The 144,179-nt window shown below is 38.6% G+C and overlaps 1 protein-coding gene across 21 annotated transcripts; it reads left to right on the top strand.

Annotated features, from left to right (window-relative positions):
* The first annotated feature begins 24,050 nt into the window (after positions 1-24,050).
* HEPH (hephaestin) lies at positions 24,051-142,135 on the top strand. 21 transcript variants are annotated; one of them, XR_014075793.1, is made up of 22 exons: positions 24,094-24,318; positions 24,407-24,472; positions 30,066-30,271; positions 32,255-32,499; positions 33,426-33,638; positions 34,336-34,518; positions 35,862-36,116; positions 37,506-37,674; positions 38,821-38,957; positions 44,447-44,578; positions 46,175-46,386; positions 47,491-47,641; positions 50,392-50,604; positions 56,987-57,200; positions 58,700-58,839; positions 59,598-59,729; positions 129,383-129,489; positions 130,694-130,923; positions 133,311-133,450; positions 134,758-134,920; positions 138,215-138,259; positions 141,214-142,135. XR_014075793.1 is itself a non-coding variant. In XM_081565529.1 (22 exons), the coding sequence occupies exons 1-22, from the start codon at positions 24,289-24,291 to the stop codon at positions 141,444-141,446; spliced, it is 3,609 nt and encodes a 1,202-aa protein (XP_081421655.1). In that variant the 5' UTR covers positions 24,094-24,288; the 3' UTR covers positions 141,447-142,135. The 21 variants fall into 21 exon arrangements, 14 of the variants coding, with proteins under 14 accessions (XP_081421657.1, XP_081421658.1, XP_081421656.1 ...); XR_014075791.1 differs by having other exon boundaries at positions 24,395-24,472; XM_081565529.1 differs by having other exon boundaries at positions 130,694-130,919; positions 141,217-142,135.
* The last annotated feature ends 2,044 nt before the right edge of the window (positions 142,136-144,179 follow it).

The raw sequence follows: 144,179 nt of genomic DNA, 5'->3' as shown, positions 1-144,179 counted from the left end.
CATGCTTCCTCTTAGCTGATTCAGTTTCTTGATGGACCCATTGGTTGTGTACCTTGGTTGAGGAATCAGAGTACTGCCTGCTGGCTTCCTTCAGGCAGGGGTTGAAGATAAGTTTCCTACTGGGCCCCACTGGCACCACCAAGTGAGAGAACCTCAGCCCCTTTACCTCTGCCAGACGGGAAATGAAAGATTAGCTCTCTGCTTAGGGAATGGAAGATTAGCTCCCTGATTGACCCTGCTGACTTCACCCAGTGGGAAACAGTGTTATTTACTTTTGGGGGATGAGGGTGTAGAGAATGAGGTGAGTCTGAAGATCAGCTGGGGATATGACTGTGTTTTCTTTCTATTGATGTTTAGCTACAGTAGAGTAGGTCCACCATTTCCCAAGTCCTTTGGCTAAAAGATACAGACTTTTCTTGAAGAGTTCTTCTCTGTCTATTGTTGGTGGTTCTAGGTAGAAGAATTTCGCAGGGTCTTTCATAGGATATGTAGGCGGCAATGAGAAAACACAGAATTTACTATCATGTCCTGTGGTGTTCTTCAAGTCTCACGGTCCTTAGGAAGCCTGCTTTGTTTATACATTTCAGACTCTTCCTATGCTTATTTGTTTTTACGTTCAAGATTTTTTTGTTGTTAAGTGGGAGAACATATGGGGAATGGAGTGACTCCATATTGATAGAACAAGAACTTATTTGTTCTATTTTCTAGGAAAAAATATTTAATTATAACTTTACTATTGGTAGACATCAGGACCTGAAAGGTGGGGGGGAAGCTGTTTTACTAAAATGCCTCATCTGATTGTTAACTCACAAAACTCCAGGACAAAAAGAGCTCTTAGATAATCTAGCCTTATTTCACAGTGGGAAAACCAAGGTTCAGAAAGATGATAGGACTGGACCTAAATCACACAGAAAATGAAAAATTGTACCAGAACTAGAAACTAGGCATCTGAACTCCTAGTCCTTTTCACTAAGCAACTCTCATCTATGTTTCTTATTATCTTTGAATATCAATTAAAAACCCTCAATTGTGTTGTTTGTCTTAGGTTGTAAGTCACCAGAGGGCACTTATATTTGAACTAGGCTTGGCATGGCACCAGAAAGAAGAATGTGCATAATCATTGCTATTTTGATGATGGTGAAAGAGACACGCATTCAAGGGAAAGAGGAAAAAGTGCAAAGACTTATTTACTTTCCAATATCAGTTTAAGAAAGTCATTTGCTAATCATGAGGCAATTCTCCAAAACCAGTCATCAAGGAAAATTTTAGCATTCACACTGAGAGTTCAACATCTCAAGTTCACAATTGACCCCATTTCAGAATCCTTTCATTTAGTCTTTATGTTGGTGAACCTTTTTAGGTAAGGTTCCTAGATCCTTTCTAAGATGAGATCAGACCCTTCCTTAGAGGTTATAAGAATCTTGAACTCTCACATAAAAGTCTTTATGCTTTCCCATAACACTTTCATTTCATTATCTCATTTGATCTTAAGAGACTGGATGTGAGTCTGATGGCCAGAGGCTTTTATTCTTTACTTATCAGATGGGGATGTAAGGCTCTTGCTATTAATTCTGAGGTCATAAAGACAAGAAAATAGTTAGTGCCAAAGATGGAACTAAATCTTAGCCACCTAACTTTTCACTGCAGTTTGATGTCATAGAAAAGGGAAAGTGAAGCAGACATGTCCAGAATCTTATTTTCTTAGTGTTTACCTAATCTTATAAACAGTCTTATTGAATGACTTGGTTCAGCCTGGACTATTATTTCCTGCCTTGCTATTGTGACAGCTAGAGAAACTCAGTTTGAAATTTGTCACCAACATTGCAAAAACCTAAAGCTAATTTTTAATGAAGATACCCTTTAAAATTATTACAAGTAACAGTAAATCACTCTATGGAGGTAGATATTGTCATCAAACACTACCAACTAATGAAAAGTTACAGTCAAACATTTTAGATTACAATTCCTAATGAGTAGTATAGTACTTGAGAGATTTGAGCTCAGTTGGGCTTCCCGGCTGGCACTAGAGGTAAAGAACTTGCATGCCAATGCAGAAGTAGGAGACTCAGGTTTGATCCCTGGGTCAGGAAGACCCCCTGGAGAAGGAAATGGCAACTCACTCCAGTATTCTTACCTGTAGAATCCCATGAACAGAGAAGCTTTGCAGGCTATAGTCCATGGGGTTGCAAAGAGTTGGACACGACTGATGTAACTTTGCACAGGGTATATAAAAGAAAATCAGAAAAAGTTAAAGCGATATAGAGACTGAGATACCAACAGAGGAATAGAGAAACAAACACTGAAGCTAGGGAGAGAAAACGGAGAAGGTTGTAAAATACGTCAAAGAAAGGAGTGCTTAAGATATTAAACAATGCTGAAAAACAGAGAGAAAAATAGAAATGTGTGAAGAAGAAGAAAAAGAAACAACATGGTTATTAAAAAGTTGGTATAAAAGCATACAACTAAGGGGGAAGAGGAATGAGTAAGAAATAGGGAAGATGGAAAAGGATGAGAAAAATATTTTTAAAAAGAGATCTATTAGACATAAGAAAAGAGATCATCTTGCTCTTTTCAATTTTTATTTTTAAAATGCATTTCAGACATACAGTTGTGTAATGAGGCACTGAAATATAGTCATAATCATGGCATATAGATGATTGAGAGTGGTGATCAGTGGAGGAATACTAACAAAAGTCCCTTGTTTATTTATCATTTTAAAATTTACAGAGCCCCCGAAACACATACCTCATGGATGACTCAGGGGGCTTAGAGTTTATAACCCTTTTCCTCTTTTTTTTTTTTATTTTTTACCTGGGGATTTTGAAAACGAAAAGTAAGGTAGAGGAGAGACAAGATGGCAGAGGAGTAAGTGGATGTGGAGTACATCTCTCTCCACAGAGGCATCAGGAATACACCTTCAGATATAGAACATCTTGCAGAACACCAGCTGAGAGCTGACAGAAGTCCCTGACCGTAAGAAAGGAACATATAGATCCACACAAAGCTCAGAAGGACAAAGGGAGGAAGAGAAAAAGAAGAGGAGAGTGAGTAGGACTGGTCTTGGACCTAAGGGGGTGAGGTAAATGAAGCAGGGGTCAGATCCCCACATCAGGCTAATTGTTTGGGACAGAGGAGAAGCATTTGAGGCTGTTGGATAGTGCAGCAGTTGATCATTGACAGTTTGAATGGAATGAGAATCACACAGACAATCCTTGTGGTGCCCTACACACCGTGGACAGGGATGCAAGACCCCTGGAAGGCAGCACAGCTAGAATGTAGGGATTGGAGAGCAATCCCAGGGTGAGGTTTGCTACAGAGTGAAGGGAGACAGCCTGAGGGGATGCAAAGCAGACGATTTTCATCTATTTCAGATCACAAGGCAGGGTGCTTCTTTCCATAAATTTTATTCTGTTGTTCAAAACTATCAAATAATAGAGGCTCAACCTTACTTCCAGAAGCTTCCCTCTGCTGATAAACAGAATTGTTTCTCTTTTTGTTTTGCACACTCTAGTAAAGTAATGCTCAAAATTCTCCAAGTCAGGCTTCAACAATACGTGAACCATGAACTTCCAGATGTTCAAGCTGGTTTTAGAAAAGGAGGAGGAGCCAGAGATCAAATTGCCAACATCCACTGGATCATCGAAAAAGCAAGAGAGTTTCAGAAAAAAAACCATCTATTTCTGCTTTATTGACTATGCCAAAGCCTTTGACTGGGTGGATCACAATAAAGTGTGGAAAATTCTGAAAGAGATGGGAATACCAGACCACCTGACCTGCCTCTTGAAAAATCTGTATGCAAGTCAGGAAGCAACAGTTATAACTGGACATGGAACAGTAGACTGGTTCCAAATAGGAAAAGGAGTACGTCAAGGCATTGTCAAGGTATATTGCCACCCTGCTTATTTAACTTATATACAGAGTACATCATGAGAAACACTAGGCTGGAGGAAGTACAAGCTGAAATCAAGATTGCCCAGAGAAATATAAATAACCTCAGATATGCAGATGACACCACCCTTATGGCTGAAAGTGAAGAAGAACTAAAGAACCTCTTGATGAAAGTGAAAGAGGAGAGTGAAAAAGTTGGCTTAAAGCTCAACATTCAGAAAACAAAGATCATGGCATCCAATTCCGTCACTTCATAGCAAATAGATGGAGAAACAGTGGAAACAGTGGCAGACTTTATGGGGGGGGGGCTCTAAAATCACTGCAGATGGTGACTGCAGCCATGAAATTAAAAGACGCTTGCTCTTTGGAAGGAAATTTATGACCAACCTAGACAGCATATTAAAAGCAGAGACATTACTTGCCAACAAATGTCCATCTAGTCAAGGCTATTGTTTTTCCAGTAATCATGTATGGATGTGAGAGTTGGACTATAAAGAAAGCTGAGCACCGAAGAACTGATACTTTTGAACTGTGGTGTTGGAGAAGACTCTTGAGAGTCCCTTGGACTGAAAGAAGATCCAATCAGTCCATCCTAAAGGAAATCAGTTCTGAATATTCATTGAAAGGATTGATGTTGAAGCAGAAACTCCAACACTTTGGCCCCCTGATGCGAAGAGCTGACTCATTTGAAAAGACCCTGATGCTGGGAAAGATTGAAGGTGGGAGGAGAAGGGGATGACAGAGGATGAGATGGTTGGATGGCATCATCGACTCAATGGGCATGAGTCTGAGTAAACGGCAGGAGTTTTTGATGGACAGGGAGGCCTGGCCTGCTGCAGTCCATGGGGTCGCAAAGAGTCAGACACGATTGAGCGATTGAACTGAACTGAACTTGTTTTGCAGATTGTCTTTTTGAAAACTGATTAATGAATCATTGACAAATATAACTATATACATTTAAGGTGTATAAGATGATTCTACATTGTAGAATTTCAACATTACCAAGTTCAAGATAATTGTCACATCCATCTATCATCTCACATAGTTAAAACACTTAACTTCTTTTTTTTTCTTTTTTTTGCTGTTAATGATGCTTAAGATCTATTCTCAATAACTTTCTAGTGTACGATACTGTATTATTAACTATAGTTACCATGCTGTACAGTATATCCTCACAACTTTCTTTTAACTGGAAATGATTGACCTGTGTGTGTGTGTATGTGTTTAGTCGCCAAGTTGTGTCCAACTCTTTGCGACCCCATGAACTGTGGCACACCAGGCTTCCCTGTCCCTCACCGTCTCCTGGAGCTTGCCCAAGCTCATGTCCTTTGAATCAGTGACACCATCCAACCATCTCATCCTCTGTTGCCCCCTTCTTCTCTTGCCCTCAATCTTTCCCAACATCCAGGTCGTTTACAGTGGGTCAGCTGTTCACATCAGGTGACCACAGTATTGCAGATTCAGTTTCAGCATCAGTCTTTCCAATGAGTATTCAGCATTGATTTCATTTAGGGTTGACTCATTAGATCTCCTTACTGTTCAAGGGACTCTCAAGAGTCTTCTCCAGCACCACAGTTTGAAAGCATCAATTCTTTGGTACTCAGCTTTCTTTATGGTCCAACTCTCATATTCATGCATGACTACTGGAAAGACCATAGCTTTGACTACATGGACCTTTGTTGGCAAAGAGATGTCTTTGCTTTTTAATGCACTGTTTAGGTTTGTCATAGCTTTCCTGCCAAGAAGCAGTTGTCTTCTAATTTCATGGATGCAGCCACAATCTGCAGTGATTTTGGAGGCCAAGAAGAGGAAATGTGTCACTCTTCCACCTTTCCCTCTTCTATTTACCTTGAAGTAATGCGACTGGATGCCATGATCTTAGTGTGTGTGTATATATATATATATATATAGTTTTAAGTTGGCTTTTAAACTCTCTTCTTTCATGCTCATCAAGAAACTCTTTAGTTCCTCTTCACTTTCTGCTATTAGAGTGGTATCATCTGCATACCTAAGGTTGTTGATATTTCTCCCAGCCTTCTTGATTCCATCTTGTAACTCACCCATCCTGGCATTTCACTTGATGTGCTCTGCATATAAGTTAAACAAGCAGGGTTACAATAAACAGCCTTATTGTACTCTTTTCTCAAATTTGAACCAGTTATTTGTTCCATTTGAACCAGTTATATGAAGTTCTAACTGTTGCTTCTTGACTTGTGTACAGGTTTCTCAGGAGACAGGTAAAATGGTCTGGTATTTCCAAATCTTTAAGTTTTCCACAGTTTTTTTATGATCCACACAGTCAAAGGCTTTAGCATAGTCAATCAAACAGAAGTAGATATTTTTGTGGAATTCCCTTGCTTTCCCTATGATCCAGCAAATGTTGACAATTTGATCATTGATTCCTCTGCCTTCTCTAAACCTAGCTTGAACATCTGGAAGTTCTCGGTTCACTTACTGCTGCAGCCTAGCTTAGAGGATTTTTAGCATAACCTTACCAGCATCGGAGATGAGTACAATTGTTTGGTAGTTTGAACATTATTTAGTACTGGCCTTCTTGGTAGTTGGGTGAATATTGACCTTTTCCAGTGCTGTGGGCCCTGCTGGGTTTTCCAAATTTGCTGACATACTGAGTGAAGCACCTTAATAGTATCATCTTTTAAGATTTTAATTAGCTCTGCTGGAATTTTATCATCTCCACTAGCTTCATTGACAGCAGTGCATCCTAAGGCCCACTTGACTTCACACTCCAGAATGTATGGCTCTAGGTGAGTGACCATACCATCATGGTTATCCAGGACATTAAGATTTTTTGCACAGTTCTTCTTTGTATTCTTGACATCTCGTCTTGATCTCTTCTGCTTCTATTAGGTCTTTGCTGTTTCTGTCCTTTATTGTGCCCATCTTTGCATGAAATATTCCTTTGATATCTCCAATTTCCTTGGAGATCTCTATTCTTTCCCTTTCTGTTGTTTTCCTCTATTTCTTTGCATTGTTCATTGAAGAAGTCCTTCTTGTCTCTCCTTGCCATTCTTTGGAACTCTGCATTCAGTTGGGTATACCTTTCCCTTTCTCCTTTGCTTTTTGCTTGCTTCTTTCCTCGGCTACTTGTAAAACCTCCTCCGACAACTACTTTGCCTTCTTGCATTTCTTTTTCTTTGGGATGGTTTTGTTCACTGCCTCCTGTAAAATATTACAAACTTGTCCATAGTTCCTCAGGTACTCAGTTTGCAGATCTAATCCCTTGAATCTATTCATCACCTCCACTGTATAATGACAGGGGATTTGATTTAGGTCATACCTGAATAACTTAGTGGTTTTACTAGCTTTTCTTAGTTTGTGTGTTTTAGTCACTTAGTCGTGTCTGACTTTTGCAACTCTCGCTAACTGAAGCGACTTAGCAGCAGCAGCAGGACTAGAGCCAGCAAGACTTCTCTACCCAAGGAATTCTCCAGACAAGAATACTGGAATGGGTTGATGTTCCCTTCTCCAGGGGATCTTTCCAACCCTGGGATGGAACCTGTGTCTCCTGCATTGCAAGCTGATTCTTTTCCATCTGAGTCACTAGGGAAGCCTTCTTTAGTTTAACCCTGAATTTTGCTATAAGGAGCTGATGATCTGAGCCACAGTATGTTCCAAGGTCTTGTTTTTGCTTGTTTTATACAGCTTCTCCATCTCCAACTACAAAGAATGTAATCAATCTGATTTTGATGTTGACCATTTGGTGATGTCCATGTATAAAGTTGTCTCTTAAATTGTTGAAAAAAGAGTGTTTGCTATGACCAGTGCATTCTCTTGGCAGAATTCTGTTAGCCTTTGCCCTGCTTCATTTTGAACTCCAAGGCCAAACTTCCCTGCTACTCCAGGTATCTCTTGACTTCCTACTTCTTTATTCCAATCCCCTATGATGAATAGGACACCTTTTTTTCAGTGTTAGTCCTAGGAGGTCTTGTAGGTCTTCATAGAACTGACCAATTTCAGCTTCTTTGGCATGGGTATTTGGGGGCATAGAGTAGACTTGGATTATTGTGATCTTGAATGGTTTTCCTTGGAAATGAACAGAGATCATTCTGTTATTTCTGAGGTTGCACCCAAGTACTGCGTTTTGGATTACTTGATTATGATGGCTACTCCATTTCTTCTGTGGAATTCTTGCCCACAGTAGTAGATATAATGGCCATCTGTATTAAATTCACCTATTCTTGTCCATTTTAGTTCACTGATTCTTAAGACGTTAGTTTATTCTTGCCATCTCCTGCTTGACCACATTCAATTTACCTTGATTTACAGAACTAACATCCCGGGTTCCTATGCAATATTGTTCTTTACAGCATCGGATTTTTCTCTCATCACCAACACATCCACAACTGAGCACAGTTTCTGCTTTGGCCCAGCCACTTCATTCTTTCTGGAGCTATTAGTAACTGTCCTCCACTCTTTCCCAGTAGCATATTGGACACCTTCGGGGGGGGGGGGCTCATCTTTTGGTGTCATATATTTTTGCCTTTTTATAATAGTTCATGGAGTTCTTATGGTCAGAATAGTTGGGTGGTTTGGTCTGTCTTGGGTAACCCTGTACGACATGGTTCATAGCTTCATTGAGTTACGCAAGTCCCTTTGCCACAACAAAGCAGTGATCCTTGAAGGAGAACGTTTCACCTGCATAATCCCATTTCTCTTTTTCCCTCAGCTCCTGGCAACAATCAGACTTCTAGTTCTCTGTTTCTATGAAATTTACCATTTTATTATTTTTTATATTCCACATATAAGGAGTACCATACAGTATTTTTTCTTTCTCTATCTAGCTTATTTTACCTAGCAGAAGGAAGGAAATAATGACATTTAGAGCAGGAATAAATGAATTAGAGACTAAAAAGACAGTAGAAAGAACTGACAAGAGTTGGTTTTATGAAAAGAGTAACAAAATCGGTAAACCTTAAATAGACCAAGAAAAAAAAACAGAAAACTCAAATTAACAAAAATATAAATGAAAGGGGAGACTTTATAACTTATGCCACAGAAATATAAACAATCATAAGAGACTTATATAAACAATGATGTCAATTAATTTTATAATTTAGAATAAATTAATACATTCCTAGAAAAACATGAAAAACTTACCACAATTGAGTCATGAAGTAATAGAAAATCTGAACAGACTAAAAACAAGCAAGGAGATTGAATCAATAATCAAAAATCTCTGAACAAATAAAAACCCAGGACTGGATAGCTTCACAGGAGAATTCTAACAAAAATATTTGCTTTCTTGGTCAAGATATTCAGTAGAAAGTTTTTGTTTTTAAAAAAGTTGAAGGAACATATTTACTTTCCTGAAAATCTCTTTGTTTGTTTTTGCCAGAATAGTCATTTTAATCTAAGTATTCATTAGATCATTAGGTTTTGGCGAATCTACTCTATTCTTTTTGCAGTATGTGCCAGAATTACCATTCTTTTATGCAGCCATCCAAGAGATATTTATTATGTGCAGAACATTATGCTTGACTATAAGAGATTCTAGTAATGAACTCAGTAAACTTGCTTTTAAACAACACTCACACATTTTCCTTTACATTGGGCTTGGCAATCAGACTACTATGTCTGCAATGCCATCTGCATCTCTTTCCACCACCAGGAGTACTAGGGAAGAAAAGGTAACCCACCATGTGGGTCATGTGACTCAGTCCTGGTGATTAGGGAGATGATAGCTATCTTGCCCTCATTTTAAGACAAAACTTCTACACTGAGTTACTAGAAAGTGATATCGGATAATATTGGACTATAAAGTATGCTGCTTAGTACCAACTGAAAATGCTCTAGAACTTTGGAAGAGAAAACAATTCATGAAGACTAGAGTCACAGAAGACTTTCTGGAGAAGGTGGGATTTAAACTTGTCTTTCAAGGACCTTCACTGGTGGCTCAGATGGTAGAGTCTGCCTGCAGTGTGGAAGACCCAGGTTTGATCCCTGGGCCCAGAAGATCCCCTGGAGAAGGACATGGCAACCCACTCCAGTATGCTTGCCTGGAAAATACCACGGACTGAGGAGCCTGGAAGTCTACAGTCCATGGGGTCACAAAGAGTCGGACACAACTGAACAATTTCACTTTCACTTTTTCAAGGATAGAAAGGATTTGGGTTAGTGGAAAGTGAGAAGAACACTAGGCTTCCCTGGAGGCTCAGATGGTAAAGAATCTGTCTGCAATCTGGGAGACCTGGGTTTGATCCCTGGTTTGGGAAGATGTCCTGGAGGAGGACATGACAAACCACTCCAGTATTCTTGCCTGAAGAATCCGATGGACAGAGGAGCCTAATGGGCTGCAGTCCATGGGGTCGCAAAGAGTTGGACATGACTGAGCAACTAAGTACACACACACAAGAAGAACATTTCAAGTAAGGTGGGGGAGCACAGGTGAGAGATTAAACATGATTATACTTCCAAGTTGCAGAAGCCAATGGCAACCCACTCCAGTATTCTTGCCTAGAGAATTGCATGGACAGAGAAGCCTGGGAGGCTACAGTCCATGGGGTCGCAAAGAGTCAGACTCATACTTCCAAATTAGTCTCTGAGTATAAACTGACATTTCCTTTTTGCATATATATATATATATATTTTGCCTCACACTATTTTTATATCTAACCACTGCCTCAGAAAGAAAAGTCTCCTTCTATTTCTTATAAAATTTAAATAAATCAGAGAAGCATAAATGATGGATTCTTTGGACTAAAACATAGCAGTCAAAGCTATCGTAAATTTTATAAAGATTTCACAAGTGAAGCGAAAGTGTTAGTCGCTCAGTTGTGCCTGACTCTTTGCAACTCCATAGACTGACTTTAGCCTGCCAGGCTCCTCTGTCCATGGGATTCTCCAGGCAAGAATACTGGAGTGGGTAGCCATTCCCTTCTCCAGGGGACCTTCCAAACTCAGGGGTAAAACCTGGGTCTCCTGCACTGCAAGCAGATTCTTTACTGTCTGAACCATCAGGGAAGCACCTTCAAGTAATACTAGCTAACATTTATTGAGAGTCTTCTATGTGCTAGGAGCTATTTACATACTTAACATGTGTTTATTTGTGTAATCTTCAAAACAATCCTATGAGATATTACTATCTCTGTCTCATAGATGAGAGAAATGAAACACAATGAGGTTTAAGAAATTTGCCTAACTGTCACACATAGGACAGAGAATTTTGTGCCCAATTCTTTGTGACCCCATGAACTGCGGCACACCAGTCTTCCCTGTCCTTCACTATCTCCCGGAGTTTGCTTAAACTCATGTCCATTGAGTTGGTGATGCCATCCAATCACCTCATCCTCTGTCGTTACCTTCCCCTCCTGCCCTCAATCTTTCCCAACATCAGGGTCTTTTTCAGTGATTCGGTTTTTCACATCAAGTGGCCAAAGTCTTAAAGCTTCAGCTTCAGCATCAGTCCTTACAATGAATATCCAGGGTTGATTTCCTTTAGGACTGACTGGTTTGATCTCCTTACTGTCCAAGGGACTCTCAAGAGTATTCTCCAGCACCACAGTTTGAAAGCATCAATTTATGGTGCAACTCTCACATCCATACATGACTACTGAAAAATCATAGCCTTACTACAGGGACCATTTATCAGGAAAGTGATGTGTCTGCTTTTCAATACACTGTCTAGGCTTGTACCAGTTTTTCTTCCAAGGAGCCCATGTCTTTTAATTTCATGGCTGCAGTCACCATTTGCAGTGATTTTGGAGCCCAAGAAAATAAAGTCTACCACTATTTCCACTTTTTCCCATTTATTTGCCATGAAGTTATGGGACCCAATGCATTGATTTTAATTTTTTGAATGTTGAGTTTTAAGCCATCTTTTTCACTCTCCTCTTTCATCCTCAACAAGAGGCTCTTTAGTTCCTCTTCACTTTCTGTCATTAAAGTGATATAATTTGCATATCTGGGGTTGCCAATATTTTTCTTGGCAACCTTATTCCAGTTTGTGAGTCATTCAGCCCAGCATTTTCCATGATGTACTCTGTATATAAGTTAATTATATATATATATATATATTTATATTATATATACATATACATAATTTTATATTATTAATTTTATATATATATAGAAACCTTAATTTCATCTTCAAACTTAATTTCTGTTTTTCATTTAACATACTTTATGTATATACATATTTTATATATATATAATATATATATTAATTATATATATACATATATATAGCAACCTTAATTTCATCTTCAAACTTAATTTCTGTTTTTCATTTAACATGCTCATAGTTTCTGGGTATTAGGATTGAGCATCTTTGTGTGAGGCATTATTTTGCCTACCTCACCCCCTAATACATTGCAACATAGTAATAGGTAGCCAACAGAATAGATCAGTTGATTTGGAAAGTAAGGTTGAGAAGGGACCCATCTACTATACCCTGAGTTATATACTGAGCTTTGATTGTGTTCACATTTCCTGGAAGAGCAGCTGGATTGGAGAATGTCTGCATTTTATGCATGGGAATAGAGATTCAGAGTTTGAAACTGCATGTAATTCATTTCCTCAAATGGTGAACTTTCCATAAAGTCACTCATGCAAACACAGACAGGCTACAAATAGTATTCAGACATCTGCATGTGCTTTCTGGATGCTGGTGGACTCCAATTAAAAAGACTGAATCACGGAAATATAGGATGTGAGAGCTCAAAGGGACCTCAAAGATCAGCTTGTAAGTCTCTCCTTTTGCAAATGAAAAGACTAAGATCAAAGAAGGAAAATAACCCACCCCAGGTAACACATGAAATTGTGACATAGAGATGACTGAAATGTAATGCTCAGTATTGGGTCCAATTACTCCAAACTAAGCTGACATTTTTTGAAGCACAGCAGGTGTTTTTGAGTACCTTAAATCATATCATGGAGATGACTGCTTCCTCTAGTCAGTGATTAAGCCAGCCACCAATGTGATATTGCCACAGTTCTCTGGAAATGAAGATATATTGGCATGAGAACAAATAAAAGATGGGACTTGGGAGCAAGCACTGCATTGTAGATGTCCAGGAAAAGAAATATTCTCTACAAGATAGCTAGTTTTTTTTTGCTATTAAAAGGAGGATAAGTTGACATTGACTAGAATTTTTGCTCAGGAGTCCTGAATTCAGTACAAAGAGGAACCATTAAACAGAAGATAGAAGAAGGCAGGTGCTTGACTATCTAATATAAGGAAAAAGTAACCAGAAAGTTGAATGAGTTGTCTTGGGAGATTGTGAGTTCTTAGTCATTGGAGGCATACAAACAGAGTTTTTAAAGTCATAAGAAAAGGATGTATTAGAAGTTTTCTGATTTATTTTGCTAGGAACTCTTTCTTTGAATGAAAGTCTACATGGCTGCCTAACCCAGAATATAAAATAGGTAAATGCAGCTCCTTTAAAAGCCCTGAGAAGCAATCTAATCTGGAATTAAACACCCCCAAACACTTTCTGAGGCCTCTTTTTGCTCTCTATTCTTCTAACCTGAGGTAACCCAGGAAGATTTGGCAGTCAGGTGTTTAGAGTAACGGCTAGGCTGGTTACAATGGGTCAATTAGAATAGTATAGGGACTGGCAGTGACAGACATAGAGGCCTTAAAAAAATTTTTTTTTAAACAGACTTGGTCAAACAGTGAAGCTATTAGGTACAACTAAGCCAACCTTAAAACTGGAAATGTCCCACTTGAATCATCTTCCCAAATGAAGGTTATGGAAACAGCTGTTTTCTATTGGGATTTTGCTGACCATGCTCAAGGGACGTCATTGATTATTTTGTTCATCATTCATTCATCTAGCAAATGTTTATTGAGCACCAAGTCTACAATGGGAGGTTACAATGGGAAGCAAGAAAGATGTGATCCAGAACTCAGAGGCTTTCCATTATAACCTGTCAAGACAGGCAGTTAAATAAGCAATTTCATAAGACTGTGGTTAAATATACATTGTGTATTGGGTGCACATGGCAGAACCACCTAACTGAGAAACACAGGAAGTCAGGGAAGGAAGAAGGAAATTCTAAACTGAGACTCAAAAGATGAGTAGGATGAATAACAGCAGGAAGATTATTTCAGTCAGGTAGAATAACATATAAAGTCTGGAGGTAAGAGAAAGCACAGAATACCTTGGAAAACTGACAAACTGACAGAACCCTGGCATGGGTGAAGCATAGAGTATGAAGTGAGGAAGGGCAAACAGTGAGCTAGAAAGATTAGGAGGAGCCAGATCACAAAGGGCTGTATGGGTCATGTTAAAGAGTTTGACCTTTATCCTAGAGAAAATGAGAACTCATTAATTTTTCTCAATATAATAGCTATAAGTTCCTTATGCACAGAAATACAAAAAAGAAACAAAAGTCAGTTTATATGCACTTTCTAGATAATCTTTTAAAAAACTCACTGACTCAATGGACATGAGTTTGAGCAAGCTCTGGGAGTTGGTGACGGACAGGGAAGCCTGGCATGCTGCAGTCCATGGAGTTGCAAAGAGTTGGACACCAATGAGTGACTGAACTGAACTGCTTAAAAAAATAATGTATGAAGTTTGAAAATTCAAACAGTTATGAAAGTCACACTATTCCCCAACTATGTCACTCTCTCTCATGGAAACCACCATTAAAAATATCTTTGTGATGATATCCAGAAGAAAAATTCCTTATTATCACATATAAGTGTATACATAGAAGTATGTGTGTGTGAATGAAGCAAACACAAAATGATCATTCTTCTGTACCTTACCTTCTACTTAATGATATATCTTGAAGATATTTCTGTATGTGTGTGCATGCACACATACAAACACACACGAGGAATGTTTCACCAGTTTTTGTTTAATTAATTTATTTATTTTGATGTGAGGATAATTACTTTATAATATTGTGTGAGGATGGGATGATTTCAGAGAATATTTCACCAGTTTGAACGTTATCCTTACCCAAGAGACCTGTTAATCTCTGTATTTTTCTAATTTCAATCAATAAGGCAAGCTCTGCTAAAGGATTTTAAGGGGGAAATATACATTTGTGCTTTGGAAAAAATAGCTTTGGCTGTTGTTTGAAAAGCAGATTTTGGGAAGAAAGAATGAAGACAAAAAGAACGCGTTGGAGTGGTATCAATCAGGCTGTTTCTGAGATTTCCTTACAGCTGCTGTGGGATCTAGCATGCTAAGATCTGAATTATTTTAGTTCTGAGATTGGTTCAAGATGGCAGAGTAAAAAGACATGTGCTAACCTCCTCCTGTGAGGGCACAAAAATCACAACTAACTGCTGAACAATCATTGACAAGAAGACACTGGAACCCACCAAAAAAAGTACCCCATATGCAAATACAAAGGAGAAGCCACAATGAGATGATAGGAGGGTCACAATCATGATAAAATCAAATCCTATACTTACCAGTTGTGTGACCCACAAATTGGAGAACAATAATATCACAGAAGTTCTGCTGTGAATGTTCTGAGCCCCATGTCAGGCTTCCCAGCCTGGGGATCTGGCAAAGGGACTAAGAACCCCCAGGGAATCTGAAGGCCAGTGGGATTTAATTGGAGGACTTCCACAGGACTAGGCGAAACAGAGACTCTTCTCTTAGAAGGCACACATAAAATCTGTTGTGCACCAAGCCCTAGAGGAAAGGAGCAGTGACCCCACAGGAGACTTAACTAGACTTACCTGCTAGTGTTGGAAGGTCTCCTGCAGAAATTGGGGGTGTCAGTCACTCACCACGGGGACAAAGGCACTGGCAGCAGCAGTTCTAGGAAGTACCCATTGATATGAGCACTCCTAGAGTTCGCCATTAGTCCTGCCATAGATCCTGTAGACTCCAGGGCTGGGTCATCTCAGGCCAGACAACTAATAAGGAGCTCATGAATGAATTTGGTAAAGTTGCAGGTTACAAAATTAATACACAGAAATATGTTTCATTTCTATTTGCTGTCAATGAAAGATCACAGAGAGAAATTCAAGAAACAATCCATTTACCATCACATCAAAAAGAATAAAATATCTAGGAATATACCTACTTAAGGAGACAAAAGACCTGTACTTCAAAAGCTACAAGACACTGATGAAATAAATCATAGATAACACAAATAGATGGAAAGATACACTATGTTTGTGGATTGAAAGAATCAATATTGTCAAAATGACTATACTATCAAAGGCAATCTACAGATTCTATCAAATTGTCATGGTATTATTCACAGAACTAAAACAAAAAAATCTTAAAATTTATATGGAGACACAAAAGACCCTGAATAGCCAAAGCAATCTTAAAAAAGAAAAACAGAGCTAGAGGAATCAGGTTCCCTGACTTCATATTATATTTCAAAGCTACAATCATCAAAAAAGTATGATACTGGCAAAAAAAAAATGGAAATATAGATCAATGGAACAGGATAGAAAGCTCAGAAATAACCACACACACATATATGGCTAATGAATCTACAACAAAGAAGGCTAGACTACACAATGATGGAAAGACAATTTCTTCAACAAATGGTGCTGAGAAAACTGGACAGCTACATGTAAAAATTCAATTAGATCTTTCTTTAGCATCAAACACAAAAATAAGCTTAACTTGGATTAAAGACCTAAATGTTACACTAGACACTATAAAACTCCTAGAGGGAAACATAGGCAGAAACTTATCAGACATAAATTGCAGCAATATACTTTTTGCTCTGTCTCCCAGAATAATGTAAATAAAAATAAATAAATAAATGAGGCCTACTTAAACTCAAAAGCATTTGCACAGCAAAGAAAACAATAAACAAAATGAAAAGACAACCCACAGATTGGGAGAAAATATCTGCAAATGATGTGACCAACAAGGGACTAATCCCCCAAATTTGCAAACAGCTCAAGAGGCTTAACATCATTAAAATAAATAACCCAATAAGAAAATGGGCAGAAGACTTGAATAGACATTTCTTCAAATAAGACATACAGATGGCCAAGAGGCACATGAAAGAACATTCAATATTGCTAGCTATTAGAGAACAGAAAATCAAAACTACAATGAGATAAATCACCTCACATAAGGCAAAATGGCTATCATAAAAATATCCACAAACAATGAATGTTGAAGAGGGTGTTGAGAGAAGGGAACCCTCCTATACTTTTTGCGGGAATGTAAATTGGTATAGCTACTATGAAGAACAGTATGGAGGTTCCTTAAAAAACTGAAAATAGAGCTACCATGTGACCCTGAAACCCCTCTACTTGGCACATACCTGAGAAAAACATGGTCTGAAAGGATACATGCAACCAAATATTCATGGCAACTCTGTTTACAGTAGTCAAGAAATGGAAGCAACCTAAATGCCCATTGATGGAGGGATGTATAAAGATGTGGTATATATACACAATGGAATATTACTCGGCCATTAAAAAGAATGAAATAATACTATTTGCAGCAACATGGATGGACTTAGACATTGCCATGCTGAGTGAAGTAAGTCAGAAAGGGAAAGAGAAATATTGTATGATATCCCTTTTGTGAGGAATCTAAAAAGACATAGACAAATGAACTTATTTATAAAACAGAAACAGTCTCAGAGAATGAACTTATAGTTGCCATGGAGAGAAAAATGGGAGGAAGGCATAGTTAGGGAGTTTAGGATGGATATGTACACACTGCTACATTTAAAATGGATAATGAACAAGGACCTACTGTACAGCACATGGAACTCTGCTCCATGTTATGTGGTAGCCTGGATGGGAGGGGAGTTTGGGGGAGAATGGATACATGTATATGTATGATGAAGTCCCTTTGCTGTTCATCTGAAACTATCACAGCATTGTTCATTGCCACTACTCCAATACAAAACAAAGTTAAAAAAAATAGAAACAGACTCATGGACAGAAAACACACGTATGGTTACTAAGTGGGAAAAGAGGGAGGGGAATAAATTAAGAGTACGAGATTAACAGATACATCAGTTCAGTTCAGTCGCTCAGTCATGTCCGACTCTTTGCAACCCCATGAATTGCAGCACGCCAGGCCTCTCTGTCCATCACCAACTCCCGGAGTCTACCCAAACCCATGTCCATCGAGTCGGTGATGCCATCCAACCATGTCATCCTTTGTTGTCCCCTTCTCCTCCCGCCCCCAATCCTACCCAGCATCAGGGTCTTTTCCAATGAGTCAACCCTTCGCATGAGGTGGCCAAAGTACTGGAGTTTCAGCTTCAACATCACTCCTTCCAATGAACACCCAGGACTGATCTCCTTTAGGATGGATTGACTGGATCTCCTTGCAGTCCAAGGGACTCTCAAGAGTCTTCTCCAACACCACAGTTCAAAAGCATCAATTCTTCGGCACTCAGCTTTCTTCACCGTCCAACTCTCACATCCATACATGGCCACTGGAAAAACCATAGCCTTGACTAGACGGACTTTTGTTGGCAAAGTAATGTCTCTGCTTTTAAATATGCTATCTAGGTGGGCCATAACCTTCCTTCCAAGGAGTAAGCGTCTTTTAATTTCATGGCTGCAATCACCATCAGCAGTGATTTTGGAGCCCCCAAAAATAAAGTCTGACACTGTTTCCACTGTTTCCCCATCTATTTCCCATGGAGTGATGGGACCAGATGCCATGATCTTAGTTTTCTGAACGTTGAGCTTGAAGCCATCTTTTTCTAGAACATATAAAATAGATAATTTACTATATATCATGGGGAATGATATTCACTATTTTTAATGACCTATACACTATATTCCCATATAAAATAAAAATATTTTCTTAAAAAAGAACAATGTGGAGATTATTACACTGATCCACTTAAGAGATGAGTATGGCACAGATGAAGGGTATGGCAGTTGAAAATGAGAAAAGTGGGTGAATGCAAAAGATACTTAAGAAATAAATGTGTCAACATTTGTCAATGAAATGGATGTGCATAGTGAGAGTGGTTTTTTCATTCCTATCCCAAAGAAAGACAAGGCCAAAGAACGTTCAAACTGCCCCACAATTGCACTCATCTCACATGCTAGCAAAGTAATGCACAAAATTCTCTAAGCTAGGCTTCAACAGAAATTCCAGATGTTCAAGCTGGATTTAAGAAAGGCAGATGAAGCAGACATAAAATTGCCAACATCTACTGAATCATTGAAAAAGCAACAAGAGAGTTCCAGAAAAACATCTACTTCTGCTTCATTGACTACAATAAAGCCTTTGACTGTGTGGATCACGACAAACTGTGGAAATTTCTTCAAGAGATGGGAATACCAGACCACCTTGCTTGCCTCCTGAGAAATCTGTATGCTGGTCAAGAAGCAACAGTTAGAGCCGGAAGTGGAACAATGGACTGGTTCCAAATTGGGAAAGGAGTACATCAAGGATGTATATAGTCATTCTGCTTATTTAACTTAGATGCAGCATACATCATATGAAATGCTGGACTGGATGAAGCACAAACTGAAATCAAGATTGTGGGGAGAAATACCAATAACCTCAAATATTGCCACCCCTATGACAGCAAGCAAAGATGAACTAAAGAGCCTCTTGATGAAAGTAAAAGAGAAGGTTGAAAAAGCTGGCTTAAGATAGAAATATAGATCAATGGAACAAAATAGAAAGCCCAGAGATAAACCCACGCACATATGGACACCTTATCTTCGACAAAGGAGGCAAGAATATACAATGGAGAAAAGACAACCTCTTTAACAAGTGGTGCTGGGAAAACTGGTCAACCACTTGTAAAAGAATGAAACTAGAACACTTCCTAACACCGTACACAAAAATAAACTCAAAATGGATTAAAGATCTAAACGTAAGACCAGAAACAATAAAACTCCTAGAGGAAAACATAGGCAAAACACTCTCCGACATAAATCACAGCAGGATCCTCCATGACCCACCTCCCAGAATATTGGAAATAAAAGCAAAAATAAACAAATGGGACCTTATTAAAATTAAAAGCTTTTGCACAACAAAGGAAACTATAAACAAGGTGAAAAGACAGCCTTCAGAATGGGAGAAAATAATAGCAAATGAAGCAACAGACAAACAATTAATCTCAAAAATATACAAGCAACTTCTGCAGCTGAATTCCCGAAAAATAAATGACCCAATCAAAAAATGGGCCAAAGAACTAAACAGACATTTCTCCAAAGAAGACATACAGATGGCTAACAAACACATGAAAAGATGCTCAACATCACTCATTATTAGAGAAATGCAAATCAAAACCACAATGAGGTATCATTTCACACCAGTCAGAATGGCTGCTATCCAAAAGTCTACAAGCAATAAATGCTGGAGAGGGTGTGGAGAAAAGGGAACCCTCTTACACTGTTGGTGGGAATGCAAACTAGTACAGCCACTATGGAGAACAGTGTGGAGATTCCTTAAAAAACTGGGAATAGAACTGCCATATGACCCAGCAATCCCACTGCTGGGCATATACACCGAGGAAACCAGAATTGAAAGAGACGCGTGTACCCCAATGTTCATCGCAGCACTGTTTACAATAGCCAGGACATGGAAGCAACCTAGATGTCCATCAGCAGATGAATGGATAAGGAAGCTGTGGTACATATACACAATGGAATATTACTCAGCCATTAAAAAAAATACATTTGAACCGGTTCTACTGAGATGGATGAAACTGGAGCCCATTATACAGAGTGAAGTAAGCCAGAAAGAAAAACAACAATACAGTATACTAATGCATATATATGGAATCTGAAAGATGGTAACGATAACCCTATATGCGGGACAGAATGAGAGACACAGATGCATGGAACAATTTTATGGACTCTGAGGGAGAAGGTGAGGGTGGGACGTTCTGGGAGAATGGCATTGAGACATGTGTATTGTCATATGTGAAACAGAGCACCATTCCATGTTCGATGCATGTGACAAGGGCTCGGGGCCGGGGCAGTGGGATGATCCAGAGGGATGGGAGGGGGAGGGAGGTGGGTGGGGGGTTCGGGAAGGGGAACACATGTAAACCCATGGCTGATTCTTGTCAATGTATGGCAAAAACTATTACAATATTGTAAAGTAATTAGCCCCCAAGTAAAATAAATAAATTTATAAAAAAAAAAAAAAGTTTACTCCAATAACATAATAAACTTTAACTTTAAAAAAAAAAAAAAAAAAAAAAAAAAAAAACTCACCATTCAAAAAATAAAGATCATGGCCTCTGGTCCCATCACTTAATGGCAAATAGATGGGGAAACAATGGAAACAGTGACAGACTTTCTTTTCTTGGGCTCAAAAATCACTGCAGATGGTGACTGCAGCCATGAAATTAAAAGACCTTTGCTCCTTAGAAGAAAAGCTATGACAAACCTAGACAGCATATTAAAAAGCAGAGACATCACTTTTCTGACAAAAGTCCATCTAGTCAAAGCTGTGGTTTTTTTTAAAGTAGTCATGTATGGATGTGAGAGGTGGACCATAAAGGAAGGTGAGCGCCAAAGAAATGATGCTTTTGAACTGTGGTGTTGGAGGAGACTCATGAGAGTCCCTGGGACTGCAAAAGATCAAACCAGTCAATCCTAAAGGAAATCACTTCTGAATATTCATTGGAGGGACTGAGGTTGAAGATGAAGCTCCAATGTGAAGAACTGACCTGACGCGAAGAACTGACTCATTGGAAAAGACCCTGATGTTGGGAAAGATTAAAGGCAGAAGGAGAAGGAGACGACAGAGGATCTGATGGTTGGATGGCATCACTGGCTTGATGAACATGAGTTTGAGCAAGATCTGGGAGTTGATGATGGACAGGGAACTCTGGCATGCTGCAGTCCATGGGGTCACAAAGAGTCGGACACGACTGAGCTACTGAACTGAACTGAAGTTTTTATTTCAGTCCTCATAACAACCCTATGAAATAGATGCCATTATCTCTATTTTGGAAACACAAAACTGAAGTTTAGATGACTTTTCCAAGGTTAACAGAATCAGGAAGTGTCAGAATTGGGATTTAAATCTAGTTTCTACACTCTTAATAATGTTGTCATATTGTAAATGTGTATATTGCAGGGGTTTCAAATGGCAGCTCATGGGTCATATTTGATCTGCTGCTTGTTTTTGTAATTAGCTTTTATTGATATATAGATATACCCAATGTGCTATAATGGCCTATTTTAATAGTTATGAGAGAAAGTGTCTATATGTTTTGCACATAAATTATTTACAAACTAGAGTTTTACTGAAATAGTTTACCAATTCCTGGTCTATATATGTCAACTTAAACCTTTTTAAGGTGATCCTTGAGGAAAGGCACTAAAAATATGCCCAGGATTTTCATATGTTGGTACTGGGTGCCTTTTCAGTGAACTGCTGAATGAATAATATGGGCTCAGAAATCTGGCCTAGTTGGCTTCCTGCAGCCTTCACTGTGTTGACTCAAGTGTATCTATAAGATCTGTTTATTGTTATCATTTGTGAGTCAGAACACAGGCCTTATCCCTACCCCTCCCTCTCATAAATTCCTTAAAGCCTGGACTTGGATCCCAGCTTAATGGGTTTGATCTCCACCTTCCCACCTCCAGCTTCAAGGTCCACATTTGTGCTAAGTGAGGGAAGAGGCAGATAGTCCTAGGAGCTGATGTTACCTGATCCAGCTTCCGTTGATCATTTCTAAAGGATCTGAATAAATGGTGGTTCCTCCCTTCTCCTTACTGGTGCTTCTACTTGGCTTAGCCTGAGGTGCAGTCTGTAAGGGCAGGTCCTAAGTGTATAGGCACCTTTAAGTACCTCCAGTGTTTTATGACTCAGACTTTGCCCCACTGCCTCAGTCTTTGAAACTCCTCCTCCCTGGATCCTGCTCCAGATACTTTAAATTCGGGAGAGAAAAAAAAAAAGTGTGTCAAGACTGCCTGGGGAACAGCACCTGCTCCTAGCCAAGATCACCTCATCACAAGTAAGGATACTAGATGGTGGAACTGCCATCATACCTGTTTCCTTCCTATAGCTGATTCTGATGGGTAGATGTAGTCCTTCCCAAAGAGGTATGGGGTTCTCCACAAATTACTTTGCACCCACTCTTTTCTCACACTTTGCATGTTTAAAACCTCTTTTTCTTCTACTCTTAATATCAAGAATGTGGTTTCTTCATGGAATCCTAGATATGTAAATTTATAGAGCTGAGAGGGTCTATATCTAGTTTAAGGCCCTCAACATACAAGTGGAAAGACTTAAGCCCAAAGAAGAGAAAGTCCTGTACCAAGGCCACATAGCTGATTACTTCAAGAGCAAGCCAGGGAAGGAAACTGGGTCACATGACTCAGGCTAGTGATTTTTCACTACCCTCTCTTTCTAGCAAGAACAAAGATGGCCTTTGCTTTTAAACAAATTCAGACTCCAGCTTCACTCAGAGATTTTGGGACCCATTTTGATATTTTTTAGTTCCATTTTAAAAAATTAATATTTCCAATTCTTCTATGTTAATCCAAGCTATCTACTGGCTATATCTGGTCTCCACAATGGAAAATATGAGTAATATGGCCCTGGGAGTTCACTCAAGGAGCTACTAAAAGTGGCAGTGGCAGAGTTAATGTACATTTTTTAAAAAATCTAGAAGTGACTGGTGGACAGCAGGCACTCAATAATTGTGAAGTCACTTCCCTCGTTGCAAAAGGGCTTTCTGGGTTTCTCCCTTAAGTAGCAGAGTGTGGTAGTGTGGTGACTAAGAGACTAGACAGACCTAATACAATCCCCCCCTTTTATTAACGGTATGGCTTTGAACGGTTACTTTCCCTCTCAGAGTCTGCTTTTCTTCAGTTGTAAAATATAAATTAGCATATTTCATAGAATAATTGTGAAACTTAAATGAGAATGTATGTAAAGTGGTTAACATAGGGATTAGCATGTAGAAAGCTCTTTGTTTTATTACCAGTTTTATTTTTCTCCATTACCAAGCAACCATAGCCTCAGAATAATAGGAGGGCTGATAACTGTGCTTCACAACAAGAGCGTGTTGGGGATGGGGGCTCTTCTCACATCTAGTAACCCTTGCAGTGAGCCTTATTTCTTAAAGGGGGATATTGGAATCTTTCTATGAGCTTTCACTAGCTTCACTGACAGTGCATTTCCTCCTCCCTCTCAGCAAATAGCAACCAGCAAGCTGAGATAACAGAAGTGCAACCCATCCTCTTGTAATTCCTCCGGAAATCCTAACCGGGATTTGGAAAACACCCGGATATGATTAAAGAACCATCCCGGGTTTTGTACCAAACCAGGTCCGGAAAAAGACATTCCAGTAGATTAGTTTCTGGAAAAGAGGGCACCCAGAACTGCCCCAGCCTCTATTCACTCCTCCCCAGTAACACCAGCCAATTGGAGCCCTGGAATTTGTTTATGAGAAAGGCCTTGTAATCCAGGATACTAACTGAGCAGGGCTGGCAGACTCATGCTGGGGTCTGCAGTTTAGCCTTAGTAGGCCGCTGACATGAATATGGAAGGATTTTCTCCAGCAAAGGTAAGCTTCCCCCGCCCCTTTCTAAACCCTACCTCCTTTTCTTTGGGAAAAAACAAAAAACAAAACTTTTATTCAGCTTGGTTTACAGAGATCCTGGGCCCACAGGGAGAGAAAGTCAGTGGCTGAGAAGAAGGAAGCACAACTGGATGTGCAGGCAAGTTAAAGTGTACAATATGCTGTCTTTGTTCCTCTCATCAAAATGGCCAGGCACACACTGGCTCAGTTGTTTCAGAGATGAACCTGGAGTTGTAGAGAATAGTTAATTTTCCTGTTAAAATAGTATGCTCATTTTTTGGTCTCAGTTTGTGGGGGTTATTGAAGTGATGGAACACTTAAAAACAACCACTTACTTTCATACTTCGAGATCCAGATTGGCACAGAGCAAGGCAATAAATGATAGCTGAACTAAGCTATCAGCGTAAAATCTAAATTATTTCTCACACTCAGTGCCTAAGTAGAAGAAATATTTTAGAAAATATGAGTTCAAATTCTGGCCTTGCCAGTAACTGGCTGCTTGGCTTTAAGCAAACCCCTTTATCTCTCTGGTCTCCGTTTTCTATATGTCATGTCAAGGGGTTTAAAAAATATAGTTTTTAGAAGTTTTTATGGATGTATGAATCTATTAATGCATTCAGACTTTTACTAATCATTTATTGTATTCTAAGCCCTTTGATAGGGGCTCATACATCCATTATTTTGTTTGATCCTCAAAACAATCTTGTGAAATATTATCCACAATTTTGGATGAGACAACTGAGGCAAAATAGGTGAAATTGACTTGCTGAAAGGTACATAGCTGTTATAGGCAAGAAAGAATTTCAACCCAGGTCTTACAGTTTCATATCAGTATACTTTCTATTATACCACAACTAGGATATGAGGAAATAAAGAAACCCCCCTAATATAAATGGAAATATGTAGTGAAATCATATTGTCCCAGGAAAAGCACAGTGATGATAAACATGATTGTCAGGCTAAAGGATCTTAAGTTCTAGTACTAGCTCTTAGGACTTCAAATGAGTCTCTCCCTCTGGGCCTCAATTTCCCCACTTCTGACATAGTAGAATACAATGATAATGATTAAAAATAATATAAATTGTACTTGTGCTATATGGAATCTTTTGAGGCTCTCAACACTCTCTTGATTTTCCCTTCTAGTAAAAAAATGTCCCATACCGCTTAAAGGTGAGAAAATCCCCTATTTTGAGTCACAAGGTGAAGAAAAAGGCACAAAAACATTAAGAAAGTGGAAGACCAAAAGGTCAATCTTGATAGAGGGTTCTATTAGTAAGACTGCTGAAATTGGAGACAAAATCCTCAAGGATAGCTCAGCATTTCTATGTTCAGTTGAGTGATCCTTTGTCCAGGATAAGCTTGTCCAGGCCAGTCTACTCCAACTCAGAGAGAAAAGAGCATTATCATGTTAAAGGAACAACTTGCAAATTCTAGGAAAAACAGTGATGCAAATTGTGGATAAAGGGGACCAGGCCCAGGTAACATTGGGATGACAGGAAAGTAAGGTTTGTCTAGTCTCAGTGTATATTAACTAAATTATGTCTAATTCAAAGTATCCCAGAAATTCTTTCTCTCTCTCCATCCCCTCCTTTGAGCACCTCTTCTTTCTGTCCTCCTTTTTTACTTTCCTCCAGGATTCTTCCTCATATTATTTCATTTCTCCTTTCCCCTTTTACCTTTCCCTTTTATTTTTCCTCCTCAGTCTGACCTTTCTATAAGATCTCCTCCTGTGGGCTCAGCTGATAAAAAAAAAATAGCCCTCCCCAAATGAATAATTTATGTAGGGCTTTCAAATCCTTCATCTCATTTGATTTTCATAGCAAACTAATCAGGAGGCCAAACCAGAGATTATCTCCATTTAAGAGATGAGAAAACTCAGGTTCAAGAAACTAAGTGACTTGTTCCATGTTATACAACTAGTAAATGATGATTCCAGAATTAATACCTATTTTTTTTCTGAGTCTAGAGTCTTTCAATTTTACTATGAAATGTCCAAATGATTCTAAAAGAATGTTATGGGTTCTCCCTTTCTTTTGTTTTATAATAATAAACCTAATTTAAAAACAACAATAGTAATAGCAACAACAAATGCATCTTTGGGAATAAAATAGGAAGTTAGTGACTAGAGGAAATGAAAACTTATATTTATCAGATACCTACTAAGTCCCTATACGATTTCTTCCAAACACATTTGAAAACAGTACTCAAACCTGAGTTTATCTGATTCAAAAGTTCTGGCTCTTTTCATTATATCATTTTGCTTCCAAAGAAACTAATCTCAGCCATATACATGTGCCTGTATGCTTACAATGTGCTATTGTATATAGGAACTTATAATGTACATGTGTTATGGATATCCATAAAATGTTAAAGCTTTGTGAGCCTGGCAATTTTCATTTCTAAGCCTATTTCCTTATCTGTTATAATTATAGCCACTAGTGCTTTTTGGTCTTTTACTGGTGCACTTAAATATTTATTTGTGTTCTGTTCACTTACAGATGTTATTTCATTTAATCCTGACAACTACCCTGAGAAGGAGTAAATAATATTAATTCAATTTCAAAGATGAAAACACAAGGGCCAGAGAAGTGAAGCAGTTTATCAAGTCACACAGCTAGGAAAAGTGAAGCCAGGGTTTGTTTAGGTAGTCTGATTCCAAAGCCTGTGTCCTCAATGTAAAATGTATCTGCAGGGCTCCCATCAATGTATCTTTCAATAGATACACAAAGACTTCTAAGATACTACATCCACTCTCAAGGAATTTATAATCCAAACTGGTAAATAAAGACAGTTCATGAGGCAGCTTATGAGACAAAGGTAATAATAATACAAAGTCTGACTTCATGCAATTTTATGCTATTGAGAGTAAGTAGTTCTTCAGAAGACAGTGATATGAAGAGGCTACAGGGGGCCTTCTGGAGCAGATAGGATTTAAGTTATCCCTTAGAGTTGAAATATATGATGTGTGGGAGACAGTAAAGATAAATTAACAAACTGTCTCCAGGAGGGAGAAGGAAGAGGAAGGAAACCAATAGTTATAGTCTGTTATATTCTTAACACTAATTGTCCTGGGACTTTTTCATGTAAGTTTTCTAATTTACTTCTCCAAAGTTTATAGTATTAGATATATTTTATAGATAAGAAAACAGGTTCAGAGTGCCTAAATATTACCCAAGTCTACACAATTGGTCAGCAGGAAAGCCAGGCTTTAGAAGAATCCAAGACTTAGTCACTTCAGTTGTGTCCGACTCCCTGTGATCCCATGTACCATGGCCCGCCAGGCTCCTCTGTCCATGGGATTCTCCAGGCAAGGCAGGTTCTCCCCCATATCAAGGGCTTCTTCCAAATGTCATATGAAAACTGGGGGTTACACACTTGGGCCACTGCTTTGTGTGGAAGGGTTTGAGAATTTTTAGAGAGGTCCATAGTTCTATTTATCAATCAGGGTAAATATCTGGGCATTTCCTATCCACATGTGAGTCTGTGCATATTTTTTACTTTCTGTTTTCAATTAAAGTCCCTAATATCATGTGGTTAGGTTGAGGATTTAGTGAAATAATTTATGTAAAAACAGCATTATGTTTACTCTATAGTAATTTCTCCATGAATGATAGTTACCATCATTATTATCATCATGAATGATACTCATTAGATGTATCTTCACCTATATAAATATATATGTCTCTCTATGTAAGTGATCATAACTATATATGATTGCTTATTTCAGAGTATATGGGGTATTCTCAGATATGACAATAGCTATAAACACATACAAGCATACCTTGGAGATATTGCAGGTTCAGTTCCATACTACTGCAGTAAAGTTCATGTTGTAATAAGTATTCACACTTTTTTCTGATTTTCTAGTGCATATAAAAGTTACGTTTATGCTATAGTGTTGTCAATTAAATGTATAATAGCATTATGTCTTTAAAAATGTACATATATCAATTTTAAAATATTATTGCTAAAAAGTGCTAAACATCACCTGACAATGCAGAAGTGCCACAAATCTTCAGTTTGTAAAAAACATAATGTCTGTGAAGTGAATTAAAGCAAAGCATAATAAAGCAAGATATGTCTGCAAATGTTCTCTGTGCATATGCAAATATATTTGGTGAAAATTAGTATAACATGGTAATTAACATGAAACTAATATAATATTGTAAATCACCTATGCTTCAAAAAAATAAAAACATAAACACTGAACCCATACTCCCTTTACCACACAAGCCAACTCTACTGATTGTTAACTATGGGAACTTTGACAAATTACCTCATATCTCTGTTTTATAGTTCCTCCTTCTAATAATATGGGGATAATAATGATATTTGCTTCATAGTACTGTTGTGAGGATTGAACGATTTAGTCTGTAAAACATTTTGAACAATGTCTGACATATACACACATTATAAATATTGACTGTTATTATTTTTTAAATTGAAGTATAGTTGATTTGCAATATTGTGTTAATTTCTGGTATATACCAAAGTGATTCAGAAATATATATATATTCTTTTTCAGATTTTTTCCATTATAGGTTATTATTATTATTATTATTATGACAGTGACTAAGGCTCTATGTGACACTGTGGAACTAATGTGGATGCAAGTATGTGCATCTCTGCTTTTAGATAAGACTGCATGTGTCTATGCATATGCAAGTGTATGTATATTTGTGTATATGTTATGTTGTTTGTGTTTCTTGGATTGACTCTAGCTGTATATGGTATGACTGAGTGCTTCATATCAGCCCCAAGAAGTATAACTGCCTTGTTGATGTATCAGAATGAGAGACTAGAGGCTTAGTTCTAACTCTGAGTCAAGATTGGACACATTAAATGGATTTGTGCATAGCAAAGAACCAGCAAAGAACATTTCTTCTAATAAATGTGCTAAGTTCACAGCTCAGTGTATTTTCTTAGACTGAACACATCCATGTAATCAGTAGTTAAATTGAGAAACAAAACATTGCCTAGAAGCCTTCCTCTTCTTCCCCACCAGCCAGTGATCCCTACCTCAAGGGCAAACATTGTCCTGGTTTCTAACAGCATAGATTAGCTTTGCCTATTTTGTATTTCACATAAATTAAATCATACAATATGTACTTTTGTGGCTGGCTTCTTTCTGCAACATTATATTTGTGAGAGGCATCTATGTTTTCATGTACAGTGTTAGTTTGCTCATTACTATTGCTATACAGAATTTCATTATATGAGTAAAATACAATTTACTCATCCATTATAGTGTCATGGGCATGTTGGCTGTTTCCAGTTTGCATCTATGAACATTATAGCAAATGATTTTTGCTGAATTCTCATAAACACAGTTTATAGGGGATGGAAAGTGATAATGATGAAAACAGAGACCCAGGGAGAATTAGTGACTTCACTTGGGTACAAGTGAGTAACAGTGACTCAATTAAGCTACTGATGCTTGTTTACTAATTTGAGGACCAGAGTATACTCTTCTTTCTACACTGCTGAAGAAAATGAACTCATATTTCTCTTCTGAAGAAAGTAATATCACAATTGTCAGTACAAGTGACTTTTTAACTTTACCCTCCAAAGTCCAATGTGTAGAGATCTTTGAACACTTGTTGAAAAGAATCAGGTAAGGAAGAGATTCTAGGCTAGTCAGTTTTTATGTTTGCAGTCACTCAGTCTAGGTCTTGCCTCTTTACTTTTCCAGACACATTCAAAGTCCCTTTGTTCTCTTTCTTCCTTACCAGAAGTTATTCATTTGCCTGTTTCCCAGAGTAACGTGGGCCATGGAGTCAGGCCATCTCCTCTGGGCTCTGCTGTTCATGCAACCTCTGTGGCCCCAACTGACTGATGGGACTACCAGAGTCTACTACCTGGGAATCCAGGATGTGTGGTGGAACTATGCTCCTAAGGGAAGGAATGTCATCACGAACCAGCCTCTGGAAAGTGACATGTAAGTTTAATCTCTTGTGGAATTAGAGATGGAGTTAGGGAGGGGCACCCTTGAGGTCAGTAGGTAACTCTTGAGGACCTTTTCCCAGGGTGTGGTTGTGGTCAGCTCCAGATCTCTCTGGGCCATAATCCCAGTGGTGCATTTCCTGAGAAACAACTAATTGACTCAGGAGCCAGCATCTCATATGGAGTCTGCTTTTCCACAATGAGATGCCTCAGCATTTTTAGGGTCTTAAAAGTCATTCCATATTGCCTTGATTCTAAGGTGATATCCACAATGCTGTTTTAATAATAGGTGTTTAGCTTTTAAACAGGAAAGAAACATGAAATATATACAGTGTTTGTAAGATGTGTGTGGTGTATGTATGCTGCAAATAGTTCAATGGAACTATACTGATTTAAGATATGTGAAAATGTGAAAAAATAAGATCAGCCTTAGAATGAAGGAAAGAGCAGTAATAGCTATCACTTATATAACACTTTGTGACAGGCACCATATTAGGCATTTATATACTTTGTCTCACCTAATTCTTATAGAAACTATGTGGTGAATATGAATATTCTCATCTTATAGATGAGAAAACTGAGGCTCAGGGAGACCAAATGACTTTCCCAAATCCAACAGTAAATGGAAAAGTTAGGATTTGAACCTGGGTAATGTGGATACAAGGTTGGTACTCCTCTCACCATTCAGCCTCTCACAGATCCTACAGGATTAAACTTTCTTGATCTTAGAGCTCTGCATGCATTCCACAAATATCTGCTGAAAAATATTAATGTATTAAAAAATCTTTTGTGATCATGAATCACATTGTCTCTCCAAAGCATCAGAGTTTTCCAAAGTTGACTGTAACATCTCAGAGTTCTCTAGGAAGAATTAGAGTATGAAAAAGTCATCTTTTTTTTTGACAAACCATCTTTCTAATTATCTAGTTTTGGAGTCACAGAATCTGGATTCAAATTATCCTTGAGAGATAACTTTGTTATCCCCAATTTCCAATACATTGAAGCAATAGGTAACATTGTTTTTTGTTTTTTACTATTTTCCAAGCATTTTTCTAAACTCTTTTTGTATTTTAATTACTTTAGTCACCAGTAACAGCTGGTACCATGATTGCCTCCATCTTACAGATGGGGAAATTATACTCAGAGAAGTTAAGTAAACTGTTAAAAGTCCTACAGATTTGGAAATGGCAATTCATGCATGCTAAGTCACTTCAGTCGTGTCCGACTCTTTGTGATCCTATGGACTGTAGCCCACCAGGCTCCTCTGTCAGTGGGGATTCTCCAGGCAAGAATACGGGAGTGGGTTGCCATGCCCTTCTTCAGGGGAAATGGCAATACTGGCATTTAATTGAAACTTCCTGGCTCCAGAGTTTGTGATCTCAACCATCATGCTGTAAGACTTCCCATATATAGTAGGACAACACTAAGTCAAGCCAACTGGATAAGAAGTTGAGCACTTAAAAAGGATCAGTTCATAGTTGGTTGCCTCCCCACTACTATATATCAGGCTGTAGTGAGTGAAGCTGCCTATTTTATAGGTTGTGTGCATGAGTGGTAAGTTGCTTCAGTCATGTCTGACTCTTTGCGACCCTATGGATTGTAATTTTCCAGGCTCCTCTGTCCATGGGATTCTCCAGGCAAGAATACTGGAGTGTGTTGCCATGCTCTCCTAAAGGGAATCTTCTCAACCCTGGGATTGAACCTGCATCTCTTATGTCTCCTGTATTGGCAGGCAGGTTCTTTACCACTATCCCACCTGAGGAGCCCATTTTGTAGGTTAAAAGTGCATATCGGCAAATTCATATGCTTTAAGCTAATACTTCTCATTGTCTCACAATCAGATTCTAGCCTAAGGCTTTCATATTTTGATCAGTAAAATCCCATTTCTTATTTTGCCCTAAACAAAAATGGTCACTTTTTGGTCAGCCTCTTCTAGAAGAAAGGCAAAAATGTGAGTCTCTCTTTCCTTCCTTCCCAGAGTAGCTGCTAGCTTCCTGAAGTCTGACAAGAACCGAATAGGGAACAGCTACAAGAAGACCGTCTACAAGGAATATAAGGATGCCTCATACATGGATGAAATGGTTCAGCCAGCCTGGTTGGGCTTCCTGGGGCCAGTGTTGAGGGCTGAGGTGGGAGATGTCATCCTTATCCACTTGAAGAATTTTGCTACTCGTCCCTATACCATCCATCCCCATGGTGTTTTCTATGAAAAGGACTCAGAAGGTAAAATATCCCATCCTTTCTTTCTCTTACCTGCAACAAACATCCCTTTTTCTTTACTGTCTTCTGAGAGAGAGAGAAGCTGGGAATGAAGATAGTCTTTTTTGAACTGAGGTGGCAGTGACTCTCCCCAGAGAAAATATGGGTACCATTATCAGCTCTGCTATTCATACATTGTGTAACTTTGGGCAAGTCACTGCCCCTCTCTGAACCTCAATTGTTCATTAAGAATGTAGAGATTCAATTTACCTTTTATGACAAAAAATTGCTTGAATGGAATTCCCATAAAATATTTGACTGTTTTGGAAATAGAGGAGTGTTCTGTGAATTTTCTTCTTAAAAGAAAGATCGGTTTACTCATCTGTAGCTCCCACTATCCCAGGCCCAACAGTTTATAATACTGACACACCAGTGAGTGAGAAATAGAGAGAGGAGACAGAAGGTCCTAACTTGATTGTTAACTCCCTGTATCACCTTGGGCAAATTATTTTCTCTCTGTTTTCTCTTTCATAAGTAGACCAGTTGATAATTGAGCTGCCTTCAGACTGAAATTCTGTGGTTGTCTGCTTTTTGTTTTCCAAAGTGAATGCTCAAAGGAAGGGAATTTTTATTCTCTCTTGCCTCCATGTCATTGGTTTTGCACTAGAGCATTACTAGGTTAAGCTGTATAGTACTTTCAATGGCCATATCTCCTTCCCCAAGGGCTGCTACCTTTTTAACCGGCTGTTGATTTGAAGTCTAAGGTTCTTGACTAGATATTACCTGAATCTGGCCATCCTCAGGTTGTGAGGAATACTGTGCTGAACTTTAGAACTCTACCTTCCACAAAACTGAAACTAGATATCTCATATGTCAGCACTCTCCTGATTTCTCTATCTGCTAGGCTCTCTCTCACCCTGGGACTGAGCATATGCAATTTCATTTTTTAGGTTCCTTGTATCCAGATGGTTCCTCTGGTTGGCTGAAAGCTGATGATTCTGTACCCCCAGGAGGTAGCCACATCTACAACTGGACCATTCCAGAAGGCCATGCACCCACTGATGCTGACCCAGCATGCCTCACCTGGGTCTACCATTCTCATGTAGATGCTCCACGAGATATTGCTACTGGTCTCATTGGACCCCTTATAACCTGTAAAAGAGGTATAAGCCCCAAGTGTGAGCTGAAGATACAATCTGAGATATCTAGAGGGAGCTGTGATATAGTTGAATCACCTACATATTGAGCAACAGCCTGGAGAGCATTAATTTAACACCCCAGTTTGTTAGCAGGAATAAACTCTGCCAAACTCCCTTTTCAGTATTTTTCCTATATAATTATTTTTTTTAAAAAACAAACAAAAATATTTTTAAAAATACTTTGCTATTTTTTTCTTATTTCATTAAAAAAACCTCAAATTAGTAATGATGAAAATCAAGTTACATAAGAATAAATGTGTATTAATAGTTTTTTGGATAGGATTGAAAGTGTAGCCATCAGAATGTGGGGAGGATTGTAGGTTTGGTTGGCAATGAGGTATGTTTAATGTATAGTCAGTCCTGAAGACCTGTGTGTTGTGGTCAGATTAAGGCCCTGAATTGCAGACACAAGCAGGGATGCTGGGAGGGAATTATTCTAGATTCTATGTACCTCACCTTCAAGTCCTAGGCTCAACTGAATTGGTGACTTTATCTAAGGAATTTGGAAATAGAAATTATCAGCAGAAGGTTCTATCTACTTTTCTGTTGCTGATGGACTATTAAGGCTCCACTCTTTCTGTTCTTACTTGTGAGTACCCCTTACAGCTTACTGTTGCTAAAGAAAGAAGGTTCTTAAAGGCTCTTTTCTTACTTTCAATAGGAACCCTGGATGGGAGCTTCCCTCCTCGGCGGCAGGATGTGGACAACGATTTCTTCCTCCTTTTTAGTGTGATAGATGAGAACCTTAGCTGGCATATCAATGAGAACATTGCCACTTACTGCTCAGACCCCGCCTCAGTGGACAAAGAAGATGAGGACTTTCAGAAGAGCAATAGGATGCATGGTAAGCTGGGAGTAATTGGCCACATATAACAGTGAACACTGATTGAGGTTCTCCACTGGGCCTAGTATTTGGTGAATGTTTTCACATACCTGGTTCTTTTTAATCCTCACGAGGATCATGGGTAGTAGGTGGTTTTTCCATTTCACTCATGAGTAAACCAAGGCTCTAGGATTACACAGAAAATAAATGGCACAGCTAAATTTCCAATCCTAATCTCTCTGACCACATAGGCTATGCTCTTGCCATTAGGTGTGTTGCCTTCTAACGTGGAACAGCCCAGGGTTGTTGATTCCAAAACCATATGCTGCTGCTGCTGCTAAGTTGCTTCAGTCGTGTCCGACTCTGTGCGACCCCATAGACAGTAGCCCACCAGGCTCCCCCGTTCCTGGGATTCTCCAGGCAAGAATACTAGAGTGGTTTGCCATTTCCTTCTCCAATGCATGAAAGTGAAAAGTGAAAGTGAAGTCGCTCAGTCGTGTCCGACTCTTAGCGACCCCATGGACTGCAGCCTACCAGGCTCCTCTGTCCATGGGATTTTCCAGGCAAGAGTACTGGAGTGTGATGCCATTGCCTTCTCCGAGTCACTGGCTAGGATTGCCCAATGATATAACTAGTTAACATCTCTTTGTTCTAAAAAGGATGCAAACTGGAAAAATTACTTGTTTTGTAGAGAAAAGAAATGAGTTCCCGTAAGGGTGTTAACCATCTTAATTAAATTCAAAACAAACAAAAGTCACAGAAGTCCTAAGGCATGGACAGAAAACGGATTTTAGAAATGAAAAAAAGTTGATTTTGCTTTTGTTTAATTATAGGAGTGATTTACATAGTGACAGAGATAGGCTCAAAACCAGAGTCCCAAGGGGAGGTGAAAACTGAAGGAGAATATGTGAAAGATGGTTTGGACAGCTCAAATTTATACCAATTGCTTGTAATGACAATTAGTTAGCTAACTTGACAACTTCCCTGTGGAAATTTCAGAAGGAAATTGGCCTAGAAGGAAAGAAGGTTTATAAAATAAAACTCCATTTCTTAGAAAGCTTCCTCAGATTGCTGGGTTGGAATCCTGGCTCTACCACTTAATACCTCTGTGGTCTTGGGAGATAAGTATTAATAACTTTACCTCTCTGAGCCTAGATTTTCACATTTTTGTTCCATACCAGTGAATTCTGCCTATTTTCTAGGACTGTTTGTGAGATTTATATGAGATAATGCATACAGTCAGCACAGTGTACCCTTCGAAACCTCATCCAAGTGTTACCTATTATTATTGTCAGATGGTAAGGCTTCTCTCATTGGGCTATCATTTCCTAACTCTGATATTTTCTTTGTGTTTTATTTTGCAGCAATCAATGGCTTTGTATTTGGAAACTTGCCAGATCTAAGTATGTGTGCACAGAAACGTGTGGCCTGGCACTTGTTTGGCATGGGCAATGAGGTAGATGTCCACACAGTTTTCTTCCATGGACAGATGCTGACCATCCGAGGTCATAGAACTGATGTGGCTCATATCTTTCCAGCCACTTTTGTGAGTGCTGAGATGGTGCCCCAGGAACCTGGCACCTGGTTAATCAGCTGCCAAGTGAATAGTCATTTGCAAGGTGAGATCCAACATCTCTGATCCTTTAGATATAGGAGGTAGGTGGCAGTGATGGTTATCTGGTGCCTGGGTTTCTGACCTGAAGCAATAAGATTGGTCTTTCAGGTGAGATAACTGGATATAAATGATGAAACATTAGAATTCTGGGATTCCAGGTTCCTTCCTGGCTCAATCATTAAATTGCAGGTTGACCTTGGGCATGCTCTCTGGGTTTTATCTTCCCCGTCTCTAACATAAGATGGTATAGGAATGGATGAGTGAACCTTTGGTAAGTCATGTCACATTTTTTGAGTCTATATTTCCTCATCTGAGTATTGCAATAATAATTCCCACCTTATAAAGTTGTAAAGAGGTTTCAGAGAGATAATGGGATTTTGAAGCTTAGAGATGGGGGAATGATGAGACCAAGACTGGATACAAGAGAAGAAAATGAGCACTCAAATGTGCAGTTGGAAGACAGGCACTTAAATCTTAATTCTACCTCTGACTAGCTATGTAATCTTGGGCAAGTTATGTAACCTCTCTGATCCTTACAAAGAAAACTTCATCTGCAAAAGGGGACATTAATTCTGTTTCACAGGCTAGTTATGAGGACTGAAGGAAGTAACTGAAATATGTAAATTACCCAATAAAGGGTCTGGCAGTTAGTACACATTCAATGGAAATGTATATCCTTATCTCCTCTTTCTTCATAGCTCAGATTTATAATTTCAAATTTCAGATCTCCTTGGGATGTTGTGAGACTCAAATGAAATAGTGTACCTGAATGACCTCTATACACAGCCAAGCAAATATAACACAGTATTACCACTGTGCCTCAATGTAACAACTCCACATTTGGAAACACTACTTAGAATCTACACTTTCCTGACAGGCCGAAGTGTGAAGCTTCATCTTCATATGTAGATGTTCCTTTACTTTGGAAGCTTCCCACTTTACAAATAACACTCTTCTTTTTAAAATTTGATGCTCCCATGGGCCTAGTGTAGTAGATTTCTCTATTCTCCCCATTTACAAATCAGAGGTTAAGTTCAGATCTAGGAAGCGACTTGCCTAAGTTCCTATAGATAGTGATAAGGCTTGGACTTGGAATTCAGGTATTTTGACTTCAAGTTCAGTGATGTTGCCACAGTGTAAGCATTTTGCAGAATGAAGGTCTGATAAATGAGTTAGTAGTGGTGAGCAGGTGGAGATACTTGAATCCCCACTTGCACTCCCTCTCTCCCAGTCAGGCTCTTTAGGAGTGAAAGAAAGTAGCTAATTTGGAGGGAGGGGTAAAGAGCCTAGTGAAGGGTGAAAGCAGGAAACATTAGGAAAAGAAGGAAGATGAGTCACCTGGGTAAAAGATGTATTGGGTAGAATGGAGCCAGCCCTGATGTTTTTCCTCCAGATGGCATGCAAGCACTCTACGAGGTCAAGTCTTGCTCCATGGTACCTCCCGTGAACTTACTCACAGGCAAAGTCCGTCAGTACTTCATTGAGGCCCATGAGATTCAATGGGACTATGGCCCTATGGGGCATGATGGGAGTACGGGAAAGAATTTGAGGGAACCAGGCAGGTAAGAAGTAATGTGTTTCCTCTCTCTACTCCTTAGTCCACCCACAAACACCTATTACTCCCTCTCAGAAATTTTCACTTCACTTGGGGATCACAATCATTGTCTGGAGTTAATGGCACAACTATTAGTCAAATTCTCGTGACCCTGCAGGATTGCCTGCTTATGGAGAGTTACAAAGCTTTTTGTATGGTCATGTCATATTCCCAGCCAAGGGTCCAAGCAGAAAAGAAGGCCAAGATGAGGTCATGTCATTTAAAATGACATTTCTCCAATTCTAACTTATCAATTATTTATCATGCTACTCCTTTCTTTCTTTACCATAGTCTGAAGGACACATTTAAGCTGAAGTGTAAAATGCACTCTGAAAAGTATAAGAAAAGGGGAAAAAACCTGCCTTATGGTCATTCCATGTCCATCCTTTATGAGGAATTTCTCCAAATTTTCATGCTTCATCTATAACTCAGATATGGGCAAGATAGAGTAGAAGGTTGGTGCCCTAATCAGTTGCTGGGCCTTAAGTTACACTGACTCACTGGACTATCAGTGATTCCAGGTCTTTTTAAAAGATGCACTTGATAGATGACTAAGAGAGTTTATGGAAAATACTATAGAACACCAAATCATGTTTATTCTCCAGTAGGAAATAATAGAATAAATCTGCAGAAAATATAGGAAAGTAGGCACTTGGGTGTCAGCATGGCTTCTAAGAATCTACAACTGTCTTTCTAAGTTAGTGAACTTTCATTTTTAAATGAAAGATATTAAGGGGAGAAAGGATTTAGAGTACCTGAGGATGATTAAGACTATGTAACTCTGGAGAATAGAACTGATCCCAGCATCTGGAACTTACAAGCAAGAAGATTTCAGCCTACTATAAAGAACTCCAATCGTAAAAACTATCCAACAGTAAGAGGAATTATTTTCTCTGAAAATGAGTTCCCTGATCTTGGAAAGGCTGAAGCAGAAGCTATGTATCATTAATTTGTGTTTCGCCAGAGGAGATACCTTCACTAGTTGGAAGTTAACCTGGATGATCTCTGAGGTCCCTCCTAAACAAAGATCCATAACTTGATGAGAACAAGTGTGCAACGGGAGTCTATTTGATATATGGCTAAATAATTTGGTATTTGCCTCCTTACATGCCAGTGGCTCAGATAAATTCTTCCAGAAGAGCTCCATCCGAATTGGGGGCACTTACTGGAAAGTTCGATATGAAGCCTTCCAAGATGAGACATTCCAGGAAAAGGTGCAGCTGGAGGAAGATAAGCATCTTGGAATTCTGGGTGAGGAATCCTTAACTTATGAATTTAATTGACTAGAGCCAGAGAATTGGGGAGGCCTTAAAAACTGGAGCCTGGTGGCCACTCAGAAATATGCTCTAGACCAACATTTCTCAGAATGAGTCCCAAGAGAGCAGTGTTTTGTGGAAAAGGGTTATGGGTCTGAAAATGCCTGCAAAACACTAAGTTAAACATAGTCAAATACTATTCTTTGGTGCAGGGCTTCCCAGAACTGTGGATTTATTTTTGTTCATCATGAATTTCCACAATGGGAGTAAAATATACATCATTTCTTATATATACTTGACTACTGAAACCTTTTTTTTTTTTTTCCCCATTGAGCATCTTCTGATAGCAGTACTGTACAGATCATACTTTTAAACATTATTCTCTAGGTATATTTCTGAGGGGCTATTTAAGGCAGCAAGACTGTTCAGGATCTTGGAAATATGGGACCAGGAGTAAATGGCATGACATGTAGGCATGGTTGCTACGGTGAGGGATGCAGAACAAAGCTTAGGGCCTGACCTAAGGAACATATCTAAAAGGCCTAAAGCACAGTATAGCACTGAAATAGTATAGGAAGGTTGGGTGTGGCTTATTCACCTAGTAGAGCCAGGCAACAAGATAGATTAGATGGGAGAAAACTTTGAAAATGTAATAATATAATAGACCATATTCTGAGGTTAGGTATTTACCAGTTGATTTTTGGAGATCTGATAATGGACAATTGGTGTTTCATTAGCTGGATAGGGATATAATAAGGAGAAGAAACACACCTTGGTTTGGAAAAGAGGGTGAGTGGTGAGTAGAAAAGAGCTATCATTAGCTGGTATTCAGTATAGGTCCCCTGTCTTTTTTTTTATTTTTCAATATTTCATTGTGGCAAAATATGCTTAGCATAAAATTTACCATCTTTATCATTTTAAAGTATGTAGTTCAATGGTATTAAGTACATTCATAACATTGCACAGCCATCACCACCATCCATTTCCATACTGTTTTCATCTTGTAAAACTGAAATACTATACCAATTAACAAACAATTACCTATTCTCCCCTCCTCCCAACCCTTGGCAATCACCATTCTATTAATACCTTCTGTCTCTATGATTTTGATTAGCTTAAGTACCTCATATAAGTGGAATTATACAATATTTGTCTTTTTGTGACTGACATTTCACTTAGTATAATGTCCTTAAAGTCTAGCCATGTTGTAGTATATTGCAGAATTTCCACTGTAGGTATATAAGTTTTGCTAAACTTATTCATTTGTCTATCAGTGAACAGTTGGTTTGCTTCCACATTTTAGCCATTGGGAATAATGTTGCTATGAATATGGGTACACAAATGTCTCTTTGAGACATGCTTTCAATTGCTTTGGGTATATACACAGAAATGAAATTGCTGGATCTTATAGTAGTTCTAGTTTTATTATTTGAGGAACTGCCATGTTGTTTTCCACAGTAACTGCACCATTTTACACTCCCACCAGCAGTGCACAAGGGTTCCAATTTCTATACATCCTTGGCAACACTTATTTTTCTCTTATTATCTATCCTAATGGGTATGAGGAGATAGCTCATTGTAGTTTTGACTTGCATTTTCCTGAAGATTAGTGATGTTGAGCATCTTTCCATGTGCCCATTGGCTGTTTGTATATCTTCTTTGGAAAAATGTCTATTCAAATCCTTTGTGCATCTTTATTTGAATTATTTTTTGTTGTTGAGTTTTAGGAGTTCTCTATATATTCTGGATTTTAATCCCTTGTCACATATGATTTGCAAATATTTTCTCTCATTCTGTGGACTGCCTTTTCACTCTGTTGGTACTGTTCTTCTTTTTTTTTTTGGCTGTGTTTCATGGCATGTAGGTCTTAGCTCCCCAACCAGGGATTGAACCTGCACACCCTGACTTGGAAGTGTGGAATCATAACCACTAGACCACCAGGTAGACCCTGTTGGTAGTGTCTCTTGATAAACATTTAATTTTTTTTCATGAGATACAGTATTTTTTTTAATTACCTGTGCCTTTGGTGTCATAGCCAAGAAATCATTGCCAAATCCAGTGTCCTGAAGATTTTGCTATATGTTTATAAGCAGTTGTATTGTTTTAGGCAACTTTAGATCTTTGATCCATTTTTAGTTAATTTTTTGCATATGATGTCAGGTAAAGGTCCAGCCACTCTTTTGCATATGTAAATTCAGTTTTCCCAACACCATTTGTTTAAAAAGTTTTCCTCATATCTGTGAGGATTTATTTCTGGGATCTCTATGCTATTCCATTGGTCTATATATCTGTCATCCTTATGCTACTACCACACCGGTTTGATTACCATAGCTTTATAGTAAGTTTTAAAATCAGGATGTGTAATGTCTTCCAGTTTGTTCTTTTTACCCCCAAGATTATTTTGCTGCTTGGAGTCCCTTAAGATTACATATACATTGCTCATGTGAAATTGACATTTTAACAATATTAATTCTTCTGACCTATGAACATGGGATATATTTCCACTTTCATGTGTATTTTATCAATGGTTTATAGTTTTCTTTCTACAAATCTTTCACCTCTTTTGTTAAATAATGTCTAGGTATTTTATTCTTTTCATGGTATTATAAATGAAATTGCTTCTGTAGTTTATCTTTCAGGTTTTTCACTGTTAGTGCAACTGACTTTTGTGTCTTGATTTTGTACTCTACTCTTTCGAGGAATTCATGTATTTTAATGTCTTGTGTGTGTGTGTGTGTGTGTGTGTGTGTGTGTGTGTGTGTGTGTGTACGCTTTAGGATTTTCCAAATAATTATGATAAGGATCATATCATCTGCAAATAGAGATATTTTACTGCTTCATTTCCAGCTTGGATATCTTTTATTTCTTTTCCTTGACTAATTGCTCTGGCTAGAAATCCCAGTAATATGTTGAATAGAAGTGGTAAAAGCAAACATCCTTACTTGTTCCTAATCTCAGAGGAAAAGTTTCAGTCTTTCAACATTGAGTATGATGTTTGCTGTGGGTTTTTCATATATGGCTTTTATTATGTTGAAGCAGTCTCTTTCTATTCCTAGCTTTTGAATGTTTTATATTATTAAAGGGTGTTCAATTTTGTCCAGTGTTTTTTCTGCATTAACCAAGATGGTAATTTTTTTCTTTTATTGTGTTAACATAGTGTATTACACTGACTGATTTTTTTTGTGTTGAAACATTCTTGCATTCCAGGAATAAATATGACTTAGTCATGATATGTAATCTTTTTAATATGCTGCTGAATTTCATTTGCTAGTATTCTGTTGGCAATTTTTGCATTAGTGTTAAAAAGTAATATTGGTGTATAGTTTTTCTTTTATTGTAATATCTTTGTCAGGCTTTGATATCAGTGTAATGCTGACCTCATAGAATGAGTTAGAATATAATCCCTCCTTTCCAATTTTTGTGGAATGTTTGAGAATTGGTAGTAGTTCTTTAAATGTTTAGTAGAATTCACCAGTAAAGCCATCTGGCTTTTCTTAGTTACCATATTTTTGATTAATGGTTCAATCTTCTTATTTGTCTTTCAGATTTTCTATTTCTTCACACTTAAGTCTTGGTAGGTTTTCTGTTCTAGAAATTCATCTGTTTGCTCATGTACAATTGTTAATAGCATTCTCTTACAATCTTATATTTTTTTTACTTCTATAGTATTAGTAATAATGTCCCTACTTTCATTCTTTCATTTATGATTTTAGTAATTTGAGTCTTCTTTATTTTTTTTTTCTTACTCCATCTAGCTAAGGAGTTTTCAACTTTGTTGACCTTTTTGAAGAAGCAACTTTTGGTTTCATTGCTTTTAAAGTTTTTTTATTTTTCCTCCATGTTATTTATCTCTGCTCTAATCTTTATCATTTCCTTCCTTCTGCTAGCTTTTGTTTAGTGTTACTTTTCCTAGTTCCTTAAGTTGTAAAATTGGATTTTTGGTTTGAGAAATTTCCTGTTTTTTTTTTTTTAAATGTGTTTATAGGTATAAATTTCCCCCTTAACACTGCTTTCACTACATCTGATGTTTTGGTATGTTGTATTGTCATTTTCACTTGCCTCTACATATTCTCTAATTTTCCTTGTGATCTCTTTTCTGAAATACTGGTTGTTTAAAAGTGTGTTGCTTAATTTCTACACTTTTGTGAATTTTCTAATTTTCTCTCTGTTATTGATTTCTAACTTCATCCAATTGTAGATGGAGAAAATACTTTGTGTGATATATTTTTAAGTCTTTTGACACTTAATCTGTGACCTAATAATAAATGGTCTATCTTGGAACATGTCCTCTGTGCATTGAGAAGGATGTGTATTCTGTTCTTGTTGAGTACAGTGTTTTGTAAATGTTATATCTAGTTAGTCTATTGTGTGGTTTATCTTCATTTCCTTGCTTATCTTTTGTATAGCTGTTTTGCTCATTATTGTAAGTGGGTATTGGTTCCTAGTGTTTGAGCAGAGGTGCAGCATTAGGTGTAGAAGTTAAGTAAAAACCAAGTCAGAAAATCTGAACTAGGGTTAGAGTCAGCGTAAGTACTCAGGGCATTTCTGACTGATCTCAAAGGTGACCCAAGCTAGGTTAGATGTGGTAGATTGTGGAGCAAAGAAAAGTCTAGAAATCATGGCTAGATCGCTGAGTCCAGGACCTAAATTGAGTTTATAATTTCATCCATTAGATTCAGTTTAGGATTGAGGCAAATTCAGATATTCAGATGAGTTCTGCCAGGAAGTGCAGCTGTGGAAACTAAGGCAGTGAAGGGAGGAAAAATAGTATTGGAACTGACAGTGGAGTGGGAGAAATCCCTGACTTCAGGACCTGGTTCTGTTTCTAATCAGTCATTTGAATTTGGGCTGATCAATTCCAACTCTCTGAACTATAGTTTCCTCATCTGAAAAATGAAGATAGTCAATGTCTTGTATACCTTAGAATGATGTACACATCAAAATGAGATGGTGAGTTTTTTTAATTATTTGATTATCTATCTGTTTATTTATTTTTGGCTATGCTGGGTCTTCATTCTTGTGCAGGCTTTCCTCTAGTTGCAGCAAGCAGGGGCCACTCTCTAGTTGTGGTAAGTAGGCTTCTCTTGTTGTGGAGCACGGACTCCAGAGCACTTGGGCTTCAGTAATTGTGGCATGTACACTCAGTAGTTGTGGCTCCTAGGCTTTATAACACAGACTCGGTAGTTGTGGTGCATGGGTTAGCTGCTCTGTGGCATGGAATCCTCCTGTATCTGGGATTGAACCCCTGTCTTCCGCTTTGGCAGGTGGACTCTTTACAACTGAGCCACCAGGGAAGCCTGAGATAGTGGATTTTAACTTGCTTTTTATAACTAAAAATGGCAATATAATAGAAAAAGATCATTCTTATTATTGCAGAGAGAAAAGTTTTCTCTCTTTTACATTTCTCTTTCCTTTCCCTTCTGTTTCCATCCTCCCTGGTCATCACTGTTTTCATTCCCATTGTCTCTCCTTCCCATTTTCCAGGACCAGTGATCCGGGCTGAGGTGGGTGACACCATCCTGGTGATCTTCTACAACCGTGCCTCCCAGCCATTCAGCATACAGCCTCATGGAGTCTTTTATGAGAAGGACTCTGAGGGAACTGTGTACAATGATGGTGAGCAGGCAGGGTTTCAAGAAATGTGGGCTGCGGATAATAGCAGGTACCTCTAGAGCAGCAGTCTCCAACCTTTTTGGCACCAGGGACTGGTTTCATGGAAGACAATTTTTCCATAGACCGAGTTGGGGAGAATTGTTTTAGGATTATTCAAGTGCATTGTATTTATTGTTCACTTAATTTCTGCTATTATTGCATCAGCTCCACCTCAGACCATTAGGCCTTAGATTCTGGAGTTTTGGCACCCCTGCTCTAGAGGATATATAAATAGGGGAAGGAAGGAGAGAAAAGAAGACAGAATTAACTGCCATGGATGGATGTTGTTGAGTATGATATTATAGTGAGACAGAGCTGGGATCAATGAGACAACTTTTAAATATAAATATATTCTGGTTATAAAAATAACATATATGTTATGGAATTTTGATAAAAATGGAAAATTATAAAATAAATAGACCCCATAGGTAGATTGCCATTACATTTTGATATACTTTTTCATATTTTTTGTGTTTATACAAATGTATATATTTATAATGATATGTTTTGTACACTTTGGTATCTTACTGTTTTCAATTACCTTTATATTGTGCCCATCTTCTATGTCATTATAATGTTACAAACATTTTAATGACTATGTAATAAGGTAAAAAAAAAATTACCTTATCCTCTATCATTTGGACATGTACATTTCTTTCATTATTTTTTTGATATTGTAAATCATATTGCAATGAATGAATTCATTTGGTTTGAATTACTACCTCAGGAAAGAATCCTACAAGTGGGATTATTGGGTAGTTAATTTCTTCTTTTCCTTGAGAGTAATACTAACACATGCATGCTAATCTCAAGTCAAAAGTACCAAAAAAAAAAACCACAACTGAAAGCATAAAAGGCAAGGTTACAGACAAATCTAGAATAAAAAAATATTCTACAATGCAACTGGTCTAGACTTTTCAAGAAATCAGTGCCAAAGTGGGGGGGGGATTAAAGAGACAACACCAAGGGCAACATGAAATCCTTGTCTAATTTTGGTTGTATAAAAGAGACATTTTGGAGATAATTGTAATTTTTGATATACACTGGATATTAGATGGTATTAGGGTATTTTTTAGGTGTGGTAATCTTATTGTGATAATATAAGAGATGGTTACTGATGTATATAGAAGTAAAATGTCATTATTCTTGCATTTCACTTCTCAATGATTTAGAAAAAAATAACCATACACATAGATTTAGATAAATTTAAGATGGCTAAGCCTGTAATAAAATAGATTACCAACAAGGACATACTGTAAAAAAAATTGATAAATAAATTTGAAAAATAAAATACAAAAAGAAGAATGGCCAAATGATAACAATCAGCTCCAAGTGGTAGAGCGATTATTGTACTATCCTTTAAGGTTTTCTGTATGTTTGAAACTTTAAAGAGTTAGGAACAATGAATGAACAAGAAAAAATAAGTTAAAACCATCTTAAATTATACTACCATGTGATAAATTCCAAAATACCTTTGTAGTTTATGATCTTTACTCCACTATTTGGAGATGTTGATACTCTAGCCAATGTGAGCAATACATTCTATGTTTTTTCCTGCAGACTCTCCCCACTCTGGCTTAGTGGCTAGGCCCTTTGAGAAAGTAACATACCGCTGGACAGTCCCTCCCCATGCTGGCCCCACTGTTCAGGATCCTGCCTGTCTCACCTGGACATACTTCTCTGCTGCAGATCCCATAAAAGATACCAATTCTGGTCTGGTGGGCCCCCTACTGGTGTGCAAGGCTGGCGCCTTGGGTACAGATGGCAAGCAGGTATTCTCAAGGTTTCTGGCTGGAAAGCTTTCTGGGAAGATGATGAGGCTAGGTTGCTAAATAGAAGTTATGCATGGATCTGGGTTATAAAAATAAGAGCATAAAAATTAACCAAGTTATTGAATTGGAAATTAATAGTTGGTGAACTCATGCTATTTTTTTTGCCTCATTTCTTTGTCTAGACTTTATTTTTTTCCTTTTCTTCTTCTTTTTACTTTTTTACTTAAATTGGAGGATAATTGCTTTACAATGTTGTGTTGGTTTCTGCCATACAACTACACAGATCAGTCATAACCTCATGCTATTTTGCATGCTATTCTGTTCACAAACACACATCTTCCTTAGTGTTTATTCCTTTCAATTTTATATTCTCCCAAAATCTCCTCATTTTTTAAAATCTCAGTGGCCCTTAAAACTTGCTCTTAATCCCCAAATCTTCCCTATTGTTTTCTTGTCTTCTTTTATATTCAGCCCACAACTCTTAGCTGTTTAACTTTGGGCAAATTACTTAACCTCTCTTTGCCTCAATTTTATCATCTATAGTAAAAGGTAAACAATGGAAGTAAATATGTTGGCTTTCTGTGAAGATTAATTAAAATAATCCATATAGAGTGCTTAGTACAGTGTCTGATATCTAGTAAACACTCAGTAATAGTATTACTAAAATTAATAATTAATAATAAAATATGTTAATAATTAGTATACTTATTTTTTTATTTTCTAACTTATCCCCCCATAGAGTCCGCCTCTGATCTCCTAGCCATCTTTCCCCACTCCTACTCCTAGCTGATTCCAGGCTCTCTTCTCTCATACTCTGTACCTCTTCATCATAATCTTTTACTTCTTCCTTGCCTCTTTTCTTGCATTCCTCCCCTCCAGTCTTATAACTTTATTCTAACTACCTTTACCTACCTGCAATTTGAAGTTACCTGAGGAAAAACTTCCTAGCAACAACTAAAGCTCTAGGCAGGAGATATGGATTTGGCTCTGTGTTTGGAAAGGAAATGGGAAATAATCAAGGATCACTGGGGTCTGAAGCTGCACAGTTCACAACTGCTAAAACTGTTGTTTATCCCCCTTTGTTTTCTTCCACTGGGACTACAGAAAGGGATGGATAAAGAATTCTTTCTCCTTTTCACTGTGTTGGATGAGAATAAGAGCTGGTACAGCAATGCCAATCAAGCAGCTGCTATGTTGGATTCCCGACTGCTCTCAGAGGATGCCAAGGGTTTTCAAGACTCTAATCGAATGCATGGTATGGGGAGTGCTTTTACCCTAAGCTATAGCTGAGAGGTTATGAGTAAAATCTAACCTAGATTTAATCATGATCCATCCCTGAAAACATTGATTCTATTGGTCAACTCTGCTAAGAGACAAGCTAAATTGAGGGATTAAACCTAAGACAACACACCTTATCCTTAACACCTTCCTGTGCTTTGTTCTGTGTTATGCAGTATGGGAGACACTGGAAAAAAAAAGTACTGTGAAATGAGGATTGCATACAAAGGGCCCACTAGGAGAATGAGGAGAGTAACCTGGGATGATACCTTTCCAGTCTTATCTCCTCTCTTAGCACCCATTATCCTTGCTTCCCAACCTCCTACTACAGCCAAAAGGAGATATTTTCTCTATATAGACATATGTGGGTAGAGTGCTCAGTCGCTCAGCCATGTCCAACTCTTTGCGATCCCATGGACTATTGTAGCCTGCCAGGCTCCTGTCCATGGAATTTTCCAGGCAAGAACACTGGAGTGGGTTGCCATTTCCTGCTGCTGGGGATCTTCCTGACCCAGGGATTGAACCTATGTCTTCGGTATCTTCTGCCTTGGCAGGCGGATTCTATACAGACATACCTTGTACTTTTCTGAGCTCAAGCTTTTGTAATGCTTTGTACTCCACTTGAAATGCCCCTCTTTACATATTTGCTTTTATCCTGTGGAAATTCTTCTCATTCTCTAAAACTCTACTCATAAATGACCTCTTCCATGTAACCATTTCTTATCACCCAATCCCAGGATAATGACACCCTCTTCTGAACTACTGTTGTATTTTTATCAGATTTTTAAATTGCAAGTTCCATACAATCCTCAATATTGTAGTTATTTGCTACATGGCTTTTGACTTCTGCTAGACTGTAGTTTCCTTAAAGTTGAGTATTATTTACTGTTTATCTGTTTACACTTTACATGGTCTAATATATAGTAAATAGTTATTGAACTGATGGACTACTAAATTAATGAGTAGGTGACTGGATCAGTGAGCAAACTGATAGGGAGAAATAATCCAAGTTTGCAAGGAGCTCTCAGCATTTTGCAATTAAATGAGACTAATAATGTCCATTAAACAATTATAGAACATGTAAGACAGACTATGATTAAGTGCTAAATTGTGTGGAATAGCTTTTAAGTGATATAGAGTTCAGAAGAGGAGAACATTGATGAAGAAAAATCCAATTAAAGAATTATTGGAAGAAGTAAGTGCTTGAAGGAGCCTTGAATTTTCAATCAAACTTTGCAATCAAACACTGTAGTAAAGGAAGCACAATCAGGAGGTTAGTGATGTTTCCGTGAGCATCCCGTGGAATTATCAAATAAAGTTACTCATTAAAGCTGGTTTTAGTGAGTGTAAGGACATTGAAAAGGGATCAGCTTCAAGCAGGCCTCCCTGTGTTTTTGAGGGGAGTGTGCAGGGTGAGATGGGGTCAAGAACGAGTGTGTTGTCTTTTGCCTCCATCTCCTGGTTCTCATTACCAGTCAGTTACATCAGTTGGGAAAAATAATGCAGTCTATGAACCAAATTTATTCCAGATTGAATTTATCGAGCACCTGGTAAGTATTAGGCAACATCCTAGGTGCTTAGATACAGAAAAAATGATGTGCTTCCTGTTAAGTCAACCTAGTGTAGAAGATAAATGTAAGTAAATCATAGGACTCTGTGGTAAGTGACATTTCAGAATTTTGTGGGGAGAAAATTTCAAGGAAGCCAGAAAGAGTGTAATAACTCTGCTTCACAGGGTAGGTGATATTTGAGCTAGTGTATAATGTATGTGTAGTAATTTGGTGTAGTGAAAGACCGGGGGGAAATTTATTACAGGCAAAGGGAAGAGCATGTGAAAAGCCAACATGTATTTTCTAAGTGACTACCATGTTTAAGGTTTGTGGTGTGTGTTAGTTGCTCAGTCGTGTCTAACTCTTTGCAATCCCATAGACCATAACCCACCAGGCCCCTCTGTGCATGGAATTATCCAGGCAAGAATACTGGAGTGGGTTGCCATTTCCTTCTCCAGGGGATCTTCCCAAGCCAAGGATCGACCTCAGGTCTTCCACATTGTAGGCAGGCTCTTTACCATCTGAGCCACATGCACAGGAAAATAGAGCTCACAGGATAATGGTGTGTATGTGTATATGAAAGAGGATGAGGGACTAGATTATAGGTAGAAGTATAGGGAGGAAGATTCTGTAGGATTCAAGCCAGAGATGATGAGAGCCAGAATCAGGGCAGTGGGGCTGAAGATGAAGAGGATGATATAGATTGAAAGCTGAAGAAGGAATGTTGGGGAACTCTAACACTTTATAGGAGGATGGAGAATGAGAATAAGATGGAGGAGAAACAATCAGAAAAGCTATAAGAGAACCAGGGAAGTATGGTGCTACAGAATCCAAGGGAGGGAAGTTTTAAGAAAGTGGGAATAGGAGAGATTGATACTTTTTTTTGTATGTGAAGGAGTTTTAGGAGTGGAGAATAGTTCAGTTTTGCCAGGATGTGAAGTATGGTAGAGGAGGGTCAGGAGGTAAAGCCAGAAGGTCATTTGAGCCCTCATCCCAAAGAGGCAAGGCATCATAAGTAGAACTAATGTGGCTTAGAGAAGAAGGTAGAGGAGTTGAGAATGACTCAGAAATTTCAAGTTGTGGGAAACCTTAGTACAGTGCTAATGCCACACTGCCGGCTGGTGTCTGGGTAATCTGTTTTCATCTCCCCATTCTGTCTTGTGTTTTTGTTTTCCAGCCATTAATGGGTTTCTGTTCTCTAACCTGCCCAAGCTGGACATGTGCAAGGGCGACACAGTGGCCTGGCACCTGCTTGGCCTGGGCACAGAGACTGATGTACATGGGGTCACATTCCAGGGCAACACCGTGCAGCTTCAGGGCATGAGGAAGAGTGCAGCCATGCTCTTTCCTCACACCTTTGTTATGGCCATCATGCAACCTGACAACCCTGGTAAGTGCCTTAGCAGCTGGCCCTAGGCTGAGAAAATTTGTTGAGCATTGGGCTGGATGAGGTGTGGAGCTGTTGAACAGCAAAGAAAAGTCATATTGAGGTACTTGGGAACTTTTCAAAACTGCTGTGTCCTTTTCTCAATGTGTACTCCATGTTTTGGTTATTTGGATTCTCTTCTCAGCTGCAGGCAGAATAAAGAGCTGAGGAAGTTCTTTTCCGGAATGACAGGAGGGAAATAGAGATGCTGCCCAGTATTAGGGCAATTCTTGTATAGGCAGAGAATGGACTTGGTCACATAGCCCTATGGCCCTGTAGAGATTCTATAGATATAAGTACGGCATTGAAGAAAAAAATCAATGAAATATACCTATAAGTGCTTCCAACTCTGACATTCTGTGAAGATTTTTGCAAACTTCTGGTAGGAGTAGGGTGGCATGTGCTGTAACAGTTTTAGCCTAGGAATCAGAACACAGGAACTTTTAGTCCAGGGTCTTTCATTTACTTGCTGTCTTATTTTTGTCTACTCACTTCCCCTCTGTGGCTAGACTGCTTCCTTCTTTTCTTTTTTGTTCATTTCTCCTCCTCTCTCCCTCTCTTTCATTCTTCCCTCTCTTCCTCCATCCCTCCTTCCTTCCCCCTCCTCCTCCCTCTCCTTATCTTTCTTTCATAATTAAATTTGACTGTAATGTTTCTTCAGATTCCATCTTTGTGTGACATTTCCTAAGGTAGTAGAAAGTTTTCTCTGCAGTTCCTAGGGTGTATTCTTTTTCCAGGCAGTAGGTGGCAGTAGTGTTTGTAAGAAATATCTGTCAGTTCCATGCAGGTCTCACTAAACTTTTAGTTCTATAAATTCCATTCGTATTTGAGGAAAAATCCTTAAACAAAGCAAGTTTCCTTGACAACTTAATGGTTTCATCCTGTCACTGGGTTTGACACACACTTGACATGAAGCAAGCCTCCTCAGACTTCTTGGGTCCTCATTTCTGCCCATCTACCTAGGATACTTTGGTCAAGGAGAGTTGATGTCAGCAAATTAGAAACAGCCATTAATGGGGCTGAAACTGCTGACTGCTAGGACCAATAGAAATGAATGCTTGTAGTGAGCGCTTGGAGAAGGCAATAGCACCCCACTCCAGTACTCTTGCCTGGAAAATCCCATGGGTGGAGGAGCCTGGTAGGCTGCAGTCCATGGGGTATCTAAGAGTCGGACATGACTGAGCAACTTCACTTTCACTTTTCACTTTCATGCATTGGAGAAGGAAATGGCAACCCACTCCAGTGTTCTTGCCTGGAGAATCCCAGGGATGGCGGAGCCTGGTGGGCTGCCATCTATGGGGTCGCACAGAGTCGGACACGACTGAGGTGACTTAGCAGCAGCAGTAGCAGTGAGCACTGGGGTGGGGGAGTTCTGAAAAAGAAAGAATCTTCTCTTTAGCTGTGGTCCGAAAGCCAAACCCTAGGTTTAGTCTCCTTCATACAAAATTAGCCAGGCTCCCCTGTAAGATCTAATTGGCTCTCTAGGGCTCACAGTTATTAATATTTTGGCAGTGAATGGGTTTATAAGAAAGGCATAAAAGGTTACTCTTGGTCAAAAAAAAAAAAAACCCAACATTTTATCTTTGCATTTTCCAGTATTTCAAATTCTCCTCTTCCTGAAGAATTTTTGAGTCATAGAACATTGCAACTGGTAGAGCCCCTTAGATATAATCTCATTTCACTTATTTTACTAATGGGAGAAAGAGACAGAGATCTGGAAGGGGAAAATGATTTTCTCAGGTTAGGAATGTCATCTCTATTTCTTTTTATTTGGCTCCATCAACCCCTGTTAAGATCATCTTTTATCTGAAGTCACCTTCATTTTGCCCCTGGTAGGCGTTAATGTCTGATTAAGATTGAGAGAGACCATTGGAATAGCTCCCCAAAGATAGGACAAAAGTATCAAATTAATGAAAAAACCAGAACCAGAATCTGGCTTTGGAAGTCTAGAAAAAGGAGTTGCAATGAAGATTGGTCAAGATACATATGCAATTAAGCAGCTTTACAGGTAACTTAAAAACATCACCCCAGAGATTCAGCATGATGTTTGCTGGATGCTTACAATTATGTTTAATAAAAGAGAAGAACAAATTCCCAGAAAAAGTGCAGCAAAATGCTAAGAGTGTGAGTGTTATAGGTTTATTTGTGACTTTTTTAAATCCTCTTTTTGCTTTGCTTTAAATCCTAATAATATTTTAATTTCAGTTATTAATTACATTTAATGGAAATGACATTTTTACATTTAAAAATAAACTGAATAATACACCTCAGCTGTCCCAAAAGAACTACTGATACTACAGTTTTGATAACCAGAGAAAGTGGCAGATAAAGAGCCTAGAGCTTGTAATGTGCTAATTTCCACCAACTTCATGTTAGGTTTCTCAGCATCAAAAAGAATATCTATTACTGCTCTGGTCCTTCAGAGTTTCTTTTCTCTTTCACCATTAGAACTCATTGTTTATCCCCACCTCCACACCCTCTTTTCTTTTCCCATTACTTTTCCTCTCTTCCCTCATTTTTCCTATTCCTCTTTCATCCTTTCTTTGTTTTGTTTCTCTCTCCCTTTTTATGTATCTTCTTTTCCCCCTTTTTCCTTCATTCTTCCCCTTTTAAATCTATTTTCTCCTATCTTGACTTTTATCTTTCCTTCTTTTTATTTTCTCCTTGCATTATTTTTGTCTTTCTTCCCTTTCTTCTTTTCCTTCTCTTCTCTCTCTTTTTTCACGCTTTTTTTCTTCCTTTGAGTTTTTCCTAGCCTTTTTTTACTACCTTTCTTTTTGTTTTTAATCTTCTTTTCTCTTTATTTATTTTTCCATTCCTTCTATTTTCTTTGCTTCTTTTTCCTTTTCCTTTAATATGTATCTTTTCTTTTGTCTCTTGTCTTGATGTTTTCCCTTTTTTCTTCCTCATGTTTTATTTTACCTTTTTTTTTTACAGGTAGATTACCCCCAGACATAGTAAACGTGTGTTTTCTTACACTTATTGGTCTAGATGCTAGGGATGTGGGAATGAATGAGGCAGTTCACAGTTAGTGTGGAAAGGAAATAAGTATGTAAACAATATTCACAATTCTATGACAATGCTATCAGACAAGGGCTATAGTAACACACAGGAAACTACAACAAATTCTGCCTGACTTGTGGAGTGAGGCTTTCCTAGAAAAGTAAACATTCAAATTGAACTTTCAAAGACTAGTAAACTGTTACCAGGCAAAGAAAGAGGGTGGATGGTGAAGAGAGTATTATAGGCAGTAGGAACCACACGGGCAGTGACTTGAGAGCATCATTTGCCTGGAGAAGGTTACGTGGATTGATTTTATTCATTAGTTTTCAACTAAAGTGGTATGCTGGTGTTTGGAAATGTGTGGAATACTTTTAGCTGTCACAATGACTGGTGTTATAAGGGTATGATACTGTTGTTTATCGAGTGGGAGTCAGAGATTCTAAAGCTTTCGTCAATATGTAGGACAGCCTTAAACAATGAAGAATAATCACACACAAAATACTGATAGCAACCTTGTTGAGTAACACCGAGAAATAAGATTGAAGAGGTGATAGCAGGAGGCCCTTGTAAGAAGTGATAAGACCCTGACAATGGGTGGGAGCAATATGGATGGAGAGAAGGGGCAGAGTTAAGAGATATTTGAGAAAAAAATGACAAGAATTTGCTAATGGGCTGAGCAAGAAGAAAGGGTGTCTGAGGTTTTCAGCTTGTGCACTAGATGGATGGTAGTGTCATTAATCATATGAGCAAACACAGTAACATGGAAAACGTACTACATTTCAGATAGAAAGTATTCTTTGGGAGCATGTTGAATTTTAAATTTCTGGTGAAGTCCAGGTGGTGTGGATTTTACAGTAGGTAGCTGTGGGTAGTAATGTAAACATTGGAGAAGTCCAGGCTAGAGAGAGATTTGAGTGTTTTCATGTTGGTGTCCTTTAGCATGTTATAGGAAATAAAAGTTATAGGAAGTTATAAGAAATAAAACTTAAGACAGAAATCAACATTTAAGTGGTAGAAGGGAAAAGATAAGCAAGAATAAGGAGACAGCAGAAATATTGGTCACAGAGGTAGGAGGAGACTCAGATGCAAAGGACCAGAAAGTATTAAAAAGGAAGCATCTTGGAGAATAATGTCCATATGAGATGATGTGTTACTCTTAGGTCACATGATTCTCCCATAAAGTCTTCTATTTGTTTCTATTCCATCCAATGATTATCAGACTTTCTTCTTCACACCAACCCCTGAGCTATGACTTTTAGACATTGTATACAGTATATGCAGTCATTCATTTGCACAGAAATTCATTCACTCAACACATATTTATTGCACATTTTCCATGTGCTAAGTCTGGGGTAGAGGGGTGAAAAGATAGATGTGATACTTACTTCCAGGGAAGATCTACAACAAACATACAAAAACACATACATAAAATGTTAAGACATTTTCAGATCATGATATATGTCATGAAGGAAAGAAAATACATTGATGTGATAAACTGATAGGGGCATTACTTTAGAGATGGTGTTTAGGGAATGCCTCTTGGAGAATGTGACATTTAAGGCCTAAGTAATGGGATGGAAGATGCTATATGAAGATATCTAAGCAGAATATTCTAAGCAGAGGACCCAGCAAGTGTAAATGTCTCAAGATGGGAATAAGCATGGCTTGTTCAAGGGTTGGAAAGAAGGTCAGTATGGTTGGAGTATAATGAACAAAGAGAAGACTGACATCATATGAAATCATAGAGGTTGGCAAGAATCATATTATACAGATCCTTGTAGACCACAGTCAGGAGCTTTAATTATATTCTGAGTATGAATGGAGCATTTAAAGCAAGAGAGCAATGTGCTCTGGATCATATTTGTTAAAGAGGACCCTGTATCCCTTTTGGAGAATGTTGAAGAGGGAAGGAGAAGTAGAAAAGACAGTCGTGAGGTTATTGAAGTTTTCAGGTGAAAGATGATAGTGGCTTTGACTAGAGAAGTGAAAGAGTAGAAACAGAACAATGACTGTAAAGGAAGCGATGATAGGGTTTATTGATGGAACAGATTTGAGGGATAAGGGAAATAGAAGAGTCAGAAAGTAGATATGGAAAAAATATTTTTCCATGAAGTTTATAAACTAGTGGAAAGGATGTTTTTTTAAAGAAAGGAGCACTTAGTCCTTTAGCCATGTGATCTAGATGAAAAATGTTTTAGAAGTAGAGAAGCAAAAATGTAGAGCACAATGTGGGCCGGAATAGTCAGGGAGGACTTTCTGGAAGAGATGAAATATGAATTGGGTCTTAGAGAATGAGTGAACTCGTAAAGATATTTATGAGGAAGGGGAGGTCTATTCTGGAAAAGTAATAATGAGTAAAGATTTCAAGATAGGAATGAAATATGTGAGAGGGGCAATCAGGGGCAGATTTAGTTGGAGCCCTGTTTGAATTTTGGGCAGAGTGGGAAGTGGGATTGCATCCATAGTTTGGAGCTAGCTCATACAAGCCTTTAAAAGCCAGGAAGATTTTGTAGTGGTGGTATAGATAGTCATCAGTAAAATAAGGAATACTGGGGAAATAATGTAAGAAAGTTAGCTTCTCCTGATCAATAGTCTATGAGCCTTTGTGTCCTTGACATAGAAACCTGGATCTTGAGATCAGATACAGGCAGCTCTACAATTCAGATATTTATGGCTGATATCCAAACCTTTTATTGTAAAAAACCTGGGGAAGGCCATTTCAGAGTTCTCTGATGTAAGCATTCTTATGATCAAGAAGTTCATTATATGTATGCCCACCTTTATTTCTTTAAGACTTGGTAGGAAAGGGAGAAAATTGGTCAATGCTTTCCTTCAAATAATAATTATTACAGCTTTATTTACTTATAATTTTACTTATTGAACATTTTACACTATACTATGCCAAGAAATATGTACATATTTTTGTGGTTAATTTTAAAATAATCCCATTAAGTAAAATGCTCCTCACTTTACCATGAGGAAACTGAAATATACAGAAGCTTAAAATTTTCCTGAAAGTTATATGGTTAATAAGTATCAGATAAGATGATTGACTATCCCAGGTTTCTCATAACTGAGGAGTTCCCAGAGATGTGGGACTTTCAGTCCTAAAACTAGAGAAGCCATTGGTAAACAGAGAGGAGTTTGTCATTCTAGTGGGGAGTTTAGTTAACCTCTGTGCTCATTATTCTCAATAAATGTAATAATCTTTTACCTAATGCATAGCAAAACCTTGTCTGAAGCTACCTACTCTCTGCGATATGACTAGAGAGAAGTAGGAACTCCCTCAGGCACTATACAGGGGTATTCTGAATTCAAGTTTTACTCTCTGTTCCCACCTCAGGGACATTTGAAATTTACTGCCAGGCAGGCAGCCATAGAGAAGCAGGGATGAGGGCAATCTATAATGTCTCCCCTTGTCCTGGACATCAAGCCAACCCTCATCAACGTTACCAAGCTGCAAGGATCTACTACATCATGGCAGAAGAGATGGAGTGGGACTATTGCCCTGACAGGAGCTGGGAACTAGAATGGCACAACCAGTCTGAGAAGGACAGGTAAGGTTTCAGAAAAGAAGAGATCATGCTTTCAGAGACTCTAGACCAGTTTACTGAAATAAAGGACATTCTGAGATGATGAGGCACTTATCTAAAGTCACCTAATAACATACCAACAAATCTAGAGCAGGGACTAAAACACAGGTAAGTTGGAACTCAGTGCTTCATCTATGTTGCTATACTCTAGAGCTGAACTTCTTCATGCTCTAAGTCTTGGTCTCCTTTCCTCCTCTCCTCAGAAGCACTAACATTGGGACTTAAATTTTATATGGAATTTACTTAGGGGACTGAATGTCCCAAGCTCAAATGTCCCTTACCAAAATATCATTAAGATAGAGGCTAAACTGTATTGCAGAAAAAGCTCCAAAAGAGTGGCTTAAGTATGTTGGAATTGTATTTCTTGTTTTCATACTAGTGCAAATATGAGCAGTTTAAGGCCAATAGGAACTAAAATGTCTATTCAGGTTGTAGTCATTCCCAGCTATCAAGAAAGGGGAAGTAAATCTAGGGTAAGCAGTATTGTTTGTGAGGCAATGACTTGAAGTTGTGTTCATTACTTTCTCTCATACCCAATTATCCTGAATTTATTCATATGGCCATACCTAACTGCAAGAAAGTCTGGGAAATGTAATCTCTGGTTGGGCAGCAATGTGCTCAGATAAAACCTAGGTGACTCTATTACTAAAAAGGAAGGAGGGAAGAATGGAAACTATGGTACAGTTTAGCAATTTCCGCTATCTTTTATTTTTGGTGTTCTCACTACCCTTTGCCAATTATTTGTGTTGATTGTTGAAGGTTGAAGGCTTCTTGCTAACTTGTTCTGCAACTTTGAAAAAATGAATTCCCTTTTCTGAGTTCTAGTTTACTCATCTTTGAAGTGATGTGGTATAATTGAAAGAACTTGACCAGACTTTAATCCAAGCCCTGTTTCCCCTTCTGGCTGACAGTATAAATGAAGATAAGTCCTGTCATCACTGAATTGCAGGATTCTACCTTTAGGATGTACATACCTCATCAGTCTACTGGAAATGCCAAATGATAAAATGAATAATATAGCTCTTTGTAAATAGGAAAACCTCTCATAATGAGAAATCTGTAGGATTTTGTTTTCTTCCTACCTATCCCCATCCCTCATCCACCAGCAACAGAAGCAGTTAGTATTCTCCTACCATCTGTACCTTGTCCTTTGTCAGACTAATTTCATCTAAAACATCATTAAGACTGGAGCTAGCGTTCAGGGTTTGATTCTTATCCTAGTGTTTTTACCATATAAATTTTACTATAAATTCCTAACTAGATGATGGCAAACAAAGGAACATAAATAAATATTGAAATCTACCATTTTTAACTGCAGATATGCAGCCAAGGTGGATAACCTGACTTAGGAAGAGGGCTCTCCTAATATCTGTGCCATGAAGATGGGTCTGACTTTGCTTTCCCATATCTGAAAATGAGAGGTTAAAGGCCAGGTATTCATACTACTCTTTGGACTCCTCTAGTTATGGTCACATCTTCCTGAGCAACAAAGATGGACTCCTGGGTTCAAGATACAAGAAAGCTGTATTCAGAGAGTATACTGATGGTACATTCAGGGTCCAACGGCCAAGGACTGGATCAGAGGAACACTTGGGAATCTTAGGTAAGGGAATTCCACTTCCCTCCTAGTGTCTAGAAGCCTGTGATGCTCCTTAGGGAAGCTGTGTCATATCAGGAAGCCCTCTCCATTCCTCATTATCCATTTCCCTTATGACATAGTGGAAATGTGGTCATATTTTATAAATCATCCATGAAAATAAGCAGTCAAATGGAGTTAATTCATGAATTCTGCAGCAATCTGAACCAGGTATTTCCCGGCCTCTATATCTTGGGATCTATAATAGTGATACAATTTTTTAAATGCTAAAGGCAAGAGAACTTAAGAGTATCAAAAAGTGGGAAAAATGGTACAGAGAACCAGTATTACCCTTACACTCTTGCAATTACTGCTTCGGTTCCTTCACTTTTATAGGAGCTATGAGCTTCCTCATTCTTATCATCATACAGAAGATACCCACTAGTCCTTGAAGGGAATCCTCTCTCATTCCTTACCAACAATGATTCCACAGAATTCTGATTATCTAGAACTTTGGGCTATTATACAAAGAGAGGTGGGAGGCGGGGATAATCTGAAACATAATCTTGTTGAAGTACCCTCATCATGTGGGTAGCAGTATCAGTTCAAGGGCTTCTGAATTTAAAAATGGAGTTAGTCATGACTTTCAGTCTTGGGACCCTTTCTCAGGGCAAACCCTTAATTCTAGGTAGCTCCTGTGTATATCCCTTTCTTTAATTTCTTTAATGCCTCTGTTTCACTATTCCACTAATGAGATTTTTTTTTTATTCTTTTGCAATTACTAGGTCCACTTATCAGAGGAGAGGTTGGTGATATTCTAACTGTGGTGTTCAAGAACAATGCCAGCCGCCCATACTCTGTGCATGCCCATGGAGTGCTAGAATCTAGCACTGGTTGGCCACTGGCTGCTGAGCCTGGTGAGTGGGAACACTTAGTGAAGTAACATAGGATGTGAAGCATCTCTGTTTCAGCCTCTGGCTTGTTCCTTTTTTTTTTTTTAAGTATATTCTTAGTGAACAGAAACAGGAATATTTACCAGAACTAAGCCATAGTCTGAATTTGTCTCTATGAAATATTCATTCTTTCAGTCTCAGAGCAAACTGCTTACCTTAGGCCTTTTGCTTCATCAAAGACATACTCAACACTTGTTACACATGGAGCCTTATACTATCCTTAACCCTGAATACAGATTGAGCTTCTAGCCTCTCTAGATCTGGCTATATATAATCTGAGCTCTTAATCATGACTAGAGAGTGGCTTGTCCCAGACCACAAACTGATCCTTAAGCCTAATCATAGGTAAAGATCCTGTCCTCTTAGTACAGACTGATCCTAACTGCAGTTAGATATTAAAATTCTAATACTAAATGTAGAGTTACCATAATCTTGACCACATTATCTTCTATTCATTCATTCATTCATTGAATAAACACTTACTGGGGGCCTACAGGGTAAGGAACAATGTTAGAAGTTATGGAAGTTTTGGGAAATAATACTTATTCATACTCTAAAACAACTTGGGCTATTATTATATAGAGATAAGTAAACTGGTAATTTTAATGTAGTGTTTTAACTCTTAAATAGGGGCTTTAAAAATGTGCCATGGAATTTTAGAATAAGACACCTAATCTAATGTTTGGATGGGCAAGGATGGTTTCCCAAAGTAGGTGATATGTTAGCTGAGATCTAAATCAGTAGTTCTCAAACTTTAGCATGCATCAGAATCACCTGAAAGACTTGTTAAATCATGAATTTCTTGGAATAACTCCAGCACCTCTGATTCAGTATGTCTGGGATAAGGTTCAAGAATGTTCTCACTCACAAAAGTGACCAAGTGATTCTGATGTTGCTGGGTCAGGAACTGTCCTTTAAGAACCACTAATCTAAAGAATGAGAAATAAATATACAGGTAAAGGGATAGTGTGGAACAAAAGCAAGGGAAAGGAAGCTCCAGTTGTGGGGAATGCAATATGTAGAGACTCAGTAGTACAATAGGTGAAATTTGAAGTTGGTGAAAGGGTTCCAAAAAGATAAAGTAAGTAGAATCAATGGGATTTGATTAACGAATATGAAACATGAGAAGGAGAAGGAGTCTTGAATGGTAGCCACATATTTGGAGGAAAATCCTGAAATGTTTCCCAATTTTTCATCTGGACAACCAGGTACAATGGATATCATTCAACAATATAGAGAACACAGGCAGCAACTAATTTGGGATGACAGAATGTGGTCCACTGGAGAAGGGAATGTCAAACCACTTCAGTATTCTTGTTTTGAGAACCCCATGAACAGTATGAAAAGGCAAAAAGATAGGACACTGAAAGATGAACTCCTCAGGTCGGTAGGTGCCCAATATGCTACTGGAGATCAGTGGAGAAATAACTTGAGAAAGAATGATGGGATGGAGCCAAAGTAAAAGCAATACCCAGCTGTGGATGTGACTGGTGATAGAAGCAAGGTCCAATGCTGTAAAGAGTAATATTGCATAGGAACCTGGAATGTTAGGTCCATGAATCAAGGCAAATTGGAAGTGGTCAAACAGGAGATGGCAAGAGTGAACATTGACATTCTAGGAATCAGGGAACTAACATGGACTGGAATGGGTGAATTTAACTCAGATGACCATTAAATCTACTACTGTGGGCAGGAATCCCTTAGAAGAAATGGAGTAGCCATCATGGTCAACAAAAGAGTCCAAAATGCAGTACTTGGATGCAATCTCAAAAATTACAGAATAAACTCTGTTCGTTTCCAAGGCAAACCATTCGATATCATGGTAATTCAAGTCTATGCCCAGACCAGTAACGCTGAAGAAGCTGAAGTTGGATGGCTCTATGAAGACCTACAAGACTTTTTAGAACTAACACCCAAAGAAGATGTCCTTTTCATTGTAGGGGACTGGATTGCAAAAATAGGAAGTCAGGAAACACCTGGAGTAACAGGCAAATTTGGCCTTGGAGTACAGAATAAAGCAGGGCAAAGGCTAATAGAGTTCTGCCAAGAGAATGCACTGGTTATAGCAAACACCCTCTTCCAACAACACAAGAGAAGACTCTACACATGGAAATCACCAGATGGTCAACACCAAAATCAGACTGATTATATTCTTTGCAGCCAAAGATGGAGACGCTCTATAAAGTCACCAAAAACAAGACCAGGAGTGGACTGTGGCTCAGATCATGAACTCCTTGTTGCCAAATTCAGACTTAAATTGAAGAAAGTAGGGAAAACCACTAGACCATTCAGGTATGACCTAAATCAAATCCCTTATAATTATACAGTGAAAGTGACAAATAGATTTAAGGGACTAGACCTGATAGACAGAGTGCCTGATGAACTATGGACAGAGGTTCATGATATTGTACAGGAGAGAGGGATCAAGACCATCCCTATGGAAAATAAATGTAAAAAAGCAAAATGGCTCTCTGAGGAGGCCTTACAAACAGCTGTGAAAAGAAGAGAAGCAAAAAGCAAAGGAGAAAAGGAAAGCAGTTCCTATCTGAATGCAGAGTTCCAAACAATAGCAAGGAGAGATAAAGCCTTCCTCAGCGATTAATGCAAAGAAATAGAGGGAAACAACAGAATGGGAAAGACTAGAGACCTCTTCAAGAAAATTAGAGATACCAAGGGAACATTTCATGCAAAAATGGGCTCGATAAAGGACAGAAATGGTATGGACCTAACAGAAGCAGAAGATATTAAGAAGAGGGGCAAGAATACACAGAAGAACTGTACAAAAAAAAATCTTCATGATCCATATAATCATGATGATCTGATCACTCACCTAGAGGCAGACATCCTGGAATGTGAAGTCAAGTGGGCCTTAGAAAGCATCACTACGAACAAAGCTATTGGAGGAGATGGAATTCCAGTTGAGCTATTTCAAATCCTGAAAGATGATGCTGTGAAATTGCTGCATTCGATATGCCAGCAAATTTGGAAAACTCAGCAGTGGCCACAGAACTGGAAAAGGTCAGTTTTCATTCCAATCCCAAAGAGAGGCAGTGTCAAAGAATGCTCAAACTACTGCACAATTGCACTCATCTCACACGCTAGTAAAGTAATGCTCAAAATTCTCCAAGCCAAGCTTCAGCAATACGTGAACCATGAACTTCCAGATGTTCAAGCTGGTTTTAGAAAAGGCAGAGGAATCAGAGATCAAATTGCCAACATCCACTGGATCATCGAAAAAGCAAGAGAGCTCCAGAAAAACATCTATTTCTGCTTTATTGACTATGCCAAAGCCTTTGACTGTGTGGATCACAATAAACTGTGGAAAGTTCTGAAAGAGATAGGAATAGCAGACCATCTGAACTGTCTCTTGAGAAACCTGTATGCATGCCAGGAAGCAACAGTTAGAACTGGACATGGAACAACAGACTGGTTCCAAATAGGAAAAGGAGTACGTCAAGGATGTATATTGTCACCTTGCTTATTTAACTTATATGCAGAGTACATCATGAGAAATGCTGGGCTGGAGGAAGCACAAGCTGGAATTAAGATTGTCGGGAGGAATGTCAATAACTTCAGATATGCAGATGACACCACCCTTATGGCAGAAAGTGAAGAAGAACTAAAGAGCCTCTTGATGAAAGTGAAAGAGGTGAGTGAAAAAGTTGACTTAAAGCTCAACATTCAGAAACCTAAGATCATGGCATCTGGTCCCATCACTTCATGGCAAATAGATGGGGAAACAGTGGAAACAGTGTCAGACTTTATTTTTTTGGACTCCAAAATCACTGCAGATGGTGACTGCAGCCATGAAACTAAAAGACCCTTACTCCTTGGAAACAAAGTTATGACCAACCTAGATAGCATATTTAAAAGCAGAGACATTACTTTGCTAACAAAGGTCTGTCTAGTCAAGGCTATGGTTTTTCCAGTAGTCATGTATGGATGTGAGTTGGACGGTGAAGAAAGCTGAGTCCTGAAGAATTGATGCTTTTGAACTGTGGTGTTGGAGAAGACTCTTGAGAGTCCCTGGAACTGAAAGAAGATCCAACCAGTCTATCCTAAAGGAGATTGGTCCTGGGTGTTCATTGGAAGGACTGATGTTGAAGCTGAAACTCCAATACTTTGGTCACCTCATGTGAAGAGTTGACTCATTGGAAAAGACCCTAATGCTGGGCAGGATTGTGGGCAGGAAGAGAAGGGGACGACAGAGGATGAGATGGCTGGATGGCATCACCGACTCGATGGACATGGGTTTGGGTAGACCTTGGGATTTGGTGATGGACAGGGAGGCCTGGCGTGCTGCGATTCATGGGGTCGCAAGAGTCGGACACGACTGAGTGAACTGAACTGAATTTGGGATGGGAGAGAATAGGTGATGGTGAGTTCACTTTTGAATATCTTGAATTAGAGATGTCTATAAGACAACTAAATAAATATATCTAATAGACATGAAGGTCTGAAGCTCAAAAGAAGGGTATTATCTGAGGGAATAAATGTGAAAGGCATCAACATTTAAGTAGTAATTAAAGAAAAAGAAATAAACAGTCACCCCCGGAAGAGTATATTCAATGGGACAGTAGGAATCCTAGAATAAAACCCTAAGGAAAACAGATTTTTAGGGAGGTACTAATTGAAAAGTAAACGTGAGAAAAAAGTGAGCAAAATGTTAGAAGAAAAACCAGATAAGATGGTACCAAAGATGTTAAAAAGATCATTTCAAAGATGAAGAGGTCAATGGTTTTAGCTTCCTTGGAGAGGTTAAGTAACATAAAATTTCCCATTGGATTTAGCAACAGAGGAGTGGCCTGTGCTTTTAATAAATTGGTGGGAAAATAAGCCAGATTATAATGGACTAAAGAATAATTGGCAGATATGGGAGTGAAAACAGTGAGTGTAACTTAATTTTAAAACTTAAACAGAGCAATTTCAGGTGATAAGATGATGGTCTGTGGTTTAACCAAGGGCCAAAGGAAAGTGGGGGCTTCCTAGGTGGTGCTATTGGTGAAGAACCCACCTGCCAGTGCAGGAAACTTAACAGATGTGGGTTCGTTCCCTGGGTTGGGAAGATCCCCTGGAGGAGGGCAAGGCAACCCACTCCAGTATTCTTGCCTGGAGAATTCCTCGGACAGAGGAGTCTTGTGGGCTACAGTTGATAGGATCGCAAAGAGTTGGACACAACTGAAGCGACTTGGCACACAAAGTAAAGTGGAGGTGAAGGTTATTGGAACTGAGGAGCTCAAGGCACTGAAAGGCTAGAGTTTTAGATGAGCTATCCATATAGACTTTAAAGTCACTTAGAAGAGTGGTGGAGATTGAGGTGGAAATGAAGATGGTGATCCAGGTACTAAAATAATGAATAAATGACTAAAAAGAGAAAGGGGATACACTGGAAGCAAGGGAAACATTTAAAAGGCTGTTGTAGTAGTACATACAAGTGATGATAATGACTTTATCAAAAGTTGTAGGAAATGAGGATTGAGAGAATTAGTTGGGTTTGAGGGATGTTAAGATAGTCAGGGCTTCCCTGGTGGCTCAGTAGTAAAGAATCCTCCTGCAACGCAGCAGACATTGGTTCAATCCCTGTGACAAAAAGATCCTGAAGAAGGAAATGGCAACCCACTCCAGTATTCTTGCCTGGGAAATCATGGACAAAGGAGCCTGGCAGGCTACAGTCCATGGGGTTGCAAGAGTTAAGCACAACTTATTGATTAAACCAGCACCACCAATAGATAATCAACAGGACATGATGATTGTACAAGTGTTAGGCAGGCAATAAGAGAGATAGTAGAGTTAAGGATAAGAAACTGATTTTTTGGTTAAGCACCTAGATGGTGGTACCAATAATAAAAAATAAATAAAAAGCAAGAAGTACGGGGTGTTTTTTTGTTTATTTATTTATTTAGAGGGGAAAATATTATGTTTACTTTGTAATGTCTTGAATATAAGTTACCCATAAGACATCCAAGTGTAAAAGAGAACGCTTATAAAAATAGGAGGCTACACTCAACTTGAGTATGAGTCTGTAGTTTGACAGAAACATCTGGAAGAGATGTAGAGATTCAAGAGTCATCAGTAACTACAATAAATGATAGTTGAAATCATGATCATATGTGAAATTACCTATTGAGGTAGTGTGTAGAGTGACAATAACATTGAGCTGAAAATGGAACTTTGTAAAATACCATTATTTACTAGGGAGTGATTTACCTTAAATAATGTATAGATTTAAAGTATTTCTAATCAAAATCACAGTTGGATATTTTTGTGCTTAAATGAAGTGGTTGTATATAAAGTTCATTTGGAAGAATAAGGAACACCTGGACAAGAAGATTCAATAAGTATTTTTTAAAAATTAATGAGATGGATGGATCTAGAGAATATTATACATAGTGAAGTTAATCATAGAAAGACAAATACTATGTGATATCACTTATATTTGAAATCTAAAAAATAATACAATTGAATCTATACACAAAGCAGAAACAAACTCACTGATCTAGAAAAAAAAAATATGATTACCAAAAATGGAGAGGAAAGGAGGAAGGGACAAATTAGGAATAGGTAATTAAAAGATGAAAAATATGATCCATCAAATAGACAAGCAACAAAGATAAACTGTATAACACAGGGATTTGCATTTAATATCTTTTGATAACCTATAGTGGAATATGATCAGAAAAAAACCTGAATTACCATACTATATACCTGACACTAACACAGTATTTGTAAATCAAGTATTCCTCAACAAAAAGATTAATGAGAGAAGACTAACACAACTCAATATTATAAAGGTACAATAATTAAAGCAGCTAGGTGCTGTTAAAACTAATTAATAGAACAAAAGAAAATTCCCTGAAACAGACCCAAAGTTCTTTCTTTGTCAATAGCCATAGGGATACAACTACTACATTATTAACTTACATTTCTTCTTTCTACCTCCCTCCTTAGGTCTCCTCACAAGGGAGATGTTATTAATATGATTAATCAGAACCTAAGATATTTGTTGGACAATGTCTTACTAATGGGCAGGGTTATTGTTCCTTTCATCTCAGCACTCTCTGTTGTGCTGCCTGCTTCCATGTGGTAAGCTGATCTGTGCCTGTGAATGGGTGAACTGGTTATATGAGTCAGGACAATGTCTGTTCTGCACGTTGAGCCATCTTAGTTTCAAGGGGCTAGAATGAGGAAGGTTTCTTTATTCCTTTAAGTCAAAGCTTTTAAACTCATCAATTATCAGAGCTCTGCAATAGGAGTTAGTGGACACTGGCTCAGCAATTAAAGAAGTGGCACTTTCATTCTCATTTGCCTATAATTCTTTTTATTTCCTTTGATAAACAGCCTCAAGGAGAGGAGTAAGTAATAAAAACCAGGCTTTATTGTGCTCCTATGTTAATATCATCACAATAGCACTGAAATATTGCCTCTAATTAGAGAAGGAAATGGCACCCCACTCCAGTAAACTTGCCTGGAAAATCCCATGGACGGAGGAGGCTGGTAGGCTGCAGTCCATGGGGTCGCTAAGAGTCGGACATGACTGGGTGACTTCACTTTCACTTTCATGCACTGGAGAAGGAAATGGCAACCCACTCCAGTGTTCTTGCCTGGAGAATCCCAGGGACGGGGGAGCCTGGTGGGCTACTGTCTATGGGGTCGCATAGAGTCGGACACGACTGAAGCGACTTAGCAGCAGCAGCAGCAGCAGCATTGCCTCTAATGCTGAGTATATTTAAAGTTTAATATTAGAAAAAGCTAGCATTTCAATGGAAGAAAGGAAACTTAATCAATACAGCCAGCTCTTGATTCAAGCAACTACAGATTAAAAGCATAGTTGACCTTTGAACAGCTTGGATTTCAATTGAACAGGTCCACTTATATGCATATTTTTTTCAATAAACATGTACATACTACACAATCTGTGGTCAGTTGAATCCACAAATGAGGAACCATGAATATGGAAGGCCAACCACAAAGTTATAGGTGGTTTTTCAGTTGTGTGAAGGTTGGCATAATTAACCCCTATGATTCTACTGTATTCAGAATAAATTCCAGAAAGTTCTAAAAAGCAAAGCTTTAATTTGTCATGGGCCAGGGGCTTCCCAGGTGGTTCAGTGGTAACAATTCTACCTGCTAAGTAGGAGGTGCAGGTTCAATCCCCGGGTGGGGAAGATTCCCTGGAGAAGAAATTGGTAACCCATTGAAGTATTCTTGCCTGGAAAGTCCCATGGGCCAAGAAACCTGGAGGGCTACAGTCCATGAGGTCGTGGAGAGTCAGACACGATTTTGTGACTAAACAACAGGAACTATTTAAATAACATTTACACTGTATTAGATATTATAACTAATCTACAGATGACAAAGTATATGAGAAGAGAGGATGTGTATAGGTTATGTGCAAATACTGTATCATTTATATAAGAGACTTAAGCATGGATTTTGGTATCTATGGGGGTTCCTGGAACCAATCCACCAAGGTTATCAAGGGAGGATTGTATATGGTTTTAGGACAAGTTGTTATTCTTTAAGAAATACAAAATTATATCTCTGTTTATTATCATATGATAAAATAAATTATAAGTGGATTCAAGGTAAAATAGCTTAAAAATAAAAGAATTAAAAGAAAATATAAATAGAAGAAGAGCAGGAAGTAGGTCATAAAGATTGCAAAGCCATTGGAAGACTTTAAGCAGAGATGTGACATGATCTGACTTTCATTTTAACACAATCAATCTAACTGATGTGTTTTGAAGAGACTGAAAGTAGGCAAGGAAGGAATTATGGAGATAATCTAGGAAGCAATGGTTAGAGATGAGATAATGGTTGCTTGGAAGAGATGAGCAGTGGTCATATTTAGGATGGATTTTTAAAATAGATCCAATGAGATATCTTGATGGTCTCAGATGAGGGATGGGAGGGGAAAAGAACAGAAAAAAATGGTTCCAAGATTTTTTGTCTGGATCAATGGAAATAGTTGTCATTTAATGAAATGGAGAAGTTTGAAATAAAGTTTAAGATGTCTGTGGACATCCAAATGGAAATATCAAGTAGATATTTTGCTACACATGTAACCAAATTAGAGGAGAGGTGTGAACTAGAGAAAGAGATTTAAATCATCACTATGTAGATAATATTTAAAGATATGTTGATAATATGCATGAGATCACTTAGTGAGTGAGTTAGACAATAAAGAGTGACCAAGACAATTAAATTAATCCACGTGTTGCAGGGAGGAGGACGCCTTCCAGGGCCTGAAACTGGGCTCTTGTCTAACACTCGGAAATGAATTGTCCAAGGAGACACATGTGCTGACAAAGCAAGAGATTTTATTGGGAAAGGGCACCCGGGTGGAGAGCAGTAGGGTAAGGGAACCCAGGAGGACAGCTCTGCCACATGGCTTGCAGTCTCAGGTTTTATGATGATGGGATTAGTTTCCGAGTTGTCTTTAGTCAATCATTTTGACTCAGAGTCCTTCCTGGTGGTGCATGCCTTGTTCAGTCAAGATGGATGCCAGAGAGAAGGATTCTGGGAGGTGGTCGGACATGTGGTGTCTCCTTTTGACCTTTCCCGACCTCTTCCGATTGGCAGTGGCTTATTCGTTCCATGCTCCTGAGCAGGACCTCCTGTTTTAAAACAACTCTTGCAAATGGTGACTATGTATGGTGCCTGGCCAGGGTGGGCGGTTTTAATCAGTGTGCTTCCCCTAACACACGTACAAAATGATGGCAGCTCAGGCAAGCCCTATAGAGTCAAAGGAATAACAAGTGTTTTGATTCTGGATGTATTGTAAAGTACATGGATGGATTGGGGTTTCTAGATAGATTTTTCTTTTTGATTTTTGAGAGTTTCTATCTTTTATCTACTAGTACCATGTCTGTGTTTGTACATTGCAGATATCCTTTCCCAGTTTGTCATTCATCTGTTAATCTTCTTCATGGTGTGTTTTGTTGAACAGAACAACATTTATAATCAAATTCATCAAATTTTGGCTTCAAGATTTGTGCTTTTTAAAAAATAAAAATAAAATTGTTTATAAAATCCTTCCAACCTCTGCTCACGATGATATCCTACTATATTATCTTCTGTTTATGATTTTTCCACATTTGGATATTTAATCATGGCAAAATCTATCTTTCTATGTGCCATTAACTAAGGATCCATTTCATATTTTCTCCATATAGTGAGGAAGTTTTCTCAATATGCTTAATCTTTGCGGCCCCATGGACTGTAGCCTGCCAGGCTCCTCTGTCCATGGAGATTCCCCAGGCAAGAATACTAGAGCTGGTTGCCATGCCCTCCTCCTGGGGATCTTCCTAATCCGGGGATGGAATGCAGGTCTTCCGCATTGCAGGCAGATTCTTTACTGCCTGAGCCAGGAGGGAAGCCCAAGAATACCCACCAGGGAAGCCCAAGAATACAAGAATCTCTGCCTACCCCTTCTCCAGGGGAAGTTCCTGACCCAGAAATTGAACCGGGGTCTCCTGCATTGCAGGCGGGTTCTTTACCAGCTGAGCTACCCAGGAAGCCCACTTTTCTCAATACCATATCCTAAACAATTCAGCTTTTCCTCCTTTGACTTGATTTTGGCCACCTTTAGTGTTTGCTGTCTTTAAATAAATAGATCCGACTCCAAGTTGTTTATTTGGTTGTATTTGTATATTATTTTGTTAAGGCAACAGTATCATATTATTTTTATTATTATAAATATTATTTTTTTATTTTTATTTTAAATTAATTAATTTATTTTAATTGGAGGCTAATTACTTTACAATATTGTGGTGGTTTTCTCCATACATCGACACGAATCAGCCACGGGTGTACAGTTGTCTCCCCCATCCTGTATGAATTTGAAATTTGTCTTACTATTTGGGAGATAAGCCTCCTTTGTTCAGGATTGAGTTACGTATGTGTCATTTTTTTATACAAATTTTACAGTGAGTTTATTAAACTAGAATTTTGCTTCTCATTGCATTGAATTTAAAGATTATTTTAGAGATAACTGTTATTTTTATGTTATTCACTTATTGGAATGACTTTCCATTTATTCAGATAGCCTTATATGCCTTTTATCTTGCTATGGAAATTTCACTATAAAGGTTTTACATATGATTGGTTAAATTAATCTGTGGATGTTTGATTCCTTTTGTTGCTAATTTTAAATTATAATTGATTATTAATAATGTCGATAAATATTATTGATTTTTATAAGATAATATTTTATCTGGTGGCTTCCTGAATTTCCTTACTAATTATGTAGTATGTCGATTGTGAAAAATGCTGGGAATTGTATCTTTCTACTCATTATTTCTTTCTTCACATGTGTGTTTGCCAGGAGCTGTAATATTGTTGATAACAGTGATAACCCTTGTGGTTTTCCTAATCTCAAGGGAACCACAACTAATATTTCTCTTTGCTATTGGTCATTTTTAGTTGTTGTTCAATCTCTTAGTGTCTGATTCCTTTCGACCCCATGAACTGCAGCACACCAGGCTTCTCTGTCCTTCACTATCTTCCAGAGTTTGCTCAAACTCAAGTCCATTGAGTTAATGATGCCATCCAATGATACCATCCTCTGTCATCCCCTTCTCTTTCTGCTCTCAATCGTTCCCAGCATCAAGTTATTTTCCAGTGAGTTGGCTCTTCGCATCATGTGGCTGAAGTATTGGAGCTTCACTTTCAGCATCAGTCCTTCCAATGAATATTCAGGACTGATTTCCATTAGGGTTGACTGGTTTGATCTCCTTACTGTCCAAGGGATTGTCCAGAATCTTCTCCAGCATCACAGTTAGAAAGCATCAATTCTTCAGTGTTCAGCCTTCTTTATGGTCCAACTCTCATATCCATATATGACTATTGGAATAAACATTCCTTTGACTATCTCGTATCTCGACCTTTGTAAGCGAAGTGATGTCTCTGCTTTTTGATATGCTGTGTAGGTTTGTCATAACTTTTCTTCCAAGGAGCAAGCATCTTTTAATTTCATGGGTGCAGTTACTGTGTGCAGTTATTTTGGAGCCTAAGAAAATACTTTGTCACTGTTTGCATTTTTCTCCCATCTATTTGCTATGAAGCGATGGGACTGGATGCTATGATCCTAGGTTTTTGAATATTGAGTTTTAAGCCAGCTTTTTCACTCTCCTTTTTCACCTTCATCAAATGGCTCTTTAGTTGCTCTTCACTTTCTGTCATTAAGATGATATCACCTGCATATTAGGGGATATTGATATTTCTCCCAGAAAACTTGATTCCAGCTTGAGATTCACCCAGTTTGGCATTTCACATGATGTACTCTGCATATAAGTTAAATAAGCAGGGTGAGAATATACAAGCTTGACGTGCTACTGTCACAATTTTGAACCATTGTTCCATGTCCGTTTCTAACTGTTGCTTCTTGACCTGCATACAGGTTTCTCAGGAGTCAGGTAAGGTGATCTGGTATTCCCATCTCTTGAAAAAGATTCCACAGTTTGTTGTGATCCACATAGTCAAAGGCTTTAGTGTAGTCAATGAAGCAGAAGTAGCTGTTTTTCTGGAATTCTCTTGCTTTTTCTATGATCCAACAGATGTTGACAATTTGATCTCTTGTTCCCCTTCCTTTTCTAAATTCGGCTTGTACATTTGGAAATTCTTCATTCACATACTGTTGAAGCCTAGCATGAAGGATTTTGAGCATTTCCTTGCTATCACATAGAATGAGTGCAATTGTATGGTAGTTTGAACATTCATTAGTGTTGCCTTCCTTTGGGATTGGAATGAAAAATGATCTTTTCCAGTCCAGCCACTGACGAGTTTTCCAAACTTGCTTGCATATTGAGTGCATCAGTTTAACAGCATCATATTTTAAGATTTGAGATAGCTCAGCGGAATTTTTTCTCCTCCACTAGCTTTGTTCATAGTAATGTGTCCTAAGGACCACTTGACTTCACATTCCAGTATGTCTAGCTCTAGATGCATGATCACACCATCGTGGTTGTCTGGGTCATTAAGACCTTTTTTTGTATTCTTGCCACCTCTTCTTAATATCTTCTGCTTCTGTTAGGTCCATACTGCCTCTGTCCTTTATTGTGCCAATCTTTGCATGAAATGTTCCCTTGATATCTCTAACTTTTTTGAAGAGATCTCTAGTCTTTCCCATTCTATTGTTTTCCTCTATGTCTTTGCATTGTTCACCTCGGGTTTGACAGAAAACAGCAAAATTCTGTAAAGCAATTATCCTTCAATAAAAAATAAATAATTTTTTTTAAAAATGAAAAAAATAAAGAATTTTTTATCTTTCCTTGCTATCCTTTGAACTCTGCATTCAGTTGGGTGTATCTTTCCCTTTCTCCCTTGCCTTTTGCTTCTCTTCTTTTCTCAACCATTTGCACGGCCTCCTCAGACAACAATTTTGCCTTCCTGTATTTCTTTCTCTTGGGGGTGGTTTTGGTCACCACCTCCTGTACAATGTTAGGAACTTCTGTCCGTAGTACTTCAGGCACTCTGTCTATCAGATCTAATGCTTTGAATCTATTTGTCACTTACACTGTACAATTGTAAGGGATTTGATTTAGGTCACACATAAATGGTCTATTGATTTCCCTACTTTCTTCAATTTAAGTCTGAATTTTGCAATAAGAGCTCATGATCTAAGCCACAGTCAGCTCTACGTCTTGTTTTTGCTGACTGTATAGAGTGTCTCCAACTTTGGCTGCAGGATATAACCAATCTGATTTCAGTATTGACCATCTGGTGATGTCATGTCTAGAGTCTTTTTTAGAGGACGATGATACAAATTATTTAAATTTTAGGCAATGTAAATGACTAAAACTTTAATAAAAGGATCATTTTAAAACCACTTCACAAACTACCTCTGTAAAGTGATTTTTCTAAGATGATTATATCTTAATTCCCAAAATATCTTTAAAGATATAGATGCCAGTAAGTTTGGAATTTATACTCATCCCCCTCTTTCCCAAAGAAAATTTAAAGATTTTATAATACAGACTCCCACACAGCATACAAATTCTCCTGTATTCAATAAATTTCCTCGTTAGATAGGAAAAATCCAACCTAATTGTGAGGCTAATTACACCACTATTAAAAAGCTGTACTTACTACTTCAGACTATTGGTAGTAACAACTTGTACTTTAACCTAAAATCCTTATTAAATCCTAGTTTAATGTCTACATTATCAATTAGAGTGTTGGCTAACTTTTAGTGAAATTAGATTTATGCAAGTAATAATGCAGCATAATATGTTACTACTATAAAAACAAGTATCATGCAGTCAGAATTGTTACTGTATACCCATCTCAAAAATGTTTCCCCACATACCTATGTAAAAATAAAATTTGAAGTTACTGACACCACAATATGTAAATAGTTATTATAAATGCACATAGCATATTCTACAGACACCATATTTACTTTTTTAGGAGACCATAAATTATACCATGGAAAAATTACACTGTTGGAAAATCTCATGTTCTGATCGTGTTGTGTATTCAGATATAATGGCCCCAATTACTAAGTATCTAGATTAAAGAATAAATTTTATTTCGGAAGCATGCTATTTGATTTAGGTCATACATAAATACATGTATATCACTTCTAGTACCTTAAGTGCTCACCAACAAATCATTACTATGCAGAGGCATTCATCACAAGAATGAAGAACTATCATTCATCTCTTCTGCATATTAAAAGGTGGTCAACTCCAAATCAACAGTGCTCACATCATTATGCCTGTAAACAATCATTCAGTTTAAAGATGGGCTGAGTTAAGTACAACTGCAACATATTATAAACAATTTATTGCAAAATTGTCACAAGTTAAAACTAGAATACTCTACACAATTGATAACAAGACATCATAAAATCTTTTCAATAAAGTTCTCTCTGTAACAAGTTGGCCAACTGAATATATATGGATATGATAAAGATCTTATTGAAGATGCATACAGGTCAGAATTTTGAGAAAAAAAAATCATATCTGCTTCATCAGGCTCTTGAAAATTATCAATCACTGCATTACAGAACCTCAACTCTGGTTTGAAGCCCCAGACAACAGATTTTCAATAGACACTTTGTTCGTTTCTGGTAACATCAACAGAAATCTTGGATTTGTATGATGAGGCTTCTTCTTTATTGAAGTAAAATTGCCATTTAACATCATGTTAGTTTCAGATGTACAATATAATAATTTAATAATTGTATACATTATGAAGTGATCACCATAATAAGTGTTGTTTACATCTGTCACCATGCATAGTTGCAATATTTTTCTTGTGATGAGAATTTTGAACATCTATTCTCATAGCAGCTTTCAAACATATAGTAGAGCAGTGGTCCCCAACCTTTTTGGCACAAGGGACTAGTTTCATGGAAGAAAATTTTTCCACAGACTGAGGGTGTGGATGGTTTAGGGATGATACAAGTGCTTCACATGTTTCATGTGCTTTATTTCTATTTTTGCATTGTGATATATAATGAAATAAGTATAAAACTCACCATAATGCAGAATCAGTGGGATTCTGATTCTGATTTTGATTCTGATTCTGATCCTGAGCTTGTTTTCCTGCAACTAGATGGTCCCATCTGGGGGTCATGGGAAACGGTGATACCTGAAGTATGTAATCGTCTTTTGGTTGTTGGCATTGCAGAAAAACTGGCTTCACAAAGATAGGATGTTGGAAATGGAAGCAGGCTTTTCACTGCTTTGGTGACAATCTCAGGATATTCCACCTTGATGTTAATCCAGAATGTATGGAGATTTGAAGTTGTCTCAAACATACATTTAATGCCACCATCATTTGCGATCTCAAGCAGTTGATCCCCTTCTAGTAAGGACAAAGTTGATTCACCTGGCTTATTCACAAATGGGTTGCAAATCTACTCCTTCCCAGTTCAGGGGTCTTTTGTGGTTGGGAATTGATGCTCAAACTCTTCAAAACTGAGATAGGTGACCATGCACCAGATGGGAGAAAGAAGGCTCTTGTTCAGTCTCATTCAAAATCTCTGCTAATATTTGAAACATGTCAAAAATTCCAATGTTCACTCGTTGCTCCTGTAATTACAGTTTGGCTTTGAATGCAGCCACTTTTTATTTGAATGCAGTTGCCATTCTCCCTGAAGTGACAGGTTGAGTTCATTGAGGGGGTTGACTATGTCACACAAGTAAGCAAGATTTGTGACCCATTCTGTCACTGAAATGTGCTGCCAGTGGTGACTGTTTTCTGAAAGAAATCCCTGGAGCTGCTTTCATAATTCAAAAACACTGGCCACTGAACTACCTATAGAGAGCTGGCTCACTTCTGTGTATAAGACAAGGCATGTGTGCTCTGCATCCATCTCCTCACAGAGCTGCACGAACAGATATAAGTTAAGGGAAGAAGCTGAAGTTGAATGGTTCTACAAGAACCTTCTAGAACTAACACCAAAAACAATGTCCTTTACATCATAGGGGACTGGAATGCAAAAGTAGGAAGTCAAGACATACCTGGAGTAACAAGCAGGTTTGACCTTGGAGTACAGAATGAAGCAGGGCAAAGGCTAACAGAGTTTTGCCAAGAGAATGTACTGGTCATAGCAAACACCCTCTTCCAACAACACAAGAGATGACTCTACACATGAACATCACCAGATGATCAATACCAAAATCAGATTATATTCTTTGCAGCTGAAGTTGGAGAAGCCCTATACAGTCAGCAAAAACAAGACCAGGAGCTAACTAGCTCAGATCATGAACTCTTTATTGCAAAATTCAGATTTAAATTGAAGAAAGTAGGGAAAACCACTAGACCATTTAGGTATGACCTAAATCAAACCCCTTATGATTATAAAGTAGAAGTGACAAATAGATTCAAAGCATTAGATCTGATAGCCAGAGTGCCTGAAGAACTATGGACAGAGGTTTGTGACATTGTACAGGAGGCAGTGATTTAGACCATCCCCAGGAAAAAGAAATGCAAAGGTCAAAATGGTTGTCTGAGGAAGCCTTACAAATAGCTGAGAAAAGAAGAGAAGCTAAAGGCAAAGGAGAAAAGGAAAGCTATACCCATCTGAATGCAGAGTTCCAAAGAATAGCAAGGAGAGATAAGAAACACTTTCTCAGTGATCAATGCAAAGAAATAGAGGAAAACAATAGAAGGGGAAAGACTAGAGATCTCTTCAAGAAAATTAGATATACCAAGTGAACAATTCGTGCAAAAATGGGCACAATAAAGGACAGAAACCATATGGACCTAACAGTAACAGAAAATATTAAGAAAAGGTGGCAAAGATACATGGAAGAGCTATGCAAAAAAGATATTCATGATCTGGATAACCACTGTGGTGTGATCACTCACCTAGAGCCAGACATCCTGGAGTGAGAAGTCAAGTGGGCCTTAGGAAGCATCACTGTGAACAAAGCTACTGGAGGTGATGGGATTCCAGCTGAGCTATTTCAAGTCCAAAAAGATGATGCTGTTAAAATGCTGCACTCAATATGCCAGCAAATTTGGAAAACTCAGCAGTGGCCACAGGACTGGAAAAAGTCAGTTTTTATTCCAATCCCAAAGAACGGCAATGCCAAAGAATGTTCAAACTGTTGCACAATTGTACTCATCTCACATGCTAGTAAAGTAATGCTCAAAATTCTCCAAGCTAGGTTTCAACAGTACATGAACCAAGAACTTCCATATTTTCTAGTTGGATTTAGAAAAGGGTGAGGAACCAGAGATCAAATTGCCAACTTCGGTTAGATCATAGAAAAATCAAGAGAGTTCCATAAGAGTCTGCATTATTGACTGTGCCAAAGCCTTTGACTGTGGGGATCACAATAAACTGTGCCAAATTCTACAAGAGATGAGAATAACAGGTCACTTTACATGCCTCCTGAGAAATCTGCATGCAGGACAAGAAGCAATAGTTAGAACCAGACATGAAACAGTGGACTGGTTCCAAATTGGGAAAGGAGTGCTACAAGTCTCTATATTGTCACCCTGCTTATTTAATTTATATGCAAAGTACATCATGTGAAATGCCAGGCTGGATGGAGCACAAGCTGAAATCAAGATTTCTGGGAGAAATATCAGCAATCTCATATATAGAGATGATACCACCTTTATGGCAGAAAGTGAAGAGCAACTGAGGAGCCTCTTGATGAAAGTGAAAGAGGAGAGTGGAAAAGCTGGCTTAAAACTGCACATTCAAAAAACTAAGATCATGGCATCCGGTCCCATCACTTCACGACAAATAGATAGGCAATCAATGGAAACAGTGAAAGACTTTCTTTTCTTGGGCTCCAAAATCACTGCAGATGGTGACTGCAGCCATGAAAATAAAAGACACTTGCTCCTTGGAAGAGAAGTTATGATAAACCTAGACAGCATATTAAAAAGCAGAGACATTACTTTGCCTGCAAAGGTCCATCTAGTCAAAGCTACGGTTTTTCCAGTAGTCATGTGTGGATGTGAGTGTTGGACAATAAAGAAGACTGAGTGCTGAAGAATTGATGCTTTTGAACTGTGGTGTTGGAGAAGACTCTTGAGAGTCCCTTGGACTGCAAGGAGATCCAACCAGTGCATCCTAAAGGAAATCAGTCCTGAATATTCATAGGGAGTACTCATGCTGAAGCTGAAGTTCCATTAATTTGGCCACCTGATGTGAAGAACTGACTCGTTGGAAAAGACCCTGATGCTTTGAAAGATTGAAGGCAGGAGGAGAAGGGGACAATAGAGAATGAGATGGGCATATGGCATCACCAACTTGATGGACATGAGTTTGAACAAGCTCTGGGGGTTGGTGATGGACAAGGAAACCTGGCGTGCTGCAGTGAATGGGGTTGCAAAGAGTCAGACATGACTGAGCAACTGAACTGGACTGACGTGAATGCATAATTTTAATCATGTCCTTCAAAACGTTGTTAAGTTCAGGTAGCGTTTTTTTGGCTAGCCAGCATTGCTCTTGGCTTCCTTGGTAGCTGAGTGGTACAATCTGCCTACAATGAAGGAGACCTGGGTTTGATCCCTGGTTTGGGAACTTTCAGAAGTGACCCATTTGACCCAAGTAGTAAAACCATAAAGCTCATTCAGTCATGGCAGCTGTTCTGTCCATGCATAAAATGACACAAAATGACTTATTTAGTTTTCCTGATATGTAATCATTCAAAGCGGCTTCCCTGGTAGCTCAGTTGGTAAAGAATCCCCCTGCAATACAGGAGACCCTGGTTCAATTTTTGAGTTGGGTAGTTACCATGGAGAAGGGATAGGCTACCCACTCCAGTATTTTTGGACTTCCCTGATGGTTCAGTTGGTAAAGAATTCGCCTGCAATGAGGGAGACCTGGGTTTGATCCCTGGGTTGCGAAGATACCCTGGAGGAGAGCATGGCAACCCACTCCAATATTCTTGCCTGGTGAATTCCCATGGACAGAGGAGCCTAGTGGGCTACAGTCCATGGGGTCACAAAGAGTTAGACATGACTCAGTGACTAAGCACCACACACAACAACATAATCATTCAAAGACTTGAATATTTCTGCAGCTATGGTGTTGGTTGGCAACAGAAGTACATATAACACATCCTCCTGCAAATATATCACACAGAAATAAGCATTGTTGCCTTGTTGTCAACATCAGTAGACTTGTCCACCTGGATTGCTTACTTTGTGATGTGTGCTGTGCTGTGCTGTACTTAGTCTCTCAGTCACGTCCAACTCTTTGCAATTCTATGGACTGTAGCCTTCCAGGCTCCTCTGTCCATGGGGATTCACCAGGCAAGAAAACAGAAGTGGGTTGCCATGTCCTCCTCCAGAGGATCTTCCTGACTCAGAAATCGAACTGGGGCCTCCTGCATTGCAGGCAGATTCCTTACTAGCTGAGCTACCAGGGAAGCCCAGTGACTAATTAACCCTCTCTAAAAATTGTAGTTCAGTAGCCTCTGCTATTTCATCAGTTACTCTAGTTTTGGTACTAGCTGAAAGAGGAACATACGCCACAATCGGAACTGTAGCCTCTCCTAACAGTTCATGAAAAATGTCCTTAGAAACACGCAGGATCAACTCTTCACCAATAGTAAAGGGCTTTTTTTTTTTTTTGTAAATTAACTTATTTATTTTAATTGGAGGCTAATTACTTAACAATACTGTAGTGGTTTTTCACATACATTGACATGAATCAGCCATGGGTGTACATGTGTCCCCCCTCCCAAATCCCCCCCCCAATCCCATCCCTCAGGGTTGTCTCAGTGTACCGGCCCTGAGTGCCCTGTCTAATGCAACGAACTTGGACTGGTGATCTATTTCACATAGTTAAGGGCTTCTTAGCTTTAGCAGTGTGGTTTAGTTCAATTCAGTTGCTCAGTCGTGTCCGACTCTTTGCGACCCCATTCACTGCAGCACACCAGGCTTCCCTGTCCATCACCGACTCCCAGAGCTTGCTCAAGCTCATGCCCACCAAGTCGGGGATATCAGCCAACCATCTCATCCTCTGCCATCCCCTTCTCTTCCTGCTTTCAATCTTTCCCAGCACCAAGATCTTTTCAGATGAATCAGTTCTTCGCATCAGGTGGCCAGAGAATTGGAGCTTCAGCTTCAGCATGAGTCCTTCCAGTGAATATTCAGGATTGATTTCCTTTAGGATGCACTGGTTGGATCTCCTTGCAGTCCAAGGGACTCGCAAGAATCTTCTCCAACACCACAGTTCAAAAGCATCAGTTCTTTGGCACTCAGTTTTCTTTATGGTCCAACTCTCACATCCATACAAGACTACTGGAAAAACCATAGTTTTGATTAGATGAACCTTTGTCAGCAAAGTAATGTCTCTGCTTTTTAATATGCTGTCTAGGTTTGTCATAGCTTATCTTCTAAGGAGCAAGTGTCTTTTAATTTCATGGCTGCAGTCACCATCTGCAGTGATTTTGGAGCCCAAGAAAAAAAGTCTTTCACTGTTTCCATTGTTTGCCCATCTATTTGCCATGAAGTGATGGGACCAGATGCCATGATCTTAGTTTTTCGATTGTGCAGTTTTAAGCTAGCTTTTGCTGTTTCACTTTCATCAAGAGGCTCCTCAATTCCTCTTCGCTTTTTGCCATGAGGGTGGTGTCATCTGCATATCTGAGGTTGCTAATATTTCTCCCAGAAATCTTGATTTCAGCTTGTGCTTCATCCAGCCCAGCATTGTGCATGATGTACTCTGCATATAAGTTAAATAAGCAGGATGACAATATAGAGACTTGTCACACTCCTTTCCCAATTTTTAAGCATTCCACTGTTCCATGTCTGGTTCCAACTGTTGCTTCTTGACCTGCATGCAGATTTCTCAAGAGGCAGGTAAAGTGATCTGTTATTCCCATCTCTTGAATAATTTTCCACAGTTTGTTGTGATCCACACAGTGAAAGGCTTTGGCATAGTCAATAAAGCAGAAGTAGATGTTTTTTTGGAATCTTCTTATTTTTTCTTTGATCCAACAGATGTTGGCAATTTGATCTCTGGTTCCTCTGCCTTTTATAAATCCAGTTTGAACATCTGGAAGTTCTTGGTTCATGTACTGTTGAAATCTAGCTTGGAGAATTTTGAGCATTACTTTGCTAGCATGTGAGATGAGTGCAATTGTGCGACAGTTTTTACATTCTTTGGCATTGCTGTTCTCTGGGATTTGAATAAAAACTGACCTTTTCCAGTCCTGTGGCCACTGCTGAGTTTTCCAAATTTGCTGGCATATTGAGTGCAGCTCTTTAACAGCATCATCTTTTAGTATTTGAAAGAGCTCAGCTGGAATTCCATCACCTTCAGTAGCTTTGTTCATATTGGTGCCTCCTAAGGCCCACTTGACTTTGTACTCCAGGATGTCTGGCTCCAAGTGTGTGATCACACCATTTAATTATCTGGGTCATTAAGTTTTTTTTTTGTATAGTTCTTCTCTGTATTCTTGCCATCTCTTCTTAATATCTCCTGCTTCTGTTAGGTCCTTAAATATCTGTCCTTTATGGTGCCCATCTTTGCATGGAATGTTCCCTTGGTATCTCTAGGTTTCTTGTAAATATCTCTAGTCTTTCCCATTCTAATGTTTCCCCCTATTTCTTTGCATTGATCACTTAGGAACACTTTCTAGCCACCAAGAATAATGTTCTCAGTGAGGACACATTTGTTGAATTGGTGGCCTTCTATAATTGCTTCTATTCCTCATGTTCACTGTTTTTTTCTTTTGAATAAATACAGTGGCTTGTCTTTTAATTCAGAGTGTTTGGTCTTCATGTCATGAAGCAATTTTGAAGGTTTTACAGCTTTTTTGGATAGTGGTTGCCACATATTATATAAAGCAGGCTTGGAAAACATGAATCACCTGTTGCAATGAACCTGTAACCTAAGTAGTTCTCTATATTTTATTTAAATTGAGCTTTCTTTTTGTTGTCTCTCTTAGAGTCTTCTGTTCTCTCATCATTGGGTCTTTTGTAGTTTTCAATGAAGCTCTCCAGTGACATTTGTTTTGTTTTGTTTTGTTTTGTTTTACTCATTTTTGCTAGGGTTATCTGGTGGGCTTACCAAAACTGAGACAAGTGTGCAGTGTAGAAAAGAGGCATGGATGGAACTGGCAAATCAAATAATGAGTTGACTATGCGTGGACTAAAATAAGTGTCAGATTTTAACTTAAAGTCTCCTATTAGATGCAGATTGTCACTTGCCACTCAATAATAGGGACTAGATATGAGTGTGCAAGCAACTGGTTTATTATTGTCTCTGTACAATCGAACCTCTCTGCTAGTGATAATATGTATTTGTAGCCACTCCCACATCACCACCTCAGCTCAACCACAGATCATCAGGTATTAGATTCTCATAAGGACTGTGCAACTTAGATCCCTTACATGCACAGTCAGCAGTAAGTTTTGCACTCCTATGAGAATCGAATGCTGCTGCTTATCTGACAGGAGGCAGAGCTCAGGCAGTAATGAGAGTGATGAGTAACTGTAAATACAGATGAAGCTTCACTCACTTACTCACTGCTCACTTCCTGCTGTGTGGCCTGGTTCCTAACAGGTCATGGACTGTTGATACTATTTTCACATAGAGTCCTTGGATTGTTTTGCTATCAGGGTAAAGCTGGCCTGATAAAATGTTTAAAAATGTTTCCTCCTCTTCTATACTTTGGAAGAGTTTGAGAAAGACTGCTGTTAATTCTTTTTTGAATATTTGGTAGAATTCACCAGTGAAGACTTATGGTGTTGGACTTTTATTTGTGGGTAATTATGTTCACAGATTAAATCTGCTTACTAGTGATCAGTCTATTTATATTTCTATTTCTTTATGTTCTAGTCTTGGAAGAGTGTATGTTTCTAGTATTTTATTCATATCTTCTGGAGAAGGCAATGGCAACCCACTCCAGTACTCTTGCCTGGAGAATCCCAGGGACGGGGGAGCCTGGTGGGCCGCCGTCTCTGGAGTCGCACAGAGTCAGACACGACTGAAGTGACTTAGCAGCAGCAACAGCATTCATATCTTCTAGGTTGTCAAATTTGTTGTCATGATATTGTTTCTAGTAGTCTCCTGTGATCCTTTGCACTTCTGTATTATTAGTTGTGATATTTCTTCTTTCATGTCATTTTGAACTTATTTTTAATTGGAGGATAATTGCTCTACAAAGTGTTCTTGGTTTCTGCCATAAAACCGCATGAGTTAGACATAAGTATACATATATCCCCTCCCTCCAGAACCTTGCACTAACTCCCCATTCCACCCCTCTAGGTTGTCACAGAGCACTGGGTTAAATTCCCTGTTGTTGTACAGCAGCTTCCCGCTAGCTATTTGTTTTACCTATGGTAATGCATAAACTTTGATGCTACTCTCTCAATACATTATCAACCTTTCTTTACCCTACTCTGTCGGCAATCTTTTCTCTGTATCTCTGTCTCTATTCCTGCCCTGCATATAGGTTCATCAGTACTGTTTTTCTAGATTCCATATATATGCATTAATATGCAATATTTGCCTTCCTCTTTCTGACTTACTTCACTCTGTATAACAGGTTCTAGGTTCATTAACCCCAGTTCAACTGACTCAAATTTATTGCTTTTTATGACTGAGTAACATTGCGTTGTGTGTGTACACACACACACACACACACACACACACACACACATATACTCACACTTCTTTATCTATTCATCTGTCGATGGATATCTAGGTTGCTACCATGTCCTGGCTATTATTAATAGTGCTGCTATGAACATTGGGGTACATGTGTGTTTTTCAATTATGGTTTTCTTATGGTATACGCTTAGTAGTGAGATTTCTGGGCCATACGGTAGTTTTATTCCTACTTTTGACAGGAATCTCCATGATGTTCTCCATAGGGGCTGTATCAATTTACATTCCCACCAACAATGAAAGAGGGTTCCCTTTTCTCCACATCCTCTTCAGCATTTATTGTTTGTAGATGCTTAGATGATGGCCATTCTGACCAGGGTGATGTGATACCTCATTGTAGTTTTGATTTGCATTCTGTGCTAATGAGCTAGGAGCTTACCAGTGGATCAGTGGTAAGGTGCAAAGCAGGAGATATGGGTTCAATCCTGCATCAGAAAGATTCCCTGGAGGAAGGCATGGCATCCCACTCCAGTATTCTTGCTGGGAAACTCCCATGGATGGAGGAACCTGGTAGACTACTTTGCCACTACAGAGTGGCAAAGAATCAGACACAACTGAAGCAACTCAGCGTGCAATAATGAGCTATGTTGAGCATCTTTTCACATGTTTATTGGCCATCTGTATGTGTTCTTTGGAAAAATGTCTGTTTAGGTCTTCTGCCCATTTTTAAAGTGGGTTATTTGTTTTTCTGATACTCAGCATCATGAGCTGATGTATATTTTGAAGATTAATCCTTTGACATTTGCTTCATTTGCAATTATTTTCTCCCATTCTGAGGATTGTCTTTTCATCTTGTTCATAATTTCCTTTGATGTGCAAAAGCTCTTGTTTAATTAATCCCATTTGTTATTTTTATTTTACTTCCATTGCATTATGAGATGAGTCAAAGAGAATCTTGTGCAATTTATGTCAAAGAGTGTTCTATTATTTCCTCTAAGAGTTTTATAGTTTCTTACCTACAGTTAGGTCTTTAATCCATTTTGATATAAATTTTGTGGATGGTGTTAGGAACTGTTCTGTTTTCATTCTTTTACATGTAGCCATCCAGGTTTCCCAACACCACTTATGGAAGAGGCTCTCTTTTCTCCATTGTATATTCTTGCCCCTTTATCAAAGATAAGGTGTCCATAGATGTGGGTTTATTTCAGGGCTTTCTATCTTGTTCTATTGAACTATATTTTTGTTTTTGTGAAAGTACCATAATGTCTTGATTACTGTACCTTTGTAGTATAGTTTGAAGTCACTAAAGTTGATTCCTCCAGCTCCATCTTTCTTTCCAAAGATTACTGTTGCTATTCCAGACCTTTTGCGGTTCCATGCAAATTGTTAATTTTTTTGTTCCAGTTCTCAGGAAAATGCCATGGTTAGTTTGATAGGAATTTCACTGAATCTGTAGAATGCTTTGAGTAGAATAGTAATTTTCATGATGTTGATTTTTCTGATCCAAGAATTTGATATCTCCACTTTCTGTGTTGTCTGTTTTCTTTCATCAGGGTCTTATAGTTTTCTGCATATAGGTTTTTTGTCTTCTTAGGTAGGTGTATTCCTAGATATTTTATTTATTTATTTATTTATTTATTGGTATGTTGGGGAATGGGATTGTTCTTACTATTTCTCTTTCTGATTTTTTGTTGTTAGTGTATAGGAATTCAAGGGATTTCTGTGTATTGATTTTCCATACTATGACTTTATTAAATTCATTGATTAGCTCTAGTAAGTTTTTGACAGTATATTTCAGTTCAGTTGAGCTCAGTTCAGTTGCTCAGTTGTGTCTGACTCTTTGCGACCCCATGAGCTGCAGCACGCCAGGACTCCCTGTCCATCACCAACTCCTGGAGTTTACCCAAACTCATGTCCATTGAGTCGGTGATGCCATCCAACCATCTCATCCTCTGTCATCGCCTTCTCCTCCTGCCCTCAATCTTTCCAAGCATCAGGATCTTTTCAAATGAGTCAGCTCTTCGCATGAGGTGGCCAAAGTATTGGAGTTTCAGCTTCAACATCAGTCCTTCCAATGAACACCCAAGATCTCCTTTAGGATGGACTGGTTGGATCGCCTTGCAGTCCAAGGAACTCTCAAGAGTCTTCTCCAACACCACAGTTCAAAAGCATCAATTCTTTGGAGCTCAGCTTTCTTTATAGTCCAACTCTCACCTCCATACATGACAACTGGAAAAACCATAGACTTGACTAGACGGACCTCTGTTGGTAAAATAATGTCCTGCTTTTTCATATGCTGTCTAGGTTGGTCATAACTTTTCTTCCAAGGAGCAAGCGTCTTTTAATTTCATGGCTGCAGTCACCATCTGCAGTGATTTTGGAGCCCAGAAAAATAAAGTCAGCCACTATTTCCACTGTTTCCCCATCTATTTGCCATGAAGTGATGGGACCAGATGCCATGATCTTAGTTTTCTGAATGTTGAGCTTTAAGCCAACTTTTTCACTCTCTTCTTTCACTTTCATCAAGAGGCTCTTTAGTTCTTCACTTTCTGCCATAAGGGTGGTGTCATCTGCATATCTGAGGTTATTGATATTTCTCCCGGCAATCTTGATTCCAGCTTGTGCTTCCTCCAGCCAAGTGTTTCTCATGATGCACTCTGCATATAAGTTAAATAAGCAGGGTGACAATATACAGCCTTGACATACTCCTTTTCCTATTTGGAACCAGTTTGTTGCTCCATGTCCAGTTCTAACTGTTGCTTCCTGACCTGCATACAGGTTTCTCAAGAGGCAGGTCAGGTGGTCCGGTATTCCCATCTCTTTCATAATTTTCCACAGTTTGTTGTGATCCACACAGTCAAAGGCTTTGGCATAGTCAATAAAGCAGAAATAGATGTTTTTTCTGGAACTCTCTTGCTTTTTCGATGATCCAGCGGATGTAGGATTTTGCATATATAGTATCATGTCATTTGAAAATAGTGAGAATTTTACATCTTCTTTTCTATTCTGAATTCCTTTTATTTATAGTCCCTCTCTTATTGCCATAGCTAGGACTTCCAAAACTATGTTGAATAATAGTGGAGAGATTGGGCACTCTTGTCTTGTTCCTAATCTTAGAGGAAATGGTTTCAATTTTCCACCATTGAGAATATTGTTTGATATGGGTTTGTCATATATGGCCTTTATTATGTTGAGGTAGGTTCATTCTATAACCATTTTCTGGAGATTTTTTTTAAATCATAAATGGGTTTTGACCTTGTGTAAATATTTTCTTGTTATCTGTGGAGATTACCATATTATTTGTATCTTTCAATTTGTTAATACGGTGTATCACATTTACTGATTTGCATATATTGAAGAATCTCTGTATCTCTGTGATAAACCCCACTTGACCATCTAATATCATGTTTTCAATGTTTTGTTGGATTCTGTTTTCCAGTGTTTTGTGGAGGATTTCACATCTATGTTCATCAGAGATACTGGCCAATAATTTGCTTTTCTTGTGATATTTTTATTTTGGTATCAGTGTGATGGTGGCCTCATAGAATGAGTTTGGAAGTGTTCTTCCTTCTGCAGTTTTTTGAAAGATTGATAAAGACAGATGTTAGCTCACCTCTGAATGTTTGAGAGAATTTGCCTGTGAAGTCATCTTGCCCTGAGCTTTTGTTTTTTGGGAGATTTGTTTAAATCATAGTTTCAATTTCAGTGCTTGTGTTTTGTCTGTTTACATTTTCTATCTCTTCCTGGTTCAGTCTTGAAAGGTTGTACTTTTCTAAGATTTATCCATTTAAAAAAAATTCATATAATTTCTTACAGTAGTCCTTATGATACTTGGTATTTCTGCATTTTCTGCTGTATCCTCTCCTTTTTCTTACTAATTTTATTGGTTTGAGCCTTCTCCCTTTTTTCTTGATGAGGCTGACTTATGGACTGTTAATTTTCTTCTTTTATTGATCTCTGCTATTTTTCCTTTATTTCTTTCTCATTTATTTGTCCTCTGATCTTTATGATTTCTTTCCTTCGACTAACTTTGTGTTGTTGTTGTTCATTTTCTGGTTGTTTTGAGTGTAAAGTTAAGTTGTGTATTTGATGGTTTTCTTGTTTCTTGAGATACAGTGTCATGCTATAAACTTCCCAGTTAGAAATGCTTTGCTGCAACCCATGGGTTTGGGATCATCATGTTTCCATTGTCATTTGTTTCTAGGTAATTTTTTAAATTTCCTTTTATTTTTTCAGTAAACTCTTGGTTATTTAGACACATATCATTTATCCTATACATTTGTGTTTTTTAATAGATTTTTCCTGTAATTTATATCTAAATTTATAGTGTTGTGATCAAAAAAGATGCTTGACATGATTTCATTTATCTTAAATTTATCAAGAATTGATCTGTGATCCAAGATGTGATCTATTTTGGAGAATGTTCCATGTGCACTTGATAAGAAGTATATTCTGCTGCTTTTGGTGGTATCTCCTGTATATATCAATTAGGTCCATCTGATCTAATGTGTCGCTTAATGCTTGTATGCCTTTGTTAATTTTCTGCCTGGATGATTGATCCATTGATGTAAAAGGGGTGTTAAACTACCATACTATCATTTTGTTACTGTCATTTTTTTTCTTTTATGTCTGTTAGTATTTGCCTTATGTATTGAGATGCTTTTAGGTTGGGTGCATAAATATTTACAATTGTTATGTCTTCTTCTTGGATTGATCTCTTGATTATTATGTAGTGTCCTTCCTCATCTCTTGCAATATTCCTTATTTAAGTCTATTTTACCTGATATAAGAATTGCTACTCTGGCTATCTTTTGATTTCCATTTGCATGAAATATCTTTCTTCATCCCCTTACTTTCAGTCTGTATATGTCTCCAGGTATTAAGTGGATCTCTTGTAGACAGCATATATAAAGGTTTTGCTTTTGTATGCAGTCAGCCAGCCTTTGTGTTTTGATTGGAGCATTTAATCCATTTACATTTAAAGTAATTATTAACATATACATAAATTCCTTTTGACATTTTCTTAATTGTTTTTGGGCTTCCCTGGGTGGCTCAGATGGTAAAGAATCCGCCTGCAGTTCTGGAGAACTGGGTTCGATCCCTGGGTTGGGAAAATCTCTTGGAGGAGGGCATGGCTAATTGTTTTCAGTTTGTTTTTTATATATCTTTTCCTTCTCTTATGTTTTTGGCCTAGAGAAGTCCTTTTAACATTTGCTGTAAGCTGGTTTTGTGGTGCTGAATTCTCTAAACTTTTGCTTGTCTTGAATCTTCTGATTTCTCCATCAATTTTGAACAGGATCCTTGCTGGTTAGAGTTATCTTGGTTGTAGGCTTTTTCCTTTTTATTTCTTTCTTTTTTTAAAAGTCTCTCTGTATTTTATTTTATTTATTATTTTAATTGGAGGCTAATTACTTTACAATATTGTGGTGGTTTTTGCCATACATTCACATGAATCAGGCATGGGTGTACATATGTTCCCCATCCTGACCCTCCCTCCCACCTCCCCATCCCATCTCTCAGGGTCATCCCAGTGAATTAACCCTGAGCATCCTGCCTCATGCATTGAACCTGGACTGACGATCTATTTCACATTTGGTAACATACATGTTTCAATGCTATTCTCTCAAATCATCCCACCCTTGCCTTCTCCCAGAGTCCAACAGTATGTTTTTTACATTTGTGTCTCTTTTGCTGTCTTGCATATACGGTCATCATTGTCATCTTTCTAAATTCCATATATATGTGTTAATATACTGTATTGGTGTTTTTCTTTCTGCCTTACTTCACTCTGTATAATAGGCTCCAGTTTCATCCACCTCATTAGAACTGATTTAAATGCATTCTTTTTAATAGCTGACTAATATTATATTATGTATATGGACCATAGCTTTCTTATCCATTCGTCTGCTGATGGACATATAGGTTGCTTCCATGTCCTGGCTATTATAAACAGTGCTGTGATGAACATTGGGGTACACGTGTCTCTTTCAATTCTGGTTTCCTCGCTGTGTATGTCCAGCAGTGGGATTGCTGAGTCATATGGCAGTTCTATTTCCAGCTTTTTAAGGAATCTCCACGCTGTTCTCCATAGTGGCTGTACTAGTTTGCATTCCCACCAACAGTGTAAAAGGGTTCCTTTTTCTCCACACCCTCTCCACCATTTATTGTTTGTAGACTTTTTGATAGCAGCCATTCTGACTGGTATGAGATGGTATCTCATTGTCGTTTTGATTTGTATTTCTCTAATAATGAGTGATGTTGAGCATCTTTTCATGTGTTTGTTAGCCATCTGTATGTCTTCTTTGGAGAAATGTAAGTATAGTTCTTTGGCCTATTTTTTGATTGGGTCATTTATTTTTCTGGAATTGAGCTACATGAGCTGCTTGTATATTTTTGAGATTAATTCTTTGTGAGTTGCTTTGTTTGCTATTATTTTCTCCCATTCTGAAGGCTGTCTTTTCACCTTGCTTATAGTGTCTTTCGTTGTGCAAAAACTTTTAAGTTTAATTAGATCCCATTTGTTTATTTTTGCTTTTATTTCCATTACTCTGGGAGGTGGATCATAGAGGATCCTGCTGTGATTTATGTCAGAGAATGTTTTGCCTATGTTTTCCTCTAGGAGTTTTATCGTTTCTGGCCTTACATTTAGATCTTTAAACCATTTTGAGTTTATTTTTGTGTATGGTGTTAGAAAGTGTTCTGGTTTCATTCTTTTACAAGTGGTTGACCAGTTTTCCCTCCAACACTTGTTAAAAAGATTGTTTTTTCTCCATTGTATATTCTTGCCTCCTTCGTCAAAGATAAGGTGTCCATAGATGTTTGGGTTTATCTCTGGGCTTTCTATTTTGTTCCATTGATCTATATTTCTGTCTTTGTGCCAGTACCATACTGTCTTGATGACTGTAGCTTTGTAGTATAGCCTGAAGTCAGGCAGGTTGATTCCTCCAGTTCCATTCTTCTTTCTCCAGATTGCTTTAGCTATTCGAGGCTATTTGTATTTCTATACAAGTTGTGAGATTTTTGTTCTAATTCTCTGAAAAATGCCATTGGTAGCTTGATAGGGATGGCGTTGAATCTATAGATTGCTTTGGGTAGTATACTCATTTTCACTATATTGATTCTTCCAATCCATGAACATGCTGTATTTCTCCATCTATATGTGGCATCTTTAATTTCTTTCATCAATGTTTTATAGTTTTCTATATATAGGTCTCTTGTTTCTTTAAGTAGATTTATTCCTAAGTATTTTATTATTTTCGTTGCAATGGTGAATGAAATTATTTCCTTAATTTCTCTTTCTTTTTTCTCATTGTTAGTGTATAGGAATGCAAAGGATTTCTGTGTGTTAATTTTATATCCTGCAACTTTACTGTATTCATTGATTAGCTCTAGTAATTTTCTGGTGGAGTCTTTAGGGTTTTCTCTGTAGAGGATCATGTCATTTGCAAACAGTGAGAGTTTTACTTCTTCTTTTCCAATCTGGATTCCTTTTGTTTCTTTTTCTGCTCTGATTGCTGTGGCCACAGCTTCCAATACTATGTTGAATAGTATTTCTTTAAATGCATCCTGCCTCTCCCTCTGGCCTGCAGAGTTTCTACTGAACAATCATCTCTTAACCTTATGGGAATTCCTCTTGTGTGTTACTTGTTGATTTTCCCTTGCTCCTTTATTTTTTTGTGTGGTTTCATTTTTATTAGTTTGATCATTTTGTGTCTTGCTGTGTTTCTCTTTGACTTTATCCACTATGGATAGTGGATATCTGCATTTCTTGGATTTGATTAGCTATTTTCTTTCCCATGTCAGGAACATTTTCAACCAAAATCTCTTAAAAATTCTTCTCGTATCCTTTCTCTTTCTTGTCTTCTTCTGATAAACCTAATAACTCAATTGTTGTAGAGTTTAATATTGTGCCAGATGTCTTCATTTTGCCCTTCAGCAGTTTTTTCCACCGTTGTGTTTTCCAGCTCACTTATCACTTCTTCTGCCTCAGTTTTTCTGCTACTGATTCTCTGTAGTGTATTTCTGATTTCAGTGATTGTGTTGTTGGTTGCTGTTTATTATTTATTTCCTCTAGATCCTTGTTAAGTGTGTTAAATGATTCTTGCATTTTCTCCATTCTATTTTCAAGATTTTGTATCATGATAATTATCATTACTCTTAATTCTTTTTCAGGCAAACTTGCCTATTTCCTCTTCATTTATTTGGTCTTGAACATTTTTAGATTTTTCCTCCATTTGCACATTATTTATTTGTCTTTTCATTTTTTTTTCCTAACACTGTGTTGGAGGTCTCCTTTACCCAAGCTATAGGTTCATAGTACTTTCTAAATGGTCTACCCCTGTTGGGTGAAGTTGGTCCGGTGGTTTTTGTAGGCTTCATATTGGGAGGGACTTGTGCCTTTGTTCTGATGAGAGAAGATGAATTTTTCCCTCTGATGGGCAGGGCCTTATGAGGTAGTGTGTTTTGAGTTTTCTGTAGGCAGCCTGTCTGCTGATGATTGCCTTTAGTTCCTGTCTTCTTGTTGTTTAGGTTGGACATGCAGGGCTGGGTGCTGTAGGCAGTTGGGCTGTACTGTGTCTTGTATTTGGATGGAGGTGTTTGTGGGAGTTTTCACTGATTAATACTCCCTGGGGTCAGGTGTTCTCTGGCAATCTCTGTCCTGGACTCAGCATTCCCACTCAAGGGGCTCAGTCCCTACTTTTGGTTGGGGAACTAAGATCCCAAAAGTCATTTGTCATGGCAATAAAAGGGATTAAAACAAACGTACAAAAAAGCAAAAAACAGATACAAAAAATGAAACCCAGACAAATGGTAAAAGCAAAATCAGACAAATAGAAAGAAAAAGGAACACATACACACATACACAAACGAAACCAAAACAGACCAAAGAAAACACAGTATAAGAGAGTGATCTGGTGAGCAAAAGAAATTCAAAAAAAAAATGATATCAACCAATTAAAAACTAAAACTAACTGAAGCACAAAACAGAAAACAAAACCACATCAGGGCCAAGTAAGGACTAGAAAGGAAACAAGACAAATGAACAAAAATGGTGAAAAAAGGTAAAAATAGAAAAACAAAGTTAAATAGAAGTATACAAAAAGATCTATGTATCAAAGAAAATTTACAAGAAAATAATAAAAAAGAAGACCAAATAATAAAAAGAGATTAAAACAATAAAATATCAACAACAGATGTAAAATATATAAAAGAAATAAAAATTGTGATTTTTAAAAAAAGTCCCCAAAAGCCTAAATAGAAATAATAAAAATAACAACCACAACAAGAGAGAGATAAAGAAGAGGAAAAATGAAAACAAAAATCCAGAACCAACTACAGAATGACTCAAACATAAAAATGATAATAATTTTTTTCCTCTAGTCTCAGCTGTCAGCATCCTTTCCCCTGCTGTGACCCACAACCTTCCACCTCCATAGGGGGCCCTCCAGCTTCCTAGGGGGCACTCCTATGCTGGGAGACTGGTCTTTGGACCTGCTATGGGGACAGCTCAAACTCTAATCTGGTCCTACACCTGTGTGTGCTTGTCTCCAAAGTCCACAGCTTCCAGAGCTAGAGTGTTTTCTTTTGTGGGAACATTCATTGTCCTTTTTATATAATCCATAGACAGAGTCTACTAGGTTATCATGTAGATTTAATCTGCTGCTTATACAGCTGATGAAAAGGTTTTTGATCCTCTTCCTTAGTTGCTTCACCTCTGTAGTTCAACTGTGGCTTTACCTTCACCTCTGCATATGGATAATTCACTGGACTTTGCTCCCAGGGTGGCCTTAGAGGATTCGGGTCTGTGCCAGTGAGGACCGGACATGGAGGTGGCATGGCTGTTTGGGTCACAGGGACCTCAGAGGTACCAGGTGTGCAAGGAAGCCAGTGGCAACAGTTGCAGGAGATATGGCTCTATTAGGATTATTTTCTAGCCTCTTGGTAGCTGGCACTCAAAAGGTCTCCCTGGTTAGTCCTTCTCTATTCTATTACTTGGCATATCAGGCACTCAAAGGGCCACCCTAGGTGTCTTTCTCTATTGCTCAGCTGTGGGCCAGAGTGTGAGGGGACAGAGGCTACAGTGATCTCTCTACCCACTGCACATGACTGAGCAATAATGCACTGCTTCCATGGCTGCCCAACTTGAAATTTCCTTCCTCCCATCTCCTCAGGCTATCTCCTCAGAGTCAACAGCAGTCCTTGCCCCAGGATTACTCTCCAATACCTATGCTCCAGCTCTCAGCTGCCATGCACACTGGTGGACTTACTTCTCTGTCTGGAATGCATACAGATTGTCTGTGTGATTCTCACTCCATTCAGACTATCACAGATCAGCTGCTTCACTCTCCACAACAGCCTCAGATACTTCCCTTCTGTCTCAACCAATTGCCCTGGATGTGAGGATCTCTCCCTACTTCATCTCCCCCAGAACTGGGTGCAGGTTGGTCCTGCTCACTCTCCTACTTCTCCCTTCTTTCCTTCATCCTCCTAAGTTGTGCATGGAACTATATATTCTTTTCCAGTGGTCAGGGACTCCTGCCAGTATTCAGCTGGTGTTCCGTGAGGAATGCTGCCATCTGTAGATGTATTCTTGCTGCATCCATGGAGAGAGATGTGCTCCATATCCACCAAATCCTCTGCCATCTTGTCAATTCCAGTAAATTTTAACTTTAATTTCTCCTTCTGATAATTAGCAGTGTATAGAAATGCAACAGACTTATGTATATTAATATTGCATCCTGCCACCTTACTAAATTCATTTATTAGTCTTAAAAGTTTTATTATTATTTTTTGTTTGTAGCTTTAGAATTTTTTTATATACAGTATCATGCATCAACAAACAGTGAGAGTTTTACTTCTTCCTTTCCAATCTGAATTGCTTTCTTTTCTCATTTGATTGATGTGGGTAAGACTTCCATTTTTATTTATTTTTGGTTGCACTGGGTCTTCATTGCTGCATGTGGGCTTTCCCTAGTTGCAGTAAGCAGAGGCTACTCTTTGTTGTGGTGCGTGGGTTTCTCATTGCAGTGGTTTCTCTTATTGAGGAGCACAGCACACACTCTCGATGCACAGGCTTCAGTAGTTGAAAAATGCAGGCTCAGTAGTTGTAGTGTGTGAGCTTTTGTTGCTCTGAAGCATGTGGAATCTTCCCACACCAGGAGTGGAACCCATATCCCTTGCATTGGCAGCCAGACTCATATCCACTGTACCACAAGGGAAGTCCCCATTACTGTATTGAATAAAAGTGGTGAGTGAGCATCTTTGTCTTTTTCCGGATCTTAGAGGAAATGTTTTCAATTTTTTACCATTTAGCGTGATGCTTTCTGTGGGTTTTTCTTATAGAGCCTTTATTATGTTAAGATATGTTCCCTGTTTACTCACTTTCTTGAAAGTTTCTATCATAAATGGATATTGAATTTAGTTAAAAAAAAACACTTTTCTGCATCTATGGAGATAATCATATGCTTGTTATTTCTTCAAAATTTGTTAATGTGATGTATCACATTGATTTATTTGTTGATATTTAACTATGCTTGCATCCCTGGAATAAATGCCATTTGATCATGGTGTATGATTCTTTCAGTGTATTGTTGAACTTTTTGCTAATACTTTGCTGAGGATTTTTTGCATCAATATTTATCAGAGATATTGCCCTGTAATTTTATTTATTTATTTGCATGTTGTCCTCTGGTTTCCACATCCTTGTGATGCTAGCCTTGTAGAAAAAGTTTGGAAGCATTTCTTTCTTTTCAATTTTTTGGAATAATTTGAGAAAGATAGGCTTTAACTCTTCTTTAAATGTTTGCTAAAATTCACCTGTGAAGCTTTCTGGTCGTGAATTTTTGTGTGTTGAAAATATTTTAATTACTGATTTAATTTTAATAGTGTTAATTTGTCTGTTCATAGTTCTTATTTCTTCCTGATTTAGTCTTCAAAGATTATATGTTTCTAGAAATTCATCCATTTCTTTTGTCCATTTTATTAACATAGATATCTCTTATTATTCTTTGTTTCTCTGTGGTCACTTGTAACTTTTTTAATTTATGATTTTATTCACTTCAACCCTTTCTCTTTTCATTTTAATGAGTCTGGTAGAGGTTTATCAATTTTGCTTATCTTTTCAAAGAACCATCTGTTAGTCTCTGTGATCTTTTCAATTATTTTGGTCTCTATTTCATAGATTTCTATTCTGATCTTTATTATTCCCTTCCTTATACTAATTTCTTTTTCTAGTTCCTTTAGGTATAAGGTTAGGTTGTGTATTTGAGATTTGTCTTGTTTCCTGAAGAAAGCTTGTACTGCTAACAACTTCCCTCTTAGAATGACTTTTGCCGCATGCCATGTATTTTGGATGTAGTTACATTTTCATTTGTCTGCAGGTATTTTTTTTTTTAATTTCCTCCTTGATTTTATTAGTAAACCATTGGTTGTTTAGTAGCATATTATTCATACCCAACGTGTTTGTGGTTTTTTTTTTTTCTTTTCAATTTGTGTGTGTGTGTATGTGTAGCATGTGAACTATCCTTGAAAATGTTCTATGTGCACTTGAAATGTTAGTTGACAACCTTATGGGAATTACCTTGTACATCACTAATAGTTTTTTTCTTGCTGTTTTCAAAATACTTTTTATCTTTCATTTTTGCCATTTTAATTGTCATGTGTCTTGGCATGGATTTCTTTGGGACTCCCTCTGCTTCCTGGACATGAATGTCTGTTTCCTTTCCTAGGTTAGAGAAGTTTTTAGCTATTATTTCTTCAAATAAGTTACCTTCGATCATACATCATGACCAAGTGGGCTTTATCCCAGGAATGCAAGGTTTCTTTAACATCCGCAAATCAATCAATGTAATACACCACATTAACATATTGAAAGATAAAAACCATATGATCATCTCAATAGATGCAGAAAAAGCTTTTGACAAGATTCAACATCCATTTATGATAAAAACCCTCCAGAAAGCAGGAATAGAAGGAACATATCTCAACATAATAAAAGCTATATATGACAAACCCACAGCAAACATTATCCTCAATGGTGAAAAATTGAAAGCATTTCCCCTAAAGTCAGGAACAAGGCAAGGGTGCCCACTTTCACCACTACTATTCAACATAGTTTTGGAAGTTTTGGCCACAGCAATCAGAGCTGAAAAAGAAATAAAAGGAATACAGATAGGAAAAAAAGAAGTAAAACTCTCACTGTTTGCAGATGACATGATCCTCTACATAGAAAACCCTAAAGATTCTACCACAAAATTACTAGAGCTAATCAATGAATATAGTAAAGTTTCAGGATATAAAATTAACACACAGAGATCCCTTGCATTCCTATACAACAATAATGAGAAAACAGAAAGAGAAATTAAGGAAACAATACCATTCACCATTGCAACAAAAAGAATAAAATACTTAGGAATATATCTACCTAAAGAAACAAAAGAATTATATATAGAAAACTATAAAACACTGATGAAAGAAATCAAAGAGGACACAAACAGATGGAGAAATATACCGTGTTCATGGATTGGAAGAATTAATATAGTGAAAATGAGTATACTACCCAAAGCAATCTATAGATTCAATGCAATCCCTATCAAGCTACCAATGGTATTTTTTCACAGAACTAGAACAAATCATTTCACAATTTGTATGGAAATATAAGAAACCTTGAATAGCCAAAGCAATCTTGAGAAAGAAGAATGGAACTGGAGGAATCAACCTGCTTGACTTCAGGCTCTACTACAAAGCCACAGTCATCAAGATAGTATGGTACTGGCACAAAGATAGAAATACAGATCAATGGAACAAAATAGAAAGCCCAGAGATAAACCCACGCACCTATGGACACATTATCTTCGACAAAGGAGGCAAGAATATACAATGGAGAAAAGACAATCTCTTTAACAAGTGGTGCAGGGAAAACTGGTCAACCACTTGTAAAAGAATGAAACTAGAACACTTCCTAACACCGTACACAAAAATAAACTCAAAATGGATTAAAGATCTAAATGTAAGACCAGAAACTATAAAACTCCTAGAGGAAAACATAGGCAAAACACTCTCCGACATAAATCACAGCAGGATCCTCCATGACCCACCTCCCAGAATATTGGAAATAAAAGCAAAAATAAACAAATGGGACCTAATTAAAATTAAAAGCTTTTGCACAACAAAGGAAACTACAAGCAAGGTGAAAAGACAGCCTTCAGAATGGGAGAAAATAATAGCAAATGAAGCAACGGACAAACAATTAATCTCAAAAATATACAAGTAACTCCTGCAGCTGAATTCCAGAAAAATAAATGACCCAATCAAAAAATGGGCCAAAGAATTAAACAGACATTTCTCCAAAGAAGACATACAGACGGCTAACAAACACATGAAAAGATGCTCAACATCACTCATTATTAGAGAAATGCAAATCAAAACCACAATGAGGTACCATTTCACACCAGTCAGAATGGCTGCTATCCAAAAGTCTACAAGCAATAAATGCTGGAGAGGGTGTGGAGAAAAGGCAACCCTCTTACACTGTTGGTGGGAATGCAAACTAGTACAGCCACTATGGAGAACAGTGTGGAGATTCCTTAAAAAACTGGGAATAGAACTGCCATATGACCCAGCAATCCCACTGCTGGGCATACACACCGAGGAAACCAGAATTGAAAGAGACGCGTGTACCCCAATGTTCATTGCAGCACTGTTTACAATAGCCAGGACATGGAAGCAACGTAGATGTCCATCATCAGATGAATGGATAAGGAAGCTGTGGTACATATACACAATGGAATACTACTCAGCCATTAAAAAAAAAAAAAACATTTGAATCAGTTCTATTGAGATGGATGAAACTGGAGCCCATTATACAGAGTGAAGTAAGCCAGAAAGAAAAACACCAATACAGTATGCTGCTAAGTCGCTTCAGTCGTGTCCGACTCTGTGCGACCCCATAGACGGCAGCCCACCAGGCTCCGCCATCCCTGGGATTCTCCAGGCAAGAATACTGGAGTGGGTTGCCATTTCCTTCTCCAGTGCATGAACAGGAAAAATGAAAGTGAAGTTGCTTAGTCATGTCTGACTCTTAGCGACCCCATGGACTACAGCCTACCAGGCTCCTCCGTCCATGGGATTTTCCAGGCAAGAGTACTGGAGTGGGGTGCCATTGCCTTCTCCAATACAGTATACTAATGCATATATATGGAATTTCAAAGATGGTAACGATAACCCTATATGCAAGACAGAATAAGAGACACAGATGCATAGAACAGTCTTATGGACTCTGAGGGAGAAGGTGAGGGTGGGACGTTCTGGGAGAATAGCATTGAAACATGTATATTATCATATGTGAAACAGAACACCATTCCATGTTCGATGCATGAGACAAATGCTCAGGGCTGGGGCAATAGGATGACCCAGAGGGATGGGATGGGGAGGGAGGTGGGAGAGGGGTCCAAGAAGGGGAACACATGTAAACCCATGGCTGATTCATGTCAATGTATGGCAAAAACTACTACAATATTGTAAAGTAATTAGCCCCCAACTAAAATAAATAAATTTATTTAATAGAAAAAAAAAGTTACCTTCTCCTTTCTCTCTCTCTAGTTTCATTCTGGGGATTCCTACAGTAGGAATGTTAATATCTTTGATATCATTCCAGGGGTCTCTTAAACTATCCTTACTGTTTTTATTTTTTATTTTTTTTTCTGTTCAGCTTGTGTAATTTCTAGTACTCTATCCTTCATATTGCTGGCCCATTCCTTCGTATCACCAAATACACTGTTAATTCCTTCCCAGCATGTGTGTGTATATATATATAATTTCAGGCATTGTATTCTTCAGCTCTGTTTGTTTTTTTCTATTTTCTGATGCTTTGTTGAAATTCTCACTGTGTTCGTTCAATTTTCTTTTGAATTTGGTGGGCATCTTTACTATTACAATCTTGAACCTTTTATTGGGTAGATTGTTTATCTCCACTTTGTTTAGCTCTTTTTCTGAGATTGAGGCTTCCCTGAAAGCTCAATTGGTAAAGAACCCACCTGCAATGAAGGAGATCTGCTGGAGAAGAGATAAGCTACCCACTCCAGTATTCTTTGGCTTCCCTTGTGGCTTTGCTGGTAAAGAATCTGCCTGCAATGTGAGAGACCTGGGCTTGATCCCTGGGTTGGGAAGATCCCCTGGAGAAGGAAAAGGCTACCTCATTCCAGTATTTTGTCCCGGAGAATTCCATGGACTGTAGAGTCGATGGGATCGCAAAGAGTTGGATATGACTGAGCAACTTTCACTTCACTTCTCTGAGATTATGCCTCGTTCATTCATACTCTGCACAATATTTTGTGTTTGTTTCAATGTATTAGGTTGGTTACATTTCCTAATTTAGAACTGGCCTTGTATAAGAGACATCCTACAGGGCCCAGCAGCATGCTCTCTTGTCCTCACCAGAGCTAAATGAACTAAGGGTGCCCACAAGGTGGGTTGTGTGTAGTCTTATGGTGGGACTGACAACTATGGGTGCACTGGTATGCATGGTGAGCCTGTACCTTGTGGAGTGACTGCAAACCTGCTGGATGGTGCAATAATCTTCCCACTCAGTCAGCTGCAGAGACCAAGAGGGCACTGGACAGATGCTGGCTTCTGGAGCAGGCCAGTTGCCCCATGAAGGTGTCTATATAGCCTATGGAGTGCCTCAGGGCTGATGTTGGCCTGCTGGAGGGCAAGACTGGGACACGTATGGCTGTCTTTGAGACCTGGATAGGGGGAGAAGTCTTGGTCTCCAGTGGTAATAGGCTAGATGTTGTTGCTCTTTAGTCACTCAGTTGTGTCCAACTCTGCAAGCCCACGGACTGCAGCATGCTAGGCTTCCCTGGCCTTCACCTTCTTTGAGACTTTGCCCAAACTTATGTCCATTGAGTCGGTGATGCCATCCAACCATCTCATCCTCTGTCACCTCTATCTCCTCCTTCCCTCAATCTTTCCCAGCACAGGGTCTTTTCCAATTATTCAGCTCTTCACATCAGGTGGCCAAAGTACTGCAGCTTCAGCTTCAGCATCAGTTCTTACAATGGATATGCAGGGTTGATTTCCTTTAGGACTGACTGGTTTGAACTTGCTGTCCGAGGGACTCGCAAGAGTCTTCTCCAGCACTGCAGTTCAAAATTCTTCAGCACTCAGCCTTCTTTATGTTCCAACTATCACATCCATACATGACTACTGGAAAAACCATAGGTTTGACTAGATGGACCTTTGTAGGCAAAGTGATGTCTCTGCTTTTTAATGCACTGTTTACGTTTGTCATAACTTTTCATCCAAGTAGCAACTGTCTTTTAATTTCATGGCTGCAGTCACCATCTGCAGTGATTTTGGAGCCCAAGAAAAGAAAGTCTCTCACTGTTTCCATTGTTCCCCCATCTATTTGCCATGAAGTGATGGGACCATATGCCATGATCTTATTTTTTTGAATGTTGAGTTTTAAGCCAGCTTTTTCACTCTCCTTTTTCACCCTTATCAAGATGCTGTTTAGTCACTCTTCAGTTCCTGCCATTAGGCTGGTATCATCTACATATCTGAAGTTATTGATATTTCTCCTGGCAATCATGATTCCAACTTGTGTTTCATCCAGCCTGGCATTTTGCATGATGTACTCTGAGTAGAAGTTGAATAAACAGGGTGACAATATCCAGCCTTGATGTACTTCTTCCCAATTGTGAACCAGTCCATTATTCCTTGTCTGGTTCTAACTGTTGCATCTTGACCTACATACACGTTTCTCAGGAGGCAGACAAAGTGGTCTGGCATTCCCATCTCTTTAAGATTTTCCAGTTTGCTGTGATTCACACAATCAAAAGCATAGTCACTGAAGCAGAAGTAGATGTAGATGTTTTTCTGGAATTCTCTTGCTTTTTCTATGATCCAGTGGATGCTGGCAACTTGATTTCTGGTTCCTCTCCCTTTTCTAAACCAAGCATATACATTTGGAAGTTTTCAGTTCATGTATTGCTACAGCCTACCTTGAATGATTTTGAGCATTATCCTGCTAATGTGAAATGAGTGCAATTATGCAGTAGTTTGAACATTCTTTGGCATTTTCCTTCTTTTGGATCAAAATGAAAATTGAACTTTTCCAGTCCCGTGGCCACTGCTGAGTTTTCTAAATTTTCAGGCATATTAAGTGCAGCACTTTAACAGCATTATCTTTTAGGAATTGAAATAACTCAGCTGGAATTCTATCACCTCCACTAGCTTTGTTTATAGTAAAGTCAACTTAACTTCACATTCCAGGATGTCTGGCTCTAAGTGAGTGACCACACCATCATGGTTTTCAGGTCATTAAGACCTTTTTTGTCCAGTTTTCCTTTGTATGCTCTTCTTAGGTAGTAGGCTAAAGAGAATTACAAAATGACACTTGCTAACTCTATTGTAATCATAGTAGAATGTGCTCCCAGTAATGGCTGCCTCCAGTATCTTTGTCCCCAGGGGGATTTCCACTTTCCTCTTGCCTCTCCAAAATCAGCAAGTGAGTCTGACTCAAGCTCCTTTGAAGCTACTGCCTCTATTCTGGAACTTGGAACATGTGATATTTTGTGCATACACTTTAAAAGCCAAATTTCTGTTTCCTATAGCTCTCTGGCTTTCCCAAACATTGTTCCCACTGTTTTTCAAAGACAGATGTTCTGCTACAGGACCACCAAGGATGAGGACCACAATGTAGGCCTTGGATCCCTTTCTCTTTGAAAAAGACTTCTACCTTTGTGATATTACTCCCATCAATGGGTTACTGACCTGGTTGTGGGGGTCCTGACTATACTTTGTTTCTGCCTCTCTTACCTATCTCTTTGTGGTGCCTTCTTTATGTCTTTGAAAGTGAAAATCACTCATTTGTGTCTGACTCTTTGCAACCCCATGGACTACACAGTCCATGGAATTTTCCAGGCCAGAATACTGGAGTGGATAACCTTTCCCTTCTCCAGGGGATCTTCCCAACCCAGGGATCAAACCCAGGTCTCCTGTATTGCAGGTGGATTATTTACCAACTGAGCTATTAGGGAAGCCCCTTTATGTCTTTACTTGTGGAAAATCTTTTCTTCTACTCTTCAGGTCATTCTCATAGATAGTTACTTTGTAAGGATTTATATATTTGGTATGTCTGTTGGAGGAAATGAGTTCAGGGTCTTCCTACTCTACCACCTTGGTGACTTCTCAGAGCAGTTGTGACCTTTTAAATGATTTTTTGTCTCCTCTGTTTCTGTAATTTGTCATTGGATATAGAGGCTTAATGCTTTTCTTCAGTAATGCTTTTTATATGGTTGTGAATACTTCCTTTTTATAGCTTCAGTAAGCACATATTATCTGGTTGTCATATTTTTGTGGTTATATTGTTTGGTGGGTTTATGTATTACCAAAATTATTTATGCATTTATTAATTGGTCCTTGGATCCACTATGCCATTGAGTTGTAAAATTATATCCTTCCTGTATCATTTCTTCTAAGATTTTAAAAAACTATCCTTTGACAATTTTTCCTAATTTTATTGTGGTATGGTCTGAGAACATAATCTGTATGGTTTTGATTCTTTAGAATTATTAAGACTTCCTTTGTAGTATAGCACCATATTATATAGTACCATAGTTTACCTTTGTATGTGTTCCTCACGTACTTGAAAATAAAATGTGTATATTTTTGGAAGGGTGTAGGGTTATATATACAAGTATCACTTGTCACCCAAATGTAATTCATTTCAGAAAACATGTTCAAGAGTGAATTTTCTGACAGCAGAAATCTATATTTCATTGTTTCAAATTGGAAAAATGACGAATTTTCAGATCATCTAAGAGCTCCAACCACCTCCTTAAAACATTACTAAAACACTATATAACACCTATAACAACTCTCCAATAATCTCTGTATAGTATATTAACTTATTTAACATTCAGTGACCTTATTAGTGGAATTATGTTTGTGTTAACTCAATGACCCTGCTCAATCAGATGCTATAATGTAATTTAAATTAACCATTTGTTAAAGATAGTATCTGAATTGAAGAAGAGGTTAGTAGTGCATCTAGGAACCTGGGAAAAGAAAATATTGGAGTCCATGAAGAACTAAACCTTTTTAGATTTACTGTCCAATACAGTAGCATGAACTGCATGTGTGTATCTAAATTTGTTAGTTTAAATTAAATAAAATGAAAAAAAAAGTTTCTCATCACACTGACTACATTTTACATGCTTAGTAGTCACACATAGCTAGTGGCTACCATGTTGAAAAGTGTAAATATATTATATAATAATTCCATTATAACATTCTAATATACAGTAATGATTTATAAAAGGAGTAGAAAAGAGAGTAGATAAAATGTGCCATATATTTAAGCTATAGAAGCTTGATATGTAATCCTATCAGAAGTTCTGAGCTATGATGGCAATACAATTTATATTCTTTTGAGGATAGAATGGTATTAAGCTCTTTTTACTGTCACACATAAATAAACTATAATAAGGTTTTTATTTGGGTTAGTGAATTTTTGGCAGAATTTTTTTGCAAACCTTTATGGAAGCCTTTGGATAGTTATAGTTCAGACAGCAAATATTTATCTACCAGTTTAAGGTTATTAATTTCATTTTTTAGAACTTTGATACACAGGCTCATTTTGGCTCTGTTGGATTTATCAGTATCAGTAGGGGTGTATTAAAATACCTAGCTACAATTTGTGTTGTAATTTTTGCTCCTTGAAGTTCTGTCAGCTATTGCTTGATATATTTTGGGCCTGTATTATTGGGTACATATATTTTTTATAATAGTTTTCTTCTTGCACTATGCTTCCTTTTACTAGTAATAATAACTCTTAGGTTTTTCAATGTGAGCAAGTTGGTATTTTGTGATGCCCTTCGCTGAAATGAGAATGAAAAGAACTAAGGAAAAACTATGCTTGAAAGAAAACAAAGACTTGTGAGCAAAGTTAAGTGTGAGATGTCCATAAGATATCCACATGGAATAAGCAGTCAGATGCACATACATAACCGAATCATAGGAATAGGATAAGCTTGATCTAGAAATATATATTTTGGAGTTAACAACATGTATGTGATATTTAAAGCCATTGGCAAAGGAGAAAAGGAAAGATATATCCAACTGAGTGCAGAGTTCCAGAGAATATCAAGGAGAGATAAGAAAGCCTTCTTAAGTGAACAATGCAAAGAAATAGAGGAAAACAATAGAATGAGAAAGAGAGATTGCTTCAAGAAAGTTGGAGATACCAAGGGAATTTTTCATGCAAAGATGGGCACAACAAAGAACAGAAAAAACAAGGATCTAACAGAAGCAGAAGAGCTTAAGAAGAGGTGGCAAGAATACACAGAAGAACTGTACAAAAAAGATCTTCACGACCCAGATAATCACGATGGTGTGATCACTCACCTAGAGTCAGACATCCTGGAGTGTGAAGTCAAGTTGGCTTTAATATGAACAAAGCTAGCAGAGGTGATAGAATTCCAGCTGAGTCATTTCAAATCCTAAAAGATAATGCTGTTAAAGCGCTGCACTTAATATGCCTGCAAATTTGGAAAACTCAGCAGTGGCCATGGGACTGGAAAAGTTCAATTTTCATTCTGATCCTAAAGAAGGAAAATGCAAAGGAATGTTCAAACTACCACACAATTGTGCTCGTTTCACAATCTAGTAAGATTATGGTCAAAATTCTTCAAGCTAGGCTTCAGCAGTATGTGAACTGAGAAATTCCAGATGTATAAGCTGGGTTTAGAAAAGGCAGATGAACCAGAAATCAAACTGCTAACATTCCTTGTATCATAAAGAAAGCAAGGGGATTCCAGGAAAAAAAAATCTGCTACTTCATTGACTATACTAAAGCCTTTGACTGTGTGCATCACAGCAAACTGTGGAAAATTGTTAAAAATATGGGAATAACAGACCACCTTACCTGCTTCCTAAGAAACCTGTATGCAGGAAAAGATGCAACAGTTAGAACTGGGCACATAACAATGGACTGGTTCACAATTGGGAAAGGAATACATGAAGGCTGTATATTGTCACCTTGCTTATTTAACTTATATGCAGAGTAAGAAAAGCTGAGCTGGATGAATCACAACCTGGAATCAAGATTGCTGGGAGAAATATCAACAACTTCAGATATGTAGATCATACAATGCTAATGGCAGAAAGTGAAGAGGGAGTAAGTGCATCTTGATGAGGATGAAAGAGGAGAGTGAAAAAGTCGGCTTAAAACTCAGCATTCAAGAAATTAAGATCATGGCATCCAGTCCTACCACTTCATGGCAAATAGATGGGGAAAAAGTGGAATCTGGCAGATTTTATTTTCTTGGGCTCAAAAATCACTGAAAAATCCCTCCGTGGAGGGAAAGCTATGACAAACCTAGACAGCATATTAAAAAGCAGAGACATCACTTTGCCTACAAAGGTCCATATAGTCAAAGATATGGTTTTTCCAGTAGTCATGTACAGTTATGAGAATTGGACCATAAAGAAGTCTGCATCCCGAAGAATTGATGCTTTCATACTGTGGTGCTGAAGAAGACTCCTGAGAGTCCCTTGGACAGCAAGGAGATCAAACAAGTCAATCCTAAAGGAAATAAACCCTGAATATCCATTGGAAGGACTGATGCTGAAGCTGAAGCTGCAATACTTTGGCCACCTGATTTGAAGAGCCAACTAATTGGAAAAGACCATTGCTGGGGAAGATTGAGGACAGGAGGAGAAGGGGGCGACAGAGGATGAGATGGTTGGATGGCATCGCCAACTCAATGGACATGAGCTTGAGCAAAACTCCAGGAGATATTGAAGGGCAGAGATACCTGGCATGCTGCAGCCCATGGGGTCACAAAGTGTCAGACACACCCTAGTAACTGAACAACAACAACAAAGCCATAGGAGTAAGTTAAACTATCTGAGGAGAATTTGTGGTGCAAAGAGGGATCAGAATGAGTTCTGAAGAATTGCTACATTTAAAGGTAGAGTAGTGAAAGTAACCAGAAAGTAGGAAGAATTTGGGAGAGTATGGTGTCAAGGAAACAAAGAAAGGTGAGAGTTTTGAAAATGAAGTTGTGGTTACATGTGTCATATGGTGTTCAGCGGTGGAATAATTTTGGAAAGAAAAAGTTACAGTTGAATTGTGGTAGGCAAAAAAAAAAAAAAAAAGACCTTTCAGCAGTACCCACATTCAAATCCCTGGAACATACCAATGGGTTATTAAACTTGCTGATGGAATTATGGCTGCTTGTCTGCTTTTTTAGATAGGAAAATTATCATAGAAATCCAGTGAACTGATTGTAAACATAAGGGTCCTTATAAGGGGAAAAGGGGGCAAAACAGGAGGTCAAAGTCATGAAGCATGAGAAGAACTTGATCTGCTCTTACTGGTTTGAAAATTGAGAATGGGACAAACCAGAGAATGCAGGCAGCCTCTAGAAGTTAGAAAAGGCAAGGAAATGGAATCTCCTCTAGAGCCTCCAGGAAAAAAAAAAAAAAAAGTGTCCCTGACATCACTTTAGCCCATTGTTATCCATTTTGAACTTTTGACTTCCAGAAGGATAAGAATATAAATTTGCATTGTTTTAAGTCATTAAATTTGTGGTGATATGTTACCCCAGCAATAGGAAACTAATAAAGATTTGCACCATTGAGGTTACTGACAACCTTTACAAGAGCCATTTTAGTGGAGTAATGGAAACAAATGTCATGATAAACGGACCAAGAAGTGGAAAGTAGATGTGGATGTGAAGGTAGGGAGTTATCAACACTCTTTCGGAGGCTTGGATGTGAAAGGTGGTAAAAAGATGGAATAGTTGGACAGGAATGTGGGCTCCCAGAAGGGTTTGGAATGGTATATTCTAGGACGGAACTGGTCAATACTATAGCCACTAGTCACATGTAGCTATTAAAATTAAAATTAATCTAAATTAAAAATTCATTTTCTCGGTTTCACTAGCCATATGTGGCCAGTGGCTGCTATACTGGACAGTATTGGACTAAATTATGCTTCTATGCTAATGGCAATGATCCAGGAGAGAGAAAGAGAGAAACTGAGAGAGAGAGAAACTAAAGGATTTATGATAACTAAAAAATGTAAACCCATGGCTGATTCATGTCAATGTATGGCAAAAACTATTGCAATGTTGTGAAGTGATTGGCCCCCAACTAAAATAAATAAATTTATTAAAAAAAAAATAATGGAGAGAGAAGGGGATCCAGAGAATGAATGAGGGAAATTTATATTTGATTATGGAAGAGATGCTTTATCAGTTGTAACTGGAACAATAAAAAGAGGATTGGTGCAAATCGGTTTGCAGATATTGCAGTAGAATGATGAGAGTTCTTTTCTAATGGCTTCAGTTTCCTGATTCAAATCTTAGGCAAGGTCATAAATGATGTTAAAGTGGGTGCTAGAATAGGAGTTTTGAAGCCAAAGGAGAATATAGGAAGTTGTTAATTCAGAGGATAGAAAAACAAGCTTTTTTGAAATACAGAATAAAAGTGTTGAACAGTATACAAGGGCCCATCTGTGGTTTTAGATAATGAATTTCAAGGGAGATCAATCTTCCTCTTTTTTCCTGTTTTTTATTATTTGTATCTTGGTGTTTTATTTTTGATTTTCAAATTCTCAAAAATTGTTTTAGTTATATTTATTTGTGTTACCAAGAAAACAGTGTAATATATACTACCCTTGGGGGTTTTAAATGGTATAACCATTCTGCATCATTAGAAAAAAATGTATACAATCTAAATGTCCAACAAGAGGAGATCTGTTATATTAATTATAGCAAATCCATAATATGTAGAATTTACATAGCCATTAAAGTATGTTTTTGTAGTGTGTTAATAACTTTGGAAAGTGCTGATGATATGAAGTTAAATGAAAAAAGACATGCTCCAATACTATATTAGAAACTTTGATTCTAATTTTATTATACAATAAAATATGTTTATGTATACATGTACCTACCTATCTACATGTATTCATAAACAGTGAAAGAAAATGCACTTAAATATAAGAAAGTAGTGATATTTACATATTGCATCTATATATATACTGCATATATATAATATGCATAAGACATTAATGTCTTTATTTTTTATCCTTTTCATAGTTTGCTAAACATTCAGCATTGAGCACGTTATATATATATATGTATATATATATATATTTAAATGGATTTTTAATCGTAAAAGTAATAATATTTTTCTCATTTTATTTTTAACTGGATGATAGTTATTTTATAATGAGTTCATTTTCATTATACTCAAATAGTACACATAAGTTCCCCTGGATCTACTCTTAACTCTCTTCCCAAAGGCAACTCATCTTATTAATATTGTGTATTTCCTTCTAGATATTTTGCTATGCATTTATACATACTTTATGTATATATATATTACTTGGCCAAACAGAAATACAGCTATTGATTACTTCTATTCTAGAATGAAAAAAGAGATGTGTAGACAAAAATAGACTAATGAAAGAAACCAAAAGGGAGCATCAGATTGGTGAGTAAAACAGGAGGGAGTGGCATGTAGATGTCAAATAAAATTTTAAGGAAGAAATGGTCTAAGGTGTCAAATGCTGTGGCAGGTAATAATAATGTCTGAATTCTGTCTTCATCCCCATCTCCCACTCTCACACAGCCAGGAAGACTTCATCTAGGTGGTCAGCCACATAGGCCATCTTTGGAATTTGTTGTGAGAAGCTAAAATTAGAAGAGGTATGGAGGAAATTCTTTTTTTTTTCATACTTTGAAAAACCTTTAATTTTGACATAATTTTGAGATAATTCATATTGTTGTATAAAATAACACAGAGATCCCGTATAGTCTTTCCCCAAGTTTCCCCCAATAGTAACATCTTATGTAGAGTACCACAACCATGAAATTGATATTAGTACAATCTATAGGTTTGATTCACCAGTTTTACATATACTTATTTGAGTGTGTGTGGGGCTTCCCAGGTGGCACAGTGGTAAAGAATCCACCTACCAAGCAGGAGATTTCAGTTCAATCCCTGGGTCGAAAAGATCCCCTGGAGAAGGAGATGGCAACCTAGTCCAGTATTCATGCCTGGGAAGTCCTGTGAACAGAGGAGCCTGGAGGGCCGCAGTCCATGGGGGTCACAAAAGAGTCAGACGTGAATTAGGGACTAAACAACAAATTTGGTTGTGTGTATAGTTACTTTCATACAATCCTTTCATAAGTGTAGATTCATAAGATTAGTACCACAGTCAAGATACAGAACTGTGCCATCATAAAGTTCCCTCATGCTGTTTTTTTTAATAAATTTATTTATTTTAATTGGGGCTAATTACTTTACAATATTGTAGTAGTTTTTGCCATACATTGACATGAATCAGCCATGGGTTTACATGTGTTCCCCTTCCTGGACCCCCCTCCCACCTCCCTCCCCATCCCATCCCTCTGGGTCATCCCATTGCCCCAGCCCTGAGCATTTGTCTCATGCATCGAACATGGAATGGTGTTCTGTTTCACATATGATAATATACATGGAGGAAATTCTTATTGAGGGTAATCCAGTGTGAGATGTGCCGGAGGGAATTACTTTCTTTAATTAACCTCTCATGTTTCAAAGAGTTTCCATCATTTTTTAAAATCTGTGAGCAAAGCACAGCTATATCGATTACTGTAATACAGCCTGACCCACAGTGTCTCATTGGCTTCCAGGTTTTAACTACTTTTCCTTGATGGAAAAAGTAATGCTTTACATTACAGTAGAAAATTCACAAACTTCATATGATTAACTTCCTAGCTTGAAGCGTGTTAAAGAAACAAGTACTTCACAGCAAAATAGGGCATGAGGCCAATTTTGGAGCCCTCAGTGAATATGAGAGGGCTCAGACATTTCAAGTTATATTTGTTCAGCTGTCAAAATTGACTTCCAGAGTGCAGGACCAAAGCTGCAGTGGGAAACAGGAGTATGAGAGGTGAAGAAAGATTCCTGGACTGGAATAGAAGGGAATCAAGTGCTAAGTGAGGAACTTCCTGAGCAGCTGGTCGGAACACCATCAGAGTGTCAGACATTTGATTATTTTTGAGTGATAGTATGTTAGCATATTAATTTGGCTTAATCTTTGAAAACATGAGGCACAAGGTCAGGAAAAACACATAAGAGTTCTAAAGTATTTTGGCTTTGATAGTATGGATGTTGTTAGAAGTTATATTCATTTTCTAGGGCTGTCATAATGAAATACCATAAGCTGGATGACTGAAACAATAGAAATTAATTTTCTCACATTTCTTTAGCTTGAAGGCTAAAAAAAAAATGTGTCAGTAGGGCTGGTTCTTTCTGAGGACTGTGAAGAAAGACTCTGTTCCAGGCTTTTCTCCTTGGTTTATAGATGACCATCATCTTCGTAGGTCTTTTCACATAATCTTTCCTCTATGTGTCTCTGTGGCCAGATTTCCCCGTTTTATTAGGACACAAGTTACAGTGATGTAGGCAGAGAGCGAATTAGCCAAGATGCTGTGTTCAGGCTCTCTCACCCCATGTTTTGTAAACAATGATTATGTAGCAGCTGAGCTCATTTATAACACTGCACATGCACATCACAAGGTAGTCACTTGGTCATGGATTTCTTTGTGCTGCACACCTGTGTGAGCTCCACCTAGGAAAGCAACACATTTACTGCTGCATCATGGCTGTGTCCATTGGGTCAGCCATGAGAGGAGAGAATATAGCATGTATATATATATATATCACTGCTATAACTGCTGCATCAGCCAGGAGAGAATGCTGTTATGGCTGCTGTGTTAGCCAGGAGAGAAGTTGTGTTGTGTTAGGTTATACTATGGCTACTGCTAAGGCTGCTGCACCAACCAGGAGAGAATAAATGTATCTGCAGTTCCTACATCTCTTTGCATCTCCTTCCAACCTCTTAGCTTACACCTTGCCTACCCTGAGTTCAGCAAATAGTGAAAAAAGCAAGATAATTGTCATCATGAACAGGATCAGCAATACCGGTGGATTAGGGCCAACACTAATGACCTCATTTAAATTTAATGACCTCTGAAGATACTTTATTTCCAAATAAGATCACATTTTGTGGTACTGGAGATTTGGACTTTTTTATATGAATTATATGAATTGGGGGCACATAAATCAACCCATCAATCCATAACAGGGATCATAACCAGAGCAATTATGATGGAGTGATAAAAGTAGTAGAAGCCAGATTGTGGAGGACTAAGGACTGAATTAGGAAGTCAGGAAGTGGAGATACTAAATGATGACAAAACTTTCAAAAAGTTTAGCTTTGAAGAAAAGTGTGGGGAAGGTAGTGGCTTGAGGGTAATGGGGGAAAGAAACAGAGAGATTTGAGCTTAATTCATATATGAGAATGAACCAGTAGAGAAGAGGTTGAAGATTCAGGAAGGAGAGGAGTCTGAGTCTAGGAAGAAATGGGAGAGAATGGGACTAAGAGCTGTCATGGAATTATTAGCCTTGAGTAGGAATAGGCTGCTATGAGGATGCTCAGGTCCTTTGAGGATGGAGAGCTTGGTGGATATGAATATTGATATGTTGGTGGGATGGGGAGTGAGAATATGAGGGGTGAGAGCATTCATAGGCTGTTGGGTTGTAAGAGCAGGGATTCTGGAGCTAGACTGCCTGCCTGCCTGCTCAGTCCTTCTCTTTGTGACCCCATGGGCTTTAGCCTGCCAGGCTTCTCTGTTCATGGGATTCTCCAAACTGCATAGATTCAAATTTCAGCTATGATGCATGAACTTTGGGAAGTCTTAAACATCTTTAAGCCTCAGTTATTTCATCTATTATTACTATTACTGCCACTGATACTATTATTATTAAAACTCTATCTTTTAAGAGCTTGTGAGAATTAAATAAGTTACAGGATTGTAAGTTTTACACAAGTGTTTGCAAATATTGTTATTATTCTGTGGAATCAGAGTTGAAGCCAGCTATCAAGAGTGAGAACACAAGGAACAGATGGGGCTTAAGGAGTGTGGTGATAGTTTGGAATTTTCACCAAGGGAAAGGGGTATGGAGCTATGAAGAACAAGCAAAATTACTACCAGGCAACACTGAGGACACAGCTGAGACAGGAAACTGTAAATTTGAAGAGTCATCCATACACAGGATTGTTCAATTTCCTTCAGCTCTGTCTAGCAATCCCTGGTCTCAGATCAGAGGAAGCAAATTATAAGATAGATTTAGGGAGATCAGTGGTACTCAAACTTTAATCACCTGCAAACCTTATTAAATCATAAATTGCTGAGCCCACTCCTATAGTTGCTGGTTTGGTAGGTGTGGAAAGAGTTCCAATAATTTGCACTTTTAACAAGTTCTTAGGTAATTTAAGATGCTACTGGTCCAGTGATTACATGATTTAGGGCGATGTATTATGAGTGAGAGTGGCACTGGGGCAGTATATGCAGTGTGTTGAACAAAGTAGGCAAATAACATGAGAGTTCAAAATATTTGTAAAAGAATAATTCAAGTGCTGACCACAGTGATAGGGAATTCAGGCTAGACAGGGAAGAGGATACAGTTAGGATGAAATAAGGTGGAGGAGAATAGGACTCTTCATAAGGTCATAGCAGTTACCTCAGTTTGTGATTCCAGATGTTTTTGCTTATTTATTTATACATTATTTCCCTCCCTCACTAGATTGAAAGAAACGGATCATGATGTTTTACTTACTATTCTATTCCAAACACTCAGCATGTAGTATTGGTTCAATAAAATTTGTTAGCTGTATGAAATTAAAAGACGCTTACTCCTTGGAAGGAAGGTTATGGCCAACCTAGATAGCATATTTAAAAGCAGAGACATTACTTTGCCAACAAAAGTCCGTCTAGTCAAGGCTATGGTTTTTCCAGTGGTCATGTATGGATGTGAGAGTTGGACGGTGAAGAAAGCTGAGCACTGCAGAATTGATGCTTGTGAACTGTGGTGTTGGAGAAGACTCTCAAGAGTCCCTTGGACTGCAAGGAGATCCAAACAGTCCATCCTAAAGGAGATCAGTCCTGGGTGTTCATTGGAAAGACTGATGTTGAAGCTGAAACTCCAATAATTTGGCCACCTCATGCGAAGAGTTGACTCATTGGAAAAGACCCTAATGCTGGGTAGGATTGGGGGCAGGAGGAGAAGGGGACGACAGAGGATGAGATGGTTGGATGACATCACTGACTCAATGGACATGGGTTTGGGTAGACTCCGGGAGTTGGTGATGGACAGAGAGGCCTGGCGTGCTGCAATTCATGGGGTCGCAAAGAGTCGGACATGACTGAGCGACTGAACTGAACTGAACTGATGAGTGAAAAGTGAATGCTTTCCTTATGACTCTTTGCCCTTCTTATTTCTTAAGATTCAATTCAAGCCTCAAATTTCTAACAATACCTCCTCCAGTGATCAATACCACTGAACTCTTGTAGTGGTTTTTTATCCTATAGTAACATTGACTTTTTTGGACATATATTTGTATGAATTTTAACACATATATAAACTAGTGTAACCACATTCTTGCCTTGAGAACCCCATGAGCAGCATGAAAAGGCAAAAAGATAGGACACTGAAAGATGAACTCCCCAGGTCAATAGGTGCCCAATATGCCACTGGAGATCAGTGGAGAAATAACTCCAGAAAGAATGATGGGATGGAGCCAAAACAAAAACAATATCCAGCTGTGGATGTGACTGGTGATAGAAGCAAAGTACGATGCTATAAAGAGCAATATTGCATAGGAACCTGGAATGTTAGGTCCATGAGTCAAGGCAAATTGGAAGTGGTCAAACAGGAGATGGCAAGAGTGAACGTCGACATTCTAGGAATCAGGGAACTAAGATGGACTGGAATGGGTGAATTTAACTCAGATGACCATTAAATCTACTACTGTGAGCAGGAATCCCTGAGAAGAAATGGAGTAGCCATCATGGTCAACAAAAGAGTCCAAAATGCAGTACTTGGATGCAATCTCAAAAATGAAAGAATGATTTCTGTTCATTTCCAAGGCAAACCATTCAATATCATGGTAATTCAAGTCTATACCCCGGCCAGTAACGCTGAAGAAGCTGAAGTTGAACGGTTCTATGAAGACCTATAAGACTTTTTAGAACTAACACCCCCAAAAGATGTCCTTTTCATTATAGGGGACTTGAATGCAAAAGTAGGAAGTCAGGAAACACCTGGAGTAACAGGCAAATTTGGCCTTGGAGTACAGAATGAAGCAGGGCAAAGGCTAATAGAGTTTTGCCAAGAGAATGTACTGGTAATAGCATACACCCTCTTCCAACAACACAAGAGAAGACTCTACACATGGACATCACCACATGGTCAACATCAAAATCAGATTGATTATATTCTTTGCAGCCAAAGATGGAGAAGTTCTATACAGTCAGCAAAAACAAGACCGGGAGCTGACTGTGGCTCAGATCATGAACTCCTTATTGCCAAATTCAGACTTAAATTGAAAAAAGTATGGAAAGCCACTAGACCATTCAGGTATGATCTAAATCAAATCCCTTATGATTATACAGTGGTAGTGACAGATAGATTTAAGGGACTAGATCTGATAGACAAAGTGCCTGATGAACTATGGACAGAGGTTCATGACATTGTACAGGAGACAGGGATTAAGACCATCCTCATGGAAAAGAAATGCAGAAAAGCAAAATGGCTCTCTGAGGAGGCCTTACAAATACCTGAGAACAGAAGTGAAAAGCAAAGGAGAAAAGGAAAGATATTCCCATCTGAATGCAGAGTTCCAAAGAATAGCAAGGAGAGACAAGAAAGCCTTCCTCAGAAATCAATGCAAAGAAATAGAGGAAAACAACAGAATGGGAAAGACTAGAGGTCTCTTCACGAAAGTTAGAGATGCCAAGGGAATATTTCATGCAAAGATGTGCTCGATAAAGGACAGAAATGGTATGGACCTTACAGAAGCAGAAGATATTAAGAAGAGGTGGCAAGAATACACAGAAAAACTGTACAAAAAGATATCCACGACCCAGATAGTCACGATGGTATGATCACTCACCTAGAGCCAGACATCCTGGAATGTGAAGTCAAGTGGACCTTAGAAAACATCACTACGAACAAAGCTATCGGAGGTGATGGAAGTCCAGTTGAGCGATTTCAAATCCTGAAAGATGATGCTGTGAAAATGCTGCACTCGATGTGCCAGCAAATCTGGAAAACTCAGCAGTGGCCACAGGACTGGAGTAGGTCAGTTTTCATTCAAATCCCAAAGAAAGGCAATGCCAAAGAATGCTCGAACTACCGCACAAATGCACTCATCTCACACACTAGTAAAATAATCATCAAAATTCTCCAAGTCAGGCTTCAACAATATGTGAACTGTGAACTTCCAGATGTTCCAGCTGGTTTTAGAAAAAGCAGAAGAACCAGAGGTCAAATTGCCAACATCCGACGGATCATTGAAAAAGCAAGAGAGCTCCTGAAATACATCTATTTCTACTTTATTGACTATGCCAAAGCCTTTGACTGTGTGGATCACAATAAACTGTGGAAAATTCTTAAAGAGAAGGGAATATCAGATCATCTGACTTGTCTCTTGAGAAACCTGTATGCAGGTGAGGAAGCAACAGTTAGAACTGGACATGGAACAACAGACTGGTTCCAAATAGGAAAAGGATTACGCCAAGGCTGTATATTGTCACCCTGCTTACTTAACTTATATGCAGAGTACATCATGAGAAATGCTGGGCTGGAAGAAACACAAGCTGGAATTAAGATTGTCGGGAGAAATATCAATAACCTCAGATATGCAGATGACACCACCCTTATGGCAGAAAGTGAAGAAGAACTAAAGAGCCTCTTGATGAAAGTGAGAGAGGAGAGTGAAAAAGTTGGCTTAAAGCTCAACATTCAGAAAACTAAGGTCATGGCATCCGGTCCCATCACTTCATGGCAAATAGATAGGGAAACAGTGGAAACAGTGTCAGACTTTATTTTTTTGGATTCCAAAATCACTGCAGATGGTGATTGCAGCCATGGAATTAAAAGACGCTTACTCCTTGGAAGGAAAGTTACGACCAACCTAGATAGCATATTTAAAAGCAGAGACATTACTTTGCCAACAAAGGTCCATCTAGTCAAGGCTATGTTTTTTCCAGTAGTCATGTACAGATGTGAGAGTTGGACTGTGAAGAAAGCTGAGCGCTGAAGGATTGATGCTTTTGAACTGTGGTGCTGGAGAAGACTCTTGAGAGTCCCTTGGACTGCAAAGAGATCCAACCAGTCCATCCTAGGGGAGATCAGTCCTGGTTGTTCATTGTAAGGACTGATGTTGAAGCTGAAACTCCAATACTTTGGCCACCTCATGCGAAGAGTTGACTCATTGCAAAAGACCCTGATGCTGGGAAGGATTGGGGGCAGGAGGAGAAGGGGACGACAGAGGATGAGATGGCTGGATGGCATCACCGACTAGATGGACATGGGTTTGTGTAGACTCCGGGAGTTGGTGATGGACAGGGAGGCCTGGCGTGCTGCGATTCATGGGGTCATAAAGAGTCGGACTCGACTGAGCGACAGAACTGAACTTAACAGATCTGAACCACTATCGTAATTAGGTGTCAAGACAGTTACAATCGTCCCCTCAACCCCATCCTCCCAGGAAACCACTAATCTGTCCCCTATTCTATAATTTATCTATGTCAGGATATTTCTTATGTATCTCTCTATTTATCATCAATCTATCTATCATCTATAGGGAACCGCATTTTGTTCAACCATTTGCTGTTAAAGAGTATTTGGGCTGTAACCAGTTTGGATTCTTATAAATAAAATTGCTATGAGTATTTGTGTAGAAGCTTCCATATGAACATATTTCTCATTTCTCTATGGCAGACACATAGATATGGGGTTGTTGAATCATACAGTAAGGTGATATTTGCATTTTTAAACATTTATTTATTTTTAATTGAAGGATAATTACTGTATAATATTGTGTTTGTTTATACCATAAATCATTGTGAATCAGCCATAGGTGTACACATATCCCCTCACTCTTAAAACTCCGTCCCACCCCATCCTCTCCCTCTAGGTGTTCACAGAGCCTCCTTGAGTTCCCTGAGTTATATAGCAAATTCCCACTGGCTATCCATTTTAAACATAGTACAGTATATGTTTCCATCTCTGTTCATTCCAACCTCTCCTTCCCTGGCCCTGCTGTGTCCACAAGTCTGTTCTCTATGTCTGCATCTGCATTGCTGCTCCACAAATAGGTTCATCAGTGCCATCTTTCTAGATTCCATATGTATGCATTAAAATATGATATTTGTTTTTCTCTTTCTGACTTACTTCACTCTGCATGATAGGCTCTAGGTTCATCTACTTCATTAGCACTGAATCAAATGTCTTCATTTTTATGGCTGCATAACATTCCATTGTATATATGTATCACAGCTTCTTTATCCTTTCGTCTGTCGATGGACATTTATGTTGCTTCTGTATTCTAGCTATTGTAACAGTGCTGCAATGAATATTGGGGTACATATGTATTTTTCAATTATGATTTTCTCAGGGTATATGCCAAGCAGTGGAATTGTTGAGTCAAACGATAGTTTTATTCCTTGTTTTTGTTTTAAGAATCTCTATACTGTCTTCCATAGTGGCTGCTTCAATTCACATTCCCACCAACAGTGTATGAGTGTTCCCTTTTCTCCACATCTTCTCCAGCATTTATAGTTTGGAGATTTTTGATGATGGACACTCTGACCCATGTGAGGTGATAGCTTTTTGTACCTTTGATTTTCATTTCTCTAAAAATGAGCAACATTGAATATCTTTTCATGTCTTTGTTGGCCTTTTGTATGTCTTCTATGGAGAAATGTCTATTCAGGTCTTTTGCCCATTTCTTGAATATATTACTTGTTTTTCTGGAATTGTGTTGCATGAGCTGCTTGCATTTTTTGGAAATTAATCCTTTGTCGGTTGTTTCATTTGGTGTTATTATGTTTTTATCCTACCTATTTGCTAAATGTGTTTATTAATTCTATAGTTTTTGTTGAGTCTTTAGAGTTTTTGCAGTATAAAATTATTTCATTTATAAACAGATTAATTTCATTTCTCCTTTCTGATTTGGATGTCTTAAAAAAATATTTTTCTTATCTGATTGTTCTGGTTAAAGGCTTCCAGTACTATGTCGAATGGAAGTAACAAGAGTCAACATCCTTTCCTTTACTGACTCTTAGAAGGAAAGTTTTCAATTTTTCTCCATTGACTGTGATGCTAACTGTGGGCTTTTCATAAATGGCTGTTATTGTGCTGAGACAAATTCCTTCTATACCTATATTTTAAGTATTTCAATCATGAATGGAATGTTAATTTTTAATGTTTTTTTCTGTATACATTGAGATGGTCATGTATTTTTTCTTTTTGTTTAATGTGTGGTGCATTTCATTAATATATTTGCATGTATCTACCTATCTTAGCATACCAGGGATAAATACCACTGATTTACAGCGTACGATCCTTTTAACGTGCTATTGAATTTAACTTGCTAGTATTTTATTGATGATTTTGCATCTGTATTTATTAGGGATATTGGCCTGTAGTTTTCTTTCCTTGTAGTTATGTCTTTGGTTTTGCTATCATTGTAGGGCTGATTTCATAAAATGAGTCTCTAAGCATTTATTCTCTTTTTGGAAAGAATTTAAAGAAGTATTGTCATTAATTCTTCTTTGAGTGTTTGATAGAATTCACACATGAAGCCTTCTAGCTCTGGGATTATCTATGTTTGGAAATTCATGATAAGTGATTAAATCTCATGTGTATCACTGTTAGGATCATTTGGTGTATGGTATTTTTCAAGTTAGATGTTTCTTTATTGACTTTCTGTTTAGATGTCATATCTATTATTTTAACTAGGATATTGAAACACTTTACTATTATTGTTTTGCTGCCAATTTTTGCCTTCAGAGCTGTCAGCATTTGCTTTATATATTTAGGTACTCTGATGTTGAGTATGCCTATATTTAACATTGCTAAATCTTCTTTTTGAATTGACCCATTTATCATTATATAGTGACATTTGTTTCTAGAGACAGTTTTAGACTTAAAATCTATTTTGTCTGCTATATTATAGTCATCTTTTTAAAATTAATTTATTTTAATTGGCATACCTAGTAGTGATCAATTTACTCAGTTTTTTGTTTTTGGTCTTGGAAAGATTTTATTTTGTTTTCTTCATTTTTAATGTGTAATTTTATAATTTTTATAAATTCCTGACTGAATTTTTTTCTTCCAATACTTTAAGTATAACATCCCACTCTTTCCTAGCCTGCTTGGTTTCTGTTGAAAAATCCTCTTTAGTCTTATGAGGGCCCCCCTATATGTGAACTGCTTTTCTTGCTGCTTTCAAAATTCTCTCTGTGTATTTAACTTTTGAAATTTTGTTTATATCTAAGTGCAGTCTTCTTTGGGATGATCTTATTTGAGAAATGTTGAGTTTCATGAGGAGCTTCCCAGGTGACTCAGTGGTAAATAATCTGCCTGCTAAAACAGAAGACATGCGTTGGGAAGATCCTCTGGAGGAGGAAATGGAAACCCACCCCAGTATTCTTGCCTATAAAATCCCATGGACAAAGGAGCCTGGTGGGCTACAATCCATCCAGTCATAAGAGTTGGACACGACTAAGTGAGCCCACATGAGTTTCATGAATCTGGATGTCTGTTTCATTTTCAGAATTTGGGAAGTTTTCAGCCATCATTCCTTTAAATAGGCTTTCTGCCCCTCTTTCTCTCTCTTCTCCTCTTGTAACTCCCATAATGCATGTCAATTGTCTTTATGGTATCCCATAAATCCCATAGCCTTACTTTACTCATTTTGCTTCTTCCTTTCTTTTTTTTTCTTCTTGTAACTAGATAATTTCTAATGAATTATCTTCAAGTTCACAGGTTCTCTCTTCTGCTTGATCAATCTCTCTTTTCCCTTTTCCTATCATACACTTTCTCCCCTACAAATTCATCAAAAGATCATTTGAATGCTGAGCAACTTCCAGAAAACAACTTCTGAACACTGGCAGAGGACACTGGACACCCAGAAAGGCAGCCCATTATCTTCAAAAGGAGGTAGGACAAAATAAATAAGACAAAAAGATAGACATAAGAGTTAGGGATGGAGACCTGTCCTGGGGAGGAAGTCGTGAAGGAGGAGAAGTTTCCACACAGTAGGAAACCCTCTCACAGGGGGTCTGTATGGAGTTTTGGAATCTCAGAAAGCAACATAACTGGGAGAAAAAACAGAACAAAACCCCCCACAGAATACACACCTAACCACAACTGTAGAAAAAAGAACTTTTCTGCGAAAAGCTCTAACCAAACAACCTAAAGCGCAGCTTGGCCTGCTCACAGAACAAAGGGTTGAGTGAATACCAAAGGAGAGCTAGCAGCTGGTAACCAGCCCCTCCTCACCCACCCCCGCCCAGAGGCAGAGAGGCAGGCTTGCCACAGCCAGAGCTGTAAGGCAAGGAGCTGCTGCATCTTCCACTGAACTGTGAGCAGGCTCCCAGCTGCTAACCACGTCTTCCTGAGATACTGTATTGTTGACATCCACCAGGAGGGTCGCAGCCTGAGATCAGGTCTCCAGAAGAGACATACAGCACACCTGAGACAGTGCTCCCTCGATGCACCTGGGAAACCGAGCAGCCGGGACCTGGGAGGTAATTAAGATGCATGGCCCACCTGGGAGAGTGTGCTTACCAAGCACCTGGTCTCCTGAGCTGCTCAGACCAGGGAAGGACACAAAACACATGCCCAACCCACATAGACTGAGCCAGAACTGTGTCTGAGTGTCTCCTGTGGAGGTACGGGTCAGCAGTGGCCTGCTGCAGGGTCAGAGGCTCTGGGTGCAGCAGACCTGGGTATGGAATAAGCCCTCTTGGAGGAGGTTGCCATTAACCCAACATAGAAATGCCAGAGCTTATACAAGACTGGGGAAACAGACTCTTGGAGGGCACAAAAAAACCTTGGCACACCAGGACCCAGGAGAAAGGAGCAGAAACCTCACAAGAGCCTGACCCAGACATGCCTTTGAGTTTCCAGGAGTGTCCAGTGGAGGTGTGGGTCGGCAATGGCCTGCTTTAGGGTTGGGGGCACCAAGTGCAGCAGTGTGTGCATGGGAACTTTTGAAGGAGGTCACCATTATCTTCATTACCTACGCCACAGTTTGGCCTCAGGTCAAGCCACAGGGAGGGAACACAGCCCTAAGAATCAACAGAAAATTGGATTAAAGATTTACTGAACATGGTCCCGCCCATCAGAACAAGACCCAGTTTCCCCCTCAATCAGTCTCTCAAATCAGGAAGCTTCCATAAGCCTCTTATCCTTATCCATCAGAGGGCAGATAGAATGAAAACCACAATCACAGAAAACTAACCAAACTGATGACATGTATCATGGCCTTGTCCAACTCAATGAAATGATGAGTCATGTCATGTAGTGCCACCCAAGATGGACAGATCGTGGTGGAGTGTTCTGACAAAAACGTGGTCCACTGGAGAAGGCAGCAGCAAACCACTTCAGTATTCTTGCCTTGAGAACCCCATGAACAGTATGAAAAAGCAAAAAGATACGACCCTGAAAGATGAGCTCCCCAGGTCAATAGGTGCCCAATATGCTACTGGAGAAGAGTGGAGAAATAACTTCAGAAAGAATGAAGAGACCGAGCCAAAGCAAAAACAACACTGAGTTGTGGATGAGACGGGTGATGGAAGTAAAGTCCGATTCTGTAAAGAGCAATATTGCATAGGAACATGAAATGTTATGTCCATGAATCAAGGACAATTGGAAGTGGTCAAACAGGAAATGGCAAGAGTGAACTTTGCCATTTTAGGAATCAGCAAACTAAAATGGACCAGAATGGGTGAAATTAACTCAGATGACCATTATATCTACTACTGTGGTGAAGAATCCCTTAGAAGAAATTGAGTAGCCATCAAAGCCAATAAAAGAGTCCAAAATGCAGTACTTGGATGCAACCTCAAAAACGACAGAATGATCTCTGTTCGTTTCCAAGGCAAACCATTCAATATCAGAGTAATCCAAATCTATGCCCCAACCAGTATGCTCAAGAAGCTGAAGTCAAATGGATCTATGAAGACCTACAAAACCTTCTAGAACTGACACCCAAAAAAGATGTCCTCTTCATTATAGGTAACTGGGATGCAAAAGTAGGAAGTCAAGAGCTACCTGGAGTAACAGGCAAATTTGCCCTTGGAGTACAAAATGAAGTAGGTCAAAGGCTAACAGAGTTTTGCCAAGAGAATGCACTGGTCATAGCAAACACCCTCTTCCAACAACACAAGAGACGACTCTACACATGGACATCATCAGATGGTCAATAACAAAATCAGATTGATTATATTCTTTGTAGCCAAAGATGGAGAAGTTCTATACAGTCAGCAAAAACAAGACCAGGAGCTGACTGTGGCTCAGTAAAACAAAAGTTCAAAAGCATGAACTCCTTATTGCCAAATTCAGACTTAAATTGAAGAAAGTAGGGACAACCCTTAGACCATTCAGGTATGACCTAAATAAATCCTTTACAATTATACAGGGGAAGTGACAAATAGATTCAAGGATTTAGATCTGATAGAGTGCCTGAAGAACTATGGACGGAAGCTTGTGACATTGTACAGGAGGCAGCGATCAAGACCATCCCCAAGAAAAATAAATTCAAAAAGGCAAAACGGTTGTCTGAGGAGGCCTTACAAATAGCTGAGAAAAGAAGAGAAGCTAAAGGCAAAGGGGAAAAGGAATGATATACTCATTTGAATGCAGAGTTCCAAAGAATAGCAAGGAGAGATAAGAAAGCCTTACTCAGTGATCAGTGCAAAGAAATAGAGGAAAATAGACTGGGAAAGACTAGAGATCTCTTCAAGAAAATTAGAGATACCGGGGGAACATTTCAATCAAAGATGAGTACAATAAGGGACAGAAATGGTATGGACCTAACAGAAGCACAAGATATTAAGAATAGGTGGCAAGAATACACAGAAGAACTATACAAAAAAGATCTTCATGACCCAAATAACCACAGTGGTGTGATCACTCACCTAGAGCCAGAAATCCTGGAATGCGAACTCAAGTGGGCCTTAGGAAGCATCACTCAAACAAAGCTAGTGGAGGTCATGGAATTCCACTTGAGCTATTTCAAATCTTAATAGATGATGCTGTTAAAGTGCTGCATTCCATATGCCAGCAAATCTGGAAATCTCAGCAGTGGCCACAGGACTGGAAAAGGTCAGTTTTCATTCCAATCCCAAAGAAAGGCAATGCCAAAGAAAGCTCAAAATACTGCACAATTGCACTCATCTCAGTTCAGTTCAGTTCAGTCGCTCAGTGGTGTCTGACTCTTTGTGACCCCATGGACTGCAGCAGGCCAGGCCTCCTTGTCCATCACCAATTCCCGGAGTTTACTCAAACTCATGTCCATTGAGTCGTGATGCCATTCAACCATCTCATCCTCTGTCATCCCCTTCTCCTGCCTTTAATCTTTCCCAGCATCAGGGTCTTTTCAAATGAGTCAGTTCATTGCATCGTGTGGCCAAAATATTGGAGTTCCGCTTCAGGTTCAGTCCTTCCAATGAATATTCAGGACTGATTTCCTTTAGGATGGACTGGTTGGATCTCCTTGCGGTCCGAGAGACTCTCAAGAGTCTTATCCAACACCACAGTTCAAAAGCATCAATTCTTTGGTGCTCAGTTTTCCTTATAGTCCAACTCTCACATCCATACACGCAGGTCAGGAAACAACAGTTAGAACTGGATATGGAACAACTGACTGGTTCCAAATCGGGAAAGTGGTACATCAAGGCTGTATATTGTCACCCTGCTTATTTAACTTATATGCAGGGTACATCATGCAAAATGCAGGTCTGGATGAAGCAGAAGCTGAAATCAAAATTGCCGGGAGAAATATCAATAACCTCAGATATGCAGATGATACCACCCTTATGGCAGAAAATGAAGAACTAAGGAACATCTTGATGAAAGTGAAAGAGGAGAGTGACAAAGTTGGCTTAAAACTCAACATTCAGAAAACAAATATCATGCCATCCTGTCCCATCACTTTATGCAAATTGATGGGGAAATAATGGAAACAGTGAGAGACTTTATTTTCTGGGATCCAAAATCACTGCAGATGATGACTGCACTCATGAAATTAAAAGACGCTTGCTCCTTGGAAGATAAGTTATGACCAACCTAGATAGCATATTAAAAAGCAGCAACATTATTTTACCAATAGAGGTCCGTCTAGTCAAAGCTATGGTTTTTCCAGTAGTCATGTATGGATGTGAGATTTGGACTATAAAGAAAGCTGAGCACTGAAGAATTGATGCTTTTGAACTGTGGTCTTAGAGAAGACTTTTGAAGAGTCTCTTGGACAGCACGGAGTTCAAACCAGTTAATCCTAAAGGAAATCAGTCCTGAATATTCATTGGAATGACTGATGCTGAAGCTGAAACTCCAATACTTTGGCCACCTGATACAAAGAACTGACTCATTGGAAAAAACCCTAATGCTGGAAAAGATTGAAGGCCGGAAGAGACTGTGATGACAGAGGATGAGATTTTTGGATGGCATCACCGACACGATGGATATGAGTTTGAGTAGGCTCTGGGAGTTGGTGATGGACAGAGAATCCTGGCGTGCTGCAGTCTATGGGGTTGCAAAGAGTCAGACACCACTAAGTGACTGAAGTGAACTGAACTGATCATTACATATATTTTTTTATCTCCAGTGTTTTTGTTTGATTCTTTATTATTTTTGTTGAACTTATCATTTTGTTTAAGTGTTGCTTTTCTGATTTTGTTAAATCGTCTCTCTTTGTTCTCTTGTAGCTCACTGAATTTTAAAAAACAACAATTTATTTATTTATTTTTTGGACAGGCAATATTAGATCTCCATTGTGTTGGAGCTGGGTACTGGAAAACTGTGTTCCTTTGTTGGTGTTTGGTGGTGTCATATTTCCTTTATTATTCATATTTTTGTAGCTTTGCAATGGTATTGTCACTTTTGAAAAACTGACCACCTCTTTCAAACTTTATGAACTAGCTGCCATTGGGAAAGATCTTCACCTACAGTTGGAAGCAAGGGTGCTAGCTGGGTAGAGTATGGTAGCTTTGGCTCTGTGATTGTTCAGCACTGGCTCTGACTCTGGGGAGGGCACACTGGTATAGCCTACATACAGATCCATCAGCTGAATACTGCAGTGATCTTCAGCAACTAAGTCTCCAGGTGTCCACAGTAGTGACAAGAACTACTGGAGTCCTCGGTGATAAAGGCTACTGAAAGGTTGTTGAGGAGAGCTATGAACAATGCCAGGATTCTTGGCTTCCAGAGGAGAGGAATTCGATCCAGGGCCAGTGATAAGGCTTGATTGCTCAGTGCTTTTTGTGTAATAAAGTTTTATTAAAGTATAAAATAAATAGATAAAGCTTCTGACATAGACATCAAAAAGGGACAGAAAGAGTGCCCCCTTGCTAGTTTTTACCAAGGAGTTATATACCTATTAGCAAGCTTCTAATTAGAGAAAGGAAACACCTCAAAACTGAGAGAGTTGCACCAGGCCCCTCACCCACAACATGCACTTTGAGGTAGCATTGGCACAAGGTGAGTCATCCTGGGCCATAAAACAATTGACATGAATCTTGAAGAAAGGCAGATTTCCAAGCAAATACCTAGTTCATTAACATAGCCTAAGGAAGACATTTCCATGAGAAAAATGCAATGGTTAGCTCAAGGTTTGAGATAAAGTTAAGTTCAGGTGGAACAAGGTGTCATCATGACAACACAGAATTTTAAAAGAAAAGGAAAAAAAAGTCTGTCACTTGCAGTTTTATTTCCTTCTCCTGCTTTGGGACATTTGCCCTCCCTTCCATGGCTATTAACACTCTCACTACTTGGATCTTTCTGTTCACTTTTTCCCTCATGGGGCAGAATTATGACTGAGAGCATTCCTCTTGGCACTATGTCCAACATGTGGGTGCACATGTGGCTGTGTCTGTGATGCAAAGAAATAGCTTTTGCTCCAGAATTCTGTGGGCCACTCACTGCTGCAGTGGTGGTGGTGGTGTCTCAGCGGAGGATCATCTCCTGTTGGGGGAGAGGGTGCAAGTGGCAGCTATTCTCGTGGGAGTGGAGCAGCAGTGGCTCATTCTGAGTAGGGGAGCTAGAGTAGAGTTGGATCTTTTTGGAAGTCTGAGTGGCAGCAGCTCCTTGTGTAGGAGTATTAGTGCACCAATGGCTCCTTCCCTGGGAGAACACAGAAGTGAAGTCTCTGTTGGGAAAGGGCACTTCAGCAGCTCATTTTTGAGGGGTTGAGTGTTGATGGATCCTTTTGGGGGGAGCTAAGTGTCAGTGTCTCTTTGGTTGGGGAGTTGAAGCAGCTCTTTCTTGGGGTCATAAGGAACAGTTGTGACTTCTTCTGGCGTAATGCAGAGCAGCAGTGACTTCTTCTGGCAAAGGCAGCATTGATGGCTCCTTGTCAAATGGAGGAGGAAGGAGGGCAGCAGTTCTTTATGGATATGGGAGGGCAAGGAGTAGCAGTAGCTTCTTTTCAGGAGGATGCAGTGGTGATGGCTTCTTCTAGGAGAGTGGAGCAGTAACAATACCTTCTCTCGTGTGACATATCAGTAGTTACTCCTTGTGGAGCTGGAGGTGGGACAACTAAAGCTTCTTGGAGTAAGGACCAATTGGCCGTGGTTCCTGGGTTGGGGGGCAAGGCAGTGGCTCTCTCTTGGGAGGAAGGAAGGGGAGGCTTTTCTTGAGGTTTAGGTGATGCTGCTCCTTCATGGAGTGCAGAGAAACTACAGCTTCTTCTTGAATTGTGGCAGAATGTTGGTGGTTCCTTCTTGAAGAGGTGGCAGAGAGGTGTGGACTCCAAGAAGTTCAGTTGAAAGGTGAGTGTAAAGAAAGACAGTTTGGTAGTGAGGGCTGCTGGCATTCTCCTGCTGTCTTCAACCATGGGGATTCCCTCTTGATTCCTAGCTGTGCCAGACTGGAGTGATGTGGGTAAGATACTTCTTACAATTACTTATTTGCCTATCTTCAATTTTTTTGCCTCACTGGGTTGTTACACATTCTTTGTATTGTGGAACTCTCTCAGAGCTATTAAGTGGGTATGTAGTTGTTTATTCCTTGTTTTGGTGGTTATTGTAGGGAGAAGTGAGTATTGGGATCTCCTTAGTCTGCTATCTTCCTGATGTCACTTGCGAATAATCTGATTTGTATAAAATATTCAGAATAATAAAACTATTGAGACATAAAGTAGATTAGTGGTTGTCCAGGGCTTGGATGTGAGATGGATTAGAGAATGAGGCTGAGGAGTGCAGGGACTTTTTTAATGGTAATAATTTTCCTAAAACTGATTGTGGTGATGATTACAAAATTCTATGGATATACTAAAAACCATTGATTTGTACTCTTTACACGTGTGAATTTTTTGGTTTGAAAATACCTCAACAAAGATGTTATAAAATTAATATGATATCAGTTGGAAGATGGATTGAAGAGAGCCAGAGTTGGAGACAGAGGAACATGTTAGGAAGTTTTGTATTAGTCCAGTCTTTAAAATAAGCATCTAAACTGGAGTGAAACTATCAGGAATTAGAAGGAAGAGAATATGGTTATAAAATATAATGTAGAGAGAGGTTCAATCAGTAAGACTTGCCATTTAGTTGGATTTTAAATGCATGCAAGTGGGGAGACAAAGTAAACTAAAATTTTGAATCTGGATAATTAGGAGGATTTTGATATCATCACTGGATATTGGGAGCACAGATTGAGTAATAGCATTTTTTTTCCAAAGGAGAAAGGTGAATTCATAACAATTTTAGTTTTTTATGTGCTGTCAGGACAACTTTCAAAAGACCTCCAGTATCTTTGATTTACAAAATTATGTTAACTTCATATATGCAGCATTGTGATTCAGTGTTTTTGCAGATTATTTTCCATTATATGATATTATTAGATAATTATAATTCCCTGTGCTATACAGTATATTCTTGTTGATTACCTATTTTATACATAGTAGTTCATTTCTGTTAATCCCATTAAATACATAAATAAAAAATTCCAGTATGTGATTGAAAGTTTTGTATTAGAGCTTAATGACAAGGAAGATCTGGCTAACTATTTGAGTCATCAGTACACAGAGATTAAAACTGACATCAGAAAGATGGCTGAAAGCTTCCGTGGGGAGCATATGGAAAAATAGGAGATAAAGACTAGAGACAGAACCTTGAACAGCTGCATTTAGGAAGTATCAGCAGGAAAAGGAGATCAGAAGAGAGTTAAAGAAAGAAGGATATGATAAACAGGGAGAACAGTAGCCTTACTAGAAGACTGGACCTGGATCTTTAAAGACAAGGACAGTAAAAGAGAAGCTGAGGGTGTCCCAGGAGGGATAAGAGTAAAGTCACAACAATAAAATCAATACTGGCATGGAAATGATGGAGAAATATCTTAAAGGTCCTGGGACTAACCTGTCACAGCTTTTTAGGGATACCTGGGAACTGGGAGGCATTTCTGACCTGGTCCAAATGGAGATTTCTGTTATCCTTTCTAGGTGAGGTTCTCACTTACCGATGGAACATTCCAGAGAGATCTGGCCCTGGTCTCAATGATTCTGCTTGTGTTTCTTGGATCTACTATTCTGCAGTGGATCCCATCAAGGTAAAGACAATATTGGCTTCTTGGAGATGTCTCAGAAATGGATAGACTGCCTAGCAAAAAGAAGCTATTAAAAAGATTCTGTAGAGCCCAGCACTGAAGTCCAGGGACTGGGGGAAATTCCTCAAATCCTGAGCTTATTCTAATACATAGAAGGGGAGATAAAATGATTAGGTAGCACCACATGTTTGTACTGAGGATTTTCTTCCTTGTTTCTTCTTATTGGATAGTATAAGGCAGTATGTTATCATTTTAGGAACTTAGAATTAGTTATCAAGAGATTGGGTTTTTAGCCAAAATTTGGTTCTGTCTTATCTTTGGATTGACTTTAGACAAGTCATTCTGCCTCTGATTTCTCATCTGGAAAAGTCTAATCTGTGTAGCCACCCATCCACAGCCAGATGTCAGCAATCACTTATTAAGAGCCTACTACATTTTAGGCATTTTACCTGGCTCTTTTGATGATAAAAATATAAGATTCAGTTCCCATCTTCAAAGAGTGTGATCTATAATAGCTGTGGGAAACAGATGAATATAAACATAATATTAGCATTGAATATATAAAATATAAGTAAAATATATAATGAAGCTAGGTCTCTCTTGCATGGCAGACCAATGCTTTACCGACTGAGCTACACGAGAAGCTGTATATATATATATATATATATATATATATATATATATATATATATATATAATAAATTTCAAACATAGCATAGTGTTAGCAACTACTTAAAACTATTTAATAGAAAGTGCTATGCGAGTCCATGAGAGGGTGATTAATTCTGCTTGGAGGGTAGAATGAAAGGGAAACTAGAGAAGGCAATGTGATGATAAGTAGATTTACTTTGAGTCTTAAAAGTGGAATAGTAGTATAACATAAGATAAGGGATATGGTGGAGGAGTAGGCATTACAAAGAAGAAGAAACAACCTGAGAAAAGGCCCTGGGTTGTGAAAGTGATTGGTAGGTTTGGAGATCAATGAATATTCCAGCATAGATAAATCATAGGTGAGATAGCATATCTTACCTGTGCCCCAAGATGGTTGTGAGGATGTATTAAGATAATATAGTTGAGCCTCTTATAAATACAAGGCATTATGATAAAGAACTGAGGACACAGTGGGCTTGGATGTCAGCCTATCTCCCTGTAGAGCACTTATTGCCCAGGAACAACTCCATCTTGTTCATTCCTTCCCCATCCTCAGGACATGTACAGTGGCCTGGTGGGACCCTTGTCCATCTGCCGAAAAGGCATCCTGGAGCCCTACGGAGGACGACGTGACATGGACCGAGAATTTGCCTTGTTATTCCTGATTTTTGATGAGAACAAGTCTTGGTATCTGGAGGAGAATGTGGAAACTTATGGGTCCCAGGATCCAGGCCGTGTTAACCTACAGGATGAGACTTTCTTGGAGAGCAATAAAATGCATGGTCTGTAGAAAGGAACCTACCCCATTTCCAAAGAAATCTTTACTGGTTTCATGGAGGTATTTTTGATAGGCCCATCACAACATAAGGGAACATAATTTCTGAAAGGTTAGGAAGGTGCAATGGGGACACATTAGAAGAAATGTCTAGTACTACAGTATTATCTATAATGTGGTTCATGTTAGATCAGATGTTCGGAAAGCAAGAAGATGACTCTATAAAGTTGCTATGGTAACACAACCACATTTTAACCTGTTAGAGAATGCAAGACAGACATTTATGACCCTCAATGTACCTGGTGCACTGGCTGATTAGGGCCTCTCTACTTAAAAATTCTGAATTTATTTTCTCAATATTATCTTATTGCCTTGCCACTCTGGATCTGAGATATGTTTTCTCAGTGGATTCTAATATAGGTAAATGAAGGACAGCTTTGTATTTTAGTCTATTGTTGAAAAAATTGTTATATTACAGATGGAAGGATTGGAGAGAGAGCCTCAAAGAGCAGCATACTCGGTTATATTACATACATATAAGAACTTTTTGATGCTCAAATGGATTTTGGAGGGAAATTATGCACCCAAACGTTCCTTTGTTCTACAGATTTGTGTATCTTTAAAAAATAGAGAAAATCTCAACTAAGAGGAAGAATTTAAGTGCAGGGGAATGTAGCAGTGCAATATTTCTTTGATTTGAGAATAAATTGCATCTTTGATAGTGACTCAACTGGAACTCAAAAGTAGTATCTCATTGTCACACAGATTATAGCTATTTCCTCTCTATGGAAATATGAGTGATTCACATTGGATCTGATGATTCAGACTACAGAATGACTTTTTAGCTCCTTTCAAATCTGAGAAATAAATTGTCCAAAACCAAATGGAATGAGGATACAGATCTTGCTAGTGCAGGGATTTGGCTAATGCTCATTTCCATCTGGTGTTTAAGTGTTTATTCATCCAACTCTTCAGGTATCAGTCTACCTACCTATCAAGTATTTATTGAACACTCTCTGAGTGTGGGCATTAGAGATAAAAAAGTAATGTTGGAGCCTGAGGGCAAATAAATAAGACCCTTCCAGATTTCTGAACTAATTGAGAAAGAAACAGAGATGCTTAAGATCAAATGTGAACTTACTGAGAAAGCTAGTTGGCAAAGTGAATCTAGTTTTGCAACAAAATGGGCTTGCTAATACTCCCCCAACAATGGATATGTCCTGTTATTGACATAGAGGGACAAAAACAGTCTTCCTTCTTTACAGGGGCAAAATCTTCCCCATGATTGAATAACAAATCCATTTGCACCACTTCCTGTGGTCTGATCTAAGAGAGAGAAGATTCAGAATGGGGCTGAGTTGAGTATATTTAGTTTCTTTCTCAAATATAAAACTTGACTAGCGTAAATAGACAGGCTATAAATGTTCCTTCCATTATTTCCTCTCTTGGATGAAGAGTATAAATTATCTTCCCTCTATGAGAATATTAAAAGTGGAGACGTGTATCCTGGGTACACTCTTGACAGTGTGAATTAACACAGTGCTGAGTGGTTTATTATCTTTAGAGCATGAGATGTGCCCTGGGAAGAAGCAGATGAAGAGTCTCATGCACTAATATCATTATTAATTCCAAGAATGTGACAAGTATTTTTAACATATATTGTAGGATCAGGTGTCTGCTTGGTGTTCTGAAGAATACAAGTACAGTATTATAGTATATACATTTATTTCCTGCTTACTAAAAACCTTCAACCTATTTGGGGATATGAAATTCCACAAATTAAAAGATAGATAAATGTAGGAGGCAGTTTCTAGTGAGTTCCAAAGAGTGATACAGATAGTACTGGAGGAGTTTAGATGTGGAAGGGGATGCAGGGAATGAGGGGTACTAAGAGGAAAAAGATCAGGGAGCTATTGTTAGAAAAAGTGAAAGTATGACTGGGCTTTGAAAAGATGAGTAAAAGGAAGAATTTTTGAGAGGGAAGATCAGAAACATGAGCAAGAACACAAAGAACATGGATAAGGGGCCAAAAAAGGGGATGGTTAAGAAATTACCCTAATTGAAATAAATATGTTAGATAGTGTTGGACACATTTGGGAAAGCTTGGGACTATATTTTGAAGGACCTTTTTGGTCTAAGGAGTCATATCCTTGATCTTTTGGGCAAGGGGGGGCTATTAAGGTATTTTAAGCAGCAGAATGACATGGTCATACTAGTTATTAGAGAGACCACTCTTAGAGGACCAGTGTGGGAGATAGATTGGAGAGGGACAAATGGAATAGAAAAGAGAGAAGCTAGGAGGATACTGCTGTCATCAGAGATGATAGGGATTATCTTTATGGTAGTGGCAGTGGTAAGTCAAAATGAGATATACAAAATACTTCTTCTTCTCTTACAGCCATTAATGGAAAGCTCTATGCCAACCTCATGGGCCTTACAATGTACCAAGGAGAACGAGTGGCCTGGTACATGATGGCGATGGGACAAGATATTGACCTACACACTGTCCATTTCCATGCAGAAAGCTTTCTCTATCGGGTGAGCTGGAAAGAGGGCTGAGTCCCTCAGGGGTGATTATAGGAGTGATTTGAAAGAAGAGAAAAGCAAGAAACAAGATAATAATCAGTTAAAAGATGAAAGGTATTGTACATGGAGTATTGAGCAGAGAAATCTAGTTTGGGTTTATATCCCAAGGTCAGCCATTGTCCTCCAAGCCTTATCTTTCCCCTTTGATATAGAACAAATGAGTGGCTCATTTATGGGATAAGAAGACCGAAGGAATAAATGTTATCGGATCTCAGTCAGGGACTTGAGGCCCAGTGAGCAGTCATCCTAAGAGCAAGAAATTTAAGAGTAGTGTGTCACAATCTCTGAAAGTCCTTAATCTATTCCTGAACTTCAATTCAGGAACTACATTGGACAACATGGGGGTTTTGAAGATTTTGTCTTAGGAAAAGGAGTTAGAGTTGTAGGCATTAATGAGTGGACTTGCTGACAAAGGTCCATATAGTCAAAACTATGGTTTTTTCAGTAGTCATGTATGGATGTGAGAGTTGGACCATAAAGAAGGCTGAGCACTGAAAAAATGATGCTTTCAAGCTGTGGTACTGGGGAAAACTCTTGAGAGTCCCTTGGACAGTAAGGAGATCAAACCAGTCAATCCTTAAGGAAATCAACCCTGAATATTCATTGGAAGGACTGATGCTGAAGCTGAAACCCCAGTACTTTGGCCACCTGATTCGAAGAGCTGACTCATTGGAAAAGACCCTGATGCTGGGAAAGATTGAGGGCAGGAGGAGAGGGGAGCAACAGAGAATGAGATGGTTGGATGGCATCACCAACTAAGCAAACATGAGTTTGAACAAACTCTGGGAGATAGCGAAGGACAGGGAAGCCTGGCATGCTGAAGTCCATGGAGTCTCAAAGAGTTGGACACGACTTAGTGACTGAATAACATAAAAGACTTAGAAATGCTGACAAAGGTGGTGGCATGGAAGATTAGGCAAATTGAGTTTTATTTCTAAAGGAAATACGTGGATCTTTCCTAGGGGTCAAGGCGTAAACCTGCTAAAATGTATGGATATACTAGTTTTCAACCCCCTAAAGAGAGCTGGAATGGATTTTATTTTGGGTAGTTTGAGAAAAGTAGGAAGAAAGAGTCTCCTCTGTTGAGTCAGTTTGTATGGGTGGGTTCATAGATAAGATGGATAAGGTAGAATCTTTTAGCTGTTCTCTTGGAGTCCTATGTACCTGATGTGGATACCGAAGCCTTTTACTTTCTATAAGCTCTGAGATGATCGCTATACCCTTCACTTTTTATCTCCCACCACCAATCTCTTTTGCAGAGTGGAGAGAGCTACCGGGCAGATGTAGTGGATTTGTTTCCAGGGACCTTTGAGGTTGTGGAGATGGTGGCCAGCAACCCTGGGACATGGCTGCTTCACTGCCATGTTACTGACCATGTCCATGCTGGCATGGAGACCATCTTTACGGTCTTGTCCCAAAGAGGTAAAGCCTAACTATGCCATCTTCTAGTGCTTTATCTAGTCTATAAGAACCAAAAGATCCCAAGAAGTCTCTTGCATCTGTCTTCTTATCCCAATAAGGACCAGGTTTTAAAACAGAACCGACCCCCCCAGGTGTTCTCTCAACCTTGTTGCTCCCCTGCTCATGCCTCCTAATTTCTTTGACATCTGTTGAGCTCACATGAATTGACTCAGCCTGAAACTGACTGGGCTTTATGCATTAATGCTTAGTACAGATTTTCTTCCTTTGAACACATTTAATTTGTATATAAATTTATTATTTTAGAATTTATTAGGTACTAGCTAATTCAAGGAATCTTGTTAATGAGTTATTTTTTTTCTAAAAGAAGAAATATAATTCTAGCAGCTACCCCTTAATTGGTTTGTTTTGTGGAGACTGTCTAAGGCTGAAAAGAGATAATTAGCCTTCAATTACAACTAACCCCAGACAGATGCTACCAAGGGTGGTAAAAAGTTTTCCTTGTATTTGTTGTATGGAGAAGTAATAGCCAGGGTAGTTTCTTTACCAATCAATATTTGTTCATCACCAAGAACATAGAAGAGTAGGTTATGTTGAATTTTGTGTCTTTGGGCCATTAAAGGATTGAGTCTCACTTCTTATGCCTCTTAACCTAAATCCAATACTCATCATTATTCCCCTCCCAAGAGGCCTAGTAGAAACTCTTAGGGTCCACAGAAATTCAGAGAGTTTTTTTTTTTTTCTTGTACTTTTTAAAAATTTTTTTTAAGTCATGCTGTTTTGAAAACTGGTAATATTGAGAGGGGCTTCCCTGATAGCTCAGTTGGTAAAGAATCTGCCTACAATGCAGGAGACCCTGGCTCAATTCCTGGGTCGGGAAGATCTGCTGGAGATGGGATAGGCTACCCACTCCAGTATTCTTGGGCTTCCCTTGTGGCTCAACTGGTAAAGAATCCACCTGCAATGGGGGAGACCTGGGTTTGATTCCTGGGTTGGGAAGATCCCCTGGAGAAGGGAAAGGCTACCCACTCCAGCATTCTGGCTTGGAGAATTCCATGGACTGTATAGTCCACGGGGTCGCAAAGAGTCGGACATGACTGAGTCACTTTCACTTTCACTTCACTTAATATTGAGGTAGGTATTCTGGGATTCCTAGCCACTGGCATTCTATCAGCATGAATAGAAAGTGGAAAAATGTCTTTAGGCATTCAAATAGGACTAGCAAACCATGGTAGAAAATACAACTCTGCCATTTAACCCCAGGAAAGGAGATAAATGATTGTACATTATGATTTCCTATATCTTTGGAAATAGAGAAATGGCAACCCACTCCAGTATTCTTGCCTGGAGAATCCCAGGGACGGCGGAGCCTAGTGGGCTGCCATCTATGGGGTCGCACAGAGTCGGACACGACTGAAGCGACCTAGCAGTGGCAGCAGCAGCATATCTTGGGAAAACTTTGTTCTCCGGTAACATACTGCTAGAATGTGTCTTCTAGTTACTACTGTAGTACTACTCCCTACCTCACAGACAAACATATATAATTCTTTAGTGTGTTCTGTCAGTCCTTAGAACCAAAGTCAAGTGGTGAATTGTTGTATCATCAAGATCCTATAGATCCAAAGCAATAGATTGTCTCCACCTGTAATGGCAGGCCATCTCAAATATGGACCATTTATTAGATAAGACACTGCATCAATACATGTCATCAAGGAACTTCCATAAACAAGAATAGCTCATATCTCTTTTTGATAATGAGCCAGTCTACAAATTTTACCTATTTGCCTTTTGTTTGTTTGACAGCCTATAGTCTAATGTGATATTGTTCCAGTTACATATGAGCTAACCAGGCCAACCAGAGAGAAGAGCTGAAGACAGATAGGGAATAAAAGACTGACTGGTGGAAAAAGCTTCCTGTGGAAGAAGCAGGGGATGAAAGCCAAAGCTACAGTAAAAGATTAGAGTGGAGTAAGGTCATTTTTCTACTAAAAGGAGAGAGGAAAGGATCAAGTTTGGGTGAGATGCTTGACAAAAAGGCAGTCTATTTCTGTCTGATGGGCTGTGTTTCATCTGTAATGAAGTGAAAGACAGATGGTAGGGTAAGGGGCTTGAGAAAAGTGGGCAAAGGTTTTAAATAACAACTCTTGAAAGTGGGGGCAAAAGTTACTCTGAGTGGTGGAAGATAAGTTAATTACTGCCAAGCAGCATCGAGGACTTAAAGTTGCACCCAAAGAAACTTACTTATACTTAAAAAAAGAGAATACTTATATTTACAATTGTATGATGTTTCTCCACCAGCATTCAGGATATAAAAAAGAAAGAAAATATAGTTACTGGGGTTTCAGTAAATGATTATAAAAGTCCAGGTAAGTTAATAGTTGAAGTGATAAACAATGGAGTCTAGCCTGACCAGGAATGGAAGGAAAAACAGGATGAAGCTGGTGAGTTGGGAAAAAAATTGAACTGTCCAAGAGGTAGAGATCTTCATGAGAGGAGAAAATAACAGGTTAAATGGAGTAAGTAGCATTAGAACATAGAGTAGAAGAGCATTGTTAGACATTTGAGATGAAGCAGTCCTGCATAATTAGGCCAATGTGACCAGAGTTAGAGTATATTTGAAATTTGCTGGAGTTAAGAGGTCTAAAAATGTGAGACTTGAGTGTTAGATAGGTCAATACCCACAGTGGGAATTGAGGACAATCAAGACTGAGCCACATACCAAAGACTTCTATGAATGAAGAGAACTGCTAGGTAATAGTGAAAAGAAGTGGTTGTGTTTTTTTCTAGCCAAATAATGAGCCTCAAAAGACATGGATCTTTGCAAAAAGGAGAGGAATAATAATCCTCAAAGTAGTATTGAGAGGATGCAAAGGAAATATTGTTCTTGGAGAAGAGTTCAGCCCCATTAAAGCAAGAAGAGGAAGAAATAGTCAGAGAGATTGAATATGTAGGGATGGGTTTGACAAAGAGCAGGAGCTTCCTGAATAAAAGCTGGAAAAATGTGGCAAAAGAACAATAATGAAGATGAAGTGCCAATAAATATGTAAATATTGGTAGAGTGGTGATTTACCTTTTGGACTCCCAAGCCTATACATTTGTTCATATTTGTTATCAATGCTAAAAAATCAAATCCACATACCAATACTGACTTTGACCACAAGCTAGTTAACTCCAGTCACCTCCATTTTGCTTACTATATCACAGAGAGTTCCCTCCAATCAATGCTAACCTCCTACAACAAGCCTGTGAATAGGTAGGAAGAATAATAGGACTAACCCCTTTCTTTTTCCTCTCCAGAACACTTAAGCACTACCACTACCATCCCTGAAGAGAAAGGAAAAGGTAAGGAGAATGACATGCAGATTGGGTACTTATATATGTTGTGCATTCGGGGAAAGGTGCAGTGCCTCTAGAAAATGGGTTTCACATGACTGAACGCTGTACCACATTTCTAACAGGAAGAATCTTGAGATTTATTTAAGACTTCAGAAGCAAGAAATCTAAGTTTAAGCTTCCAGTTAAGCTTCTCTCGGCAGATTTATTCTCTCTGCCCGCCCCATGCCCAACCAATTTAGTTGAGGAAAATGTCCTCATCTCCAGTTGAAGGCTGCTATCTTATCCTCTCACCTAATGTGTGAGGGGGAAGAAAATTCAAGGTCTTGCTGAGTTGTGCATAAAGGAGCTATAGCATAGATATGAATTCCCCATAAGAACAGTGTGAAACTAAGACAAATACTATTCAATCTATGGAATACTAAATAGTTGACTTTTGGGGACCAGCCATTTCTGCACTTCAAGAAAACAGAGATTTCTGTCCTATCCAGGCTAGGTTCAAATAATTATTTTACTTTCTTCCTCATTTGTATCTAAACTGAGAAATATTCAGAAAGTTATGAAGGTCTAGATCAGATGTTAGAGATCTTCAGTTCAGTCTGGAAATTTTTCAGCTCTATTTGGAAAAGACCTGATGACCTGCCTGAGCTTCCCAGGGGACTCAGTGATAAAGAATACTCCTGCCAGTGCAGGAGATGCAGGTTCAATCCTTGGTTGAGGAAGATCCCCTGGAGAAGGAAATGGCAACCCACTCCAGCATTCTTGCCTGGAAAAACCCCATGGACAGAGCTTGGAGGGCTACAGTCTATGGCATCACAAAAGTTGGACACAACTTCTTGACTGAACAATGATCTGCCTAAGTATCTTATAAACAGTCAACCAGGGAACTAGAGTATGTTCTCCAGGGGTTATGGAATGGAAAGGTGAAGCAGAGAGAGCAGAGTGCCATACATGTATGGGTATGTATATACATATTTGCAGGCTTCCCTGGTTACTCAGACAGTAAAGAATCTGCCCGCAATGCAGGAGACCTGTGTTCAATCCCTGAGTCAGGAAGATCCCCTGGAGAAGGAAATGGCAACCCGCTCCAGTATATTTACCTAGAGAATTCCATGGACAAAGGAGCCTGGTGAGCTACAGTCCACGGGGTCACAAAGACTCAGACATGACTAAGTGTCTAACACACACACATATACATGTTTTGTATATACATTTGCACATACCAGTATGTACATACAAACATACATCTTCAAAAGCTCTTGTTTGTTTTAAAATGTTGAACAGTGGGAAAACCCCTCAAAACTGGTGGTCTACAAAAGCCCAGTATTTTCTACATGAGAAACTGAGAGATGGAAAGTGATTTTTCCAAGGTCACAAGAGGAGTAAGTAAGTGGTGGAATGTGAACTCAAGACCAGGATGTTTCCCAGCTTCTGATTAAACTCATTTTATTACATCTTCTCTCAGTTCTGTAAGAATATTGATTCATCCAATTATACATTCATCAAACACATGCTGACTGCCAGAGACACCAAAATAATAAGACATAATCACTATTTTCGAGGAGATTCAAAGTAGAATGAGACACAGCAACAATAATTGTAGTTCTGGATACTATATATTATTTTTAAAGGTGGGGAAAAATAGTAACAACTGATCAATTATTGTGCATTTGCTATCTTCCAAAAACTATGTTGAATATTTATAAATATTAACTCAAACCTCACAATAAACATTAAAATTAGGCATGGTTTTTATCCTCATTTTATAAAAGAGGAGACAGAAATCCAGAATTGAGGGTGGATTGGGTCAGTTGGCCCAAGCAAGTAAACTGCTGCTGCGGCTGCTGTGGCTGCTGCTAAGTCGCTTCAGTCGTGTCTGACTCTGTGCGACCCCATAGATGGCAGCCCACCAGACTCCCCCGTCCCTGGGATTCTCCAGTCAAGAAAACTGGAGTGGGTTGCCATTTCCTTCTCCAAGCAAGTAAACTGTTGGATTACAAATAGTACAGGTGCTTTGGGCACACAAAATAGAGGACCATTATTTTTTTCTGAGTTGTGGGGTGTGCATTTTAATATTTTAAATAAATATAACCAAAACTGAGGAACACTATTAATTGTCTAGCTGAATTGAAGAAAGCTTTGCTGTGACCAATAATGTTTAAGCTGGGGATAGAATGTTAAGGAAGAAGAAAAGCTGTTCAGGCAAATGAGCAGCATGAGAAAATCTTGAAAGCCTGAAAAAAGTCTCACCTATTCTGCAGAACAAGGAATGAGTTGTTATGCCTGAAGAGTAGCAATTAAGAGTAGGATAGGTTAGAACCTGATTGTGAGAGTTGGAATCTCTGATTTGAGTTTGAGCTTTACTCCATGGGCTAATTGGGGATCATCAAAAGTTCCTATGCCAGGAACTAAGAAAATTAGATGTTTCACCTAGAAATATCAATATGACATCAGTGTTATAATGACTCAAAGATGTGAGAGACCAGACAGAACAATGGCAGGCTCTTATCATGGCCCAATTGTCAGAGTATTGATAAGCTAGATAATTGAGTCAAATTGCTTCTCAGGAGATTCTACCTACTACTACTAGTTCTACCCTCTAGAGCCATGCAAACCAATTCTTTTTTTTTTCTTTTTGCTACATCATAAGCCTTTATATATTTTAAGAAATATGTCAAGGCCCTTCTCACTCTGAGTCCTAGTTCTTTCAATGGGGGCATTGGAGCTTCAGTGCTTCCTAAGGATTTTCTCCTATGGCATTTTGTTACGTTGATTCTCTGTAACCTCTGAGTCTATCATCATTGGCTGATCTTTTGAGGTATAAAGACAGTTCTTCTGTACTATTTGGATGAGCTTATTTCTCCTCTTTCAGAGTTGATTATAAAATATGCCTTTTAAGAGTACTCTCCAGCCCATGGTTCCCATTTTCCTCTTGTTCCCATTTTCCTCTTGTTCTATTTCAGTAGCAATTTCCAGAGACATTGGAGAAGGCAATGTGAAGATGCTGGGCATGCAGATCCCTATAAAGGATATCGAGACGCTGACTTCTGTCGTGATTGCCATGGGTATCATTCTCCTGCTCATTGCTCTGGTTCTTGGTGGTGTGGTGTGGTACCAGCATCGTCAGAGAAAGTTACGGCGCAACAGGAGGTCCATCCTGGATGACAGCTTCAAGCTTCTGTCTCTCAAGCAGTAACAGCTGGATCTTGGAACTGCACATCTGGAATATACTCTCAGCAGGCTGTGGACTTGCAGCTGACATACATTTAAAGGGTATGGGTTGTAGAAAAGGCAGAGGAAGGAATCAAACTTATCTAAGTATTTCCTCACTTATTTATTTGTATGGAAATTGTATTCTTTCTTTTTCTTTAGTTTCTTTGTTCCACTTGGGCACCTGGGGCTGAGTCCCCTAGCATCTCATATCACAAATTTCAATAGCTAGATTATATCACCCACTGACACTTGGAAGATCTGGTAATTTCTAAAAACTGAAACATTTTCTCACAAAGTAGATGCCAAGAGTAAGATTCATTAAGTCTCTACTGCTTTCCAGAACTTAGGCAAGTTTATTCTGAACTGAGGCTAAGTGAGCTGTGACAATAATCCACATCTAAAGACTAAGAACATAGCATGACAGGGAATGAGTGAGGTAGGATTTAAAGATTCAAATTGTATTTTTACTTTTCTTGAGAGTGGACTATTTTTGTTAAGTGGGTAAATGCAATATTGCTGCCAAGAGCAACTACAGTTTCTGGAGACAGAAACTCCTCAGGAAGCCAGTGTTCCAAGTTCTTGATACAGTTGCACTGAAGGGAATGTTGAGTGTCCTCTCCATGCTTTCATCAGAAGATTCTACATATTAAAGTGCTTGTTATAACACTGTAAGAGTGAACTTGTTGATTTTGATTGTCTCTGCGGTTTCTTGAAGGTTGTGACTGCTGCTGAAAGAGAGAGCACTCGGTGAGACCGGTGGAGGTGGTTAGGGGTAGGAATAGAATGGGCCTGCCTATCCTTTGTGGATGCTTCAAGTTTGTGTTTGGGAAGTGAAGAAGCTGTCCCAGAGGAGACCTCGAAATCCATAAGTGCAAAAAATATCCTGGATACTAAGAAATGTTGCCAGAGGGAAATAGAGGGCTGAAACTAGGTTCAAACCTTTACACTGGGCAAGGAGAGGATGGCACAGATCTAGTGAGCTCTTTTGGTTGTTGGGGGTATGAGACATCTACTTGCAATTTGGGGGGCCTCTTTATAGGATAGAGTCCTTCCTCTGCTAATTTAAAGCAATATTCCTTTGTCACAAGTTCAAGCCTCTCTAAAACGTTCGTCAGAGAACACAGAAAAGAGAGTAGGGATGGGATAACTGGCCCATTCTTACTATAGTGTCCATTGCATTGTTTTACATGGAAAATAGAGAATGGAAGAGGCATCAGGACAGTGAAAGCAATAACTGAAATGCATAGTGCTTTATATTTTACAAAACATCTAATACCTAATTGCATTTGACTTTCATTAGTTCTATCAGGGCGACATTTTTGCTGTACTTTTAAGCAAGCAAATGATAAGAGAAAATGATTTTACCTCAGGCCATTCAGCTAAAAATTGAGTGAAGATTCAAGTCTTCATCTAGTCAACTCCAAATATCTACTTCATCCTTCTATATCACAGAAACTCCACTAATCTCCATCATTCATTATCCATATTGAATCCAACTTCCCTCTTTCTGTCTTTCCAGAAAACTTATCTGCTAAGTTAGCAACATTTTGAAGATTAAGTGTAGAAACCCACAGAACTGGTGTTGAGTTGCTAAATAATATTGAAAGTTGGATGGTAAAACACAGGCCAGAGCCTATCATTCATCTTGGTTTACTGTGGACAATGGCTTTGTGGCAAGCTTTACTGGAAATCTCAGAAACGTATCGGGGGTAAAGGTGGGAGAAGATTTGGACTGTTAGTGATAAAATCAAATTAGGGTATTTTAGCTATTGCATAATCAATGAAATTAACAACAGAACTCTGTCGGTGTATTGTTAACATGAAGGTTATTGAAAACCCAGTCCACTCTGGGAATTCTACTCAATTATTAGCTGTAATTTGTATGCACCTGGAAGGTTGTCAACTTGGTCTCAGTCATGAATCTGAGACAAAGAGAAATAGGTGGGATGGAGATACATTTCTTCTGAATATGTAATCCTGCTCCAGATTGAGGAATGTAAGCTAAAGTCCATATATTTCAGAAAAGGATACATTTTTTTTATTTTTTTGTGATGGATGTGCTCCTTGTGAGGATGGAGGAAATGTTTTTGACAATTTAGTGGCACTTCCACCCATTCAATTGCTCAAGTCAAAAATCCCCCAAATCTGCACATCATAAATCTTGTTTGTTTTTCCTACAAAATAACTTTAATTTGTTCATTTGTTTCTATCTTCACTGCTACTATCCCAGACTAAAGTACAGCCATCTGTTACCTGGACTTGTGTGGTATCCCCCTGTTTATTGCCTTACATTCACTCTGTGTGCATTCTAAGTCACTTCAGTCATGTCTGACTCTGTGCAAACCTATGGACTATAGCCCTCTGGGCTCCTCTGTCCATGGGATTCTCTAGGCAAGAATACTGGAGAGAGTTGCCATGTCCTCCTCCAGGGGATCTTCCCGACCCAGGGACTGAACCTGTGTCACAGAAAATTGATGGCTGAAAAGCATAAATTGGACTTCCATTTTAGATGAGCTACCATAGACATCTCTCTCTGGTGGTAAATAAACACTGGAAATAAAAAAAAAAAAGCAATCATAGAAGGACAAAAAAATAGAAAAGAAGAAGGCAGCCTGGAGAAGCACAGTAACAGGGCATCTTTGCAGCCCAAAGTAAAAAAAAAAAAAAAAAAAAAAAGGAGTTCTAGTGACAACCCCAGGTAGATTTGGGGACTCTG

Source organism: Giraffa tippelskirchi, chromosome X (assembly GCF_054371585.1).
Source record: "Giraffa tippelskirchi isolate mGirTip1 chromosome X, T2T-mGirTip1v1.2.pri, whole genome shotgun sequence".
NCBI lineage: Eukaryota > Metazoa > Chordata > Mammalia > Artiodactyla > Giraffidae > Giraffa > Giraffa tippelskirchi.
Note: the sequence above shows the minus strand (reverse complement) of the source record. Positions and strands in the feature narration are given on the sequence as shown.

What these genes read in the sequence shown, in the direction of transcription:
- HEPH (XM_081565526.1), top strand. Translation starts at nt 24,289, where the DNA reads ATGAATATGGAAGGATTTTCTCCAGCAAAG. An exon ending in CAGCCTCTGGAAAGTGACAT is followed by an intron (nt 30,272 to 32,254) that starts GTAAGTTTAATC and finishes CTTCCTTCCCAG; the next exon opens with AGTAGCTGCTAGCTTCCTGA. An exon ending in CAGAAAGCTTTCTCTATCGG is followed by an intron (nt 133,451 to 134,757) that starts GTGAGCTGGAAA and finishes TCTCTTTTGCAG; the next exon opens with AGTGGAGAGAGCTACCGGGC.